Here is a 119,516-nt window from a genome sequence, read left to right on the forward strand (position 1 = left end):
CCGAGGCTCGAAGTTTAACTAGGACTTACTTTTTCTCATCTAGACCAAGACTTCCTTCTAAATTGAGCACTAAGCAAGCCAAATACTGACAGCTCAAAAATCTCTGCTCCGTATTTTATATCTTAAGTGAAACCACAATAATACAAATCTGGTATTTTCATCTGTGTAAGTTCAGCCACCTTTTGTATTACACACTGAAGTTTTACAGTAAGATATGTCTAAAACATGTACAGACAATCCCAAAGAAGTATTTTAAGCTAGTCAGCTCTTAATTGTGGTTTTCAAAGCAGCTTAAGGGATTTAGACAAAACATATTCATTTCTTATTTCCTTTTATCACCAACACAAGGCTAAACTAGGCTGTTCTGAGAATCTCAGTGAGCTGGATGCATATTCATTGGATGCAAGAGAACTGTCATTCTTGCTTTATAAAAAATAAAACTCTCAAGCTTAAGCAAAAAAATTGGCTATATTCTGCTTGTACCATCACTGACAACTTTACAAACTTGTGTTCTGCAAAACCCCATTTTTTAAATCTGAATAGAACACTTCAGAAAAGCGTATTTAGCTGAAACAAGAGCTGTGATGACACACATGCTGGTTTCAGGAATAAGAGATCTATTTTGTATTGCTCTAGTATTGGGACGTGCTTAAGGTTGGATTGTTCTGGTCAATCAAAAGCATCATAAAGCTTTCTGTAGTTTCATAGTAAGACTTGCAAGCTCAGAGCCAAAAAAATTGTACCATCTAGCAAGTTCCAGACACTGGTTGTTTTCTGTACTACTGAATATAGATAAACTAGGTGGGACAGCAATTTGCAATGAAACTGAAGCAGCTGCTGGTTTTAGCAGATGGTAAGTTTAAGGTTTCAGATGGGGAAAGGAGAAAAACTGGATCCAAGATGATGCAGGTGTTGGTTTCAGGATTTAGCCAGGCCTGCTGTGCCAGTTTACAATGTCAGAATTTTCCACATATAGGCTATTATCAGAATGGTTCCTACGTGACATCATCTTTGCTAAGCGTTGAAAAACATGATGAGGCATATTACTAAAATTCCATTTAATTATGTCTGTAACCTCAACATCCCTCCCGTTCTGCAATGCCAAACTTTTCCAGTGCTGCAGGGAGCAGCCAGCAGCCCTCTTCCAGCTGCAGCAGCGATGGGGAAGGGCTGGGAGCAGGGCGCAGCCGGCACCAGGTTTGGGCACAACCATTGCCTGGGACGCACCCGCCCCCCGACCCCTCTCTTTTCACGCGAGGAGGCAAAACTCCAGGAGGCCTCGGGTGCCCGATCCAGGTTTTGCTGTGCCCTGGCTCTGGGACACTCAGGTTTTCCTGGTCTTCTGACTGCTATTTATTTATTCATTCGTTTTAAATTGCTGCAGCGGAAGCCGCCGGCCCGTGGCGGGCTGGCTGAGCCGGGGGACCGCGGCTCCCTCGGGACCCCGGCAGGGCTCCGCCCGGTGGCCGCGGGGCTCCGCGCGTTCCCTGGATACTGCGCGCTCCCTCTGCGGAGGGAGGGAGGGAGGAAGGGAAGGAGGAGAGAAGAAAAGAGGGAGGAGAGAAAGGAGGGGGAAGGGAAGGAGGAGAGAGGAAACGGAGAGAGGGAGGGAGACTGAGGCTGTCTCCGGGAGGCGGGGGGGGAGCCGCGGGCCAGGGCCGGCAGGCCGGTCCGGCTGGCAGCGGGACAAGGTGAGGCCCGCCAGCGGGCGGCCCCGCTCCGCTCCGCCCCGCGGCGCTCCCCACCCGGCAGCCCCGCCGCCGCCGCCGCCCGGCTCCGGCCCGCCTCCCCCCAGCACCCCGCGAGGAACAGCTCCTTTGCAGTTTGCAGCACCGCATTAAACAGGGAGAGCGAGGGAGAGAGGAGGGAGGGAAGCAGCCCGCAGCGCTGGGTTACGGAAAGCGGTAAAGGCGCTTCCAGGACAAACTGAATCGTTTGCAAAAAATAGCTCCTTCAGCAGGGTTAGGCGCTTTTTTGGTTTTGTTTTTTTTTCTTTCTTTCCTTTAGTCTAGCAAACAGAAGTGCCCCTACCCCAGCGTACAGCCAACCTGTCGGCCTGAGGGGCACCTCAACCAGCCGAAGCAGAATGTACCAGGGACACATGCAGGTAAGAGGCTGCAAGAGGGTGGAGAGGTGAAGCCCGCTGAAACGCGATTCTATGAAGTTTCTGTGGGTTGAGCGGAGGGGAGATGCCACCCCGGCACTGTGCAACAAGTGAGCTGGTGCAGTACGAACATGGCACTCCAACTCAGGGCAGAAGGGAAGAGCGTGCCTAGGGCTAGCTCTGCTCAAGGGGGCGGAGGGAAAAGGGGTTCTATCAACTTTGTAACTGGTAAAGTTTTGTGTATATTTATACGTTTGTTATGCCTGCTTGTTCAAACAGATTCAAGGGAGCATTCCAGGGCAAACAGTGTTATGGCATGCTTTAAGTGACATATGTCTCCTGCCATCCTCTTGATGCATCTCTTCCTGTATGTCAAGTGAAGGGCAAACAATAAGAGATAAAACAGAGCACTTGCTTTGCAAAATCTGCAAAGATTTCATGACACACTAAAGCCATTGATTTGCACAGTGTGGCGTGTTTAAAGGTGATGGATTTCTGTTCTTCCCTCCCAACATGGGCTGAGGATCGATTTTGCTGAAACCTGGAATGACTTTGTAGAATTAATTAAAACACATTTCTGACTGAGTTCAACATTTTAGACCAAAATCTTGTCTCATTATCCTACTGATCCGTATTACTGTAACAGAAAATGCCTCTCCCCAATAAAAACATAGTAGTGGCTTGGACGTGATGACTTTAACCTTGACTCCCACTCTCCTTCACATAGCTCTTCCTTGGAAAGCCAAGTCTGTTTTGAAGGGGGAGGAAATGCCAAACTGAAATAAAGGCTTATACTAATCTCCCAAATTCATTTCTCGGCTCTCGAACCCAGTCTGGCTTTGTGTTCGTTGCCAGGAATGATCAAATGCTTTTATCACGTACAGTGGCAGCCTCACATGTAGTGTTCTTAGTACTAAGGTTGCTTACAGAGAACCTGCAGGTTTAGTAAGTGTAAGCTGACCATTGGTGTGACTCTGCCCAGTATTTCAATATCTGCTGAATGGTCATCAGGGACATTAAACTTAAGTCAATGTCAAACACAGGGTTGTGTACAATATGTGAGTTAAGTGGGGACTCTGATTCAGCACTCTGCTTTCTAGAACTGAGTGACATGAGTTACTCTTTCATGTTTGTGTTACCTGATCTCAACAATGATAAACAACATGTCATAATACTGCTTGTGGTAGGAAAGCAAACAGGTTTTAACAAGAAATGTAATCAATGGAAGGAGAATATGTATGGCTATATAGTTCTAATGATAAGGTTCAAGTATGCATTGTTTATATGGTAACAGAAACAATCCTATAACTAATGATACTGACTTGGACATTGCAAATAGGTATTTATATTTATAAGAAAACAGAAGTTCTTTGCTATGAGTTATATATTGCAAGGTTGCAACAAACACACAACACTTTTTAGAAGGAATTGTAATTTAATATTGAGCTGTTTGGCATCACCCTAAATTTTCTGAGCCATTAAAAGGTTGAAATCAAATTTGCAATAGGAAAATCAGGTCAAAACATACAAACATTTTGTGATTGATGTCCTTTAATTCTTTCAAAAAATTTTTTATTTTTCTAGCCCAAATGTCATCAAATTCTAACCAAATTCTCTTCATAAATTTGCTGAATTAAAGATGCTATACATATTGAGTTCACTTCTTAAAAAAAAAAAACAAACCCACCTGAGTTCATCAACCAAATTTTTTAATATACTTCTGTCCTAACAGGAAGCATTAATGTTCTTCAGCTAATACTTAAAAATAACTAAAGCATTAAGAAAGATTTTCATGTTTACTAGAGCCTTAACTAGAGCCTTTAAGTGAGTGGAACAAAACCAATACAGAGCTGATTTCTTTGCAGTGAAATAATCCACTGTAATGTTTACTAAATCATGTTAGAACACAAACTATTGAAGTTACCATAAAAGTACAGTATCAAACCACACACTAACAAAAATGTAGTCACATTTAAGCATTATGGGTCCTTTCTTACTATCTCCAAGAGTTCTGGTAAGACATGTATTAACTTGGGGGAAATTGTTTGCAATTAGCTGCCAATATAAAATAAGGTGAACCATAAAACCATCCAAACTTGGGTGGATTAAGTCAGGCACCTAAGTAAGTACCTGGAGTCCCAAACAAAAATAATCTTGTTTTTAAAGAAACTGAGCACTCACAGAGCTCCCACTTCCTTAAGTGAAACTAGAATGTTTAGCTGGGCCCTATCTGGCTACTTAAGCATCTACCTTCATACATTCAAATGTCAAATGATGTTCCAGTAGATAATGCCTGACCCTACACTCTTTAAAGCAAAAGCTCTGATGGTTATAGTGATCAAATGTAGAATATGATTTAGAATTCCAGCTGTCATCTCCCTTTTTCCTACTGCTTTGTTCTCAGACATAAAAGTAAAATATGCACAAATAGTTCCTTAGTCAGATTACTTTAAAAGATGTTTACAGAGCCCATGTTTTACTAAGACCCTGCTGTAACTCAGGTAATTCTTGGAAGACTTTTGTAAGGTGAGAACATTAACAACTGTAACTACATAATAAGCATAACTATAGAGACTATAGAGAATTTACCTATCTTGAATAGGCATCAAGCATTACTAGCTTCAGTGGGGAATTCCTGACTAAGCTCAATAAACTCTGCACGTGTAGATGAAATTTTGCATTTAAGCACCGCTGAAGTCCAGCACCTAAAGTACTTTACTATGTCAGGCTTTAGTACCTACATCAGTATGTGCATCTCTTCTTGATTTTTAGGTTGTAGCACAGATTAGTTTTGATTATTTTTCTTAGTCCTAGAAAATCACTTAGTTTATTCAAAAGACCTAAGTTGTGATTTCCCTCTTGCTGTTTTATAAATGAATCCTTACAACATAGAAACACTAGAGAGGTCCCTAAGCTAAAATTCCAAAGACAGTTTCAAAAAAACAAAAAAAAAAAGGAAAAAAAGAAAAGAAAGAAGTTACTGGTTCAAACCACTGTCTTACTGCCTTTACATTTCCACGCACCTTTCTACAGAGCTAGCATTTGTATTATTTATGCACAGCATGCTTTCACATAAAATACTAGGAAAAAGGTGAAGTGGCCTTCCAAAGAGCCAGGAATAGGATGCATGAAAGCACAGTGCCATAGGAGCCCTTTTAAAGCTATTTCACTATCATAATAAGCATAAGCATTTGATTTAACTGTATTTACTAACCAGGTCGGTTGACACAGTAACTGTTTAAAACGTAGCAGGGACTGGCATCGGTTTCAAGGCGCATAGCCACTTCCTGAAGCCTGTGCCTTTAAGGTGAGGCTTCTGCATGAGAAAGAACTTCAGATGAGATGTGCAGACTATTTGCCTACAAATGTACAACTTCAGTTATGTAAGAAGTCCTGTTTAATTCAGTAAACTCAGGCTACAACAGGATAAAACCTGATGGATACAGGAGCACACCCTAGGATTACCCAGATATGGCAAAAAACCTGAGCGTAAATCAGTGTAAATAGGACAGTGTGTGCAATCCAATGTGTGCTGGTTTCCATCTTCTTCAAGGGAACAGTAGCAGACCAGATGGAAGCAGAATATAAGAAGAGTTCATCCCACAGTCACTGTTCTAAAATGTCTATAATTTTAACAACCAACAATAAGATGGTTTCATTTGTTTACAGTATATTATATACCTGGTATACAATATACTTTTATGAGGGTTCTGTAAATGGATGGAAAGTAAATTAAAATCACAGAATGGGATTTTCAGCAGCATTTGGCTTACCAGGAAATTCAAAATAAATGCTTTCAAAACTGTTTGCCTTAATGCTGTATACAGTCAGTTTTCTGCAGCACCAATGCTTGAATAGAAGTGCTTCACCAAATGTTGTCATGGGATTTTACGTATGGCAGTGTTGTGTTTCAAGATGGCTTAATTTAGACAAAGCAGAAATGTTGACCACACATGGCTATCGGAGTTCCCCTGGCAGTTTCTCACAAGAACAGACTTGTTAATCATGATGTCTTGGCCAAGTTCCAGGTTGGGTAGTCTCCTAAACTTTTAATTGCATAGGCAATCAACATCATGCCCTTAATTGTTGTGCTGTGTTCTGTATTATTAAAGATAATTTAACATTCTGCTATTGGCATTTCATATTTACATGAAATGATCCATATTAATCATTCATATTTCAGTGAGATTTTGGTTAAACTCAAACCTACATGATTGTAGTGGGTCTAAAGAAAAATAACTGTACACATGAAAATTCTACAAGATGAAACCTCAAGGGCTTCACATGTTGTACTGGGCCTGAAAAGTGTTGCTAAATATTTTAGTTAGAAAAAAGCATTTTTGCATTGAATTCCCAACACTTAAAACACAGCTGACTCACTGGGAGAAGTGAAGCAAAACTGTCTCGAGATCAGCTGTAGATGCATGGCCCATCTTTGCTTATTTTATAACCTATTAAAAATACTTTAATAGTGTTGGTTACCCTGCCACCTGAAATAAACAAACCTCAAGCTATTAATCAATTATAAATAAAAAGTAATCTCTCAACTATGCATTTTGACGTGAATATGCATTATACGTGGATAAAACAGATCACAAAGAACATGAACAACAAAACTTAATTCAATGCCAAACTGAATTTTTGCTCAGCTGTTAAGATCAACATAAACCTGGTAACTTTAAGCTACAAGATTCTAAAAATCTGGGCACATAGCTGGAATTCTAACTGATCCCCAGTGGTGTCGATGAATGATAACTGCTAGCTGAAATTCCATTACCATAAACTGGTTATTTTTTGTTATTATGAGCCTTTTCCAAAACTACTCACAATATGAGGACAGTGCTTACGGTGGCATGTTTTCCATTTTGTCTTGATATTTACCAGTTATTCACTAGTATTTTTTCAAGTTCTGAACAGTAGATTATGAACTACTTATAAATGAGCTAAGCTAAAAATAATCAGCTCACTTTCATTGAGAGAAGTTCATTCAAAGAAAGTAGGTGATAAACTGCTTTTGGCTAAGACACATACTAAAACTGTACAAATTATGAGTATTTGTAGTGCTGGTATAAAGAAGCATTCCTTAAAGCTGTTAGGCAGTTTTACAAGTTTTAGCAGAAAATCTTGCAAAGGCTCAGGAACTCTTGGCACACAGTGTATTTTTGCTGGATGCAAATGAAGAGGAACTCTTACTAACTAAATAAGGATCCATCCATCTATTCTGGAATTACATTAATTCAAAACACAGAAAAACAACAATCCCTAGCATTGCCATTTATTTATATAAAAAAAAAAACAGTATATAGATTTTATAAAAGAGGCACTCTTTACTCCAGAAATTATGCTGGTTTGTTTTCTTTTTTTAATCTACTACTATTGTCATAATCTGCGACAGCATGACACAGTTGCTAGTTTTTTAAACTACACATCTAGCAACCTGGATTTTACCTCAAGCTTCATCTTATGACTTCAGCAAGCCCAGTCACCTTTCCACTCATCCATATTTCCCCACCTGCGTTGCCTAATTTGAGCACCTAGCATGTAGGCTAAGCTTGAACAGCAGTTACTTTTTTTTAAAATCATGTTTTCAAATACCCTATAATGCACCTGCACAACTACTAAAAACAAGAACTGATGATCATTAGCAAAAATATTCAGCTGCATGAAGACTTACCCAGAGAGTCTATTTTGATAACTTGGCTTATATTTATTTGAAAGTTTAGGCTTACACATGTTTGAAAACTAATTATTTTGATGGGACCCACTGCTAATATATCAGAGAGAGAAAAAGGCAGGCCAGCAGTGTCAGAATGGAAGAATGTAGAAGAAGCTGCTCTGCAAAGGAGGAGACCAAAATCCTGGAAAAAAGTCCACAAGCTAGATCAGGATGAAATTTACAAGTAGGACAAGATGCATAAAAGGAAAGATGAGATAACCACATAGAGAAGTTGAGAGTTTCCTTTAAGAAATGCAATTCCATCAACATTCATCTGTACAATTTCTAATTTATAATAATCATGTTTATAAGCAAGCTGATTCTCCAGAAACTGTTTTTATTATTAAAAAAGTGGGGGGTTGATGTGATTTAAACATCAGATCTGTTTAAAATGATCTTGTTTAACTTGCCACAATTTTTGCAATACTTAGAAACAAAAATGGTAAAAATATTAGAATAGCACTATCAAATTAATATTACCATCTTTGTTTTCTTACATACACAGCACAAGAAGTATCTACTACATCTACTATTTGTTTGTCTCCCAGTATGTAAGTTTGCACAATTTCAGAGACAGCTGATACTGCAAAACTGAGAGAAGTAGTTCTCTTCCACATCAGGTGTCATGACAGTGAAGTCAGGAAGTGACTTTCTGTAGTTATGCATTTTCATCATTGTCCAATAACATTATTAACAAAATGCCTAAAGATTGTAAAGACTGTATTCAGCAAATTTTTCTACCAGGTTACAATTATTATGAGGAGATATTTCACTGCTTCCTTCTCAAGCTTTTGAAATACTGAATCACTGGTACATGAGTTTCACTTCCAATGGTTTTATTTGCATATAAATAATTAAGTAAATTCTAAAATATCAAGTAATTGAAACTTCTTATACTGAATGAAAAAAATAAAAACCCAGACAAACCAGGTCTTCTCAGACCCCTATCCCCATGAACAGAAAACACAACCCAAAGTTTAACATTAGCCCCTGAACGTGATCTTTACAAAGTCTGCACAATTAATCACGTGTCTCAGCATTACTGCAGTTCCTCCTAAACAGTTTTTTGATTAAACTTCTGTCAGGTTGATATAATAGGTGTAAGCCCCAACTTTTCTCCCTTCACTTCTCCAAGGCCTATCAACACTTAGGTTTGCCAGTGTTTTTTCTCTGACTGTTCTATCTGTTCATTTTCTCTTCCTTATCCTGGGTCCAAGGCTTTCTTGAGATGCTTTGCCTCCTACCACATTTGCGCTGCAGTTTTATTTATGCTGCTTACAGAAAAGCAGCCATGTCATGACTGTATGCTGTGTGCAGTGGGGTCTGGGTCACCTCTCAGCAGCACTTCATCACAAGGCAAAAATATTCTACAGTGAGGTTCACTGCCACAGGTAAAAAGAAACAAGCTCTTGGCTGAGGACTTTACTGCCAGCAGAGCTCACTGCTCACAAACTAAATCTAGATAAGGAGACAACAGGGGATGACCAAGAAAAAGGGAAGTAGCTGGCTTTAAAAGAGCAACTTGACTTTTTGCCCACAGCTGCTACAAAGTTCATAGTGTACAGCCATGTACATGAACTTTCTTTCCTCACATGTTATCCCTTTTGGAAATCCCTAGGGAAAAATAACCATACTACAGTCTTTGCAAATTCCTCTGTAAAATATGGGAACACTCTACTGTCTCATGTTCATTTGTCTTTAAAGCAATCTACTATCTTCTGGTAACTCGCCACTGTTAATTTCATATCAGTTCCTTAACACACCTCTTGTCCCAGTATGGATGTTGAATATAACGCAAGTTACATACATAGTAATGTATTTGGACAACATTTTTCAATTAATTTACAAAACATCGATGCTTTTAGAATCTGTCAGTATAATAACAAAAGCATATGTGTTAAGTACTGTGCAGTGAACTCAGATGAACAATCTTTCTTGATTACATTAAGACTTTGTTTTCTGTTATGAGATGCATCAAAAATTCAAATACTCTTATCTACTGACATTTAGATATGAAAACTTCAGAATGATTTTGCCATAAATTTATTTTAGGACCAGTCAAATTTTTCTTTGTATTTTTTTCTTTAGATCAATCCTTTGGCTTTACAGACTAGTTTTCCACAGCTGAAGGAAAAAAAAAAAGAAACCTTTAAAATTTGCCTTACCAACATTACAGCCAGCTGTATCTTTAGATGAATGAATATAAGTGGAAATTATACTGATGTAAATAAGAGAATAATTGGCTTCCAGGGCTTTTCATGTTAACCCCTGTCAGCAGTTGGGTTCCAAAGTTATAGTGTAGAGAATACATCATGCCCTGAATGGGGGCAAAAAAGCTGTTACAAATTGCTTTTTTCTTATTCAGCATTTTCCAACAAGTATGCGTATCAAGAAAAAGGTTCAGGAACTCATTCTCACTGCTCTTTAAGTCAACTGAGAGATAATACTTGCCTGCTTAAGGCTACCCTGGAATATAGGGATCTATTTCTTAGTAAGTAACACTAAATATTTGAGTTTAAGTTCATAAAATTTACTAAGGTCAAGTTTTCTAATATTAATAAAGGAATAAGCAAAGGCTATAATAAATAGAAGCTCTTTAATATTTTTTGAGTACTATGTAAAACTGAGAGAAAACATCACTTTTTGATGCAACAGTAATGTTAGAGATTTTTAAAATCCAAGAGAGTATCCCCTAATAGGAAGATCTGAAAAAAATCAGTATCTGATATTTTTCACTGAAGAACAGATTGATATTATTTATGTAAAGTAGGATAGCTTTAGTATTCACAAATGCCTTGGACACTATTGTCACAGAAGTAATGACAGAAATGTCATAGAAGGGATTAATGAAATAATAACAGGTGTAGCTTGACATGTGTCTCATCAAATTGACAGGTTATTTCTGCTGTCATTCATTGAAGTTTAACAAGGAAGATAATTTTCCAGTTACAGGCTTCAGATATAGACAGATCTTTCAGCTTCTGCTATTTGTTATCTAACACTCCTTACAAGAACCAGGACAATTTTAAGGCGGCTTTGAAAAAGGAATACAAGGAAGAATGTTAGATAAAAGAGGAAAATCATGATGCACAACAGAGAAAAATAAGGCAAAATAATGGAAATTAGGAGGGAAGAAAGTGCTGTTATTGTTCTAAACAATAGATTTTCTTTCTCTATAAGAAAACACTATTAATATTACCACTGTACTTAATCCAGGTAATGTACATGATGTGTCAAGGTATACAAAACTGGAAGGGATGCACAGGCTTGCCCAAACCTGTGCAACAGAACAAAGAGAACAAAGGAATCTTAATTATTAGAAAACAGCTGGATCCTACATGGAAATAGTAAGAGAAAACATTGCTGGAGCACTCTCAAAAAATATTACATGTTGTTCAGGAAACACAGAAAACTAAAGGTGTTGGTTACATTAGGAACCTGGATACCAAGAAAGTGAGGGAAAATTTTGTAAGACACTTCAGTTCTAAACATTTCAGTTGTTAACACTAAGCCAGGAACACACAAAGAATGAAAATAAAGGCTCCTGAAAGGCAGACGGAAAAAGTAAAACTTGCCTAAAGTAAAACTTATTTAGATCTTGAAAGTATATTAAAACAACTGTTGAAAGTTTTTAGTGACATGATTAAGAAGGAGAAAAGCAAAAAAAAAAAAAAACAAAGTGGCATTCATATTATGGATAACCTAATTTATGGTGCAAAGCCCAAATGGTTATGAGGATATGAATCCTGCAATTACAAATGTGTGAAGCAAAAGCTCATGCAGAGGTGCACTCTATAATCCCTATCCCAAACTGCTGATGGGACTGGAATATGAAACTGAAGTCCTGAGAACAAATACTTAATAGTCTAGTTATGAATCTGGTCAGGTGAGAAAAATAGCGAGAAAACTAACAGCCCAGATGCCCATGTGACTATCCATAATCTGCAAGGTTTTAGGGGACAAACTTGAAGGAAAATTAAACAAATAGACAGAAAAATGGTAAAAATGCTATTTGAATTTATCAAGAGGAGATAATGTCAGGATAACTTTGCAGCATTTTCTATTGTCATCATTGGGGTTTTTAGGCAAGGGAGACTGACTTATCTGTATGATCTTTGCTAAGCATTTGTTATGGTGCCACAAAAGAAATTATTAGTGAAGCTGGATAAAGTGAGGAATACTAGAAAATCTGTAAAGAGGGCAAGAAACTCAGTCATGGGGAAATGAAAATTAGAACATTAAAGAACTGAGGATAGTTTAATAGGGAAGATCTCTCTGGATGACTGTTGGAACTGATGTCAGATGTTCTAATAAACATATTAGAAACAGGAGTATGTTGATGTGCTCAGAAATATCATCGGTATTGGGACACATCATCAGTACTGATGAATTTAAAGTTACTATACAGAGGGAACTATGCAAACTTCAATGATACAAATGCAATTAAATTTAACAGCACAATATGCTGTTGAACATCAGTAACAAAAAATGTCTACCCTAAGATGTAAACTATTGTTTAGAAATGATCAAGAAGACTTGCACATACAGATGACTATAAGCCACCAATATGATATATCCATAAAAAAAAAAGACAGATGCAGGTCTAGCTTTGGAAGAGTTTTTTCAGAATAGTCAAGAAAATATCGATGCCAGTTTATAGTGCCACTAGCAGATTTTCAATTGAGAATCTCATACAGATCTGGTCAAGAAGAGAGGCATGGAAACAGGTCCAAAGAAGGATGATCAAGGAGAATGGAAAGTCTCTTGTACAGAATATTTTGGCTTATTTTGTTGAGCAAAGTGACAGCTCAGCAGGCGCATAATCACAGCATGTAAATGCATCAGGGAGATAAACACCAGATATGGAAAAACCTAAATTAGCTAAGGACAAAACTGGCACAGGAACAAATGGATATTAACTGGCTGTGAATAAATTTAGGTTGGAAATTAGAAGAAGGTTTCTGATCATTAAAACAATCAAGATTTCCAATAGCCTTCCAACTGGAATAGTGGAGGGAAAAAACCTAATTACTTTAAAGATAAAACACAATCAATTTATGAAATACTTTCTATGACATGCTGCCTATGAGAGCAGAAGACTGAACCTTAATAACCCAGCAACCCCTCTTGTCTTCTGAAATTTATCTGACTTAGCAGAAAAAAACTGACTCTTTTTCAGTAAGACCAAAATCCTCAGCTTCAAGAAGTCAAAAATTTTCCTATTATGGCTGTGGAGGGCTTGATTGTCTTCACAGCTTCAGTAACCTCCTGCTAAGACAGCCTTACATGCAGTGGCAAAACAGTCTCACTTCTCCTCCCATTGCCTATTCCTTTTGACTACTCCTATTACTGAGCTTTACACTTAGAATACTCTGCCAGCTTCCTTATAGAGTCTCCCACTCATCTGAACGGATGGTTTTGCTACAGTCAAAACCTTAATAATCAGAGGAAATATATTTCCCCCATACAACTAAAAATGGTTCTTGCTAGATATACTGAAGCTTTTCCCCATATTGTATTCATATTCCTGCAACCAGGCACTGAGAGTTTGAAATCACCAGCTGTGTTAATATTGTGTAACAATAAGCTTAAATTCAGTTTAATAAAAGCCAAAGTGTGTGTGCATGAGGATCTAAACTAGAATGCATCAGAATCAATAGTGATATTTTCCCTGACCTCAAGCAGAGCCAGGATACAGATTTTTCCCCATATTACCACCAGCTCACTTTTCTCTCCTGAGCTCCAAAAATAAATGCAATCATCATTATTCAGATCATATGCTTTTAAATAAGAGAACTCAGTGCGCTGGTTTGCAGTCCTGAACTCAACAACTGGACTGTTGACTTAGAAGGGATCATAAAACCCTTATAGTCAGTCCCTTCTAGTAAACCCAGAAGCTTATTTCTGGGTTAATTCAGGCTTATAAAACTACTTCAGGATCTCATTGCAGGGGTTCATGTCCCATCTCTGATCATGATGGCTGTGATTTGCATCCCTTAATGTATCAGGCAGACAGATGTCCATAAACACTCCATCAAAACTTGATTACATCATTACAGCCTTGCAGCTAGCAAGTTGCTAGCAGTTGCTGCACTGCAGTTTACAGAGTATCATGCTTCATATTTCAGAATTTTAGGGGTCATACAGCAAGGAGTTTCCAAATAGGCGAGATCACTGGATAATGGCCAGTCAAAGATATGCAAAAGCATATTAATAAATTTACTGCACAAGGAAATAGCATGGTATTTTGAGGAGTTAAGTACTTTTTCCTGCCAGTACACAAAAAAGAATGCTTATTTCTAAAGGAAAAAAAAAAAAGAGTAATTTTATGTGAACTTACAAATTATAGTGTTTACTATTCCTTGCACACACACTTGACACTTGCTCAAGTTCTATCTTGTATAAGTGTCATTTACAGAATTGGGGACAAGGATTGTTATTGAAGTGGCCAACCAAACATGATAGGCACAGACTAGAAAGACTAAATCTATCAAGACAAAGTTCGTCAGGTTGCTAAAATATACATAGTGCGCCCACACCGTTGGCTGAAGAATTGCAAATGGAAACATAGGAATAGTCAGGTTTTACTGACTTTTGTAGGGTTGTAGTCACATGGAAATAGCATGTTTGGCTTAACACTAATAAACAATAAACAATTGACACTTTTCTTCAGCTATGATGAGTTGAAGGCCTGCATGGTGCTTTTGGTGTATCACTGCTGACAGGCATTCTTTGATTTCTAAACCTTCTTGCTAAATTATCAGTTCTAAAAATTTAAATCATACCTAGCATTTCAGCAAAGTGGTTGCTTCAACTGCACGATCTTTTGGACAGTGATCAGCAAGGAGTGCAAAAGAAACACATTTACACTCACACTACACTTAGCACTATTTTGTTGGAGTTCACAATGACATTTATATGGCACATTCTGTTTATGTTTTACTTTGAAATCACTGAGATGATGGCTGGACAATCATTCCTACTTCAACTAACAATTATATACATACCTCTCAAAGACCTGCTAATACTACATAGAATACTCTAAGTTAGCTAGTCAGACACAATTATGCACCTATATTTTTTTCGTGGGGTTTTTTGATTCTCTATAACTGTCACTTCTTGAGAAGCAATAGAATTACTGCTTGAGAGTTCATCAACACTTGTCATTTCTTTCTCTTCAAATAATTAATTGTTTTCATAAAGAACAAAATAAATATATTACAAACATTAAATACATTCTGCTCTAACTTATATTTAGAGGTTCTCACTAAATACAGGAGAAGCAGTTAATTAGTGTACCTGGTTACAATTTGGTTCCCTCCAGGTTTAGTTTTTTGCAGTCCATCAGAATTTGGGTTTATGGGCAGTAAAATAATTTCAGAAATTTCTGACATACGAGAAGTATAATTTCAAAACAGGAATTTCATTGCAGATTTCTATCTTATGTCACCTTCTTATTAACGCTTAGTACTGGCAAAGGACCATGACACCATGTACTCATGCACTGCAAGATTCATTTAAAAAGATACTACTCTTATGTTCAAAGAAGAATTTATTATTTTTTTTTTTTAATTTTTTATTTCATCCATTTTCCCAGCAAAGGTGAGATTCTCCCAAGTGTGCATGTGCCAGGTCTAAGTCCTTCACTGGAACTGCAGAGGAACTTATCTGCTGGTTACAAATCTCTTACACTGGACCAACCCCAAATGCATTGTATTTTCATTTAAATTGAATTTCCATAACTTTCTGGATCCGCATGCATTATGAAGTAGCCTCCAGTGGTTATGGCAGTAGTACAGAGGGATCTGCAGTTAAGTTCCTGCTTTGCTGTTGCTGTTGCCATAGATTTTCTGTATGAACTTGGACAAGGCACTTACTGTCTCTGTGACTCTGTTCTCCATCAGTAAGACAGAAATAAAAGCACTTTTATCTTCACAGGGTGTTACCCAGATGTATCAAAACCTATAGAAGCATACATTTGTGCAGTTATGGAGACCACTTCTGTGTAATTCCTAAGCAGATTTTTTATTCTTATAAAAATGAAAAGTCATCTTAGATTTGAATCCAGGCTTACATGTATTTATATTTTAATCCAAGCTTTTTGATAGATTTCACACAGAAATTATAGCATAACAACATGCTACATGATTCAGTGCCCTTCACATAACCAAATTGGTAAGGGAGTTGGAGGTACATACAGATAATGGAATCCTGAATACAAGAGGGCTTTCGTCAAAACAGGGAAACACAACCAAGTAAATTTAACTCTTCCTTCTGGATTATTGCTGATAAGTCAGGGATAGAACAATGATTTGCATAAGAGAAGCAGATAGGCACTACAATAACAAAGAACCATAAACAGATAGGAAAACCAAAAGTAACAAAGGAACTCTGAAGCACAGTCCAGTCAGGAACATCCTGCTCAATAACAGTGCACAGAACTAGGCACAAATTTCACACCATGGAAGTGGGGGCAGGACAGCACAGTCAAACCCCCAGTCACAAGGAGTGATGAGGAAGAAAGTCTCATTCTTAGCCAGGTTCAGTGTTTTAAGAGTGGAGCTGATTGAACATGTACTTTGGGAAATAGTGCAGAAACAACCTATGATTTTACCCATTGGTTCTATGAAACTAGAACGCAATTTTAGCACCACAATGTCCCAGTGTAATCCCAGCTACGTCTGGCTAATCAATTGTAATGCAATTCATTCAATGCATTATTTCATAACTGTTGTATGCTCAACATATATTAAAAAAGGTAATACAAGGAACACAGTTAAATGGAGTAACACTGTGAACCCAGTCTTAATTTCCACTGCACTTGGGCACACTAGCAAATTACACAGCCTTCAGGAACAAGCTTACAACATTGCTTACCTTGGTTAGGAAGTCTTGTTTACCTGTCACAGTGAAAAATTATATAGTTTCTCAATTTTTTACATGTAATGCAGAAAAATAACAAGTACACCTAACTCTTTTCTAAAACAAGATGATTTGGTTTTAGAGTGGCTTCTAAGGCTGGTAACACATAATATGATAATTATAAGAGGATAAGGAACAGACTGGTGTTGAGCTATGGCATGCAAAAAAAATCTAGCTACTGTACCAATAAATTTTCTAAGTGGCTTTTCAGAATAAAAAGCTGTGAAAAGGTATGAAGTAAAAGAGTTTATTCAAAACTGTAGAACCTGTTTGAATAATTCTGAGAGAAGGGCCATAGAACCGGTGTACTCTTAGAAACAACAGAGCACACCACTTGGAGCATGGGAGGGTGCCTAACACAGTAATTAGCATGCATATCAAGCTGAAATTTTGAAGAACATTGTGAGATAACATATCAAGGACTGTTTGATGCCTGAGGAAAGAGATAAAGGCCTCAGAAAGAGGCATTTTCTAGACAATTAAGATATTTTAATATCCATAACTAAATTCACATGAAACACTAGTGAACACTGGAATTAAGAGTAACACCTTTTTATTACCTGAAGCACATCCTTGGCCATGTGATTCTTAGTGTGTTACAGTGTCAAAAAGCAGCTATGAGAGCAGGCCAACCAGTTAAGATAGCTGAGACACACGGTTTCTGCCATTACAGCCCTTCTACATGAAGGAATCTACATGAAGGAATATGCCAAAAGTGTACTAAATATCACTGTGGTCACCAGCTGCTTTAACATTATGTCTCTACAGAGAGACTGCAACTTGATAACTGGCATAAATCTCAGTCTGCCCCATGGGTAGAGGAAGATACATACATTCAGTTCCACCCTCATTTCTTAAGCTATGCTAGGAAGACGGCTTCGACAAAACCTGCTGGTTAGGGCTATAGCTTTAGATTTTAGTTCTCAGTTTTGAATGCGGTTCTGTTATTAGACTACATGAGCTGTAGGCTACCGTTTGTAGAATCCCAGACCAGCTCTTCAGGGAAAATCACCAGCCTCTCGAAAAAGTTAAGGAATGATACGTAGACCTCAATTCCTTTGGGATTCTTGTTTAGGAAGGCGAGGGAGTCCTGAGTCCTATTCCTTCTCTACCCTGCACCACCTTTAGAGTTGCTGCTACTACAAATGATCACATCAAAAAAAGGATCATCTAGTTCCAACCCCCCTGCCATGGGCAGGGGCACCTCACACTAAACCATCTCACCCAAGGCTCTGTCCAGCCTGGCCTTGAACACTGCCAGGGATGGAGCATTTAACAACTTCTTTGGGCAGCCTGTTCCAGTGCCTCACCACCCTAACAGGAAAGATCTTCTTTATATCTAACCTGAACTTCCGCTGTTTAAGTTTAAACCCGTTACCCCTTGTCCTATCAGTACAGTCCCTGATGAAGAGTCCCTCCCCAGCATCCTTACAGGCCCCTTCAGATGCTGGAAGGCTGCTATGAGGTCTCCACACAGCCTTCTCTTCTCCAGGCTGAACCGCCCCAGCTTTCTCAGCCTGTCTTCATACTCCAGTCCCCTGGTCATCCTTGTGGCCCTCCTCTGGACTTGTTCCAACAGTTCCATGTCCTTTTCATGTTGAGGACACCAGAACTGCACACAATACTCCAGGTGAGGTCTCATAAGAGCAGAGCAGAGGGGCAGGATCACCTTCGACCTGCTGGTCACGCTCCTTTTGATGCAGCCCAGGATACAGTTGGCTTTCTGGGCTGTGAGCGCACACTGCCGGCTCATGTTCATTTTCTCATCGACCAACACCCCCAAGTCCTTCTCTGCAGGGCTGCTCTGAATCTCTTCTCTGCCCAACCTGTAGGTGTGCCTGGGATTGCCAGTTGCTGAGCTATACCCCCTCTGACATCTGCAAAGACATGCAGATGTAATTAGACAAGAACCCGGTGCAAGATATTAGAAATAACAGCTAAATGTAACGGATTAATATTGAAAAGCTATTTAGCAATAAAAGAAAAATTTCTTTTTCACTAAATGCTGAAATACACAACATGCTTTAAAAAAAGTCCTGAAACCATTAAACCCAATCATTAAGACAAAGCTACAGAGCAGTTTTTTTTCAGAAATAAAAAGAAAGAACAGAGGGCACTGCCGCTGGCTAGGTATTTGTTAATTTTTCATGTGAATTTATTGCATATGTGATTGAATTAGTAGCACTGACAGGAACCTATGCACAGTAAAAGCTTCCTGATACTGACACAGCACTGCTCAAGCTGTACACTCCTGACCATTAGTAATACCGCTATTGAAGCCCTGAGCCTTTCTGTCAAGCAGAGTCTGCAGAGCACACTGGAACTGGACTGAGCGAGGTGTCCATAACAAAGACTAGGATGAGACCACTCCACTTTTTTATATTAATGACCTCATTTGGACTCTGATGCCAGGCTCCAGGGAGGAAAGTCCAGTGCAAGCTAATATCATGCTACCAAAATACTGCAAGGTAAGTTTGGGGGAAAAATGTTAAGAGGATTTTGTGGTAAAGAGACTAAATGCAAAAGGGGATCAGAAATAGGTAGCTTGCAGAAGAGATGATAAGGCACAGAAATCAATGATTTCACACCTTTGAGTGGGAAAAGAGGATTGTTTTCAGACAGGCTGAGCAGTGAAATCTAGATCTTCTATCACAGAGCAATAGGTTGCTTCTTAATAGGGAAGCTTTGATAGCAAATTAGGAGAATGCAAATTGCATATCTCATAACTTAAGCATGCATGTCTATTGCCAGACATTACTATCTAAAAGGAATATAGGTATCATGGCTGCTATGAAGTCCTTAGGGAGGCTTATAACCTTTTGGGAACCCTTTCTCCCTTCTCTGCAACGTATTAACCTTTTGACCACATCAGTGCTTGGATCTGTATAAAGAAATCACGCACATTGACTGTAATAGTTGAGGAGTGGTAGAAACAAAACTGTGCAAAACAGTAAGGATTCAGGATGTTGTGTGAATTCTGTATGAAAAATCTCATATCCAAGAACAGATACAGATCTTAAAAAAAACCAAAGTATTTCAGAAGCATTATGAAAGTGCAGATGAGCAGCCACGGAGAAACATTTCATTGCTGTCTTATAAACTAAATTCATGTAGTGTCTGCTTCTGACAATTTAGAAGAACATAATATGAGATTTTGCTAAGAGTAATACTGCTGGATTTAATGGTGCTGCTCATGGAGTGAGATTTTTCTTGGAGTAAGGGTGCCATAAAGTAGCCCTCAGTCACCACTTCCTGATTACTTCCTGTGGTTTATTCTCTAGAGTAAACACATATTTCTCTCACTTGAAATTTCTCCTTATTACAAAAAAAAATCATAGCTTAATATTTTCCTTTTCACACCATTCATCCTCACAGGAGGATTCTTTTTAAGTGAAACATCTTACATGTAGAAGAGTGAAAGAATTATAGTTCTCCTATTACAAGATTGGTAAAGCTTCACTTAACGTGTTCTTTTTCAATAGGTCTAGACAGTGTCTTCTAAAATTTCATTTAGATATCATTTGTAATTCATTTGAACAATTTTAGTTGCTTAGTGAAGTTACTTCAATATTTTCCTGTTTATTGAAAGTTATTGCACTGCTGCAAGCAAGGTATTTTATTTGATGAATTTCCACATGGCTGATCCCAAAACAGAGAGCACAAAATACGAAAGAGGCCCAAATTAAATTCTAATAAAATTTAACAATGGCTGTAGGGGAAATGATGAAATATTAGTTGCTCTAGAACCTCAGTCTCATGATTACATGAAAGACGAAGAAACTATCTTACAAGAATATAAGAAAGCAGATAGTATTTTTAGAATTCTCAGGTAAGCTAAATTATAAGAAACCTTATAGGCATGGACAGCGCACCCAGCTCAGGACCTGTGTAAATAAGGATATGAAAGAATCAGTTGAAGTCTCTATCTTCTTGTTCCAAACACAGTATCTCAATTCACTTTCAGTGGACAAAAGTGGCAGTTGGAGGAGTTAGAGGAATAACCCTCAAGGCAGTGGCAGCCTCTTGCTATATATGGCACAAAATGATTTTACAGTGTAAAAATTTCTGTTGCCTTTGGAGGAACCAGGATTTTACCTTTATTCTTGTGGGAGGGACCTGTGATCACCTTTTAGAAAACAGCGGGGTCAAAAAACAGTAAAGCTGCTTTGTAGAGTGACCTTAAAATCTATTCTCGTGTTTATGTCAGGAATGTGTATTCCTGTAGATTATAGTAAACAAAATATAGTCTACCTATTCTAAGGTAGCTTAATCATACATCTGTTTTAGAATTTTCTCAGAAAGTTCCTGACAATAACAGTTTTCACAGTCCAGTTAACAGAATAGGGGTGACAGTCTCTAAGCCTGAAAACAGTGACCACTAACGGTAATCTGGACAAGGCTACAAGATAAGTAACTCTTTCTTATACATGGAAAGGTTATTTAACTAGTTGCATAAAAATGGAAGAACCATTTTTACCCACATAATGGAAACAAAAGACAAAGGAGTTTGAATTTTTCAGTAAAAGAAATAGGTTAGTATATGTCTTCATTTGAGAAGAAGAATAAGCAATATTTAAAGACACTAAACAGACTACAGCTGGAGACAATCCTCTCATCAAGAGAATGCTAGAAGCCAAGAAAAGATCAGAGGAAAGCTGAAAGAAGAAATTGCATTGTGCTGGTAAAGCAAGGTGTCAGAATAGCTCAGGTCAGAATTGCAAATGTGTTGACTCTACTACTAGCCTCTTATTTCCCTGTGCAGTGGAAAGGAAAAATACTACACGCAATACTGCCCAGCCCCAAAGCTTACCATTTATAATAACCAAACCAGTGCTACCAGCTCTTACAATACTACTATTCTATGCTTTCTATTTACATTCACTGGATTAATTTCTGTCCTATTGACTCTATGAAGACACTAATTTCATGTATTAATTCCCTTCTCCCTATCTATTAATGTAAATAGTAGTAATTTCTGTGTAACTAATACCAAAATGAAGTACACTGATTTGGAAATGTATTCTGTGTAAGCAGAAAGAAATGGAGTGACCTTGCCTGCAAAATACATTACTACACGTCTGAACATTTACCTGAACTTGTCAGTCAGGGAATATTAAATTCTCAGAAGCTTAGATATTTTGGAGAGTATGACATTTAAATTCTTTCACAAAAATTATTCAGTATCATCAATTCAAACCAAAATACTTCTACCATATATGTTTTTAATGCTGGGTTAGAATTGAAGGCATGTTTTCACTATCCCTTCATGACAATACAAAGGCAAAAAATCCCCCTAGGGATCCAGTAGTTGAATCCACTTGTTTATGAAGTAAAGCCGACTTGTTTTGTTTACAATAGTCTCAGCAGACCTCAGGTAACGTAATGATTCTCTACCTGGATGCTGTCAGCCTTACATACCAAGCTCCTTCCCTCAACTTTCTAATATTTTGACCTTTTTTTCTCCTGAGCACTTTAATTGTATTTATCCAGCAATAAAAGTTGATACTTAATAATCACTGACAAGATTATGTGCCTGTACCTTTCCCTTGCAGCTGTATTTACTCAAAACAAAGCTATTCAAATAAGCCTTAATCAAGATACATCATTCTACCACAGTGTGTGCGTGCAAATCTACTCAAATCCCTTCAGCTGGGAACACTAGCAGTTAAGCCCCAGACTAGCAGGGCAGGTGACTAGCATGGGAAACGGAATTAATTGATAGCTTCAGTGTCACATTTAGCTGATTTAAAAGTCACCTGGGCTCCTCCTAAGTACTCAGCAAAAGAGTTGTTTTGTCTGTGCCTGTCAAATCACAGTTTGGAGTCGTGTTTGGCAGTACAGCTCTTCCTAATCTAACGTTCTATTGAACAAACAGCGTAGGTTTAAGCCTTTGTCCTGCACTGTAACTGTTTGCATCTGGGGACTGTAACTGTAGGTCACAGTGAGCAGTTTCCTGACAGCAGCGGCATGTAGAGAACAGTGTCAGTTGTTATCTGGAAATCCCTGGGGAAAGACATCTTTCTTTCTTAAAGCTTACTTTATTGCAATTAGAGGTTAAATTGCAGTTGAAACTATTGGAAATCAAATTACTAAAAGTTAAAATCATGAAAAAATTTATCAATAACTACAGAGTGCTAAGAGTTTTGCTTAACTGAAACCTATCCCCTGAATACCATCCATCAGTATTATTTAAATTATATTTTGACAAGCCAAACTACGGGGCTTTGAGCAGTGGAAGGCAGCCCTGCCCAAGGCAGGGGTTGGAACTAGATGATCTTGGGTTCCTATACACCCAAACCATTCTATGACTCTGATACTGAAGAGTTGTCACAGAAACTGAATGTGATACACTAATAACACAAACACCATTTGAGGTACTTGAGATTCCCCCGTATGTCAGACTTGCGGCATTTTGCCACCCTACTCCATGTAGCTCAGTTAAAGCTAACTTTGAGTGCACACAAGCTAACACGTTGCAGTTGTACTTCTGAAAAAGATCATTTTACTGAGTAATGGTTGATACACATTCTTTTAATTACTTTTACTCCACTCTTTTAATTACTTTTACTCCTCTCTCACTCCATTATCACCCACAAAAAATAGCATTTAAAATGCTTTCTACATGAAGAGCAACTATGAGATGAAGTTAATTCAGTGTCTAAGACTTACCAATACATCAAACAGTGACAATATAGTGGAAAGAAACAACAAACTGCTCCAAGAAAATAGCGTGAATGTCCTACCATGAGACAGAATCTTTTATCCTTTGACTTTAAATTGTGGATCCTAAGCACTAAATATATATATACACAACGGACAGATGCCAAAAGTAAGACAACCATTTTTAAACCCATGTAAGCACTTAACAGTAAACTCCTTTTGCCAATACGCTGCTGTGGGCATTTTCTGGTAATCAGAATTGATCTGCATATCCGAGTCGATGACAATGAACGGACAAGTCCACAACTACTGCAGTTCACGCTACAGAGGCTGTAACATTCTATAACTTCTTAAAGTAAAGCTCTGTATTTTTTATCAGCACAGCAATCTGAAGTTCAAGCATCTTGAACCATTTCTTGCTTTATCTAAAACATGAAAGGTATTTAAAATGAAAGTTTTTCTGTAAAACTGGCATTTATGGTCCAATTACTGCAGAAGATAATGGGACTCTTGTGGGAGATAAAGATAGTTGTGTAAGACTTATGAGAGACATTTTCCGAAGAGTATACTTTTGAATATATCCAGCTCTATAGCCATATTTACTTGAAAAAGGTGATTGTAACTATGTGACTACTACTCTCAGATGGTAAATTTAAGAATGAACCACACAAATCAATCAAAATATGATTCTGCATAGGGTTTAGATCATTTGTGTATACAAGAAATAAAAGAATGGAACTTTTCTAAATGTGCAACTTGTATAACTACTACTTAAAGCAGAGAAATGCAGGATTAGACAGAATCGTTTGGAAGGTCACAGAAAGAGACTGCAAAAAAATACATTCTGACTTCCTACCAGACTTATAATGAAAAAAATATTTTGTGATATTGTGAAAATTGGTAGAATTGTGACCTTTGCATAGTAAGAGCACTCTTGTCCCAGAAACTCAATAGCTGTGTCTTCATTAAAATAAATTATAAATGTATTTTGCCAAAACAGATTTTATTTATAGGTGTTTGTATCTACATAACCAGAAAAATAAAATTAAAGGATTTATATTACATTAATGCAAAGCTGCCAGTAAACACCAGCATATAATCTCCAAAGGAATTACAAAAAGTCTTGCTCTGTGTATATATACTTTAAAATTTTCTTATTAACCCTTCTGTCTCGAATATGAACCTTAGTACCATGCTGGAAATCATCCCATACAGACCTCACAGTTAGCAAATCAACAATAAACATTTCACACCAATAGTTTTTGGTATGTTTTCAGCCCGGCACATACCAGAGATCTTTTATTAGGATTCCAAGGTATTTGAAAAGTGACAGCACTCTAGAAGATATTACTGGACACATGGTTCACTGAGCCTATAAATACAGTCCTCTATTTTCTGAGGTTCTCTGTGCCTCCTTTTCCCTCTTTATAAAAATTCTTCAAGGACCAATCTACCTTACAGAGTGGTTAAATTCACTAATGCCTATCAAATTCTAGATCCTTGGATTAAATAAAACTGAAACAGGGAAATGATACTGTAATAAGCCTTGGCAAATAAGGTGCTCTAAACTAAGGTGGAAAACACACTAGCTTCCCAAAAGGCACGCAGGGAGAAAAGGGGCTATCCTCTTCTATACAAAACACAGGTATCTTTTTTCATATATTTGTAATTAAGGTTAAAATGAGACTCCACATAGCTGCAAATTAAATTTCTATCCCCTTTTCCCATTTTCATCAGTTTTATGTCATCATTTACAGTGCATTTCTAGCCTATCATGAAGCCTTTCATCTGAGAATTAGCTTTCTCTACTCCATTCCTTGTCTTCCAATCCTACACAAAATGCAGAATTTACCTGACTAATTCACTGTCCTAACCACATCTTTTTTTTCTTAGGAGTCTTTCTATCATGCCTGACACATTTAACTGCTCCACTTAATGGATACATATGAAAATATATTCAAGACAAATCCCTAAATTACCTGTCAGTGTAAAAATCACGTGCAGAAAACCTTTCAGACCTGCCATCACACATTTGTCCATCACCGTCCCATTGTAAATATATGCTCTCTTTAGCATTGCATTGAAATACCATGGCATTTTAACGTACAGTGAAGTTTCAGACTGCTTCATACCAGGTTTTCATTTTATGTAATCTGGATCTTGAAATACCAGGAACTGTTGATTATTACAAAATAGAGAGATGTTTTTGAGGCTTAAGACAGGAAATACTGAACTGTGCGCCATTAAAAATTATTCTGTACATCCATAGCCTAAGTCCAAGAAGAACACATACACTTTCCCTAAAAGCCCCAGGGCTGTGTGAAAAAACAGCTCAACCTGTTAAGAAACAGCCCACATCAGCACTTTCTGCAGTATGACCTAGCTACTTCATCTTACTGAGCTTCAGTGTCTTTTGCTGGCTGGCAGAAGTGAGCAAAGAGGTACTGAGAGAGAAGCAAAATGAAAGTTGGGGTGAGACATTAGCTTGAGAAAGCTGCAAAGGGAATCTCTTTACCTAGCTCCCTATTTCTCCCAGATTTGCAGGCACACATCAGTGAACTGCAAAAGCTTGCTCATTTTCCTCACATATACACAAGAAAAATTAACTTGCACCTCAGTCATATGCAGGCAAAAAAGTACAACAGTGGTCAAAGAGTTCTGCCTTAAAATACTCACTGGAGTAGTGGGTGAACAGCAGAAGTGAGAGCCCAGCTCTGGTTAGAGGCTTGTATGCAATCACCCAACCAAACTGAGGTTGCAGCAGCAAGCGTAGCTACTGTCTTTCTTACATGCATGGCTTTATCAGTATAGTATCTTTAGCAATTCTGACTTATTTCTAAATGTAACTGGAAATTGGGGCAATAGTTTTATCTTCATCTTGTAAATAGTAAAATGTAAAGAAAGAAGTCACTTTTCAATTGTCTGTGGCAAACGAAGTTAAAGCAAAATTTGTATACCTAAATTTCAGTATCTAAATTAGGTCCCCATGTGCCTTTGATATCCCCAAGCTCCCTGTGAGAGCAAATGCAGGCTATAACCTTCAGTGAATTAGTTAAGACAAGAGCCTAATGCTGGTCTGTATGAACAGCCATTCACTGACTCCCACACAATCCCACTTGATAATGCCACCTTTTTACTTCTTTTTGTTCCTCCCTCTTCCAAGAGTTAGTGCCTGAAGGAAGTATGGCATTTTGCAATTCCAGTAAACCCATGACATGTCTGAGGGTGATCTACAGAAAACTCCTTCTGCAGCCCCCCAAGAAGCAACAAAAATTTGTTTGACAAAAATTCATGCTTTCAGAGCACAACTGGAATACAAACCAATTTGCAGACAGTAGTTTTAAACAAACTGAAAAGTTACATTTTCCATTGCAAATCTTAACATTGTACTAGAAATCTTAATGACAGACATTGCCTGTCTGTTTTAAAATTGGTTCACATGCACAAAAAGGAGTCATGAAGAATCATAGAATGGTTTGGGTTGGAAAGGACCTTAAGCTCATCTAGTTCCAACCCACCTGCCATGGGCAGGGACACCTCACACTAAACCATCTCACCCAAGGCTCTGTCCAGCCTTGCCTTGAACACTGCCAGGGATGGAGCATTTAACACTTCTTTGGGCAGCCTGTTCCAGTGCCTCACCACCTTCACTGTAAAGATCTTCCTTATATCTAACCTGAACTTCCACTGTTTAAGTTTAAACCCATTACCCCTTGTCCTATCACTACAGTCCCTGATGAAGAGTCCCTCCCCAGCATCCTTATAGGCCCCTTCAGATACTGGAAGGCTGCTTTGAGGTCTCCACGCAGCCTTCTCTTCTCCAGGCTGAACAGCCCCAATTTTCTTAGCCTGTCTTTGTATGGCAGGTGTAGTGTAACATACAGCTTTTCTCCACCTTTCACATCTAGGACACGGTAATATCACAGTAGCCTCAAAGAGATTTCAAATTTCATTTTTCAAAATATAGCTTCTTTTTAAAATAATCACTTATATGTTTCTAGCAGCCTACAGGCAGTTATCCTGAGAACAAATTCTGAGAAATTAAGCTAAATGCAGTTACCCTACAGGTTATGTTTATGCTAGTAAAAGGTCAGGGAAAGCTCCTGGGCATTGGACTGCAATCATCTCTACTGTTAATCTGCCACTGTGGTCCCTGACATGCTTTTGGCCCATATTAACTTGTGATTTTCCAAACAATTCCCAGGCATGATTCAGGAACTGGCAGAGGATATTAACGGCTGCCAGTGGCAGTTTGCTTGCAGACTACCTTCACAGGGGTAAGAGTTTGATAGTATGGATGTCAGTTCTCCTATGCCAGTTAAGTTTAAAAATGAGGACTGGCTTTAGATGCATTTAACTTCTTAGGACAGATGTAACCAAAGGAACTAAGGAACCCTCAATTTCTTCCACTTCAGTGTAAGTCCAAACAACACATACTCCATGAAAGGAGTCATTTTTGGCTCCAAATACTGACACCTCTCTCCTACTTCAAACATGTCTGCTCTCAGCAGAAATGCAGGCTTCCCATGCTGGTTTTGTATGGACTGATTCCAACAATATGGCACATACAGCTTTTAACCGTGAAAGAGACCACTATGATTATCTAGTCTGATTTCCGGTAATGCAGACCAAAGAGTATGACTGGTTCCTCAGCCAGGTCCAAGAGACTGTATTCAAAATACGTGTGTGAGAAAACCAAGCAATCTTGACAGAAAGAGGAGACAAAGCTACTGCATTCCTCTGTGCATTCTCACTTAAACAGTATAGAGCAGCACACTTCAGACACACACATTTGGTGAATTTTCAGCACTGTTACTTGCCTTGCCTAATCAGTTTTTCCTAATTGTATAACCCAGCACTAACTACATGGTCATAATGACTTAGGAAGAAACTTTTAATTGCCAAGAAGTAGAGAAGGTATTTTGCTTTTAAATCTCCAAATTGAAATTTCATTAGTAGAAATCACAGCATGTCCATTATGCAAAAATATGCAGAATTATCTGAAAATGAACAGTCAGGAAAGGGCAGGTAGACTGTGCTGATGTCTCCAGGTGATATGTACATTTTGCTGTCTTAGCCATTCTCAGAAGTTTCTTTTGTCAAAAAAAAATAGATTATGCTTTCTGAAAAAAAATTCACAGGCAATCTATTGCTTATTGCAGATTTGCAGCCAAGAATTTGTTAATTAACCTTTTCTTCAGACCAGGGTACAGTAAGGGTTTAATCCCTACATAATGATCATATGGAAAGCACTGATATTAAGTGAACACTGGAAATTTAAGCCAATGAAAGTTTTCAAAAACTGTATCTGTAATAGACTATGTTTATAAGGAGTGACTGTGTGTTTCCAAGTACCTGCATAAACTATACCGGTTAGCTAAAGACACTTCTTATTCTTACCAGTTTCCTTAGCTTATCCTTTCTGTGCCCAAGTCCTGTTATGGACAAATGTTTTGAGATTACTTCCTTGCAAGACTGAATCTCATTCTCAATTAATAGATAATCCTCACATCAACCCAGTCTTCTTCTAAAAACAGACAAACAACAAAACAAACAGCTGTCCAAGGGGTCCAGTCTAATTTAACATTGTAAGGAACATCACCACTCTCAAAGCTATTCCTGCCAAACCCAAACTCTCTTCCCTGCTGATGGAAGTGTTTCGGTTCTTTCAGTGCTAGCAGGATGAAATAATATAACTACTCTAGCATAGAGCATGACATCAGATCTGTCATTGCAAGCCAGAAAATCCATCACACTGAGACTCTGTTCCCTCAGTCATTTACTAGAGATCACTGAACTACTTATTTATGCAAACTCTTCTACTAGACCATGTATAAGAGACAACTTGTGCAAAGACAACTTACCTCCTAAGAGGCTAAAAAAAAAGTCCTAAATGCAAAAAGAACACTTGTACCTACCTTGGTCATAAGACCAACTTGAGAACACAGCTGCTTTTGAGAGTCTCACAAGTGATATTTTTGAAAGCCTGCAAGAATGCCAAGGGTCTGCCACCCTTATTACTGTTTCGACTGGCACATAGTGCTTCAGATCTTAGGATTCAGAATCGGTTATATGCTTGAGGTCCTGAGGAGTGAGAGTCTAACAGTAGCACACAAGCAGTTGTGTAGTCGTAGAACTAGAGCAATCTTTGTACACCAAAAAGGAACTGGTGTCGTTCATTAAGGGAGCAGTGCTGTGCAGCAATAGCATGGGCACATACAGAGTATTTGAAACGGGTGCATACTACAAGCTAAGCTCAGGATTTTCCTTTTATCAAAAGTATGTAGACCAGTTCAGATGCACTGTTCTGAAGAGAACAAGGAAAAACAAAGTCCTTTCCCTTTGTGCTCTCCCAGTTCCCTGAAGGAAGGTTGTCTAGATATATCCAAACATAATCACCTGTGGTTTCTCAATTACAATTTCCTCTTCAGCACAATTCACCAGAAGATTTCTAAATTGGAAGCCCAGTACAAACCCAGGTGCCTTCCAAATTGGTCTGCTTGGCACAGCAAATAAAAAAAATCTCAGATGCAGTGTCATTAATCAACCTACCCCTTATACAACTACTTCTCTACTGTGAGCTCCACTCATGCTGTAGGCGTGGATCACAATCTGTGTTATTTGATCATTTGTTTTTGATCAGAACTCACTTTGGAGAAAGCAAAATAGATAAAAGAAAGAAAATTCACTTTGATCAGAACTTATTTTGCATAATCATAATTACAGGACTTTACCAGTGTTTGCAGTGGTATCTGACATACCCTTTACCATCCTAAGGAACTCATTAAATAAAATAAACATAAAATTAAAATCCCTGTAATTCTTGAAATTTTAAAAGTATTTGGGATATAGGTAAAGTTTAGCTAACACTTTCTTCCATAGAGTTATTAAATTGATTTTATTATTGCTGTCATGTTCTGTCTAATTGTAATTAGACAAAATTGTAATTGTTTAATAGCAACTGCCATCATATTATTGCCTTGTAAGTATGTACAAGCACCTAACCATGTTTATACAAAGAACTCCATATGCGTTGCCAGTTAAATAGGAATATTATTTTTTGAATGTGCAGCAAAGGGTGATGACTTGCTTCATGAGTGCTAATCACAGAGGAATGAGCAGAGCAAAAGGTGACTTAATGATAACTATGGTATCTGTCCACTTCATCATTGCTGCTAATAACAAAAGTGAGGACTAATGCTTTAGTAGCACAAGGTCCTCTCCTGACTTGCTCTACAGTCACCATATATGCTCCATCTTTCTGTTTCTTTCCTTGGGCTCACTGGATTAAAATAATAGGGAACAGAGACGAATGCACTGAGTACAGCCATCAACAGATCCAGCTCTCCCCTCCACACACTGTGCCCATATGTATTGCACAACATAAGAGGTTTCCAGGTCACATGCCACGAAAGAAAAGGCAAACACAGCTTTTTGCTTCCAAATCTGGCAGAATTCACACAAAACAGAGAGGCAAAGTACACTGAACTCAGACCTCAGTCCAGGTCCTTATAGGTCATATTTAAATCTGAAATCAGTCAAAATTCTCTACAACTCCATTGATTGATGTAACTTGTTGTCAACATCAAGAATAGATTATAAACATTTCTTTATTGTCATGTCGTAGACTCTGGAGACCATGGGTGCAACCCAGGGTAGCACTTTATTTACCAATGTTTATAATGAAGATAATGAAGTTTCTCCTCCTACTGCACACCCAGGTAGATTTAAAAGAAGAAAAGGTTCAGTTGGCAGCATCTCAACTTACGTTTTCCCACAGTGACCTTATCTTACTTCACATAAGTTTGAATCCTGCAAGAGAAAACTGAGAATGTACAAGATCAGTCTTCAAGCACTAATGTAAATGATTGGTTCTGACACTAGTAAAGGCATGTTGTTTTCCCTCCAGGTTGCCTGCTTTTCACATAGGCAAGCAAGATTAGAGAGGTAAAATCGCTCTTCATGTGGGGAGGTGATAACCTGTCTTCTCAGAGTGATGTGATTATCTGAGAACACATGCAAAAAAAAAAAAAAAAAATGCACAAGAAACTTCCTGAAGCACATTGTTTTGTAAGAGGTTTTTGTCTTCTGGTTGGAATATTGTTCATGAAAAGAGTGTATCAGTATCTCTTTTAAGGATAAAAGAAGCTGTATCTTTAAGATCATACTAATCAAGGGACTTTAGTAGTCAATGCAAAATGAAAATCGGAGAAAGTTTGTGTTTGTTGATTTAAATGATGATTACCTACACAGAAGTTGTAGCTACTGTAAATCAAAGTACCAGCCAGTGAAGAAAAAGTTAGAATTTCAGAATCTGGAATACTTGGAATACTCCATGTAAGAACAGTACTCTCTCTGTCACTCACAATCAACACAAAGTCTCTGGATAACAGGACAACCAATAATATTATACTAGGGAGGTTCAAAAAATCTCCCAAAAGATATTTTGCCAAGCATCTGACAGTACATTAGATGGGCATCTCTCATTTCACAAAGGAGCGTATGACCCCAAAGAAATTTCAGGTCTCAGTTCTATGAAGTACTTCACAGTACCTGGCAATTAAGAGTATCTCCAGTACCATACTGGTCTCATGTTAATTGTGGTACCATAGAACTGCTTTGATTTCAAATAATGGAAACTGAATCAGTGGTGGGAAACAAACCATTTCAATGGCTGATATAATTTCTGACATTCCTTAGAAGATTCCACTTCAGTTAAGAAACTGTTTGGATGAAGAGCAGAGGGGAAAAGAGAACTTGAAATAAAAAAAGTGTGAACTCCTGATTTCTTTTTCATCCAAACAACTCGAATCAGCAGTACTTTGCTGCAAGGAAGTCTTGTGTTTATAAAATTATAATCAATTCTCAAATCTTCAGATGAGAAGTGAAAAGATAGATAAATGTGACTATTTTCATTATATTGTATTAACAAATTCCAAGGAATGGTGCCTTACTAATTGCAGGAATATGCTTTAATCAACACATCATTAAGATATATTTACTTTAAATCCTCCAGCATACACTAAAGAAATGTGCTTCTAATCTCTTTATCTGCTACATATTTATTTACAGCAATATCAAAGTGTCCACTTCAAATCAAGCATATAATAATGACATATCTCCACACTATCAAGTGTTTTATTAAATTCTGCCATTCTGTTTTGAAAAAAGGAATCACTGAGAAGCAAGACATTTACCACACCACTTTGCATGGCCCCAGGATTCAGTGTCTTTTATTTAAAATGAGAAATGTTACATTCCAAAAAAAAAACAAAAATCAGGTCTTCATCTCCACTTAGTTTTCTTCCTGGCAATTGTCTCCCAGGAGAAATACCACTGAGCAGCTACATAGCCAGATTCTTAAGGCATTTTGCATGGTATGTTTGGGATCCTCCTACAAAACCAGCCCAGTTTATTTTTAGATTCCCTTAAATTTATTTATTGATTTAGGAGGATATGAGGAATGGGCATAAGTGAACAGAGTTTTATAAGAATGGTAGCTTTTATTAGATTAGCTGATACAGCTTGAAAAAGCAAGCATGCTTTTGGGCACAGGTTGCTTTCTTCAGCAAAATCTAATACAAGCAATTTCAGTTTACTCATATTGTTGGCAATGCTATTATGAAATAATGGAACTAAATAATAAGAAGGGTTATGTTGAAGGTTTATTTAATTTGAAATTTCAAACTTCCACATGAAGCCAAATGAAATACTTTCATCAAGGCTATGGGGGAATAAAGCATAGGATTTCTTTTAACTTCACCTTCCTTCCCCTCCCTTCCCCTCCCATGTTCATTACTGCTCAGCAATCTGACTCTCACTGTTGCTGCTAATCTTAAATTCAAAAAACCAATAGCTACTCTAATGTTTCCATATAACAGTAAAGATACTATTGTCAGTAGATTCCAGACTTAACTAGATACATGAAAGAAATGGTGAAATATCATTGTCTTTACACAGCCTTTTTCTTCTCCCAGTTCCTGTTAGAAAAAGGCTGTTCAAGTTCTTCTTGAAGTTCTTTACAGTGAGGGTGGTGAGGCACTGGAACACATTGCCCAAAGAAGTAGCGAATGCTCCATCTCTGGCAATGTTCAAGGCCAGGTTGGACAGAGCCGTGGGTGGCATGGTCTAGTGTGAGGTGTCCCTGTCCATGTCAGGGGGGTAGAACTAGATGATCTTAAGGTCCCAAACCATTCTATGAACCTAAGACTAAGAAAACAGAACGTGTGGGAGATACCCAACAGTGTATTGCTAGTGTGGCTGCAACAGATTGAGAAACAAAGCGCAGTGAATGAAAGGCCATCATGTAGCTTCACTATTTAAAGATCTAACAATAACAGAGAACCTGCACTAAAAATGAAGAGGAGAGGGAGCTAAACAAGACTAGAGAGAAACCACTGAGACCAGTAGGGAAATGGTCAGGAGCAAAATGAAGGTAAACTGCCTGAATGCCAAAATGTGTAAGAAGGACTTATAAATTGAGGAGAATAAAGAAAATACCAGACAGCAATTTCATTAATAAGCGGAGATCAGCCTCTGTGGTGATTCCTGGCAACACAACTGTGATAGCTTACAGCTAGTTTTTTCCACAACAAAACACAACTGCACCACTAAGCAGAAGGACACCATTTTTTTATAAGCAGCAGAAAAACAAGTCAGCAGTTAGTCAAAATCATCCTAATTAATTTACATCTAATTAAATGTGAATGTCCTGAAGAACTAGGCATTTATTAGATGTACTACAGCAAAAAAATCGAGTGCAGCACTGATTATTGTACCAGTACAATGTTTTTACTCATCTGCATCAAGAACAAAATTTGGCTTTGTTTCTGTTGCTAGAAAACTTCTTACTGAGAACAGGACCATGAAAGCAGCATTTAGACAGAGAAAGGCTAGAGGCTTTGCAGCCTGTCTCAAAGTGCACAAAGCTGGAGAAAAGATAATGATGCACTTGGAACAAGAAATAGTCCAAAGAGGCATCAAAGCCAACATCCACCAGACTGCAAGGGAGGAATGTGGAGACCATCATTGTGTACAGGGGATGACACTGTTCTCTGTTTTAATTTCCATCCATGTTCATTAATAGAAAATATTTATATTCAGTATTTGTTAAGCAGAAAATGAATAGGGAGAAAAGTTCTGACTGGTATTATTACTATCTCTGGTATTAGTGAGCTGCAGAAACTCCAGGCAAGTTATTTATCACCTTGTAATGAGACACTGCGTAAAACACTGAGGGAGAAGGCAGTATATTTCAAGTCTCTAGAGGCTACCAAGGAAAAAAGAACATTACCTCTAGACTGGAATTGAGAGGTTCACCGAGTTCAGATAGATCTGTTATTATCTAGGATTATTATAAAACAGTATTGGAAATGAGTATGGCCACACTTCCCTGCTCTTCTCTGCCCTCATTGTCATACACATACTGGGATTAATGGTATGGGGATTAAAGTTTGCCTGTGAGCTAAAAGAAACAAAGGGTATTTCTATATCTCCTCAGCGTTTGTACTTCTCTTTGATTTGAATGATTCCATCTGTAGAACAGGACCAAAATAGTTCTTTACAGTTCCTGCAAGTGTTACTGTAGCTTTGCAGCTCAAGTACTGGAGAAGGTCACGTAAACTGATGCTTAACAATAAGAGAAGACAGAAGTCATAGCTCTTTATTCACTTTCATCCTATACTGTACTTTGCTAACCTAGCTGGCATGATCTTTAGGAAGCAGTTTCACTTGTGTTTTCACATATGGCTTGCAAATTGCATCATTAAAAACACAGCTTGTCTTTCCCATGTACTATTGGCAGTAATGTTTATCACTTCAGCAACCATTTTATTATTGTGAATATTCTGAAAATCTTTGTGGGGAAAAAAAAAATGCTTTAAGCTGAGAGAGATGAAAACTTGACTGAGCACTTGCCCATTAGGATTCTTACCTTCCCATTAAGCAGCGGAAGCACAGAGAAGCACACTGCTGAACAGGGCATCACCCAACTCAGAAGTCCTGCACTGACTCCTGAAATCTATAGCTCAAGCTGGGCCACAGGCACCTGGGGTGAGTGCAAGTCTGAAATTAGTAGTCACAGTCATTAGTAGCTGGAGCAAGGGCTGCTTAAGAAATCCAATGCTCATAAAAGGCTGATTTAGGTTATTTCTGGGTTTACAGAAATCACTTTATTAGACCTCTCACTGGGAATCTGATACCCAACACTTCCCTGTTAAGAAATTTAGGTGGTCTAAGTCTCCACTCCCAAAATATAGAAAAATGAGGAGCATTAGTGCCCTCTCCAGTATGCAATATTTAAGCTCCAGAAGAGAGGTATCCCATTTTAGAATATGCCTGCAGAACCCAAACCAACATCTGTCACTTTCAAGGTGTCCCCAAAACAACAGATATAGGATAATCTTCTATCTTAATGGTATTTCCAGTCCTTCCTGCTGAATTTGCTCCACTGTACATGGAATTGATTAAATATTCATAGCAACAGTCAGAAAAGGAATAAAAGCAAACTTGGATATAACCCAACAGCCAAAGTAGTTGTGCTAGAAAGAAAACACACCCAAATTTTAGGCTTTCTTTTGTTGATCAATCAAAAATAAATAATGAAATGTTCAGTAGAACAGGGGTCTGAAACTCAAGATATTCTCCCCTTAGTTTTCCCCACTACTAGGCTTTCCCTATCCGGAGATACACATGCTTTCTCCAGCCCACTGAAAATATTTATGCCACACAAATTAGAGTTGCTTCAACAAAAAAGTAGCAAGAATGGCTTCCAGCTACCACAAAGCATCCTACATTTTGGCATGTGAGTACTCTGATGGGGTGAAGAAGCTTAAATAATTTGGGGAAACAATAAAAAAGGACACAGGATTCTAGCCATGGCATTACTGGGTGAAAGAGGAGGATGCTATGGTTGTATTGACTTGAAATACTCTTAAGAGGGCCTCCCAGACTAAACTAAGACAAAATAGACATGAGAACACTTTTTTCATTAATCTTACAGCAGCAGTATGAGATAGTTCAGCACTATCAAGATGGAGATGTCCAGCAGCAAAATAGTTGAGAAACTGCAAGATAATTAATTTTAATGTTATGACCTCCTTCCCCTCCTTCTCACCTCCACCCCCAAAAAAAAAAAAAAAAAGTCTCCAAAATACACAACACACAAAGAGCTTTTACCTCATTTGAAAGCTCTTTGGGCAAGACAGCATTTGATTAGGTAAATTAAATTTAGAACGTATGCGCCTAGAGTAGATATTTTGTGTGTAAAATCTGCCTACCTAAAGGAAATCACCACTACAAGAGAAAGACAACACTTAGAAGAGGACACATATACAATATAAAACTAATGCTTAAGAAATTTGAAAAATAACCGATACATGGACTCAATTTTGGAGACTATAGAAAGCGGTAAGCAAGATGGACCATCTTGGTGCAAAAACCACAAAGAGGGAAGAAGATCTTACAAGCATTCAGGGTCCTCCTGGGCCTATTCCACACTTCTGCTGAAGCATGGGAGGCTTTTTTATCTTCAATAACAATAAAGAATGTTGGAGCTTTCTAGCAAAAACCGCATATGTCACATCACATATGACACATACAATACATATGGGCAAATTTGGAAGCAACAAAAACATGGCAACATATGTATTCTTAGAGCCTAGACTGAAATGTTAAGAGGTGGACACTAAAAGCTGGGATTAACAGTGAAATACAGCTGTATCAGGGAGAGAGAAATAACCTCCCTCAGCACTATGTGCTATACACTGTATACTGTGAACTTTAGTGCAGTATTAATTGCCCTCATTTATCAGTGTTTAACATACAAAGTGCAGAATAGAATCACTTAGGCAATTCAGTCCAAGTAATTAGCTATTTTACACCCTTTCTGTTGCAAAATAATCTGATCTCTCATTTTATGACTTGGAAAACCATTCAGTATCAATTTAGTGATACTATATTAATAATTGTGCCATGTTTCAAATAGATGATGTCATGTCCATAAAACAGCTTATTATCAAGAGGACAGATCAGAGATGCAAATCACTGAGAATTCAGTTAAAATCAAATAGAGAGATACTCTACCATTCACTGAGCTGTCTATTGACAACATTCAATAAAGCATCAATTGAATGCAAGTTGTTACATGCAACTGTCACTTCCTCAATCATATAATCTGCATAAGTTGCCCCTTTCCTGTACACATGCTCCTGGCCTAATAAACAACAAAATCACATACAATGAATTCCAGTTGACTTCAATCCAAGCAACCATGTACCACAAAAAGGAGATGTTTTCCATAAATTTCTTTTTTATTGTTATTGCATCATTTTCCATTTTCATCAATTTGCTTTTTAGTCTTATTCCATTCTTTTTGAAACAGCTACCCCCTGGAGTCACACAATCATATCTAGAGCTCTCATTTTGGAAAAATGTTTGAAGGTTTTATGGCTGTTGAGAGGAACTTTAAACAAGCCAGAAAACAAGTAAAATAATCACAAGTTTCTACTGTCTTACTATTTTTAATGGATTGTCTTGTATTTCCTGAAGGATTCAGAAATTCTGGACTTTCAGTGCCACATTAGGACAACTCTGAATTTAAACATGAAATTTTCATTTCAAAGAGCAAATTTTTGAAATGTATATATCTGAAAGTATGACAAGTTCAAGAACTAGACAGTATAAAACTCCCCAGGTTGAGAAGTTTTACTTGTTTGTGCAAAGTGAACTATACACAAAATCCTAGAATGCTGAAGTGTATATATATACATATATATATATATATAAAAGAAGAAAAGAAAAAAGATCAGTCATGTTTAAGCTGATTTGACTGTACTTTGAACTATTCATAAAACACAGTGGAAAAAAAAGTAACTTATTTTCTTTTAAAAACAAAGATACAAATATTTTTATCTCTAGTGACTTAAGAGAGAGTTGCTAAAGCAATAAGATACCCTGATGAGAATATTCGTTAAATTTGGCTGGTGCTACGTCAATATAAGTAACAGTGAGCTGAAAAAAGCTCTTCTGATCTTTTTCACTGTAAGATGGGCTTTTCCATGTCCACGTCGCACTCAGTTGAAAATTACCTCCATATAGGTGAATACAGCTGCAGGACCCTATTTCATTTTTTGCTATAACACCACAGGAAAGATTTGTGAGGTTACCTCTTCCCTTCTCGGAATTACCAGGGGTCATATTTTTTTCCTCTGATCTCTCCGAATCCCCAATTGCAACACTAAAAAGCATCTTATGATAAGCTTAACTCGGATTGTAGTCAGATGTGAATCACTACTCAAGGCTTTTCTGCACCTTCTCTCAGCTGTTCCAACAGTATTTGGCTTTGAAAGACATCTCACTATATATGAAGCTAGGGAAATGTCTAGGAATTGATTATTATTAGTGTGCTGTAAATGTTTTTTTCCTATTCATCCTGCTTAGTTTATCTTCATAACCTGAAAGACTGTGCAAAAGATTAGCTACATAAACTAATTAGCTGTTACCAAATCTGCATTCCAAAGAGGGATCTGCTGCTTACTGAAAGCTGCAAGAAGCAGGTGACTTCTGGTTTCTTTGAGCACGCTAATTTATACTGGGCTTTTATCTAGAAAATTCTTTTAAGTTCTCCCCTCTAAGTTATCATCTCTTTCTTGTGACAGGCGAGATCACAAGATTCTCCTTGTTGAAGGGGACAGTAAATGCAAATTCCCTTCCTGTGGAAAGCTGTATCAGATTTATTGTGATATAAGAAGCATGAGTATTCAGATTTGTATTTAATACGCAGAACTTTGTCTTCATAACTTTGCACACAGAGTTTCTGTTAGTACAGGCTGAGCACAGATAAGTTGGTATGGCTTTTATTTCTTTTTTAACATTTTTCAGCCTTTAGGTGTCTTTTCAGAATCACCTACTGGGTTTCAACTTTCATCTATGCTTTCCTGACTCTGCTTCTGGAACTGAGATCCAAAGCTTCCAGCCTTTACCCTACCTGAAGTCCTAACCAGCTACAAACATATATATGTGTGCAGCAGACATCTCCTTTAGGACTGCCTTTTTTGTTCTTCTGCAGTATTTTGCCAAAATCAATAGCCAGTCTTAATGTGAATGCAAAAGACAACATCTGAGTCAAGCTCTTTTACACCAATTTGAGGTCAACTGACAACTTCAATTAGGATTGGAAATATACACTTTCTCTTTTGTAGCCAAACTATTCTCTCAGTATCAATGGAATAACTCCACCAACCTGAGTCCTCATGGACAATTCTGTATGACCAAAGTTTGTACTATATGCAATAAAAGAATTCACGTAACAATCATTTAACTGAAAATTAATGTAAATTGGAAAGGTCAGTGTATTATTTGTAGAATGATAGAATAGTTGGGGTTGGAAAGGACCATATTTGTTTTAGCAGAACGGATATATTTCAGTTTGTAGACTTCAGCTGGCTTAGGATAAACTCTGCAATTGTGGAAAACATGTATTCCTGCTAAGCTTTTTCAACATAATAATGTGTAATCTCAGCAATTTCTTGTCCTTTCTGGGAATAGCTGCAAAGAATCAGTGTATTGTCTCAGACTAAGTGAATTCAGCATCTGTTTATGATATTCTCAACAGAAAAGTTGTTTCTTTTCATCATCTGCAGATGCAATTATAACATCAAGGCCTGCAAAATGTTCAGATACGAGATGTTTGAGACTAGCAAAAAAAAAACTAAAATGAGAAGTTACCTTTTTCATTTAAAAAAAAAAAAAATCCCCTGAGCTCCTCTGTTCAGAATCCTTCATCTTGAGCTTAAATATCATGTAACCACAATACTTTGCATCTTTGTTTCACCTTCCAGCTGAGCCTCTCAATTCACTTTGCAGCCAGAACTGGATTAAGCACAGGAGGCTGCTGGCCTTTGCCACATATTCAATTTGGTGTCCACCAGGAACCTCCAGGTCCTTTTCTACCAAGCTGCTTTGTAGCTGGTTGGGCCCCAGTCTATACTGGTACAGAGGGCTATTCCTTCCCAGCTGCAGGACTTTGCAGTCCCCTTTGTTGAAACACATGAAATTCATGTCAGCCATTTTCCCAGCCTCTTGATGTCCTTCTGAATGGCAGCACAACCATCTGGCGAACCAGCCACTCCTGCCAATTTTGCGTCTGCAATCTTGCTGGGCACACTGTGACCAGGAAATATATCTGTCCTCATTACAAATACAGGAAAATGTGGTTTTGGTTGAAATATGTTTGCACTTTTTCTTAGGATTCTGCCTTACTGCTAACTTTCGCTAACTCTGCCCTTCTGCCTCATGTTTCTCATACCAACATTTACATCTGGTTCACAAGTCTACTACAAGCCTGAGTAGGAGGCTGACAGAAGGAGCAGTCAGAAGGTGGGCAGCAAAACAGGAGATATTTGCTTTGTTTTTCACTTGCTTGATGCTGAGCTGATAAAGTTCCAACTAAGAAGCCCAGACCAAACAAGACATCTGAGAGAGCTCAGAAGGTAGGTAACTGAAGGACAGACTTTAAAGAAGTGAACTGGTGGAAGTTCTTGTGTGCAAGATAGGTGGATAGGTGATCTCCAGCTTATGCAATCTAAGTAGATCCTAAGATACTTTTTCTATCGCTAATTAAAACTACCCAAAAATCTGCTGTCAGTTTTCAGTGGGATGATTCTGCAAAGATGAGTAAGTGTGAAGTTACAGGAAGTGGTGTAGTTTCTGATCAGCTGGCAGTTACTCTCAGAGATAGATGATTTACAGGAGAGACCTCATCTCATTACTTACCACACAAAAGTGGTCAAGTTTAGATTAAAAACTGTATAAAAGGATTACATTTAACTGTAAAGGTACTAAAAGTTAGGGTTTAAGTAACTATTTATTGCAAAGGAATAAATTATTCAGGGACAAAATCTGATCCAGAATGTCCAAGTGACTAAAGAGCCATCCAGACATCAGAAGCAGATTACAAAACAGAGAAAAAAATACCACCATTACTTTTGTTGGCTATATATCGTTGCTTTATTCATTAATCCTTAGGCCACACTAATGGTTTTCCACCTGTGGCCCACAGAAAGGGAAAATTCACAAATAAGGAAATTTCATAGATAGTATCTAGGGAGACTGAGAGCTTCAATGTCACAGTTGTTAGGCCTGAATTCCTTCTACAAAGGTCCATAGATCCACTAGAAACATATGCAAGTCTTCAAATGAAAAAGATTCAAAAACAGTACCCCCACCTCCAACCCAGGAGAGAAAAAACAATTCATTGATCAGAAAGCAAGCTTAGGAACTGGTGAAAAATACTCAAACCTCTGCTCTGCCATGCACTTCCTTGATCCTTAGCAAATCAATCATTCTGTTCCCGAGTCTCTACCTGCAAAACAGGGCATGTGCATCCTTATCTCTTCAGATCATTGTGAGAACAGCATTAAAGATATAAACTTCAATGTACTACTGTCAATAGATGTCACTAAATGGAGGAACAGCTGCCAACTGAATTACTTCAGAAACAATCACAAAAGAAGCCTCCTGTAATTATGAGAGGGTTAACTGGCTTTAACACACTGTGGAAGAAGGAATGTTAGAAGCAGCATGCAGTCTACTGTGTAGTCATTTATGAGCCAGTTATAAATAAATGATTTTTGTGAAAAAAATATGAAAAAACAAAAACCAAAATTATCCCTCAAATGTGATATATGAGCTTAATCACAGGATAAAAATCAGTCACTCTGCATTCCACTCTTCAAACTATTCTATTAAACCAAAGAGCCTATAGGAAGCAAGAGAAAATCAGTCAACAGCTTAAAACAATTTGGGATATGCTCAGCCACAGCATAAAACAGACTTCATTTTGCACGTGGAAAGAAGTACCTATATACAGGACTTGGTTGATTCACAATTTCTAGATACTAAAAAATTACATTAAAATGCCTCCCATATATATTTGTAAGGCCAAAGACAGCCAAAGCTTACAGTATTTTAAACAGTATTCCACAGCCATTTTCTGGGATACTGCAAATTTCCTGCTCCAGCAGAAATGCAAATACACAGTGTCAAAAGATCTATCCTACTTTGTGAATTTACTTGTCAGTATGGAAATACAGGTTCAAAAAGGGTATAAATTGCAAGATGTTGCTGATGTAATTACAGCTGTTAGTAACAACCAAAGATTTTGTCCCTGATGTCCCAGTTGAAACATACAACTGCCAAGTACACAATAATATAAAATAACATTAAAAAGTAATAAATCAAGCTTGAAGAAGTAACATAAGGGACAAATGTTTTGCAATACACTACAAATAATGTTGGTATTCTGGGGGCTTTGGTCAATAGAGATGCTTCAAAAATGCAGTTAGACATTGAGTCATTCCAGTCTGCTAAAGGCTTACATATTTGTCTTAATCTATTTGTGCAAGATCTCCTGGCCTCTTTCCTATACTGTGAAGTCAGAAATTCATGTCTGAAAATGCCATTCTGGATTCCAGAGAAGGTGTTACATAGTGCACCACAGACCATGAAAAATGCAAGCTGCACAATTCACAGTATGCAGGTAGGATAACTTCCTATTCCAGCACCCATGCGCTGAAACAGGCAGGATTAATGCTGTCTTTGTCAGGGTCAACACAAATCTGCAAAGGAGGATATGCAAAGATAAGTATTTGTGAAGCACTGAGATCCTGCAGTGACAACCACAAATAGAAAGGTGATGACAAAAATAACCTTACTCCTAAAACATCTTTAGAAGCAATAAAAAAATCTCACTAGGGATGATCTTTATTTACTCAAAAATATGTAAGTGATATTACATAAAACATGCAAACACAATTAAAAACATCATTCAGATCTCATAAATAAAGTCCTGCAATGTATCATATTTAGCCAGCACCTTTTATGTAGAGCCTTCTGTAACAATCTTATTTACTCATTTGCTTGGTGGCTACATTTCTGAAGTGGAATCATAGAATGGTTTGGTTTGGAAGGGGCTTTGAAGATCATCCAGTTCCAACCCTCCTGCCACGGACAGGGGCACCTTCCACTAGAGCAGGTTGCTCAAAGACCTATCCAACCTGGTCTTGAACACTGCCAGGGACAGGACGGTCACAGCTTCTCTGGGCAACCTGTGCCAGTGCCTCACCACTCTCACAGGAAAGAATTTCTTCCTAGTATCTAATCTAAATTTAACGTCTTTCAGATTAAAGCCATTCCCCTTGTCCTGTTCCCACATTCCCTTGTAAAAAGCCCCTTTCCAGCTTTCTTTTAGGCCCCCTTTAAGTACTTCAGGAATCATGGGTCTCCTGTAGTGAAAGTTTCCTGAGGTTTATCTTTGAAAACAGTACGCCCCATCACCAATACATTTCTCAGAAAAAGGTCTCTGTATCTTGGACAACACTATTAGTTTCAAGTTCTATTTCAAATCGTGTAATTTATGCTGTCTTCAGTAAGATGACAAGTCTTGGAATAACATGATCTTCTCAGTAGAAAAACAGGAAGAATATAAAAAGTCTATAAAAGCAAAAGGTAATAAAGAACTTCAAATTAAGTATCTGCAAACTCTCAAGGCTATTATAGACATTTTTGTCATTTGAAGGGATGGTGCAATGCTTTAACATTTACGTTAGATAGCTCTCATTTTGCATGCCAAAACACGACTGCTTTTAACATTGTATACGCAAATGAAAACAGACACCTGAAGCTGCATATGTGGTCAATCAGTGCTCATATTCAAACCTGTACATTTTCTCAAAATTCTAATGCATGTGGATCTCAGAAACTTCATTGACTAAAATATTTCAAAGGAGTAAGATTGAAAACTTGCTAATAAATTGCTACAAATGACTTGAATGCTGATCTGATCAAGTTAGTAACACTTTTATTGTAATGCTATTTGTAACACAAATTGCATTTCAGTCTGCTATCTTTCAGTAATGAATATAGCAATTTCTTCACAATTGGTTTGTAAGAGTAAAGCTCAGCAACTTTGCTAGGAAAGAATATATAAAACATTCAGTTTAAACATTTATTAGTTGCTTATAAGTTTCATGTAAAGTTTCTATATCTGATTTCCAATACAAGTTTTTTTAGCAAAATTCTGCACAACCTATGGGTACAATAATAATCCAGAAAGTCTTCAAGGAGATGCCCAAAATATAAAACTCTGCCCAAATTTCAGTCTACTGCAACTTGGACACCAACAAACATTCAACAACCTTGTAAGCAGGTGAAAAAAGACCCTTAGAAATGAAAAAAGACATGGTCTTTTAACTGAAGAGTCCATGTGTTCATATGCAAACAGTTGTACCTTGTCTGGGACCTGCTTACCTTTCAAATACAGTTATCCTCAGTGTCAACTTAGTAAAGAAAAAAACTGAAAGCTCAGAAGAAATTTTCATTAAGCAAAGTAGTAAGGAAATGGCTTCAAAACGTAGATAAATTGAAGGAGAGGTTAATAGCATGCAAAACCAAGGAGAATTAATTTCTGGCAGTAAATTACAGATTTCATCAAGTGCGTGGTAGCATATCTCTTTCTCTCAGCCTTTGGCAAAATTATCAACCATATCTTATCCTATTAACTATCTTTTCCCTATTCCCTGTAGTTTGTCCCAAGACAAAATAAGGCAACTTCCATACCCAAAGTGTCTGGGAATACATAGCACCAGAACAATGCAAATATATCTGACACAATATGTTAGTTATATTCACGGAGTTAAATTTATTTACTTGGCAAACTCTTTCTTCCTCCATATATTATCACCCTTAGCTTACAAAATTTGGTGATGATTAACAGAGTGCTGCAAAGGCTAATGTGTAATAGATATAACTGGAGGGCTTGAAGAAACATCCACAATGCCTGAGGCTTAAATCCTGACACAGAAACGCATACACATACATATGCTTTAAGTTCACCACTTGAAATTTTATACAGGGTATTTGCTACTTGCAACAATGCCTATAGCAAGGTTCAGCTCAAGAAACCCAAAATAGAACACATAAAGATCCCTTACTCAGCCAGTCTTCCTCTATCAGCTTTTAAAACTGTTTTTGGCTCTGACTATATTTTTCAAGTCTTTACTAGAGCTGCGTTCTTCCAACCAAGACGCAGAGCATCAATACCCACATCCTGAAAGTAAGAAATCACACAGAAGCTGAGTACCGAAAACACATCTGTAATCCTTCAGCAGACTGAAATATATTTAAATGAGAATCCATTCAGTAATTCTGAATAAAAAGCCAACAACTGAGAATGAAGGACTGCTCACATGTGATTTTTCAACACAAGGAAAGGACTGAATACTCAACGTATCTCTAGTGTTGCTGATATAGTAGCATATGATTTATTATTTACAACAAATAGTCACTGAAGAAAAAGGTTTACACTCCATTAACCTTTTAGGCATGCTTTCTTTCTTTTGAAGATATATTTTAACTCAATGGTTATGTGGGTGACACACCAGAAAGTAAAAAGATTATCTAAAAATTGCAGCCTAATACTGAAAACTGTCTGGTTTTAGATTACACTTACCCATAGATTTCAAGGAAGCATGCAAGTAGGGGCCAGTGCCTATATCACAGTTAATATGATTGGAAAGAACATGACATTCAGAAGAGACAGAGCCCGTCTGCTTCAGATACACAGGAACTACTAGCTTCATAAAGCAGAAAGAAAATGCAGTAAGCATGGATCTATCAGAGGACTTGTGTGATGGCATACACTGAACAATGCTCACCAACACAAAGAATTTACAGTCTAAATCAACTACAACACAAGAGATGAAAATTAGAAATGGAAGCATGTGGCTGTTTTTCTTGATAGAATTTTACATGTGAAAAATCAAGGTGATGATAGTCATCGGTACTCAAAGGGCTGCTTGAAAACAGTGAGTCTGGAGACATTTTTATTCTCCTACAAGTAATAGAAATTAATTTCTTAGTTCAATAATTCCTTAAGGTACCAAGAATTTTTGAGAAGCATGAAAATTAAGATGACGGTTATCTCCTAGGAGACAATAATCTTCAGTAGGCTCATCCTCCTGAACATATTTAGCAACTTGGTAGGGTTCAGTTGTTTTATAGGAAGAATTCAGAGTTTACCTGCGCTTTGAAATGTTTCTGAAGGGTGGAGAACTGAATAACTGTTGAACACCAGTAAAGTGAAATTATACGAGAGGGACAATTTACAACTATTTCTTGTTTATAGTCTCCTGTCATAACATAGCAGCACTATGTATTTCTTCAGAAGCCTTGTTATTTCCACAGCCAGATTTCATGCTTTATCCTTTAAAGCCATACTATCAACTCCAACATTTCTCTTTTCAAAACAAAGGTACACTTTCAAAACAAAAGGTACACATTCAAAACTCCCAATGGAAATCTAAAGGTCAGCCATTTATATTTTCACCAGTTAGTAACTTTCCAGCAAAAGTCCCATGTTTCTGTTCAGTACATTCCTCACTTTTCTAACATTTTTTAGCTTTTAGAAAACAGAGGGTGATATACCATCTTCTAATGGGAATATTGGTGGAAACCAGTTATTAAACAGAGTCATTTTCTCCTAATACAGAAAAAAATATAGTTTATAATTTAAAACATTATTGCCTTGTATAACACAGAATGATCATTGCAGAGGGGTACTACGTGATCTTAAGGTCTCTTCCAACCCAAACCATTCTATGGATCCTGTAATTTAACATTTTCTTCCACTGGAAACGCCCTAATAAGTCACTGTCTCCTCTGCACAAGATGATTGCTAATATGTATCAAGCCTGAAATGTGTCAGAGATTTTTGTTTCTTTGACCCAGGCTAATCCTAGATCTTCAGCCTTGCCTTTGGAGTACATCTTACAAAGATTAGTCAAAGTGACAGACTTGGAAAGTGGAGCAGATCAAACAGCAAAGTTACCATCAGTAATTAGAGACAGCATTCTCTGAGGCTGCTGCCTGTAGCTGCAGGACCCTGGCGCTGCTCCTGACCCAAAGGCCCCTGAGCAGAGCAGGAGGGTGAGCAAAAACTGGGGCGGGCATGATAGTCTGGCAGGGCTGGCACCTCCCTGCACTAAATGGACTCTGTTTCTGCATTCCAGTTCATACTCTTCCCTTTCAGATACCTAATTACTCACTCTATCAATTTCAATGTTTTCATATTCCCATCTCATTCACATTCCTTCACACCTCATTTTCCCTGGGTCAGGAACTAGTTTGCTGCAGTTCCCATTTTAAGGATTATGACACAGTACATGCTTCCTTTAACAAATTGGAGATTAAATACTACCACCATTGGTCAGGAAGTCATTTGCCAGATGGCATCTATAAAACAAGAACCTCAGACAACTTCAGAAACTTTGTCCCTCAGTTCTTACCTAGGTACAGAATGATTCTGAGTCAGAAATACACCATGGGTGCCTCTGCACTGCCTCACCACAGGCCTGCTGTTAAAAATTTAAAACTTTTTTTCTTAAAAGGAAGTAAATATCAAACTCAGGATAATAGAATCATATAATAATTTAGTTTGGAATAGGCCTCTAGAGATCATCTGATGCAAATCCCTTTGCCCTACCAAAGTATGGCTATTTATATAATACAAAAGGAATCCATAAATCTGCAGGAGATTATCTTTCTATGCAGAGTCCCATACTACAATATCTTTCATAGGACATAGAAATTAACTGAATTTATAACGAGCACAGAATTGACAACCCTTGTTCTTTTGATACCCTGTGACTGACCTAATCATAGGTTTTAACTTGGAAATGTATGCAAGCTCCTGTGACAAGCGCTAACAGTATTTCCAAATACAAGTGATTTCCTGCCTCACACTTGGTTTAAGTCCCTTGTATCCAACAGACAGAAGGAAAGAACAGTTACAATAAAAGAACAAGTACTGTACTTTGTCTTCCTTCTTGCAAAGGGCAAAGAGGAAGCTTTGTTCAGTGACACCATAGCACAGGCAAAGTAACCAAGAAGTTGTGTGATCCCACCCTTCCACACACAGACAGCAGCAGCCAAATGCAAAAGACATTTAATTAAAACTCTCAAGTTAGTTCTTTAAGCTTGAAGTGCTTCCACTGAAATGCATTCTCTCACATAAAAGGAAAATTATAATCAGTCAGTATTGTGAGACCCACTGACAAGAGCATCAATGGGCTTTCTGATGCTGCCCGCAGATTTTATTAGTAATCTATAAAAAAAAATTATTTTAAAATTACTTTAATAACAGTGATAGAGCAAAGTCAAATACAAAGCAACAGACAAGCTACTTTTTTAAAACCCATAGCTATCATTTACAAAGATAATTTTACCCAATAAACATAATCTAAAAATCAAATGCCAGGTACAGTCCAGATCATCCATTCCTTCTAGTGTGAATAAATTAAACCAGATTCAAAACAGATTAGGGTTAAATTATAGCACTTAACTGCAAATAGCTTTGGCATTTGTGCCTAGAAACCACAGCTATTACACCATCAGCAATATTCACAAAACTGGTTATAAACACTTTCAGAAGGAACCCTGTGGAAAGCTGCACCCTCATAGAGCTGTCTGGGCCACCTCTTCAGCTGCATTTTCTGTGAGTACATGCCAAGTACAACATTTTGAAAAAGATGAAACTCTTTAGATGCATCAAGGACTCAAAGCTCTCTCTATGGCAAAGCAGATTTAATAACACCTTTGAAGACAGCTCTTGAGGAAGTTAGAGAAGCCACTAGTGTCTTATAAGTAGCACTTCCAATGACTCAGTTCCAGCACCATGCTGTGGTGCCCTCTACTTCCTCCATTTAACACAAAGCCTGAATCACAGTATTAGGAGGCAGATAATAGTTACATAAAGAGGGCTAAGATAGGAGGACAGTAAGAAGAAACAAACTGTTTGCGCTCCTCTTGCTTGTACCAGTATCTGGAGTGTTCCTAACTCAACTCCCTCAGGAAGGGTATACAGAGGTCAAGGCTGTACCCAAAATCCATACTGGGCAGACTGGTAACAGAGTGATGAGCTTGTCTGGTGACAGTGCAGAACTATCTTTCAGCATGACTTATGAACACGGGCTGCACTCAGCTAAGTGCAACTCTAAACTTTCCATCGACGATTAGGCCCTAGTCCTGCTTCTATATGAATGCAGAAGTCCACCTACATTTGTCAAAAGGATATAGGATCACACATACTTCAAACTGGTTTACAAGATACTGCAACAAAAATACAAGTAAATTTTCCTGGCAAAGATGCACTGAACACATTTGAGCTACTAGCTCAAAGAAAGGCGTATTAACAATTACTAAGACAATTAGGAGGAACGAGGTACTTGGCCTTCCAGGTGTAGCAGGTTCACAGGAGACAACCTTTCACACTTGAGTTTTATAGAATGAGCATGCTGATTTTAACACATGTGTAAGGCTGAAAAGTTACACGGTATGGTGTTAGTTTCAGAAGGTGCACAGACATAAACAGGAAGTGGGAAAAGATAAATTATTTCCATTTTAATGTTATTAGTTTTTTTCTCTGAAATTAAATTTAGACTTTGACCATAAATTGTCCTCTAGGTGAAGCGAGCGGTGAAGCGGGGGGAGTTCTTAGAGTAGGTTTTAAAACTTCAGGGTTTGGGCATTCTCCTTCAGGTTTTTTTCAGCTGCTTGGTACCACCATGAGCAGCTGCTCCCAGTCACAGTGCACTTACCACTGCCAGACTGCACACTGAGAGCTCTAAATCTACTGTGAGAGAAGGATTGTATAGGGTAAAACTTTACAGGCTACTCTGAAGTCTTATTTAGCACTCTAGAGGTTAAGAATTTAATTCCAGGTTTTACCGGAATTTTACAGGGAATTTTACTTCTATGTTGGATTATGTGATAGACTTCTAGTCTCAAAAAGAAATGTTGCATGCTCCATGCAGCTTGCCACTATTTTGTGGTATACATAAGCAATGGATAAAATAATATGTCCGCAAGGATCCTGCAAAATTTTGCAAACAATGTGACTGTTCAGTTTAAATCTTTGTACCTACTTACATCTTTGTGTACATTTAGGAAAGCATGATGGATAATGTGATTAATTGCAAATGCATGCATGTTGTTGAAATATGACCATCCAATAGTCAAAATCTTTAAAACTCCAATATTCATGGTTTTGTAGTTGCTAAATCTTCTTCCTGACTGGTCTGTTAAAAAGATTTCACTCTAGAAAAATTAAATGTCTTATTTCACTGAGTCTTTTCACTTATTTAAGCAGTAAAAGAAGTTCATTATACAAGCTAAATCATACATGTTTAAAAACTTAATTCTCTAGATTATGACCGTTAACTGTATATATATAAGTTCAGCTAATGTGCCCCTGAAGAAAAATGTTATGCCTCAGAATACAACACCTTTTGCAAGCAGCAACTGAAGACAGTATTTTCTAACCATGTGCAGTGCACAGAGATGCAGGTGCAGGTCATGTTTGTACAATATAGTTCTAGAGCTTAAGATGATCAATTTTTACTGTTTGCTACCAATTTTATCTTTATATCTCAACAGGAAGTCCAGGTTCATTTGTAGTTCAGAAAGTTCCAAAGACTGGACACAGGGTGGTTTTGAGCTTTAGTAAATCACAGCAAAGCTTCTATTGAAAATTAATTGATAGGAGAACTTAGAAAGACACTTCTAACCATTACAGTTCTTGAATGGTCATGAACAGACACTATCCTTCCTCCACCGTAAAAAGGTTTAGGGAACTTGTTCTTGATGCAGAATCACTTTGTATAGTTGCATATGTCACACATTCAAGATCTACCTCCAATCATACCAAGGAAACAGAGGCAGCGATGCCAGCTACATGCATAAGAACTCCAAAGACAGCTCAATTTCACCTTCCATCAAAATAAGTACATAGGACATGTTACAAGTGTAAGATAGTGTGCAGCATGCTGGGCTGGTATTCCAATTTCACAACTACCATGAGACTGCTTTAACTTGAGTGGAAGTCTTCTAAAATCCATGGATGTTAATCATCACCCATAGATGCTAATTATAGTGAAAGTGCACTGCCGTGAATGACTTACAATGCAGCTACAGTTCCTGAGCTTCACTTGCTGTAGTTCTTGATTGCTCCCATACATTTCAAGCTCTCTATCCTACAAGGCCTGTGGCAGACTCTTTGGAAAAACATTTTTTTTTTCCCTCTGAGCCTTTAATCACAGACATGCTTTAAAAAAAATCCAGTGCTGCAGATACATGAGGGTCTAAGTAGAGAAACTTTCAATGTCTTATATATGCTGATAGCCTCACTTCATTATGTCTAACACCTTTGCTTCTTTATAAACCCTTGGCTCAGCTCATCCTGTGGCATACTTGATGAGGGCTGATGATTTGTCATCAGCCTTTTCCTTCTCTTCTGACATTTTTCATTATCTGTGTTCTCTCTTCTGTGTGACTTCAGCACTTCACCACAACAGCTGTCTTGATTCTCCTGAAACTATTATTTCTCTTTAAGTACACTTAATCCCTGGTAGTATTTGGAACAGGGAGATGTGGTGAAACTGATAGGAGGATTGTGACTTTTGTCAACACGTTGATTTTTTTTTTTTTAATCCCTGCGAAGAACAACTGCTAAGGAGTATTTACCATGCAAGAGTTTCATGGCTTGGCTGCAGCTGTGCACACTGACTGGGGCTACATTCAGGCTCTCCCATTTCTAAATATTCAAGATGGCTCATGATCATATTTCACTATCATTCACACAATATAATTATGATCTTCATTTGCTGCTCGGAACCAAGCTTAGCCATATCTGGTTTCACATTAATAGCGAAACTAGTTTAGAAAACTAAACTATGGAAAAATATTTTTCTCTTTAAAGTGGTGAGGGACAGCTGTGCTTACAAACTACCCTTTGTGCCACATTACCTTTTTTCTTTCCATTTGTCTTTCACACTGTTACCCCTTTAGCCAGTATGCTGCTATATGGCCTCTAGGCTCGGCTCACAATTCTGAACAACCTTTAAGAAGTTAATATTCCTTTATAGAAGTGTTTCCTCACATTCACCCACCCACCAGGAAACCAGGAGAAAAGCATCAAACTCTAAGAAGTTTTTCTGTTCTACCACAGAGATGACAACTGCACTGCAAAGATTTCCTGTTGGGCACTGAGCTTCGCCATAAAATTCAGAAATTCCTTTACACCCCTCTAGTCCTGCTGGTTTTATTTCACTTGCTGCTAACATTATGTAGTTCTTATGTAATGAACAATTAAGAAAGGAGATAGGATTTTTGTATCCTTTAGAATTCATCCATAGAAATAGCATGACCAACAAAGAAAAAAAAAATATATGATGCAGCAAGCTCTGAAATATAAATAAAAGCCAAACAAAACAAAACAAACTATTGTTTGAACATATGTAAGTTGGTTTTAAGTGTCTACATTTCTTTTCACTGAGATGCCTGACCCACATGACAGAGTTGCATGCAGTTTTTATAAATATTCAATAAACATGTATTTTTCAGGGAAAAAAAAAAAAAGATTTATCACATGATTTATATGTGCCATAAAGCACACTTCCATATTATTTTTTAACATCAAAATTATGTCATGGAAGCATTTAGAAGATGAACCAGTAAGAGAATCTTTTTACACAGTCCTAAATGTAGGAAGCCTGCTGGTTTTACAACATGCAAGTATCCTGCTGAAGGAGTACAAAAAGCGCTAAAGTGGGACAGAATTTCTTAATCAATACATCATTTACTGAAAAAGAAAAAAAAATAAAAAAATGGGTCAGCATAGTATATTTACCATTTAAGTAAAAAATAAGCTTCTTGGTTTGAAGAATTTATTAAGAATTTTGGATCCTCATTTTGGAATAGAATTCTCTTTAAAGCTGACATGGGCTTATGTTAAAAATAAAACTAGAAATCCAGCAACATGGATTCATGTGAATGCGTAGTTCCTTAACATAAGGACCCATAACAGGTCACTGTCCTTTCTGTATGCAGAGATTCACCTTAAAAATAGATTTTCCCTCTTTACTTCTTTTAGACAGCTTCATAAACTTTTAATTTCCAACCTACCCACTATCCATCTTGTATCTGCTAAAAAGACTTTTTTTAATAAAATATTTCATCTCCCAGATTAATCTTTTTGTGCATTTTTTAGTTTCAATCAACCCTTCTCACAAGACTACTATGATATTTAGATGAGGACCTAAAAGAGTTTGTACAATAGAAACGTTTCCTGTCTTGAACAAAAATATATATGATCAATTCACAGTGGCACAACAGCACTGGCTTGCAGTAGTCCTGTGACTGACTCACATGTACTCCCAGATGACAGCTGAAGTTCCCTGTTATTAAGACTTTTCACCCTGGTTCTACTATTTTGATAAGCCTGTGTATTAATGATGCCTGCAAACCTTGTATCATGTTTATTAGCATCATAAGCTTTTGTTACCAGTCATCATAAGGAATATTTGGAGGTACCAGTCCCAGATGCTGAGCTACTAATTTCCTTCTGACCTGTATTTTTTTCGTCACCACAGTGACTATAAGACATGGACTTAATAAAACATCCCACTTGATCCAAAGCTAAATATTTTCATAATTTTGCATTGGACTAATAGTCACTTTAGTTGTGGGGCTGAGAACAGAATTTTTTTCATTATTTGCCAGCCAGCCAATAAACCAAAGACAACTACTCACACACCAGAAGAGGCACATGCAATCTGGATACGAACAGAACTTTTATAAGGGTATTCCCATAGCACGTAAAATGCTGCTGGTGATAACTGAGCAGAGGTCCCAGCAGTTTTCTTGCTACATGACACTGGACACTGTCTTTGAACATTGCTTTATTGTCATTGTCCACTGTCTGCTGTCACTGGACATTGCTTTATTCAGATCATCTTGTAAGGTGCTCAGTATTCCAGACCATTCACACATCTTTTTCTAAACAAAGATATGAAATTAATATATGAACAAGTTAGGAGAAATGTCAATATTGTACAATAGCTGCAGTATAATACTTGTTCCTAAGAAGCCACAGCTGTGCTTCACTGGTTCAAAGTGTAATTCTAACTTGGCTTTTTCATTAGAGAATATTTCTCATCCTGCTTTATGAATACTACCTGCTGCTTCTAGGTATGATATTCAGACTAGTGGGCAATACATATCAGGACAAACCTCTTGCTAGTCAAAAAACCAAATGGAAATATCTAAGTTTAGTTCTATAACAGAGATTCTGACTCACTGAACATATAATTCTCAGAGGATGATTTTCAATGTTGATATATCTATTGTAAAGTAAAGGCCAAAGACCAGCCTTCGTGCAATTTTATAGATTATTTCCTAGAAGGGCTTATAGAAATAGTAATTTGAAAAAGATAGCAAGTGGTTATCTGTAATTCAACAATAACACACAGCAGAACAGTGCTGTGATAGCAGGCTCTCTGCTACCTTTCGGGCTGTACTATAAAGAATAGGAAAGTAGCAGGGGAAAAAAAAAAAAAAAAAATGAAAAAGAACAGGAAGGCCAGCAGGGAATCATAAGGCTACTGAAGGGAGATGCAGAACAGAACTGAAAATTCATTAAACGCTCTTTGCACAACATCACAACTGCATGGACCCAGGAGAACAGTAGCAGCTTTCTGAAATAAAACATTCCTCTCCAGATCTACTAATGCCATCATTGCCTACAGGAATATTCTGCACTATCTACTCCACTGGAGAAGTGAAGCACAGACATGATTAAGTGAATAGCAGAATGTTTTCTGTAGATGCACCTCGTGAGGCAGGAGTAGGGAGCAAGTCAGTCTCTCAATCTAAGCCCAAGCTGAGAGGTCAGGCAGACAACAAACACGCTCCTCTCACTTAAGAGCAGCACTAGGGAGCTCCACAAGCAAAATATAAAAAATTCCACAAATTGACTTCTTGCATTACAAATACATATATTTTGGGATATTCTCTGTGAGATACAACTGATGTACAAAACAAAGAATTTCTTTAGATTGGTTATATATGAAGTGAACTAAGGTGAGCAAATGAAATATTATAACCTTAAAAGCTATAAATTGCTAAGAATTACTACATCACATGGTACCATAAAGGCCTGAAACTTAAAGCTTTCTTAATGGTACCAAAATCCCATGTTTCAAAACCTTGCAAAGAAATTCCTCCTTTTCTTAGCTCCTACAGTATTGGCAACAATTTAAAGTCATCTATAATTTGCTGATCTGGTGATATCTGTAATACTTCTCATTAAATAGCTAACTTGAAATAGTCACAAACAAGTCACTCTTGGTAACAGGAATCCTAAATTAGGCAAGTACAAGAAAAACAAAATCCTGTCGTTTGTTCTTGATCGTTCTCTTCTGCTCAGGAAGAAAATTGTGCACACAGCCTTTGATTCACAAACAAACAAGGAAATTCCAGAAATTTGAAAATGCAGTACAAAATACAAGCAGTTGTTTTGTTGGGTTCTTTTTTGCATATGTCTGATCTGCATTTATTCTCAAAAAGCTCACTTTTGCATAGAAGACAACAACTTCTCGTTTTCATTAATTCTATATCTATGTATGTACATCTATATGTATGAAAACTAACATGCATATTTTCACATTTGCAAGCAAATCTTGAAGAGATTTTCTAAAAATTCACAGCCTCTGATATCTTCAGGATATTTAGAGAGTGTAAAAAAAAAAATAAAAAGCCCGTATGCAGAAATAATACACAGTTTATAATATTGTTGAGTTTTCATTCTTGAAAAGTAAAATTTAAACTATATTGTCACAGGCAATAAAGGAATAAAAGGTCAGCCTTGACAAAAATGACAACAACAAAAAGAATTCCCAACCCTTTGGAGAAAACAGCAACAGACTCAGAAGGCATACAAGGAGTTGTTTCTCTGCTTGTGGGAGAACAGGGACATGAAAGAAATAGGGAGGTTTTTTCAACACCTTCAGGAAACACAGTAACATTTGAAAGAGATGGTCTTTGATGTACTGGGAAATAAGAACAAGTTTTCAGTCTACCTTAGCCAAAGCGTCTTGAATCATTGGCACTGTTACTGACCAAAGAAACTTATTCTATCAATAAAATGAGACAAAACATGAAAAACATCAAGTGTAGCTGATGAGAGGACAGTGCAATTCAGAAAGAAGCGTGTGAAAATAGCCCTAAGCTACCCCTTCCCACTTCACTGACCATGAATCAGCTGCTTGAATTTTTTGTTTGCTAATGACTCCATGGATGCTTCACCTCAAGGTGTGAACAGAGGGAGGAAAAGAAAATCCTGGCCATGCTGTGAGCACTCTTAGTTCAGCCTTTATAGAGCTGCCACAGCTTGGCAGGGTTTTAAACAAGGCAGCCCAGGTAACACCCTCCCTTACAGGAAAGCACTGGCATTTTCTGATTCTTTGAGGCATCTTACATAATTATAAATAATCCTTCCTCACCCTGACCATGCAGGAGCTACATCATGCCGATATCACAGGCTGCCTCCCTCCTGGAAATCCTCATTCCCTCGTCTCTGCCAGATGCTTTCTAGCACCAATGCCTTGGGACAAAGACGCATTTCTCAGTTCACTCCTCTGCTCATAAATATATATCCACATCAAGGAATGATTTGATTCACTCTCTTTACAAATATGCAATTTTGTTTAGTTAATAAGCATGTTTCTGAGAGCCTGAGCTTTTGGCAGTTTCTCTGGTACCTCAGCAACTCCCCTATAGCAAACTTTCAGTTGAAGCACGTGTCACTGGGCTTCTCACTGCTACTGCCATCTGCGACAGCTTCTTTCTTCCTCAATTATGCTTATGCTCTCTGGGCTGAATAATAATGTTGCCATCCTTGCCAGTCTAAGCATATACCTACATATTCATTCAAGTAATTTTTACCAATCTGAGTAGACAATGCCATCTTTCACATAATTTCACTGGGGTTTCATCAAGTGTCTAAAGTTCAATGGTAAAGAGTCAAGTCTGGATGAAGATTTTCTTATTTACAAGTTTTTCAGAGTGAAATGAAGCAGCAGTATGTTTCAGTGAATACAACATTTAAAGTGCTGCCTGAATAGACCAATTTCAGTCAGACCATCATCACTAGAAAAGCTATGTAAGGCCACTGTACTCTTTTCCTAAACTCATCAGGAGACAATATAGTGAATTACTGCTGGACTACACCACCATTTATCCTCTACACCCAAGGCTAACCCCTACCTCGCCCACCCTGGGGTGCCATGCTCCACTCCATGCGTTTGTCAGCTACACCCTGGTCTATTAGTACAAAGGGCAGCCACAGCAAGTTGCTGCACTACTTTCCTTCGGATACTAGCTTGCTAATTCTCTGATAATAAGTACATTTATTGAGGCTGGCTGCAAGCAATTCAGAAAGCAGTTAACTCATCCCCACTCTTCCACCTGACCAAGATTTATTTTGATGTTCAGGAACAGTCTGTGCTAAATGAATGTGCTCTCATGGAAGGGGACACAAGCAGTGTATAGTATTGGACTACAACAGTAATACAGATTCATTTTTTTATAGAACCTCTGAGGAGAAATATTTCTGACAATAGCTTAAACTCTGCAGCATTAGGTTACTATGCCCTGAACTACAGGGAAGATCTAGTTTAGCTTTAACTACATAGGACAGACTGGCATTATTTTTGACATTCCAGCTGAAGAGGCCAAGTCCCCTTAATTAGCACAACAGCACATCCAAGGATTTTCTATGAATCAGAAGCCACTTTTGAAATACAAGCAGTATCATTTACAGCCCAAGAAAGTAAGTGCTAAAGAAGCTTCACAGCAAGCATAACTGATGATTTAACACTCGTTTGCATATAAAATCTTAATTAAGATGTTTTGAGAATCAAGAACCTCTCTGTAAGAGGCATTTACAATTAACAGCTTCTTTTTGCTACTTGGTCACAGATATCATGCTGTAGGTAATCTCAGATTTTTTATAAAGCAAAATTATTACCCTACCAGCCAAACTAAGCTGGTTTAAATAGTTGTTATAGTGTGGAGTCAGCACCTTTTTAATTATACTGTGGACTTGCAGATTTCCCCAAACTGTTAGAAAACAATGGAAATCCTGTTGAATTACAGAAGGAAAAAAAAAAAGCAGCAAAAAAAAAGAAAAAAGATACCTTACTTCTCTAATGAGGAACCTGACAACATAAGCATATGTAGACTGCAAAACATAGTGTACTTTAGAAACATTACCGTGTAATTTTTAAGTATACATTTTAAAAATGTGTAAACTGAGTAAGTGCTTTTTCTTTTTTTTTGTAATAGATCCTTTAACTTAAATATAAATAAATAAGCAAGTTAAAAAAAAAAATTATGAAAACCAGTGCTTTTAATTGCATTGCAGTAACTTGATATCAGAGAGGGTGAATAACTGTTTGGACAGAACAATACAGAGCATACGTGATATCAGTGATGTGCTTGCTATTGGAAATAGAGATACTGCTTTCAGCTCCTTATAGAACAGCCAAACGCCGATTACCATCACTGATGTAAAATGAAATTAAAGCCACTGAAGCCAAGAAGAATACTGAATACTTACAAAGATATACAAGTGAGCAGATTTATATAAATGATGTTACTGTTATGCTGAAAAAATATCTTACAAAATAAAGATAGAAGAATGAGCTTTTAATTGTCCAAGACAGCTGAACTTCTGATTAGGACTAAAAGCAATTATCTGCTAGTGCACCTACACCTTTTCATTTCTGTAATTGCAACATTTTTGTGGTATTAAGAATAGAAAAGTCCATTCTCCACATTAATAGTACACATCAAAGAATTAGGAGTATCTTTTAAGAGCACACCCTTAATACCTCAATTTTAAGAACTCACTTCCTGAAGGTTTCCAAACTGTGATAAACAAGGGGCAAAATGAAGGGACAGTAGCACAATCCTCTCTAAATAAGCTTATACAATGCTGTTAATGCTGTACTTCGGTACATCGGATGAGATCACTCCAAAGCTGAAACTCTATGCAGAGTCCAACTCCAGGTCACGGACATGAAGATATTTTGCAGTCATACTGTTATTTCAGTGCCTCACCTACTACTGCTAGTGTATGATAAGTGGCAACCTGCTATTTTTAGGGAATAAAAATAAGGGGGTAAACATATTCTACTATGTGTAAGAAAAAATAGTTTTATTCTAGCATGTACACAAAGATTCAGAAATCGTTATCGAGAACACACAGCACAAGAGACACAGAATGAATTTGGGGTCAATGATACATCATAAAGCCCCATTACCAAAGCACTATAACAGTTCTACTTTTATCTCCATTCACTAGAAAGGATTCAAATCTTAAGGTTGCACCAGAAAAATAGTATTATATATTCCAGGGTATAAAATGTTTATATTATGGTGGGAATCAAATGATTGTATTAGAGAAAGGGCTAAAACTATCCTGGCAGCATTCAGAATGATGGCTGGAGACAACTCAGGTAAAGAGAATTAAGTCCTAAACTATCTTGATATGTTTTTTTCAAACCTGCCATCTAGTATGATAAGCTTTTATTACCTAATATGCACAGGTCTAATCATAGGTCTTATGAGGAAATAACAACAATCTGCTTCAAGACAATCCAGATCATAACCCTCTATCTACCCTGGTTTACTTTTTTGTTCCATTCGTTCTCTCCTCACCACCTTTATATCCCTTGACATAGTAGGATCACATATATCGTTATGTTAGGATTAAATATATTTTAACATTTTAAGAAAAAAAAATCCATTCTTTTTTGAGCATTTGAGCAACATGTTTAAGAGGCAAAAAAAAAAATCCTAAACAGATTTCAATCTTTTTCTGTAATTATTATTCACAAATTACTAAAGACTTAAATTCAAGGCACGGATTTTGATCACATAATGTTTACCCCAGATTTAAAGGACTCAACTCCTGAAATTTTCATCTTAATCTTCAATAACTGATTAATACTAGTGAGAACACATTATAAAACGTCTTCTCTGTCGAAGCTGTCTGCATTAATAAACAAAATCAGATCAAAATAACAGTCATTTTAGAGGCAATACAAGTTTGAAATGGTTCTGAAGTTAGGCATCTAGCACGAGACTTGCGCTAGCTCATTTATTTAAAAGCACATATTATTCAAAACAGTGCGCAAAATTTTATCTGCCTCTGAGGTAACAGGGCATCTGAACAGTTGCCCTTATTCAACAGAATTTCACCTTTTCTAAATAATACCACCTTCCTTAAGGGCTATTAAAACAAGAGTAAACCCATCCTTACAGCTACAATAAATAATATAGGCTCCTTAAATCTGGCAATATAAAAGCCAGAGGAAACAAGAGACAACTGCCATGTCCGTACAGTAGTTTTGATAAAAGTTTCCGTTATATTCTCTACAGGTGTGCCAGTTCTTTTCTGTGTAGAAAACCATAGTTTCAGGACTTAAATGATCTTATGACTTCCACTGAATTGCAACTATAGGATATGACTGGACTAGTATGATTGCAGAACCTTCTTTCAGCTCTGTAAGAGATTTCTTTTTCCTTTAAATTGTTTATTTCTTTGCCTTTCCAATCTAGAGGAAGGATCCACAAATAAGAATATTGGGCTAATGTGACCTAATTCCTTTTTTGGCTACACAGGCATACAACTGTGAAGTGTATGTTTTTATAATGATATCTGGAACAAGAACAACACAGTACTTAAGCTTGCAAACACCGGGGGGAAAAGATTACACATTTCTTTACGTTCCAGGCAGAGAGATCACAGATTATACCATTTTAACAACAGAACCTGCATCACCTTCTTTTTTAGAAGAACTTGCAACATATTCCAGGCGCTATTCTAGTTGTCTTTTATGCATACATAAAAGTATTGTCATACACTTTTAAAGTCTCATTGGCCCCAGATGAAGAAGTAATAAAAAAGAGAACCAACCCACAGACTGACCTCTTCCCAGAGATCATCCACTTCTTTCTCTGCAAAGGCTGGAGTCTGAGACTGAAAACAGACTGCTGTGAATGACTCAGAGGTCACCTTTTACATGAGGCCAAAATACTTCTATGTTGCCATATCTAAGGTCATTTTTTAATTGAGAAACTTCCGCAACATCAAGACACAACAGTTAATGTACAACAGGTTTTGGGAACAGCTGGATCTGTCCTTTTTTTTTTATAAATATGTAGGAATGTTTAAGCTATGCCACAACTCCACATTTTGTTCTGCTTAGCACTGCCTTTCCTATATTAGTAACAATAAAGTTTTGACTTTCAGGACCCCACACCTGAGTGAGCAGGAACCTCTTTCTAAGCAAAAGACTTAGAGGCAGAAATAATACAGAAGTAGATCCAAGCAAAACTGCCAAAAGGAAGATTCCCAAAATCTATAAACATTTGTGACAAGTGTACAAAAAGTTAAATGCTTGTCTCAAGTTCTGTAGCTTAAGCCATTGTCTGAGGTTAAATATGAACAGTTATTAATTTCACTGAGAGTTACCCCATCACTACATCTATAAAACATTTTATATGACAGCCTCAGAAACAGTTGTTTTGTAATCTTCAGTTAGCTCAGGACAACGTTCTATAGTCTGAATTTTCTACAAAGACTATTCTGTATTCCTGCTTTGATAAGCCTTGGATTTTTCCACATTAAAAAACCCACCTCTAAATTTCATTGTTCTTCCTAAACAAATCTTTTTTTAAAAAAGCACATGCTATGTGTGTATTTTTCTAACTGTCCTGTTTACTCAATTTACCATCAAATCTCCTTAGTCTAAGCTGTGTCATTACATCTTGAACAGCATTAGCACTCATAAGAGTTCTACATGTCCACAGATTACTTATAATCTATTGATATTAGATGTATTAATTTACTCAACATTCTGGATTAACATCCTCTGTGTCTGGGGCAGGGTGTGCAAATGACAGGTCAATGACAGATGCTTCATATCTACATACATCTTTGACTAATTCTTAAGGTATATTAAGAACAGCATGTGGAAGAGGGCATACTGTGTGCTGATAAGAAACCTTTTGTATTTATCATAAATTCTTCCATTTGCTATTTATGGTCCAGTGACCAACTTGTGTCAGCTGAAACATCTAGCTCATCTTGTGAGCCAGCAGAGGAATATAAGGAAAATTTGCTAAACTGTGTTCCCATCTCCCATCTGAAGATGAGCATATGGAAGATTATTGAAAATATCTCCTATCCAGTTTCTTTTTTACTGAAACACTGGTAATTATTAAATAGAATATATGTGTGCCAAATGTTTAAAGGCACAGATTTTAGTGCTTTCTCACTGATGTGAGCTCCTGACAAACTATCACAGTTCCAGGACATGCACATCACTCAAGTGGTATTACTTCTTTAGTAGGAAATGAAATTTAAATTATCATTTGAAAACAACACATAAAACATAATGCCCAACTGCTTGCACATGTGGACAAACGTCATCAGAATTACACTACCTTCACTCTTGTGCCATGGAAGTAAGCTCTACATTACACACACACACCATGGCAGATCCTGTCTGATGGACTGGTTCCAGGAGATCTCTGTGGTCCTAACTTTATCATAGAGTCTGCCACTGCTGAAGCCCTTCACTCAACATGAACTCCACCCTGGAAAACTCCACTAAAGAAAACGTGCAAAGAAGTGCACAGGGGGGTTGGAACTAGATGATCTTAAGGTCCTTTCCAACCCTAACCATTCTATGATTCTGATTCTAAAACTGTAAGTCATACCAAGAGAATTTATCAGTTTCATGTGTACAAAATTAGCATGTCAGATTTACTGTGTAGCCGTTAATCTTACAACTTCTGCCGCAGACAGTCTGAGTTCTCTAAACATTTCACGAAACAAACCCATTAAGAACTGTGTAGCAGCTTTCAAGAGGTAAAGAACCCCTACATTATGCACTGGGAGGGAGTGAACAAAACACATAGTTGACACATTATGTGCACAGTCAACTCACGTTCAAATGATGGACAGTACATTAGTCACCAGCCTATTTTGAAAATGATCTGTGCTCCTTGAATTTCACTTGAACTAGTAAGTACTACAGGAATGCCTTATTCTAATTCAGTACATGCATTTTCATAGTAATAAACTAATTCTGTTATTACCTGTACGTTATGAGTAGGGTTTATGATACTGAAGTCAACATAAAATTAACTCAAAATGAGGGAGAGACAAAATTTCAGTATTCTCTGCTGAAGACTACAGAACAAATCTGAAGTTGCCAATTGCTGAATCAAATGATTTCAATATTCCCTGACACAGACTAAGCAGAGAGAAAAATTCTACAGCTATTCCCTGAAATTGTTGAAGTCAAATACAACTGTATTTCAGAGTTGACCTATAGGCATCGAAATGAGATAGCTTCTAAAGAGAGGGCAACTGTAATCCAACAGTTACTGATGGTCAATAAACATAAAACCTAACAATGCCATTTCAGTGCAAATGCTTCTCAAACTGGAATGCAATTAAACCAGTTGTATTGACATTTATGTCCATTTAAAGGACATAAACACAAGCCAAAGAAGGTAAATGTGAATGTTTGTGCTGATTAACCTTTTATCAGCTGTTATCTTTTTCTTTGCCAATTTTCTTGTATGCAGTAAAGTCTTCCCATATTAATATTGAAATCATATACTGAATCTGTTATTCTATCAATACGCAAATGAAAAGAGAAAGACATGAAAGATGTAAAGTTTGAACTCAGTATGGATTTAGCTGCTTCACTGTAAATTACTTCTTAGCCAAGCCTTCTTATCCCTGATTCCTTCACTGCAGCCAACATATTTCATCATAATCTCATAAGAATGAGCCAATAAAGGTCATGAGTCCAGAAAGACAACAGAAAGTTTGATAAGAGGTTCTAAAGATGCACATACAATATGGAAATACTAGCTCAGGACCTGAAAACGGGTCTACCTTGACAATACTACTTCCAGTTCAGGACATATGTGTCTAAACCACAGCCAACTGAGCACTGCCTAACGGAAGTATGTTCACATTTACCTCAGCTATGAACTGTAGCAAGCTCATAATACAAACCTAACAAGAGTTTTGATGAAACAGAATTTGTTTAAATAACCATCTTGTATTGGTTCCTAACAGTACGTCACCATGTGGTTTCTCACTATATTCAATGATATATAAAATGCAAGATATACCACCACTAGAAATCAGTAGAAAAGCATAGATGATTAAAAGTCAGACACATGCAGAAAACATGAAGAGAAAAGCCTGAGAAGGAAGAAAACAAAGTAATAAACACAGATCCTATGTGAAATCAAGAGCTCACAGTCATAATCTGAACACTAGAACTCACATGGTACCACTGCATAGCAGTGTGTGCTCATTTCGAGAGGTAAAAATTTTAGCACTGCATAATTTTAAACAGTAAAGACAAATTTGTCCCTTCATTTTTATTTTTAAATTGCTCAAAACACAAAGATTTGTGGTGTATAAAGCCCATTTTGAATAGGCTGCTTAATTAGTTCTGCAAGTCTAATATATCAGCTGCCTCAGGATCTGGACAGCAGCCAAGCATCCCAAGTTCAACACATACAGTAGCTCTATCTGTTCTTTATCCTAACACAGAAGGACTAAAGCTATTACAACCTGAAGTTACCACTAATGTATCTTTCATAAAGTTTACTTTGGGCTTCTTCAGCCTGGAGAAAGAAGCCTTTGGGGAGACCTTAGGGCAGTCTTCCAGTGCCTAAAGGTGGCTGACAAGAATGCTAGAGGGGGACTTTTTACAAGGGCATGTGGGGATAGGACACAAGAGAATGGTTTTAAACTGAGGGTAGATTTAGATTAAATATTTAGAATTAGTTCCTTACTGTTAAGGTGGTGAGGCACTGGAATGGGTTGCCCAAGGAAGTGGTAAAAGGTCCATCCCTGGCAGTGTTCAGGGCCAGGTTGGACAAATCCTTGGGTGATGTGGTCTACTGAAAGGTGTCCCTGCACATGACGGGGGGGTGGAACTGGATGATCCTTAAGGCCCTTTCCAACCCAAACCATTTTATGATTCTATGACAAAAACTCTCCCCCACCTATTAAAGCTATTAAAAGAGCAGATCAGTACTTCAAGACATTCTGGACTGAGAAGTACTCAGTGGGTTTTTTTGTTCTTGTTTTGTTTTTAAACACACTTCAATAGCCTGATGTGAAAAGTTCAGGACAGCTGGTTATTTTTTTGGCAGTATATTCATAAATACAGCAAGTTATTATTCTGTTTCTCCTTAAACAGGAGAGATACCACATGAATTCAGTAATGATATCACACAGGTACTGGCACTTTATTCTATCAAATGTCTTCACAGGGGAAGCTGTGGTAAAACTTGAATTTTACAAAAGCTTAATTTTAAACATGCCCATGCTGAGATGATTCCCAATAGCTCAGTGAATAGAGAGGCATTTAGTGTCAAGTAAAGCTGGAACAGCTTGCTAGGATCTTTGGAAACTAAATAGAACAGCTCAAATTTATATAAAGGCATAATTTCTTTATGCATTCTTTAAAAAAGAAATAATCATCCAGTCACTCAATTTCTTTCTGTTCACTTTCTCACAAGAATAAGTGGTAAAAATATTCCTGAAAGGTGAATTTGGGACTCCCGTACCTTAAATACTTGTCAAAAGCAAACTTACAATTACATTATCAATTTAGATAAAATCCTTTTATACCACAGAAGATGACAAAGAATTCCTGTAATTAACCATTACAGTTTTAAATATTAATGCAAAAATGTCAAATATTCACACAGCATTGGCTGTTGGCTTTTCACAAATGAGAAAAGATTTGCAAACCACTGTAATGAAGAATTACAGATTTATATATTATTTCACCAAACAGTAATGTTTCAAGTATTAGTGTAGTGGGTTAAAACTTAAACAGGGGAGATTCAGGTTAGATGTAAGGAAAAAGTTCTTTACTGTGAGGGTGGCGAGGCACTGGAACAGGTTGCCCAAGGAAGTACTGAATGCTGCATCCCTGGCAGTGTTCAAGGCCAGGTTGGACAGAGCCTTGGGTGACATGGTTTACTGTTAGGTGTCCCTGCCCACAGCAGATGGGTTGGAACTTGATGATCTTAAGGTCCTTTCCAGCCCAAACCATTCTATGATTCTATGACCATGTATTCATTCTAACTGATCTGCCCATCATGACTTGAAGGTGATCTATTGGTCCCATATATTTAAAGAACAGCTTTACTGTACATGAACACAGTTACAAAGCTATTTGCATCACTGATTTTAAAAAAATAAATAAAAAAAAAAACAAAAAATCAAACCAAAACCAACCAAAACTGTCTGCTGCCCTAGAAATTTACATCAAGATGCTCTTACTGTACCTTAATTACATACTCACTACTAGTTGCCACCTCTAAATAGTGTGACTTGTACACTTGTACAAAATTTAATTTGTAACTATTCAGAAACACCAGATGGAGGAAAAAAAAAAAATATTGCTTCTTTACAAAATCTTGGCAAATCAGTATACTCCTTTGAAAATGTTTACTACTATCCATTACCTGATCCCAAAGGACAAACCTAGAGAAACCCTTATTAAGTTTTCAACCCTATTCTATTATAAATATTTAGCATCATGGGAATACTCAGAATTTTACTCCCTATTTTGCTCTGGAGATATCACCTAAAGGGACTGTTTCTCTTTAAGTGTATTGAATAATGAAACACTGACATGTTTTCTTAAGCAGTATGTTCCATGTAAAGAAATTATGGGTTTTTTCATCAATTCATGTTTGTCTTGATTTGTACACTGGTTGTCACGCTCTGCATAATCTGTTTCAATCTATATATTGCAGACAAATAGGGAACGATGAAATTCTAAACTGTTGTTTTCATGAGAAAATAACTTATCTTGCAATTCTGCACTATCAACAAAACATTCACTTTAAAGACCTGGCAAGTGTAAGATTAGCTGTTATAGTATTACAGGGTTTGAGCAATAAAATACTGTAACATATGGCAAGCCAAACCACTAAGAAACAACACTTAATATTGAAGGAGGCCAAGTAAACAGCATCTTTTATAAAATATTAAAAAAAAAGAAAAATTCCATCAATGGTTATTGTAATAAATGTGCTAGATATTATCATTTCAATTATCATTTCAGCTTCAGTTCACACCAGTAACAAGGTTGTTCTAGACATATAAAACCTGTTTTTATTCCTCTCCAATTCTTCTCCCTAATCACTCCATAGGCAAGGACTGAATACATAATATTCACTATGGCAAGCAGAGACCAAAATTTTCAAGCTTACATACCTCACACTGGACAACTATATCCATTGCTTGTCATCAGAATTAAGAACTGGATTGCCAATGAATTGGGCACTTGTGTTATCACTCCACCAGAATCAGAGAATTTAAGCTATTTCACTGCAGTAGCTTTCTCTTTGGTACCCAGGAAATTGCCTGGTAACTTCTACCTTCGGAACAATGTTTTTCATACCATAGACCCTGTAGCCAGAAATAAATCAACCTGACTCACATGCAGTCTTATAGGAAAGCTAAAAAAAAACTAATAAAGTTATATCAAATCACTTGCTTTGACTAGCAAATATACAAATTCTGCTCATAAAAAATAGCACAGAGGTAGTCATCAGGTTACTATTCTACATTGTACGATAGCCACTGTAAACTGGTGAGACAGATTTTATGTATGGTATCAACCACTCACTCCCAGGGTTTTGCAGTTACGTTAATGAAAGATTAACAGCAGGCACTAATACAAGTATCATGACTCTTTTCAGGCAGTAGGTGAAACCTTGAAGAAAAAGTGGCTCTGTCTTCACAAAAGTGACCTGACCTTTGCTTTGGTGGGTTTTTACTCTGCAAGAAATAAAAAGCACTGCATGCTTTCCAATGCATCCTTTCTAGTTGATAAACTATTTTGTTCTAGCACTCAGCACAAAAGGACTACATTTTCTAAAGATCAAATAGCATGTTATTAGTGCTAGCTAAGGATAGCTCCATGCGTCATACTAGAAACAAACTTCATAGACCTGGAATGTCACATAAATCATGAACAAACAAAATATGTAATTGGCCAAGAACCTTTGATATGGTTACCAATTAGAAGTAATTCCCATTGAATTAAATATACTTAATTTTACAGTGACTCTGCAGTTCTTTGGATATCAAAGGCATCACAAATCCAGCATGCTTATCTTTTATGACACTTCTGCTCTGAAAATTTCTTGCAGCATGCAAAGAACTCTGTAGGGTAACTGTGATGTGTTGCACAAGCAAGCTAACCTAAGATTAACTTGACTATTAATAAAATTCCTTCAAAACCCACAATAGTATGTAATGGTTTTACCTGCAACCGATTAAATGTTTCTGAAACAACTTGTAGTTCAGTGCAAGCAATAGGGGATACTTTCATTGGACACAGAATACCGTGATAGTGAAAGTAGTTCTAGTATATGATGTGGTAGCAAAGAACCCCTTCTGTTAATGGACTTATAAAGTATTTAAATATATTAAGTTTAGTGGAAACTGTTGCTTTTATGGAGCCAGATCCTGCAGTCTTTGCACAGCTAAAACTTCCATGGAAATTTGCACAGCTAAAACTTCCATGGAAATCAACAGGAGCTTTTATAGTATAATAGTAAGGACACGCCCAGTGTCAGTAACATAATACAGTTCTGCTGCTATGCTTTTTGTGCATGCTCAGACTATCTCCGTCACTTGCAAGAGCTCAAAATACAGAAATTTGAGTGAAATCAAGAATATAAATACCCTTTTTATATAAAAATTATAGCTTAAAAGGGAGCATGGCACAATGGTATTGCATTTTTCTTTGGCTAAAATATTAAATAATGTTGAAATATTTTGTCTTGAATATTTATAATGTATTAAGTGAATTTAAAGTGAAGTTTAAAAATAAAAAAAAAAAATCCTTATATTAAATTCAACACCATTGACCATTTTGGGGAGAACTGTGACAATGGCTATGATGGCAGAATTTGGCTCCGTATATTGTTAGCAAAAATAAACCCCAGACTGTTTATATGATGCAAATTGCTTTTTAAGATGTTACTAGAGCTATAACCACTGCAGGCCCAGGCTTATACATTCGAGGTTCATGGAGAGTTTGCCTCAGTGAACTACAAGGAACTGTGCTTTATTTGCAAATTCAGCTCAGTGATGGTTTTTACAGAAAAATAAATAGAAAACTACATAAATAACACCCAAACAAACCCAGGCATTTCAGATATAAACGCTTGGGTAACTAAAATTACCTGAGGGAACCGATCCTGATATGGATCTCATATGGAGACCATACTCTGCAGGAGGTCCAAAGCCTTGGGCTGGCGCTGGAGTATTTCCAGCAGGTCTAGCCACAGCACGGCACTGCTGTGTTCCTAGTGACTTCACTGGGGCAACTCTGACACAGCCACAAGGCCATGGCTAGGCCCCTCCCACGCTGTTAACTGCCAGGTTCGCGGATGATTTATCACTGTTACCATTTTCGAACGGTGTTTGTGTATTCTACTTTCAACCACGCTTTGGTTCCAGCCGCCAACGCCTGGTCGGTTCTGGGGTGTGTTGGGACGCGGTGGTTGCTCGGCTCGCTGCTGACTCGCGCCATTGTTGATTTCGCTGTTGTAGGGGAAAGGCGCCAGGGCGGCAGATAAGGCTGTTGCCATGGTGATGAAGGAGATTCCGAGGGAGGAGTCTGCAGAGGAAAAGCCCCTCCTTACTATGGCATCACAGGTGGGCGGAGCGCGGGGTCCGAGCAGGCCGGGGAGCGGCTGGCGGCCGGGCCCGGCGTACGGGGGAGGCCGAGCAGCTGCGGGAGACACGGCTAGGGGGAACCTCACCCGCTCCTCGGCTTCCCCGTGCCTAAGGGCAGCTGCGGCAGGCCGGGCTGAACCCCCTGCCCGAGGAGCTCGCACCAGCGGCACCAAGTTTCCTCACCAACGCGGGGGAAATAGCGTGGTGTAGACGGTGCAGTCACTTGGGGGTTAGATGTTTTGACTTGAAAATTTAAACTGAAATGCATTTTTTCCCAAAATAAAGGGGTCTGTAAAAAGTACAGTGTATGTTACTTACCAGAAAGTTGTTTGCAACCAGTTTAAGATTTCAGTTACAATTCATGCCATCGGTATTCACACCACAAATACTTGCAGTGCAAATATAGTACTCAATGCATATATAAAATAAACAACCACTTCACAATAGGTCATTTTCAGTATCTCAGGTCCCATCCCTAAGCTCTCACTGCAATTCTACTCCTGGTCCAGGTCAAATGTTAATTTTGCGCACCTCATTGCTTTCAATCCCCCAGCTCAGTTCAAAAGAAGGACGTAATGTCACAGCACCAGACCTTGCACCTGGGAGCAGCCATTGAACCTTACGTGGTTTCATTGGTTTCTTTGAAGACCGTGACTGAGCACTACCATAACACACACCACTTCCATCTTACTACAAGAATGGATTTTATTTCCTTCCATCACTCACATACATTAATTTGTTCCCCAAGCAAATGCGTTTAGTTTACCATCGATACTTAGTGCACACAAGTTGTTGTTCCTACTCATCAGGACATTTAATGGTAGTAATCTGAACACATAATTGTTTTTATGTGAGAGCCTTCAACAAAATCCACAATCCTATTTTATTCCTTTCATGTTTTAGGACTACAGCTATCATACACTTCTCTTACGGAGCATCACAGATGCCCAGCACTAATATTACACATACATATTATTTCTAATGTTACACACACACATAGAAATATCATCTACTCCTTTGGAAACCAGGTCTGGCAATCTCCTTATCAGCCCCTGTTGGAGACCATACATTGCTTGTGGTGAGCTCTAATGCCTACAAAGCAATTGCACAAAGGAAAAAGATGCTCCTTTTGAGGCATCATTTCTAATTTTCTAAGTGATTAGCAAACAATTAGAAACCAACAAAAAATGTTGCTCCTTCTACCCCACACTCCCCCTACAAAAAACTGCAAAATTTCCATTGGCTTCAACAGGGACAGGAGTTCAGCCTGGGTTCATTAAATGTTTAATGCACTATTTGTGGTCTTTGTCCGTCAGTCTACTCAGCAACAGTCTTATGATAAACTGATTAGTAAAATGCTTGTATCTGTTAGTCAGTGTAATTTCTTCCACTAAACACAAATACCTACTTCCCTGCTATGCACCAAAGGGGTGCAGAAGCCAAAAGGAAGCAGAATCAAGTGAAAAAGTGAGTATTTCCCATAGCCATCTCTGCATCATGTATGTGTGATGTGCAGTTATACTATCATATTGCATACATCATTTGTATCTTAATTGTCTGGCTGTAACGTTTTGAGATGCTGTCTCTTCAGTGTATCAGTGTAAACCTTTCTCTGAGACCATTCATTCAGAACAATGCACTGCTATCTTGTGATACACATTTAACCATTACCTAAGTGTTTGTCCCTGCTCTTTACATGATGAAACAGATGGATGTGGTTGCTGCTCACAGGGTAAAACATGCAGGCTCCAAATTGGCTGCAAAACCCCCAAGCCAGACTAAATTGGAACATGAGAGTAGGGCCCAGTCTTTCCAAAGTTACCACCAAACCATTATGGGTCTGTCTTAGGAAGTAATTGTTTATGTTCGGTATCTATGTTGCTCCATTGCTGCAGTTAGCAAGAAAACTGCAAGTAAAATGCAGGGATCGAGCCCAGATAGAGGAGCACAGGCTATTCTAAAAATAAAAATAAGTCTTAAAGAACAAAAACACTAAAAAAACTGAAATCTCTCATTTCCAAAAGCCTTGATGAATAGGTTAACCATGTCTGATCAGAAGCAGACTCCACAGGAAGCGCAAGTGTAACCTGATACACAAAAGTCCTCATTTTGAGAGTAACAGTGTACTGAGACCCCTGAGTTTGTATTTTGAGAGATGCTTCTTTGCTCTGTTCCTCTGGAAAATGTTAAAAACATATCCAACACAGAGCAAGCCAGAGAAAGATTCACATTTTATTGTTATGCTCCAAGCAAAGCCCTGCTTGTAAAATACATCACTTGTTGACATAAATACTGTGAATTAAATCCTAGTAAAGCTTCCAACTCACAGGTTATTTTATATCATCAGGTATTATTTTGTATCATCAGATCTGGAAAGAAATCTTCAAATAACATGAACCAACTATGTAATGCAGACTGCAGTGTGGCTACACCAATATGTGGCAACTGGGAATCTAGACCATCATTCCACCAGTAATGAGTATACTACAATAAGTAGAGGGGTATTCTTGGTAATTGAACAGGCTGTTCAGCATCCATTTTTGTGATTCTGTCTCAATTACATTCAATGAAAGTCACTTTATTGGTGTGAGAGAGCATTCAGTAGCTGCCAAATTTAATACTTGAGGATCCACAGAGTAAGCTTTTGGTACTAATGGGATTTTATAGAACATAACTCTGTGTCTTGTTGCTGTCTCTATCTTTCTGAAGATAATTTAGAAGAGTCTGGAACAAAGGAAAAAGGGTATTTTTTTTTGTATGAATAGAACCTAGAAAAAAGGAAAGAAAGGTTGCTAAAGGTTCAAAGATCAACTGGAAGTTCAGCAATGAACCGGTTTAAGTCTAACTGAAGCAGATAAATGAATGACAAAAACAGTGCATAAAAGTTTGTTTTAAATTCCAGAATAAAATTTTTGTTTAACCTCTTCACACATCCTTTGCATTTGTCAAGAGAAAAGAACCCCTCACTTCAGGATTACTTTCTAATGGGAAATTTAAACCTAAATATCCCCTGGAGTCAATGTTTAATTGTACAGTCAGCTATGAAATACCCAATACACTACAGGTCAGACAACCTCAAAGGTTCTGAATCAATAAAGTACTTCAATCCACATTTATACTTTGAAATATAATTAACTACTTCACTGAGCAGTAAAAATAGCACATGTTTACATGCCTTGCAGCCCGACTTTAAACAAACAAATCTCAGTTTCACAAGAGTTATTTGTCACAGATTCATCACACATAATTTAAATCATCACTGGAGTAGGTAAATTGGAAAACTAGCAATGGTAGGATCCCTATAACGATAATAGAAAGAAAGAAAGACCTGTAGGAGGTGATAAATGTCCAAGATGATCCGGTGGCAAATCCATTTCTAGTCTATATAATATCAGAGTTTAAGTCCATGAAAAAATTACCAATAGGGAAAAGAAATTCAAAGTGTATATATAGAAAGCTATCCAGACTCCTGTTTGTAACTGAAAAACTATGGAGCTGCCTACTAAGAATTTATGTGAACATTTAAATCAACTATATTTAAATCAATTACTAAATCTGATATTACTTGGAGTACAATTTTGATATTGACCACTTATATTTTAAAAAATTACAGGACATTTAGGTTCAGAATTTGAACTGGAAAGAAGACGTTTTTTTAAAAGTTGAAATTACATTTTAAGAAACTGGCTGAAATTCATCCTATCCCATGACAAATGCAGGTTATACCATATCAGCTTAAACCACATCCCAATTAACTCCACCAGATGAGTAAGGTTTTTTTTATAGTCTCTCTATAAGATTCCATTTAGTATTCAGAATAGGAACAGTTTATTTTTTTTTTAAGTGATCTTCATTTGCATGCCATTAGTTGATCCAAGCATATTTATATTTGCTCAAGGGCTTTTGAGTAAAATACTCTAGCATTTCCACTGCCTAAATTCCACTTTTTTGGTTTTCCAAGGCTTTCTCTTGTTGTTAGTTTTGGTTTTGTTGGGTTTTTTTTTGGTTGGTGGTTATGGATAGTTTCTTGGTCGGTTGTAGATTTTATTTTGTTCTGGGGTTTGGTTGGTAGCTTCTTTAAAAAAAAAAAAAAAACAAAACAAAACACAAAACTCTGATAGGAGATTTTCCAAATTCTTCCATTCAATTTTATAAAGTAAACAGAGTAAAGATAGATAATATTCATTTCCCAGTGGTGTTTGTAGATTTTCTGGTGTGTGTATCAAGGACTCACTACATGAACTTGATTATACAATCAGTCATACTGATTTTTCATATAAAAGTTAACAGTTCCGTTTGAATCTGTCATGCTCACTCTAAGCTTCCTCACATTAAGACTTGTATTGACTTACTCCATAAATGTTTACTAAACATTGTATCAGAATGGTGGAAAGTTAAAGCGAATAAAATTAGCTTCTTTTATACTAATCTAAACCAAAATTAACTCCACTTTAACTAAGAGATAAGTATTAACATAAAAAAAGGCAAAAGTTGTGTCAGTTTTAGATAGTGACAATAATTGAATTCGGACTACAGTAGATCACTGTACATTGCAGTCTGACCTCTGAGTGGCAATTTCCTTACTCATCTTAGGAGGACTAGACCTGATATCTGATACCATATTTTTATATTCTTTTTAAAGGATTCTTTTTTAAAGGATTCATGATAAATTCATTAGTATTTTCCATGCATCTCAAATCCATTTCATTTATTATAAAAGTTTTAAATAGTTTAGCAGAGGACGCTTCTTAAGTCCTTCTAACTGTTTTTCATCTGTTATTAAAACATGATAAATTCAAGAAGAGTAAAAAAAAAAATACAAAATGCATAAATGCATGCTTAGCAGTACAACTAATTAGTTCCTTACCTCCAAGTTAAGTTTTGCTCAACACCATTATTGCTTGTAGGGCGGCAGTATGCATAGTTTCAGCAGAAATAGCCTCATGAGTACAATAAAGTTGCCTTGACGATATGCTCAATAGTTACAAATTGGCTTGCCTAAAGTTACACAGAATTCTGCAGCATAAATACATTTTTCCATGAAATAGCAGATTCAATTTGAAATTACTGTGGGAATTGATGGTGTAATTTTTTCATAAAATAAAAAAATGTTTCACATATTCTAAAGTAATTTACCATTCTGTAAAGACAAAGATTTGGACAAACATTTTTTGTAAATAATATACCAGTTTAACCCCAGTTTTAGTTTATTAGTAGGAAGCAATTTTCAGAAGTCTGTTGGTTCCTCATTCACAAATACTCCAAATAAAAATATACTATCCCGTTAAAGAGCTGCAAGCCTATACTACAGTTGGTTTATATTCAATGAACTCATTGCTTGTACCCTGAAACAGTTCTACTGAATTGCAAGTCCAAAAAAATTCACAAGCAGCTTTTGAGTATCAAGCTCTTCAATCTGCAGAAAATATTTCAAAGCACCCACACATACCATGACAGGCTCCAACAGAAAGACTGTATAACCTACAAGAAATTATGACTTGGTTCCTATGACTGCCCACAGCAACACATCCAAAACCAGAGCCTTATTCTAGCTGTGCTACAGAACTTCGTTTTAAAAGAAAATTCCACAGAAAGCACAAGAAAAATTCATGCTATTTCAAAAGAATTGCAGCCTATATACAAAGACACAGCAAGGGTGCAGGAAGGACAGATTGCATGGAAAATGTACAAAGGGTATTTTTAACACAGCTAAATATTGGTGGTAGTGGCATAAGCTTTACAAAATATTAAATGTTGTGAGAAGCCATGTTATTTTTGACATGGTTATTTCCCTCATCTTCATAATCTTTATGCTGCAAATATGAGGGTCTGGCCTTAAGAAAAGCAGCAGTTGTGCATATTTCATTTGATTATGTACCCAACTCTGAATAGTGCATAAGGCTGCACACAATCCATTCCCGCTGAAACTCTTGAACTTATCTATGGATCACTGGTGGTTCAAAAAGAAATTGCACCTGCAGCTCAGTTCTGTATGCTGTCAGTCTACTTTCAGCTAATGAACATTAAGTAATTCTCCAGTATTTTGTAAGCAATTATCATAGTTGCCCCCAGAGATGCTGCAAGACAACAAATGCAATACCTGCATTGTGAGTGAAACAGCACCCTTCTAGTTTCTGTCCTCTGCACCTTCTCTGAAATCATTTGAGAACCGTGGTTCTCAGACTTCCTCTTCATCTGGAGTTGCCACTCAAAGTAATTTCAGTGAATGATACAGAAACCAGAATCTAGCATCACAAGTTATCATTTGTTTCCTGTAGATACTATCATGATACTTGTGCCTCCTTCCACAGTACAGGTTTCTTCAGGGCTTTCTCAACAGATAACTTCTGATTCTGTAGCCTTCCTGTTCCACTATTCCAACCTGCATTTATTTAGCTTACATGTTAAATCTGTTAATCCCTCAGTTTAATTAGCATTTTAGGAGTACAGACTAGGTACTTCCATAAACTAACATTAGAGAAATAATTTTTAAAGAAACACTATAACTTCTTGGTGACTGTGTTCAAGGATTTCTAAGCATTTGTGATTAATTAATTCTTAATTTTGTATTTTATCACCATTCTAGAATAGTTCTTCAGTTCAGATAGTGATACAAGGAAGGAGAGAGGCTAAACCACAAATCACAAGTTAGCACCGCAAAGACAATTCGTAGCCAAGTGAGGGAAAAAGAATAAAATCATCTAACACCCAGGAAAGTGAAGGCACTCCATTTTAATAAACAGCTTCCTTTACTTTAAAAGTGCATAGAGCATGCAGATATTAATGCAAAAGACTTAACCACATTTTTATGAGCATAGCAAAGACCAGATTATCAATGATAGTTGAAATATGACAGGAGTAGCTGTCCTCCCCTTCCCCCATGGCTCTGAGCCAGCAAAACAGTTAGGCTCATGCTTAACCTTGAGTTTTGCAGAACACTCTTAAGTGATTTGCTGGAGCAAGGCCAAAATGCAAGAGCCATGTACAACTCCCATGTTTACTTTCCTTTAGCCAGGCCAAGGGGAACAGAGGGAAAGAAATGGTGAACTGCAAGATATTTCATTTTACATTGCAACAATACAACATAACTCACATAGATCAACACTTATAAACACAGATAGAATGCTACTGTGACTGCAATCACAGTAAAAATTTTCACCAAGCAATGCAACTGCTATTTATGAAGGTGCAACACAAGCATGTTATCAATTATCAATTCAGACATCAAGCACAGGTTTTAAACAACACAGCTAGCACATCAGTTTAAATATCCAATACTATATGTATAGTAATCTTCCTACAGCTTCTCCGACTTTCACGCAAGCCCTCTGTCACTTGTTTGCATTAAGCCCTACGGAGGTCACTTGGCTTGTGTGATTTCAGGTAAGATACTGTCACTTCTGATTCACAGGCCACTCCACACACTTCCTACTACATAGCAACAGGGTGCCAGTTACTGCCTGCTGCGTGACACTAATCTTCAGAGAGGCAGCAACACCAAAGCGCTCTTTGCAGGAGGGTGAAATGAGTTTGCCTCAGCCTTAGAGCTTCCTGCAATTCACATTAGGTGGAAGTTAGTTATTCTGTGTGCCATGTGAATTGATTCTCTGTTCTTGTAAACCAAATATTTTGCTGGCATATCAGTTTTGCTGGGACATAAATTCACACTAGAGTGACAGAGAAAAAGTTACTGTCACCCTGCCACAAGCATGATAGAAAAAGTCAAGTAGTGATCGCGCTTACTATACAATGGTAAATAAAGTGCAAGAGGTTGTAATTTTGATTCTAAAATGTTTATAAACGTGCTAGAAAAGTGGGTGACTCACGCAATTTGGACTTTTAGCATGAGACAGTGATTCTGTCAGGAGTTTCCTTTCCAAACATTCCTCAGTGAGCAAAAAAGGTCTTGCGGTTCTTACCCTGCCACAATAATGATGTGCAAACATAACTGTCAGGGCAGTACTTCCAGTTAAGCTCTAAAGAACAATAACCTCAATTTCTAGTTGTGGTTCACGTTTATCAGTTTTTCAAAATAGCCAGTTAGTGGAAATTAATTCACTTGTTTTCTCTTATTGTAGTGAGTGCCACCAAAGATCGCCATGTACCAGATGCGTGCAGAGATCCCATCTATCAAAAAAACACTGATATTTATTAGACAGATAGTTAGTGACTGAAGTTAGTTGATGCCTTAGTAGATGCCTCTGGTTAAGTTAAAAGAGCAGCGTAACACTTACAAGCTACTCAATCTAACTCATTCCCGTATTTATCCAGTCTCACCCAAACAGCAGACAAGTTTTCCAGAGTAAGGTTCAAAAATAAAATTTCCCCAATGGAAAATTCCAGTTAAAAAGTTCCTGCTCTCTCACCTGTTCGTTACCACATGCTGAGCTTTCTAGGTCAGATCATTTCAGTCAGCAGCCCAACCGCACTCTCACCAGTGCACTGAGCGGGCAGTACTTCAAAAGGTGCCTTGAATAGTTCAGTCAGCCTCAGGTGACAAAATGGTTAGACTCCAATCCAACCAACTTGGGTAACTAATCACATTGACATTTTAGAAGCCTCTTGAACCAGTCCTTCTAAAATAAATTCCATTTATTTTTGGGAAAGCTAGGTGCCTTTGAGATCCTCCTGAGGGACAGCCTAAATTAGGCAGGATCTCCCTCTGGACTTGCTTTTCTAGGCAGTTTTCCTATTGAACATGGAGGGAATTTAGGCACTTAAGAGAACTAGTTCACTGTGTGCTCAAAACAGGTGCTAATTAGCTGCCTGTGCCTGACTGGAACCCTCCAGTTTAGATACCAAAAAAATTATCTTAAAGGCTAGCATTATGTTATGCCTCACTGATATAAAGGAAAAAAAAACAAACCACAAACAGCATGTATTATACACTACAAACAGATCAAGACCAGGAATGCAGTAAGAACATATAAAATAGGGTGTCAGGACCATACCTTTACCAACAGCCTCAGTGCAATCCAGCACCCCAGGAAGAGAAAGCAGAGGAGGCACTTGTAGCCACGAGCAAGGCAGGCTGCACAGATGAATGTTATCAACTGCAGGTGTGACATGAGGTAAGAAGCTGGTCCCCTCAGCGGCTCCCCTAAGCGCCAGCTGTGCCCCAGCTCCCTCTGCCTTAAGGCCAAACTAAGGTGCTTTGTGGGAACTTTTCGCAACAGAGCCCTGTCAACTGCCCACCCACCCCTTTTTTCTTTTAATTTATTTTAAATCAGGCTACTCCTGAGGTATTTCATAGCTCTCTTACTACAACACAAAGAATAGACTAAGAGCAAAGCAAAACCAAAGCCACAATACTTGCTGTATACATGCATAGCCTCACACTGTCTCTAGCATAGAAAAACAGGCCAGCACTGCCATCTGCACTGCAAGAAGCACCTGTATTAAAACCATAAGCAAAAGACCCTGAAAATGAGCAGGAAACAAGTTCTTACAGGAGAGCAGAGCTGTCACCATAGCAGTAGCTGGGTGCCCACTGTGTCCCATGTGAACTCCCTAGGGAGGTGCTAGGCCTGAGCAGAGGCAGGAGGACAAGGAAGAGAAAATAAGACCTGGGAGGCTTTATGGGTGACTGCAGGATAGAGGAAGAGGCCCTGAGTGGGTGATAAGAAAGTCTAAGACCAGGCTAGATGTTGCCTAGAAAGAAGAAATCCCTCTGGTTCCTCTCAGGGACCCAGCACTGCATGTCTTCCACAGCAATACTTCCCCCCTGCCCCAGCACACCCATGTCTAAGCCCACCTAGGGCTTAAACATGGTTTGACCCCAAACCAGCACCATTCATTGGGCTTCCACCTACCCTTCAAGCCTGAGGATCACCCATAGAAAAATTGCCATGAGCTGCTGCTTTCTCCTCATCTCACAGCAGCTCTGGGGGCAGCATGGAGACGACTAGGCAAACCAGAGCACTAAGGAAAGGAGAACTCCACAACAAAGGCAGTTGCAGGCAATAAACTATATCAGCTGAATAAATGCAGACAGCTGGGGATGCAGCACATGACAGGGCACAGAAAATAAAGAGCAGATGATTCCTAGGACTGCCCAGGCTGTGCTGAGGGATATTTGGCAGACACGTCTCCAGCGTGGCAGCCCACCACTGCGTGACCTAGCCTCTGTGCCTTGTCTCAGATCTCTGCTAAGTAATTCCTGCTTTGCGTGTATTAAAGATGTGTGGCAGATAACAGCCACCAGATGACACTTCTGATTCTCCCAAAGCACCAAAACCACCCCATGCTTTTCAGAACAGAAAGTTCCAGTACCAGTACTGGGGTGAGAAAAAGTACCTTTTCCTGTCCTGCTGCTGTCCAACAGCAGGAGTCAGTCACAAAAAATTTGTTTGAATGAGTGTTTTATACAGTTGAGTCTATTCAGATGTATTAGTAGTAGGGAACGTCGCTATAGAGTGTGGGGGCTTTTTCTTTAACTAAAATGAATTTTGTAATGAAAAATTAAGTTCTTAGAGGCATTATGAGAGTTTATGGCACTCACTGGCTAAATTAGTACTCAGAAATCAAGTTTCACAGGCGGAGCCTATACCATTTGGCATGTGTACAAATATTGCACACATAAATACTGGCTCCTGCTGCTTCCTCCACTGCTGGTCGGTGTTAGGTGGCTTTCTTAATTTCACTTTGCTTTTCTTGTCTGCAGTATAAAGATAATACTTCTCAGCTCTGCAGTGGTGCCAGGCTTGATTCATGAATGTTTTAAAGCATTCTGTGATTTTCACCCTGAAAGGTGCTTGAGAACCATAAATTATTACTTTAATATAGATAATAGTTTTCATCTCATGAATGTTTTATAGTACTACTCCAAATTCATGCCTGATGTAACTCTAATAACTTGAGCAGAGTTAAACTAGGGATAAATTTGGTACAATATATGAGGCAGCAAAATGAAATTCCAAGTGTGAGGCAGAGGGCTTACCAAGTAGTACTTCATACACAGTAATGTCAGAAACTCTCCCCACTGCCCGCTTACCTACAGGAAAATTATCAGCTCATGGCATTCTTTAACCTGCTAAGGTTTGATTCATCATTAAATGCATGCTTCAGGCCAAAATCATATTTTTTCTAATACATTCTATTGCTATATATATGTAGTTTTTATTTACTGAGCATTAGTAGACTTGATCATGTATTTGAAAGCAGATTATTTTTTCCCTTGCCACTCCTGCAGCTTCCGGTCCTTAGTTGTAGGAGCATAGGACACAGGACTAGCAGGGATCCAGTGGGCCATAGTCCACTTCTGAAGCAACCACATGGCCAGTTTAGATCTCTGGTTTTGTGCCAACCTTTGCCTATAGGTGAAACAACTTTCCTCCTCCAATGTCATCTAACTACTCTGCCGTTATAGACACATGAAGAGTAAAATGTAAAATGTGTTATTTCTCTGGTCATGTGAGTGGCCCATGTCTGATGGATTTGGTGTAAATGTTCACAAAGCAAATGCAGCAGAAAGAATACACCATTAAGTAAAAATAATTTATTGGTGTTTTCTGGTAAAATGGTTGAAATGTGTATTACCACCAATCTTCTTTCTGTTTGCTGATAGAATTTTGTCAAGGGACTTTAAAGAATACACTGCAGGTATCAAACTAATGAAGGCCTTTTACTGAGCACTTTTTCTATCTATAAACAACGTAATAAAGAAATTTCTAGGGATATGATAACCAGCTTTGAAAAGAAAAAATATTTGCTTGACATCTGCTACTCCATTTTTCAGCTGAACCCTGGAGAAATTCAGATCTTTATTGATTGTAGTCTCCTCTGCAACTCTGATTCTTAGCATTACCTCCTTTCCAGTTGGTCTTCAGATTTTCCATTCTTCACTGTCTCCAGTGAATGATCTTGGCTGTCATGGTTATTATAATACTTTTCTATTCCCTCCTTTCCCAATTCTTTCCTATTAAGGAAAATTTCTACAGAGAGTAATGGGAAACTTGATAAGCTTTCAAATCTTATGTGACAATGTAACCTACTCTATTTAGAGTTTCTTACAGAAACAGAGTATTTCCTATGAAGTTTTTACATTTAGAATGATTGCTATAGAACCTCTTCTTTCTTCTCTCATGTCCCTCTGTCCCCCTTCTAAACAGGACTTTACACTGTATTGTATCACAGAATAGATTGTTGAAGATCCAGCTGATCCAGAGGCTTTGACAATCTTTCTACTGGATGCTATGTTCACCTGAACATGCAACTAGTTGTGAAAGCACCACTTTTAGCTATTATTAATGCTAGCTCCTAGAATGGGATGAGTAAATGCAAAACAAAAAATTGTATTCAAATACTTTTGTGCTGATAGCTGCATTTGATTGTAAAGAAACTTTTGAAACATTAAAATTAACTTGGATAAGAATTAACTAGGCATCCACCTTCATTTTTTCACCACTAGAAATGAGAAAGGACTGTCACCAAATCATAAAGAGAAAATAAGGTCCTCTTAAGTATTAGGTAAAGCTCAGACCTGGAGGTAATGTGGGTACTGTAGAGCCACTTTTAATGGAAATCATAAGTTGTGCAGCTGGCATAAATGCAACTTCCATCAAGTATTGAGATTTACTCAATTAAGCAAGTAACTTCTGAGTGTTGAATGAGCAACCTGGACAATCAGTTCAGAGAGTTGAAAAACCACATCATTAAGTCACCTGTAAGATGCACCTGAAGTCTGAGTTTAGCATAGGAAGAATTAGAATTCAGGACAGTATCATTGCTAGATTTCTAAATTAAGTGCCCACATTTGCATGTTCTGCTACACACAGTTGGGCAGGCAATCACGCATTTGTCTTCATGCTATTCATGTAAATTTGTATGTCAGTGCAAAAATGTAAGGTCCTGGGCAAATTAGTTAGTGCACATATTATACAATCAGTCAGCACTAGGTACCAGGCTAAACATTTGATCCATCAAAATAATGGACTTTTTATTTCAATAGCTCTAAGTGTCTAAACTGTTTGGCTGTAGTAACTTTAGAGGCAATTCTACTACTGGAGTAGCTAAGTGCCAGTAATTAACATATATAAAATGAGGATAAATAAGTACCTTTTTTTTAAGTTTTACTCTGTCTCAGCATCCTAAATTTAAAAGGTCAAATACATCTGAGAGAACATTTTGAAAATTCAGCAGTGGGAAAAGAATAAGAACAGAATGAAGAGAAGTAGAGCAGGGAGGATAAAACTAAAGCTGACACAGCTCCAGATGAAAGCAACAGACAGAAGGAAAATATGACTTCACATTATTAAAGGCAAACACAGGCCACACCATCAGAAACGCACACAGCTTAGCTTAGGTCTTGATCCTCCAATCAGAGCTAGATTGCAGACAAGAGACTTCTATATCTGAGACTGCTTTTCTGGTTTGTCTTTTTAATCCCCAATACATGAAATAGCCTGTAATAGAGAGATTTCTTTTAGGTACCAGAAAACTAATGCAATTGCACAAATAAAAACTGTATTATGAGTCTTCATCTAACCAACCATTCTGGTTAGAGTTTATTTCCCAGATTTTGATGACATTCATACAGTCAAACCTCATGAAGGAAGTTCATACATTCACCAAGCTCTGTCCACAGTCATTCATATGTCTTTGTATTGCAGAGAAGTGTTTTGTGTCTCAGCAGGTTATTGTTTAATGGGCTAATGCATATTTTTTCATGAAATGGTATTATGTTACCTGTAAAAAAAAAAAACAAACAAAACCACTTCCAAATACTAAAAAAGCGCTGCTTAGTCTCGTGGTGGAGGAGGCTAATTTCACCTATTGATCTGAAGGGTGTTACGCCAGGCCTTGTATAATTTAGCCCTATAAGCAATAGTATGCAATAATTACTATGGGAAAATCACCTTGCTGCTTTATTTTTGTGCAATTTGGAAAACTGGAACATAATTTTCCCCCAAAAGAGTGACTGCAGTTTGTTATTTTAAGCCCAGGGCTATATGTATACCTTCTAATTGCAGTATCTTACCCTCTCACAATCAAAAATAAAGCACATGGTATTGTGAGAATATGTTCTATTTCTTTAAATTCTGCATGCCAACACCACACTGTTACCCTGGGATTTTTTGTTGGTAGCTGGTGAATGAGCAACAAGAAAGCAGACCACTTCTGAGCCCCTCCATTGATGACTTTCTCTGTGAAACTAAACCAGAAGCTGTTGCAAGACCTGTAACATCAAATACTGCAGGTAATCAAAATTCTTTACTATCACTCACTGGAGAGAAATAATTTTAAATTTATCTTAATTATGGTACATTTTTGTCAAGAGATTTCTTGATTTGTTATTATTTGCACAAAATTACAAGCTGGTATTAAATTATAATTGCTTCATCTATTAGTAGAAAAAGCTTTGTTCATGCCATTTGAGGGCAAATCTGATGTGATCCAAATCACATATGTTCTAGCAGATCTCTGGTGTTGAAGTAAAGCGAACTTGTTTAAGTTCAAGAGGAAGTACATACCAGTTTGAGCAATTCTCAATCTGGTTTTGCAAAATTTTAACCTACAGGAAGCCACATTTATCTGGCTTTATCCAAACTCATTACTTCTTCTAGAAAGACCTTCTGTAATAAAAACTTGGATGGGATGTCAGAGAGAAGGGAAGAGATACCAAAACAGTTTATCCAGGCTGAGTTTGGTCACTTTATTAATGAAAGGATCTAAGACATTTCTTATCTCCCTTGTGTTGCAATGAGATAAGAAGATAGTGAGATATAGCGATAATAAGATGTGAGCACATAATAAAAAGTAATAGTGATTTCTGAAAGCTTTTTGAATTATACTGAATTATATTTGAAATATATTGTCCTTTGGAATTGGCCTCGTCCTATTCAGTATAGGACTTTCCTTTGTGCAAAGGAAATCAAAGTGGTTGAGCGGATCAACTAAGTTACAATAAAATCAGCACAGCACTACTATGTTCTATTGCTGTCTCATTAAGTGACTTGGCTGGTTAGAAGCCATTTAATTAAAATCTATATACATGCAAATTATTAAATGAGTAACTGACAGCTGAGTGATTATCTTCACATTTAATTAATAAATGTCTAAAGCAATATGCAAGTCCTAGTAGCAAAATCCAGAACACTGAATTAAATAACAATAGTAAGTAATATCTTTTCCTTTTATATATAGCTAAAGATATTACAAGGATCAATAAAAATATTTCAGGTTGTTTAAGAGTGGTGCTTGTAAAAACTATCTATAGATACTATATCTGCCTTGAATAGATATCAGACTGGGGAGGGAATAATTGCAATTATTTAATAGCAAAATAAAAATGTCTATGAAGATTGATGAAATTCACTGGTTTTCCAAGAACACAGATAAAGCACAGCAAGAGATAATCCAAACTGATCTGTCAAAGACACCTGCCCTATAAAAGAAAGATAAAGAGGGAGGATTTTTATCTTTTATGTGCAAAATAATTTTAAATGTTACTCCTTAAGCAACTTTAAATGAAGAACTGAGACTGAACATGCCTTTCATGCGATACAGTGCTTAATAGAAATAGCAGTAGAATTTATAACTATATTCTGTATTTATTCCTCAAAAGACAAAGAGCAACAACAGTAGAAACCACTACTAAAAGTACCATTACTCCTTTAGGACCCAAGAAATCCACCCTAGAAACTGTCTACTCTTCAGGTTTTCCCATAATGGTATGTAGCACAACAGTAGTGCCTTATGCAGCTACTTGATAAATCACAGGATTAAACCAAATCTTATCTAAAAGCTCAGTTGTAAGGGGAACTCTCACAATATCAGATCTAAGAGTTCTTTAAGGTTTTCAGAGGAAAAGCCTTTTATGCAAATTAAGCTTTTTTAAACTGCATCCTGTTAAGCACCTGAAATCCCTAATAATCAATTTGAATATACTGGTCATCATCCAGGAAACATCATCAGCCAGGAAATACACATTTGCTGTAGTCAAGTGCAAACACATTCATATATTTTTCCAATTAAACCAAGTTTTTTGAGTGAGCTGTTCTAATTAAAACAACATTGAATTCTAACATTTTGTCTCCAAGTATTATCAGCAGGTCTGGATCTCTTGGATCTTAGTGAACCTGTCTTACAAAGCCAAAACAAAGCAAAGAAATCAGAGAATCCATCAAGAAGTGAAGGCTTAAAAGCTTCAATCCACAGAAAGAAGACAGACAATTCTGACCTTATAAGCGTGGATATTGAGCAGAAAGCCCAGACTGTCAGAGTTTCAGACAAGTCTTCACTAGATTTAGGTAAGAGTGTAGCTCTTTTATCAGTGCTAGATAGCCTTGCTTAGCACAAATTTTTCCTCTTGCTTAGCACGAATTTTTCCTTGCTACTGTCACAGGATAATGAGCAGGACCAGAATTTTTGTTACACCAGAGAGGGTAGCCTTTGTTCCACATTATAAACTACTTGAAACACCTTAAACTTGAAACCTGTTTTGCCTTTGCCATTTTAACCTATGAAGTTACTAAATGTGCAAATTTCTTACAAAAAATAATTTAGTCAGGGTAAAATGGAAGAAAAATCTATAGGGGATTGATAAGAAATAGGTAAAGGACACAAATCATCCAGCCCATGAATGTCCTTTTCAGAACCGCAGATGTCAGAAATACACATTAGATTTGTAAATACTACTTTATCTATGCATACAAGATTAAAAAAAAATCCCTTCTTGATAGAGAGCTATGTTTATACAGGCTAAAAAAAAATTATAATAATCCCAAACACAACTTAATATCCTGTCAAGCATGATCTATAGATAAGATTTGGAAAAGATGAATTTAATTTAGTTCCATCCAAACAAAATTACTTGCACCACAGCTGAGAAATTTGCAAGGTAAATGTAATTTATACCAAGGTAGCGGATTTCCATTCATCAGCACAGAAATTCTTTTTGAGAACTTTATCCTCAAACAGGAGGTGAACATCTGATTTTTGCAAAGCAAGTCCGACATATGACTGAATAATATCAGTTGCCTACAAAGTCGTTTTTAAATGGTAGTCACTAAAATGTTTTATTTTCACAATTTGACTATAACTAGGAAATTAAAAATATCCAAAACTATCAAATCATATAATTTTATCAACAGATCTAAATTACTTACAAATTACTGATTTTAAATGAAAGACTCTCACTGACATCCTGACCATGAATACTAACAGAAAAAATGCTGTCAATTCCAAAATATTTTCATAGAGTATCAGCTAAAAAGTTGCACAACTTTTCTGTTTATTGGGCCTTAACTAAAGTACAATTGGTGGCACCAATTTCTCCGTAACCTCTTAACAGAAGAGATAAAATTTTCTGCAGTAGTTTCTTTAAAATATATATATGTTTTATTTTCTTATTTTTCAGTTGATATTCAGACACAGCTAGAGAAATGGGATGATGTCAGTTTTCCTGGAGACAGGAGTAGCAAAGCCCACCCTTCTGCAGAGCGAACATCATCATCATCTAGAGCTCCATCAAAAGAGCTTTTATGGTACAAATTTTTGCTTTCCTTACAAAAAAATAGTTCCAGCTTTCTTAATTCACAGAAATGCTCGCTTCATGACAAGTCATTAAGTCTGTTATGACTACGTTAAACGTGTTCAAGAAGATATTTTGGGCAATGTATCATAAGCAAGTACACTATATAATTACATTTTGCCAGTAATTTTCAGTGTTGTGAAAAGCAGCAGGTGCAATTAGTAAATAAATGGTGGTGAGAATTCTACAGAGGCATGCAGTGATTTAAAACCACCTACAAACATGAGTAAAATAAGTAAAAAAGGATGCTTGGCAGTGATATGACAGTCACTGGATATCCATTGTATTTTGGTTTTGCTACCAAGAGGGCAGAATTTCTGTGTACAAATGGAAGAAGCAACATAAAATATCCAAGACAAGTACTACCTCTTCCATGCAGTTCAACTAAAACCGCAGGGGATGTAAACGAGGGAAGAATTGGACTTTGCCTTTGAGAACAGTTCATGTAGATTAGTTCTGCTGCCTTCCTGATATGTAAGCAACATTCATTCACTACATTATGCATCATCATAATTAGCATTTTCATACACTAGAAGCAGTTTTCTGAACAAATGATGCTTATCCTGTATCTTAACCTACGCTTTATCAGGGTGTTTCATTAACTTAAAACATTACACGTTTTGCTCAATGAACTCAATTTTGGTAAGCAGGGTTTCATTTTCTAGGAAGAAAGACTATTAGGATATTGTGGCACAAAAATGCACGTATGACAAGGTGAAGTTTTGTAATGTGGTGGTTGATTCTTAGATACTGACTGCAGATACAGTCTTGTGTCATTGCCTAACCGCATTCTGTCTGGCTATAGAATAGAAGCATAGCATTAGAGACAAAGTCTTCATCCCATCATACTAATTTCATGCCAATACATACCATGGACTCTACTGGTGAATCAGGCCTGACTGTTCTGTTGTATTAACTACTGTCTGCATATGACTGAAAAGTCTAAGAGTGGGAACACTGACAAGGGTCCAGGCACTTCTGATAACTGCAGATAAAACAATTCAGTTAAAAGAAATAACCTAATCAGTATGTGCTTATGAACCTGAAAGACATAAGGAAGCATGCTGTAGTATGCAGTGGTAAGTATGTAAATGCATTGTTTCCAGGTCCACAGAAAACAGATCACAGTCTGAGCTGACTAATGTCAAGAGTGCCTTGGAATCCGATTCAACATCAGAATTAGAACTTGCATCTGCAACACAGGTAAGAGGATATGGTAGATTTATTAACAATAAAAAGACAAGTAGGAATTGCACCAGTGGTTATCTGTTTACTTTCTGGAAGGAATATCTAAGAGATATTTTCAGGATCATCAGTTAAAAAAAATTATACAACCAAATCTTCACAGAGCTTCCAAATTAATGTTATGAAAATAAACCTGCCAGTATTAAACTGGCAGCTGAACTGTGACCCTCCTGTACAGAAAGAGTTCAAACTACAATTTACAGCATCATCTTTTCTCCATTTCTCTAGTTCTCAAATTCAGACTTCTAGTGGCTCCCTCTCCTTGTCATATGTCTATTCTCAAGGTCTTTTGGTAAACCAGGAGTCTCCAGAACTGGAAAATGGCTAAGGAATACAGGAAAGAATCATTAGACCAACTTTCATTACCAATTTATCTCCACAGGAGGGAGAGCAGAGTGGGCCAAGGACATTTTCCTGCTGGAATGGGAACAATAATGAAGAAGGCTCTGGGTTGAAAGTTTCTAGATTTGCCTAATTGCACTGTCATATTGTATTTTAGACAGGACTTTGTGGAAGTTATTACTGAGTTGTATGGGTTTTACATATGGATGTATGCATATATATGTTCAAACATACATTATATGTGCAGGTATGCATATGTATGTACAAACATGCATTATATATTGCATAGATCAGGTCACTATACAATCCTTCTTGCCTGCTTCTTATTTTTTTAACCAAAAGTTTTCAAGTTCAGCCAGTGCCACTAGTAGGGGGAAGAGAGAGATATTTGGTGGATTAACTTTTAGTTGAAAATACTTTTCTCCTCTTCCACAGCTATTTTTAGTCCTGGACTTCAAAACATTGCTATCAGATGGAAAATCTGGAAATTAATGGAAAATAAAAGCCTCACTTGAAATCAGAAAAATGAGACACCAAAGTTCCAAATGTCTTTCCTGAAATTATGCATGGAAGGTTTTTTTTGGAGAAAATATAAATACAACCCAGTTATTAGGATCCATTCCTGTGTTTTGATTAGGAAAAAAGTCTCCTTTACTTCCCTGCCATCTTTACATTATAAACAAGTTTTTCCCCTTTGGAAAGCCTAACACTAGTTGTAATGCATAATATTTTTCCTGTGTGTGCAATAGATTTATACATTTTAGTAATGGAAAAGGTCTATTGCATAATATCATCCACTTGAGACAGACAGTGTGTTTTCACATGCTTTTGATCATCGTATCTTTAAGTACCTCTAACCCCTTTTTAGGAGGCTGTTCCTCAGCCTAATAGATCTAAATGCCAGGAAGTTTGTGCTTAATCAAGGTGCGTGTAAATCAACTAGACAGTCACAGAATTTAAGTGCTGTGTCTTTCTGTAAAAGCAGTTACAAATTTAGTATTTAACATAGCTACTTTATATGGTCTATTTCCTGTTTATCTTCCACTAGAATGACTGCAGAGGCAAAAATCCACATTTTTAATTCAGTGTAAGTTGAGTCAGCTGAGCTTCCGTACTATTTTCCAAAATAACTAGTATTTCAAAATAAAAATATGTGAAGGTGAATCAGCCAACTCGAAAAAGAAGCAGAGTATAAAATTATTATCTGTTGTCCTGGTATATTTCATGGTTTGTTTACTTTTATTGTAAACTGATTTTTTCCCAAACTTGTGATCCATTCAAGTCATGAAATGTTGTTAAACTGGTAATCAGTAGTGCAGAGAAGTGACCTGAAGTGAGATTGTTTTCTTGTTCCAAGTAGTTTACTTACAAATTTAGTATTATAATTCACTGCCTGCTTCATCCTGCTTATACCTGGACTGTCAAAAGTTGTCATTTCCCAGCAGACATGCTCATCTGTCTTGACTGCATTCTTAATCTGCTTGTAAAAGAAATCACGTTAGAGCTTTTATCAAAGCATATGTTTTCCATAGTTTGTCCTCTATAGATCTTGTCTCACTCATTTATGGGTAACTTTTGCATATGCAACAGATTCTGCCATACCCTAAAGATTTCAGCTTGTCAAACTTGCTGCAGTTTTCCATCAGCAGTTTCTCAGACAATCACCTTCATCATTCATCTCTGACATGTTAGATTTAGTTCCTCAGAGTGAAATACTAAGTAACTAGATCATATTTTCATTAAAATTATGCAATCTTCTTAACAAAATCCTGTGTTTACCAGCATTTATGCCAACACCAAATCACAAATGTAAGCTTTGAATTAATAAGGAAGAAATGTGTTTGAAGGCTGGAACGGGCAGTGGCATGGTAGCTGTCCCTGAGTACGGTCCTCTTCTCAGCATTCTACTTGCATCATATGTTACCTATTATTAACTCATAGACTGCATTGGTCCAAAGTATCTTCGTTCTTTATTTTATCTGCCATTCTGGAAAGTTCCTTGCTGTGCTTTTATTAGTACTGAGATACCTACAGTGTTTGGGTGTTTTTGATGGCTTATTTTTTCTCTTATAATTACAAACTGCAGAGGGAGATAATGTTCAATTGTATATTGCATGAAGTCTGCTCATATTTAAACTTTCTAAATACCTCCTTGGCATTTTAGATATTTTATTGCTCACACAGAATGCATACACAAAACCCCTGACATGCTAAACAACCATACCTAATTCCAGTATGTCAGCACTCTCAGACAAAGTAATACACAAAGCTCATAAATTTTAGAAACCTGTAGTTTGGGGCAACAATATTTAGAATGAAGAATTTATTCCCCACTTCTCCCAGATAAGACTGATGGCCCCAGTTCTCTATGAATGTGCCAGTTAATTTAATGAAATTAAGAGCTACAAGGGACAGATTTAGCTCATTATTTGAAGACTTGCTCAAAAGTTAAGACTATAATTTAAGCCTTTCACCAACAGTTAAGGTCCAACAGCACATAAGCAGACAACAAGTGCAGGAAAGTGTGTGCAAATGCATTGGAATGGAAGATTTTGTCCCTGAAGACAGCAGCCAGTGATCAGCTACAGCACCTCCATGGTAGAGTGGTGAGCATATCAAACCAGTCTATGCAGAGTGTCCATGCCTCAGACATACCCATTCCACCCTGACCCCTACCTGCCTTGGGCTCCCCTTGAGGGAGGGAGGTGCAGAGTCCCACTCCATCACCAGCTGGAGATGTGAAGTTCTCCAGTGCCAGCACTCCATTCCCATCCCCTCTATCCTGCACTAGCAAAAGGCAGCATGTTTGTTTTAAGTGGGGTCTTTCACTTTTGCGTATCACCACTCAGAATATGACTGCGTTGTCTACATCCAAATGCAGCTTATATGGGTCTTATTAACTACTTCTTTCTTTCCCCTCTGGCTGTGCATCTAACGGAGGAAAAAGCATATTTCTGAGGGGAATATGTGGGGACAGTGTGTATACTCTGACAAGCGGCAGACGTGCCATGCCCTACATGGCACGGATGTAGGAGACATCGGCTTTTTTTGTTCTTTTCCCCTTCACCTCTCTACTGCCCCAACAAGCACACTCTCCCCTTCTGCAGCACTGCTCAGTCTGAGTGTCATGATTTACAGTACTGTACGTGACCTAAGGAAACTGCAGTCACTGGAAACAAAAGATTAAGAAGTGGAAGTAATCAAAGTTTGCAAGAGCCACCTTATAAATAATGAAAAGCCTAGGAACATAACTAATGTCTTGCAACAGAGTTTTGTGTCAAGAAACCAAATATAATTCTTTGATCAGATTACAGGTCAGGTTGATAAATGTTGCTGTGTGATATTCTGAAAGATGTTTGAATTAACTTACCATATTCTGCTTTTAAAATTGGCACCATACCGTATGAATAAAGCAGCTGTTAAACAGATAAAAAACTGGCTAACCTAAGATCTCAAGAACAGTAGTTATTTACTATGAATTGTAATCACATAGGGGCTCTTCTGCAATTCCAAAGAGAAGCCACGGTCTTTGGTTTTACTGATCTGAAAATAAAGATGCAAACCATTCCTGATAAAACTGGCATATGATGCAAAAAATGTAATGAAAAATATGTAAATAAGGGAATCATTACCAGCCAGTCTTGAGCTGATGACCAATACATCTGTACAAAGACATATTCCAATACAGTCACAAAATAATACATTTCAGAACTAGAACACAGGCTCTACTTACAACATTATGCTGGAAGGCAATTTGAAAAGAATCTATAGTTCAGAGTGTACAAGGATGTCAACGTGACAACGTGTACGGTACTGTAGCAAGATGAGCGTGCAGAAGCAGGCATAATTAGTGGGACACTGGCAATCACCCCAATTCTGTATAGAGAAACAGCAAGACAGATAACTGGAATATAGTGTTTTCTTTGGTTTTCTGTATGGCTATTAAAAAAATAGAGCTATAAAAAATAAAGAGGGAGAATAAAAGAGACACAAAAAAAAGCTGAAATCAGAAGAAAATGCCTCATAATGAGGTAATTTAGAATCTCAACCTCTTTATATAATTTAAAATACAGTTAAAACCTGATTCAAGACATCAGTATCTTTCCAGAGAGAAAATACTGGGTACTAAAAAGATCTTTAAACTACTGGAAAAAGAGTAAAAAGTGATAGTTGGAAACTGAAAGGAAAACTAATAAGAAAAACAAGGACAGCAATTAAATTAATTTGCAAATAAAGTGATAAGATTAAGGTCTCTTGATAACTTTAAATTAAAACCACACACCCTCCTCAAAGACACATATTCCAGACAACCTCAGTTTATTCTCTGTGGAACATCAGTTTCAGCTTGCAGATGTTGAGTGACAAGTACTGTTGTATGATATATAAATAAATAGATGACTTAAATCTGTTGTCTCTTCTGCCCTAAACTCTATTATTCACTAAAATAACTGGTTTGTGTATAGGATTGGGTTTTGGCATGTTTTTAATGACAACCTGGTATCTCTTCCTGGCCTCACCAAATAATAAAAGTACTTTTCCAACAACACAGACCAGAGACAGTCAGTGTGAAAGCAGAAACAACAGATCCTCAGTGCAGATCTTCTCTCATGCTCTGTGCTTCCATCACTTGCAGCAAAGCCCAGAAACCAACATAGAAGAATGCATGCAGTGCCCCCCACCACCTGGTCTCATAGAAATTGTGCAGGGTCATTCTCTTCTAACCTCATGTGTATCATCAACCCAGTATATATTTCACTCATCAATCTATCAGAGAGACCAAAGACTCAGGAACAAATAGAAACTTTAGAGCTAGATTGACAAACGAATGTCATCTTTCCTAGGTAAAAATCCACACAGACATACCTATTTGACCATGCATTGCACATGACTTATATGTCTGGGGTGTTTCACCCCAACAGTGCACATTCCACTTGCAGTTCCAGCCCAATATGCGTGAAATGAGCAGAATTAGTGGTTTAGCAATATGGCTCAATGAATATTACAAGTACAGTCATCAGAAATATAATATAAATTAATACATTAGGGACCATGGTCAGGCAAATGGCTAATGAGTTTAACCTCTAACAAACATGAGGAAAGGGATTAGCAGTCAGAGCTCTGCTTAGAAAAAAAACACTCTGTGTTTTCCTATGCCCTCACTGAATACTGTTTGGTTTTGTACTGGGCCTTTTGTGCAAAAAAATAACTAAAATGTTTTTAATAAAAGAACGGGGAGAAACTTGTCATGTTCTTCCAATGGGATCGACTGATAGTAAGGCGCAGAAAAGAGAGCTGCTGACTGTAAAAAGCATCTGTGCTTCCAGTGAAATCTGTAGCAAATGTGGCTCTCTAGTGTGGTATCAAAGCAGAATCTGAAAGAACACCACAAAATATACAGGGAAAATCAGATGTCTTCTTCCTGGAGCATAAAGAGTGGAATGCATTGCCACAGTCATAATACTGGAGAAGGAACAATTAAGGTAAAAGTCTTACACAAAATAGTCAGCTCTTCTCTTTGTAGCCCAACTCTCGCATTGTCTTTTCCTGGAGGTCTCTATGTCTTTCACACATCTTGAGTAAAAATAAAGTCTGGAAAAGATCAATTACTCTGCTTCCCATGAGGAATGATCTCTGCTACAGTGTAAGAGAATTCAGAGGAGTTCATGCAGGGATGCAACTAGTTTTGCCCAAGCAAAAGGCCATTTCAGGCTGTAGGCAATTTTAGGAAATAACTCAGAAATGTGGCAGAGAGGATGTCATCCCTTTCTGATTTATTCTTTTCTCTTTTAGGCACGATCAACTAAGGAGCAGCGCTGGGGCGGGCCTTTACTCTCCAGAAATCACTCTTTGGAGGAGGAATTTGAAAGAGCAAAGGCGGCTGTTGAGGTATTGCTCCATTTACTCTTTTCATTTGCAGCTAATGTTCTATGGATTTCTTATCGTACAGCACAGGTATAGGAGAAAGTCGGAACTGGATTGTTTAAAGCAGAGACTAGATACATTGCCTGGAGTTACTCATTTGAAATAGCAGTTTCTATCTTAAAAAGGAAATAAATGAATAACTTAGCTATAAATGAAGATTAGACAGAACCAACTTCTCAAGCTCGACTTTTATTGCTATAGCAAGTAGGTCAAGAAAAAATCCCCATAAATGTAAGTACTTCCAAACTTAAAGTATAAGAGTGAAACATATTTTTTCCCCAGGAACTGAATATGTGCATTCAGTTATTTAAGCTCAGGCACAGACCAGTTCTCCACAGTGAAAATGGAATTCAGAATCATTGATAAGCAGGATGATTACTTGCTGTCATGGATAGCTGCATGCATAGCAGTAATCATGCATCAATTTTTATAATTAGTGGCAGAATGTTAAATACAGGAGCACTCGTTTCCTAACAAATCAATTTAGTTTGAAAGGTGCAGGTATTTGGATAGGTCTCCTATTGCACTTCTGTTTTTTTTCCACTACTTTTCCAACATGAAAAATGCCTCTTGAGTGTTGCCCTATATCACTAGTCCCAGCTGAGATCCCAGTTCTCTCTAGAGACAAGATGGCATATATAGTTTTTTAACAGAAACAAAGAAAAATCAAATATAACTATTGACCTTGAGCATCAAATCTTCTTAGGGGTCCAGTCGGTAACCTTTCAACATCCCATCACCACAAAGAGCAAAGGCAGCTGCATCCAACAAAGGACAAAAGTTCAGTCTGCCTTATGTAACAGCTACTGAAATGAGTTTTTGGGGTGGAAAGATAAGGCTGTGAAACTGGTTCCTCAAAACTGATTATTTTTGACATTAACTGCAGTCCCATTAGTCTCAAAACATCTAGAACACTTCAGAGATATTTGGATTTAGGTTTAAAGTTTAGTGCCTGTATTTTAATACTCCTCTAACTCAAGTTTTATACCACTGTAATTGCAGTGTTGGCAGTTGACCTATTCTAGATTAATATTGGTTAATTACAAAGAAAACAAGGCCAAAATCATATGGTGGCTTCTAGCTGGAATCAGGATTTCTCATTTAAAAAGTTAATTTGATTTTCATGATATGCTAAGGTAAGACTGTATGGTTTCTACCATGTTTTCTTAGTATTTTACTGGACACAGAAAAATGTCTTAGTGTACAAGGCTAAAATGAACACAATGCGTAAGCTAGCTGTTTTATGAACTATAAACTGAAGGCATTTTTCTTGTATTTTCTGAATGCACTGTTTTTTTTCCGATCAAATAGATTCTTTATAAAAATCTGCTAGTGACACTGATGTCACGTATCATACACATTTGCTCCTGGTAGGAAAGGAGAGATTTGCTTTCAGATTGACACTCCTTAAAATGCTCTAGATGTTACTAATTGACTAATTGCATCGCAGACTGATCCTTAAAATGGGACAGGTTGTGCTGTAATCTGTGATTGTGACACGGGAATCTGATGATGGATATCTTTGTGTTACAGTTAGTGGTTAAGCAAATGATATCAGTACTCCTGCAATTGCCAGAAACTATGTGTGATGGGGAGTTCTCAGGCATTCAACAGAAATAAAAATTATCTGAGGCCAACAACAGACTAGAAGATATTACTGAATTAGTTTACAGAGTAAAGTATGAAGGAGAATATATAGTAAAAAATACACCTGCGCATTAAAAGGTCATTCTGAGGCAACAGATTGTTAAATGCTTTAATATAGCCTCACAAACAGCTATTAAAAAGAATCTAATTAAATGCTTCCCTAGCTGTTCAGCTGGCAGTCTTAAATTTTTTTTTTTGCTTAAAACAGAAATTTGGCCCAGGTCGTTAAAATGTAAAGGAAAGGATTCTTCAGGATCTTATACAGCAGCTATTTTCATTTGCATATGAAAAGAGTTGAAGTTTCATCATAGCTAAAATGAAGTGCTAAGAAAGCCAGAGTGATTGAAAAAAATTGCAGCCCATCTCAGAAAGATTAGTACTTTCTTAAGCGGAGAATAGATGCAGTTCTCAAATTTATTCTTTCGGCTTTGGATATTCCTGTAATATTCTTCAACTGGGAAATCTCCAAGTGGCAAGATTAGCCAGAAAACTGATGAAGAAAAGGAAGCAAATCTCAGGGTCTTTGTAGCCTAGTTTGAAAAGAATTAATTAACAATTCAGTAAATGAAGACACCAAACTTTATCTTCCACCCAATATTCACTTAAGAGCTTTGGGAATGGTTTTAACATGTCAAACTTTGAGATTAATGTAGATCTGCGAGGTAATTCTTTCATAAGAAGGTTTAAAGATGTCTATGCTATTGGGGAATCTTTTAAGAATAAAGAGGTAAGTAAATCAGCTTTTTACATGAGAGGGTGAAGATTCCCTTGCAACAATTTGCACTTTGCTAAATTCCCTGTCATTCTGGAAACTGGATATTTGATTTTTGCATCATCCCTTTGCTATACACGAGGGAAGCACAGATAGCCTAAAGTCTTCGTGATTTCCAAGTGCCAGTGCCATACCAATTATGTTTTAATGTAATCTTTCTAATAATGAACTGTTTTACCAAACATTAGTACTTCAATTCTGGATTCAGGTCCATCCTGTACCTAAATTCTGTTAAAATGATATTTATCATCCACCGTCCTGTTGGTAACGAGTTAAATAAACAAACAAGAAAGTGCAAAAAACTTCCAACTGAGAAATGTTTCAGATGGAAAAGAAAAAAAGCAATTTTGATATTTTCTTACTCCACAGTTCCTTGATGTAGAGATGAAATTGAAGATGCAACAGTCTTGTGAGCTTACGCAAAAGAAATTTTGAGCTGTCCTTCTCAGCATCATTTTATTTACACCACCATGCCACAAGAGCCATCTGCTGTATAACTATACTGTTAGAAGCATCAGACATACTACAGCTAAATTATGAGACCATAGTAGGAAGAAGATGGGATTAGTTTATTCTAGACTAGGAAAACATAGTCCAGAATCATCAGCTTTGTGGTTCCCATGAATACCAATTAGAATACTTTCTGTGTCTATGGTATTCCTGTGTCACTATTTCAACATGGATGTGCCTAAGATTGCCTAAAGCACATTTTAAACTGGGACATAGGAGCTTAAGCATTCAGATGTATTTACTTGGTAGTCTCAAATCACAATGGAAACCTTTGCCTTGATATACATTCTATCTCTAAACCTTACTAAAAAGGCATATTTAAAATTTTGTTTTGAGAAGATATCAGCTAAGGAAATCTTATGTTAGCACATAAATTTAACTTACTATGTCTTTCACATTGAAGTGTATGTTGATGAAGTAATTCAAAGAAAGAACAATCACAGAACCTTCCTTTCTTCTGCATTCATCAGGAAGGAACACTGCAAATTAATTTTTGGCAGTACAGGACAGGCAAAATTCTACTGTAAATGTTATAAAAATAGGTAAATTTAGAAATCAGCCAGCAATATTCAGAAAGTACACCACCCCACACCACCACCTCTCTTTGTATCATAGGAAGCAAAAAGCCTGGAAATATTTTGCTTCACATTGTTTAACTGCTTCAGCATGTTCTTAAATACTAACAATAAAAACAGCATCTTTGACAAAATGCAGAATTTTCTGCTTGGAAGCAGTGAGATGATATGAACATTTTTCCTGGCTGTCATTCCACTTTGCTGCAGATGACCTGAGAACGTGTTAAATGTGTTCAACTGGTCTGAAAACTTTCAGTATGTCCAAAGTAATTTGCCAGCATTAAGGCAGCAGAAACATTGAAATGAGGTAACTGGCACCAGCCACATAGCAAATAGAATTAAAATTAGATCTAGGAGCCAGATTTTCTGAAACACTCGTTCATTTAACCCTCCTGCCACTGAAGTCATTGAAAAAATTGCTACTAAGGACAGCTGAAACAGACATAGCCCTTTAAGCAAAGTCTGTGTAATATTTACAGTCCTCTTCCTCAAGGACCTTAAACAGCTCTGCTATTGACACTACTATTTGTCACAGTAATATTATAGCATTTTACCAGGTGCCATAATTGGACATGATCCAGTTGCTCAGTGCAGCTTTGCCATACCAGTTTTGGAAACCCCACATTCTTGGTGTACTTAGAAAACTGTAGCTGGGACATAAGCCCATTTGGCCCAAACAAGCAAATCTTTGCTTATATTTGCAAATTAGCAGCTGGGTCCTGGTCTGTGTCCAAGTGGCATGTGATGCACTGAGACACATTCTAGCAAATCATGTCTTCTCCCCATTATATTTTCTCTCCACCTTTTGCTCACTATAGATAGACATTAAGCATGGCTACTTGAATGCATAGTAATTCATTAGCTTTTTAAGTGGAGTATGCACATAGTGAACTTCTCTGTGAATTATAAAAGTGTAATTAAGCAGCTAAATTTGAATTTAAGACTTGAAACCACTTACATGCTTGCTTACAATATGCAGAAATGTGTTTTCCAAATGCCGGTGCTGTATCAGATATGTTTTAATCTAATCTTGCTAATAATTAGCTGTGTTTTACCCAAAACTGGTACTTTTGAATTTCTTAAAAATGCAAGCAGGGGGATTTAGGTCCATCCTGTACCTATGTGAAACAAACCACTGATTCATAAGGGATTATTGTGGGGAAAAACACAAGCAAAAAGTCTAATATAAACATTATATATACTCATATAAATATCACTACTCCTGTAAGACTAAGAAGGCATTACTAATTATTTTTCAATATTAATACTAATAAATTCAATACTAATATTAATCTGTAGGAAAGGGAAATTTCCAGTCCTTTACCTCCTCCTGAATCTCAAAATTACTGCCAGCAAAACCATGGTCAAGTAATTTTTTATTCAGGGCAGTACAGATTTGCACTGAATGCAAAATAGTTGATAGAGACATCTGTTGAACAAGGTAGTTTAATGGATTCAAGTGCTTCTGGTCATGGCTGATATGAGTAAAAGAAGGAGTGATCTGATTCATTATCCTGTCCTTTTCAAATCCTAAATGGACATTTCCTCACAATTTCTCAACTATTTATAAGACACTATTTCCTTCAAATTTGGAATAAAAGCAAATTTTGAAACCTTGGAAATTGTCATTTAACAGATTTGTCAAGTTCTGTTCACTCCAGTGACAAAGAGTGAAATCTCCTCTGCAGGAGTGAATGATTCACATTTGTTTCCTAATCCACAGAAGAACATAGCAGGTACCTTCACAGATCCAGTAATTGCCTAACTCAGACATTTCTAAGTCTCCTGGAGCAAAGTGCTGGACATCAGGAGGCACATGATGACATTTTGGCAGGAAGAGTGTGTACTTTCCTTTTCCCAAGTACCTAAGGAGAGTTGTAACAAGCAATGCAATCACAGACTAAGCTTTGGTTTTTGCGAATCTTGACTGGCTATGGAGCAGTAGCAAAGTGGTCAGTTTTGTAATGAAGATGCAGACAAAATTATCTGAACCAATTTATACTACCTTCAGTTCATTTTGATTAGCAGCTCACTCTCAAATAGTTCTGTCTGAACCTCAATATAATTATTTGTACTGTTGTCTCTGGCATAAATAAGTTGAGAAACTGTGCCCTGCATAGTGTCAGTTCACTGAAGTTCTGGCCATGACCTTCTAGGAACTGGAGAACATTGCAAAGGTTCATAGTGCTGAACATACATTCTGCTATGGAACTGCTTTTCAGGGATTCTGACTGATGTGTGGAGGCTAAAAAGACAGCACCTTAACTTGGATTCTCCCCATTTTTTTTTTTTAATCCTAGTTCTGTTTCTTGGCATCATTTTCTAGGAGCCGTTGTAGTTCCCTCATTCCTAAATTTCATTCGATCATTTCTGTTTCTCTTGTATATGCATTTTCCCTCATCTTTGAGGGGAATGTTAATTTTACTGTAAACTTCAGGTCGTCTTATAGACTCCTCTCACCAGCACAGTGTCTGAGGTAGTATTAAGATTTCTCCATGTCAGAAAGTCCTATTTGCATTAATTCTTTTGTGCAAACACCCTCTGTCTCAGCTTTAATATTGCCCTTTTACATAATTGAAAATGATGCTTAATGTACCAAAATGGGATGCTTGTTCTCTTTTAAATGGTTTTATCTATTATTATTCTTTAACATAAATAAATAATTAGTTTTTTGTTGGGTTTTTTTTTGGCCAGGGACAAGTAGCATTCGTTTCCTTTACATTTTATGTAATAACTTGCTGTTAGCATCAGTAAGGTGCAGTGTAAGCTGCTGCAAATCCTGCTTCAAACAGCGCATACACTGTCTCTGAAATAAAGAGTTTCTCTTGATGAAATGCATTCCAATGCAAAAGAGGAAAATTAATTATGGAATTCCAAATATGAGCTTCAGTCAGTATGATTAGTAATGGAATTAATATTGCTCAGCAGAATTGCCAGACTCTGACCACTGGTAGAAAGATATTGAAAGCTTACCATTTCATTTTAAAGTTTTGTTGTTCATTTCTTCCCTCTTTTTCTTCTAGTCAGACACAGAGTTTTGGGATAAAATGCAAGCAGAATGGGAAGAAATGGCTCGCAGAAACTGGATTTCAGAGAACCAGGAAGCACCAGGACAAGTCACCATCTCAACCATTGAGAAGGTAACACAAAGGTTTTTAATATCCTTCCTGTGAAACTTTGAGATGAGTCTCAGCTATTCAAGGCAACCCAAGAAAACTCTTTGGACACAGAAGCTAATTTTGCCCAGAAGAGATCATTCTCCTTGACTGTCTGGGAGTGGGGTAGATTAAAAAACCTTATCATAGTGAGAACACATTTAGACTTGCACGCTGCCAGAATTCAGCTAGAAGGTTCACAAAGCAAACTGCTAGATTATGGGCACTTTTGAAGATGGGCACTTTAGGAAAAGCACCAAATAAAAAAATCTCAGTTGGCACATTCAAACACTGTTGAGAATAGAAATGATGAAATTCTGTCTCTCCATTCCCTCCATCATATGTTTTAATTTAGAATCATAGAATGGTTTGGGTTGGAAAGGACCTTAAGATCATCTAGTTCCAGCCCTCCCACCATGAACAGGGACACTTCACACTAAACCATGCCACTCAAGGCTCTGTCCAACCTGGCCTTGAACACCACCAGGGATGGAGCATTCACGACTTCTCTGGGGAACTTATTCCAGTGCCTCACCACCCTTATAGTAAAGAACTTCCTCCTTATATCCAATCTAAACTTCCCCTGTTTAAGTTTTAACCCGTTACCCCTTGTCCTATCACTACAGTCCCTAATGAAGAGTTCATCCCCAACATCCCTATAGGCCCCCTTCAGATACTGGAAGGCTGCTATGAGGTCTCCATGCAGCCTTCTCTTCTCCAGGCTGAACAGCCCCAACTTCCTCAGCCTATCTTCATATAGGAGGTCCTCCTTGATCATCCTCATGGCCCTTCTCTGGACTTGTTCCAACAGTTCCATGTCCTTTTTATGTTGAGGACACCAGAACTGCACACAATACTCCAGGTGAGGTCTCACAAGAGCAGAGCAGAGGGGCAGGATCACCTCCTTTGACCTGCTGATCACGCTCCTTTTGATGCAGCCCAGAATACGGTTGGCTTTCTGGGCTGCAAGCGCACACTGTCTGCTCATGTTCATTTTCTCATCAACCAACACCCCCAAGTCTGTCTCCGCAGGGCTGCTCTGCATCTCTTCTCCACCCAACCTGTAGCTGTGCCTGGGATTGCTCTGACCCAGGTGTAGGACCTTACACTTGGCTTGGTTGAACTTTATGAGGTTGGCACTGACGCACCTCTCAAGAATGTCCAGGTCCCTCTGGATCACATCCCTTCCCTCCAGCGTATCAACCAAGCCATACAGCTTGGTGTCGTTGGCTAACTTGCTGAGGGCACACTCAATCCCACTGTCCATGTCAGTGACAAAGATATTGAACAGGGTGGGTAACTTGATCAGTAATTTGATTTTTACTGTGTAGCTGATATTAGCATACACCACTTACACTGCAGCAGCAAGGCAAAATTTAAAATACTAAAATAAACTCAGGTATTTGCAACACTCTTCTGTACCTTGAAGGTTAATTGAAGCTTTCAGACTATTAACTGAACAGAATCAGGTTACAAGCACTGCAGGGAGTCCACTGCTTGGTTCGTGCTTTTCACCACCAAACTGGATCAGGCTCATGCTAGGTTCAGTTCTGCTGTTATTGCAGACAGTGTGAGTTGTTGCCATTATATTTGATGGCGCAGGAGAGCCCAACATGAGTACCAGTAAGTGTTACTACAGAGCTAAAGTAAAAATAAAGAGAGCAGAAACATAAATGTCCAGTGATGCTAGGCTTTTACAGGTTTTTTCAGTGACATTTCAGGGAGGGGGAGTCGTACTATTTTCATAGAACAAAGCATATTTACATTCAGTTGGGAAATCGTGAGTCATTTAATTTTACAGAGATGCCATTCCTTGCTACTGTGCTTCATCATGGGTCCATTATCTCTCTTCTCCAGGGTTATTTTTTCCATACTGAGAATCCCTTTAAAGACTGGCCTGGTGCTTTTGAGGAAGGACTGAAAAAAATGAAAGAAGGTGACCTGCCAGTTACAATCTTATACCTGGAAGCTGCTATTCTACAAGAACCCAATGATGCAGAGGTATTCACCCATGTGCCTTTCATTGATAAAGGAAAAGGGGACTCCCTTTAGCGTGCAATGTTGGAGAGATTTCAGGGCCCAAACCTTTGCGGGTCATGACTGACTGAAACAGGCTGAATGCTAACAGTGGTTTTGAAATAGTATATGCCTTGAAAGGTGAGCTCTTCAAAAGATGAGAATCTATTTTTGAAATGATATCATTTCCAAGTTGTCATTTAAAAGCATTCAAAAGATACAATATTTCAAACCTTTCCTTCTTTCCCTGATGTTTTCAAACTATCTCTTAAACACTGCTATTGAAAGATGAACATTTTTGATTTAACAAGAATGTTGAAAAATCTTTAAAAGTTATATTAATTTCTGAAATATTGATGTTTTCAAAAAATATATATGTAAAGTCTGTTTTCTGTGAAACATGAAAAATATTTACAGTGTATCTAGGTCTCGTTGAATCTATTACCTCATTAAATTAACCAGCAGTATTTTGAAAAGCAGAGAGAATCCCCAGACATTCTTGAATCCCTTAAATGTATACAACTTCATAATTGTTCTTCCTCGTTTCCCATAAAATTCTAGCAATATGTAAAAAGTACAGCAATTCAAATTTAAGAAATCATCATGTGATCACTGACAGAATACCTTTGCACTCATTCATTACAAATATTATCAGTCCCAAAGATATTCAAAACTGCACTGATTTATGATGTTGGTATGCACACTGTGGAAACATCTGTAGCTAGTGCTGGACAGATCTGCTATTTTTATTCACCCTGCTGCTTAACAATGATATTAGTTGTAACTCTGCTTGCAGTTGGGTATATATAACAAAATATCACTATGATGATTATTTTTGCAGGCGTGGCAGTTCCTGGGTATAACACAAGCAGAGAATGAAAATGAGCCGGCAGCCATTGTCGCCCTCCAAAGGTAAATGAAGATAATTGCTAAATAAGGGGTCTGATGAGTATTAGGTAACACAGACCTACGTATATTTAACATGATACCTATCTTGTAATATGAAGTATTTATTTAACCAAGTAAAGCACTGACATAGATATACAAATATTCCCAGTGACTTCAGATGGATGACTAGTGATTAATATTGCTTGTTTATTAAATAAGTGCAATATTAAATTTAGTAATTTAAGTAGTTGCACAAAAAGAAAAGTTACATGACATGATAAACATGAATTAGGCCTAATGCAAATGAAGTACCCTTTTTATATTCTAGCCACTTGGAATGTTTTGTGTAGTCTGTCCTTTAATGAAGAAGGCTTTTTAATTGGAACGAGCTCACTTCAGCTGCTGAATACTAAACCGACAACATTCTTAGGCTGATAGAGATGCAAAGATCACCGTATGCTTGTATGTAAAATGTCATTTCCAAAATATCAGCATTATTATTGTCCTTCCATAGTGGGTTCCCTCTGCATATTCAATTGCATTAGCAACGCTAACCATCTAGCCATTTCACCTAAGGATACTCTAACTTATTAATATGTAACTTATTAGCTTGCCTGGGTAAAAATCCAAGGGGTTGCCTGATTTCAGGCTTGCTCATCCCCACCATTCTGAAAGAAGCAAGAGCGGTGTTCACAAAATAGATGAGATTCTGTTTTCGGTTAATGATATATAACCATAGAAAGACCAGAAAAACTGGGAATTCAGCACGACTGAAAAGATTCACACGGATGGAGGAAATTTCGTCTTCAAAACACTTTTTTTATATAGCTGCAAACTATTTTAATCCACTCGCTTGAATTTACATAAAGCTTCTCTATTTACTAGACAGGTATTATAAAAATGAATCTACCTACATTTACTCATAACCAGAAGGATGGAAACAAAACTTGTATGCATACGTTGATACACTTAAGTGTATACGCACAGCAATGTGCATGCATACATGTGTGTATATACCTACACATAATGCACTTACCACAGAAAAATAAGACAAAGTCCATTCTTTAAATATATTACTGGGTAGATCTTACTTGTCTGATTTTTTTTCTTTTTTTTTTTTTTGACACAGATTATTTTGAAAGAAATCAAGAATTGTGTTTGGCTAAAAGAAATACCTCAATGTATTTTTATTTTCTGCCTTTTAGGTGCTTGGAACTACAGCCGAACAACCTAAAAGCTCTGATGGCCCTGGCTGTAAGTTATACTAACACTGGCCATCAACAAGAAGCCTATCAAGCTCTAAGAAACTGGATAAAGCAAAATCCAAAATACAAGCATATAGCTAAAAGCAAAAAAGGGTCCCCAGCACTTACCAGGAGAATGTCTAAGGCATCAGACGAAAGGTAAACGCAGTGTAAATCTCAGTGGTGGAAATTTTAACATTACTAGAAATGATGGTGGATGCTGTTTCCCCTTACTCTGCAGACATTCAGCCTGTTCCCTATGATGGAAGACTCAGTATCTCTACTGGCAGAAGTAGGGAACCAAGATAAGACAATCGGTTTAGCAACTGAAGGATGTATCTTACACCATTGGTGGAAGTTAAACAAACAAACAAACAAACAAACAACAAAAACAACCACCAAAACATTAATAAAGAAGCTAAAAACTCAGTTCACATCACTTTCTCCTGACCTTGTCTGCTACCTCTGTATTCCCAAATCCTGCATCTTCATTCTTCAGCTGTTTCCAAATCCATACCAGGCCTGTAACCTGCTCTACATGTGTATGTTCTCCCTACTGTTAAACATATTTCCTATACCCCTATCATGCCACTAGAATCCAGGAATGACAGCCATTTTTCAGTGGGATGTGACTTCATTTCACTGAAAACACTGAGAGGTAGCATCTGCCTGTTTAAAAGCTATTCTGGATCTAAGCAAAGAGATAGTGTAGTCGTTTTATTTGACTTCAGCCTAGCACACTGTAAAGGGAGCTGGCAGCCATTTTAAATAACAAACAAAATCATGAGTTGGCAGCCCTTCATCGTGATTTCATGAGACTGATAAATAAGTACTGCTGCATTGCGAGATGCATGATACAGTCATTACAGGCATAAACATAATTTATAGAACTAAATCACCAGGGCTATCTCACTGCTTGTCATTTTGAAGACAGGCCCTTATCCTAACAAGCCCTGGGCTGACAAGATAATTTAGTATAAGCAAAAATAAAACAAAGTTCTGCTTAATTGATGTGTGCTATTCTACTTTGGCTTAATCCCACTGACATCTGGTGGTGTCAATGCAAAGGTTTTGTGAATCCCACAGTGGGTACAGAGGACTTACTTAAATTTTGGCATCTTTCTTCTGGGTCTTGTCTGGTCACTTGATCTATTCCTCTTTATAATGACTACTATTAATGACTACTATTTTTGCCAGTAAAGAACTCTATTACATCTGAGAAACTCATCTAATTTTAACACTTTAATAAGCCTTCATGTTATCTCACTTGGGTTCACAGCTGCACTACGACTTCATTATATAGGTGAACTTTTTTATTCCTGCACCTGGAAGTTAATCTGTGCTGTGCTGAAGCTTATTTTCAAGTTATATCTCTTCTGATAAATCCCACTATAAGGATTTATAAATTTATTTATAAATTTATTTGGCTATGCAATCAACACTGCAATATTTGTAAAGAATTGCAAAATTGAATACTGTTATTTTTCACCCTTATCTAGCTCATTACTTGAAGAAGTAAAGGATTTGTATCTGGAGGCTGCTCACCAGAATGGCGATATGATAGACCCTGACTTGCAGACAGGACTTGGAGTTCTTTTCCACCTGAATGGAGAATTTAACAGAGCAATAGATGCATTTAGTGCTGCTTTAACTGTTCGACCAGAGGTACATTTTATGCTTTTACATTTGTAAGAATTCAGCTTTTACAGGCCATTTTCTTTCTCCACTCTTGATCCAGGTAATATTAATGAGATATCACTTCAGCCATTAAAATTTTAATATCTGAAATAGAAATGTTAATTACAAGATAGTCCCATTTAGAAGCAGATTTATATATGTCCAATTTCTAGCTGTGTTCTGATTGATTGTACTAGTTATATAAAGTTGCCTATAATGAGGAGTCAGAACCTCACATTCTGTGTCAATTACGAGGAAACACGATACTGTTATTTTCTGCAGTCCTCCTCACCTTAGAAGCAAAAAAGAGCTATTATGTGCCTTTTTGACACCTACAATAGAAAACTCATTTTCTCATCAGGACTATACATTATGGAACCGTCTTGGAGCAACCTTGGCAAATGGGGATCGAAGTGAAGAAGCTGTCGAAGCCTACACACGTGCTTTAGAAATTCAACCTGGCTTCATTAGGTCCAGATACAATTTAGGGATAAGCTGCATCAACCTAGGGGCATACAGGTAAGTTACAAAAACGTGCAAACAGAAAAGTGAGGCATCTTAACTACAATGTGAAAATTCATTTTCTAGCTGGAGCTATCTAATTAAAAAAGAAATATCAGATTATAGCTCTGTAATCTCAGCTGTTGCAAAAATTAGTAATTATTTTTTAAAAAGTACTAACAAATCAATAATACTTTTCTTATAGCCACAAACTCTACGTAACAGAACTACTAGATTCTATTAAAAGAAAATAAATCCCTTATTCAGCAAGCTGCTTAAATATTTTGTTTAGCTCTAAGTCCAAGTACTCCTTTTATAAACAATGGGATTGTTCCCACACTTAAATGTAGTCCTGTGCTTAAGAGCTTTTCTAAAAGAAAATGTAAGAGCCTGTCCAAAGAAAATTTCAGTTAAACTGCTTCAGGTAGTTAATCCCCTCAAAAACACTTTCAGTACAGTCTTCAGGAATCAAGCATGATTCCAGGGTGCTTAATCCAACTGTCAGCGTAAACTGGATGACATGATGAAGGGGAGCTACACAGCAGTGAAGACAATATCCCTAGATGTATGAATAGAGTGGGCTCTGTATTACTAGCCACCACATCCATTTGTTTAAAGAAACTCTAAGAAAGAGTAACACAAAGAGACTGATGAACTACATTGTAAAATAATGTACTTGAAGTCCAGCGTAGAACTTTCTAAGGTTTTACTCTAGCTATTAAACAAATTACATTGCTTCTTTCTTTTGTCTTCTTCCCTACAGAGAGGCTGTCAGCAATTTTCTCACTGCTCTCTGTTTACAAAGAAAGAGCAGAAATCAACAACAGGTTCCCCATCCTGCTCTATCAGGCAATATTTGGGCAGCACTTCGAATTGCTCTATCTATGATGGACCAACCAGAACTATTTCAAGCTGCCAATGTGGGTGATCTAGATATTCTGTTAAGAGCTTTTAATCTAGAGCCGTAATAAAAGGTATCCACAAATCAATTATATTGTATTAGGAAACAGAGAACTCTTTTATATCTCATCTCAACAAGACCACATTTTTCAAAAAATCATGGCTGTGGATCAGTAAGGAACTTCCCTTGGACATTACTTAAAAAGGAAAAGTTCAAAAGCACAAAATATTGTACATAAATTCAAACTCAAAGGATTGAAATGAGCTGTGGCTAATCTGACAGAGCCCTGAATTACATGAAGTAGCCATTTCTAAAGGAACTTCATCCCATGCAAGATCTCTCTCTCAATATATACACAGCTATACAAAGAAAAATATATTAAAAACAAAGCTAGATAATCATTATTGCACAGCAGAATGGAAGCAATGCATCCAAGGAACCTGCTTACTAGCTCATCGCACTATGCTGACATCACTTTGCCCTACAACGTGGATTCCCTATCCTTTGGCTTCTTTGTTGAAAAGTCCTCTCAAGGTCCATTTTTAACATAGCTCTGAGAACAGATGCATGTAAAATTGATGTATTTTGGTTGAATATATTTATTAGCTGGCAATCAAGAAAATTTTTGCTTCCAAATGTAACTTCGATTAATTTGGGCCCAATCCTGCAGGCTCATTGAGTTGCAAACCATGTGCAACATTAAGAGAAACATCATACATGGAAGTCTATGGGATTAGGCCATGTACATATGGGAAGGCCAAGTGCTGCCAGCAGAAGCAGTAATTTGCACTAGAATTGTTGCTGTTCAAACCAGCTATCCCTGATCTTGCACAGAGCACGTCTGCTTCAAAGGGGTTCATAGCAGGATCTGCAACTATGTACTTATGCACTTTAATTTTTCTTTTTGTAAGATAGCGCTACACTTTTAGTTACTAACAACAGAATGTACAGGATAGCCTTGTTGGCATAGAGGACCAAATATAATTTCCTGAAATGTGATGAGAAGGTTTTCAATATTCTTCCGTTTAAAAAATGCAAATACAGTATAAACTGCAATATCCATTAGAAAGATCATTCTATTATCATCAGGTACTGCACACATACATGCATGTGCATGCACATACATGTTGTAGGTGAACGATGACATTTCAGAACATATTAAGCCACAGATCTTTATTGCAAATAAAGAAGAATCTTCATAGGACTGCAGACCATGCTCAAGGGAAAATTTTCCCTGAAAAAGTTGGTCTGTATGCTTGTAGGACTGAGACTAAGGTTTGATCCTGCTATTATAGCAAGTAGTAGCAAAGGACTCAGTGGTCTCCATGATAGCAGACTAAATCCTTCGATAACATCAGTATTCGTAGCTGCCTAAAAATGTGTGTGTGTACATATATATATACACATATATATATATACACATCATCTATAATTTTCCCTGACTGGATGAATGGGGAACAGTATTGGGGCATTACATGATGAAGGGATTAATTCAGCTACAATCAAACACATTTAGCTCAAGGTGAATGTGTCAATCAAAGACAGAAATAGAAATTTTTAAGGTAATAATTTTCAGGTTTTTTCCTATACAGTGAAAGATAAAAAGCCGAATCAAATGGCTACTATGTTGCTCTGTGGTCAGAAATTCAATGTGCAAAGTAGGTACTGAAATGTGTTAAAGTGGGACAAATAGCACATTTCCTACAAACAACGTTAGAAGAAAAATCCAGCTCAAAGATCACAGAGAAAGAAGCTCTGTGGGAATCAGGACAGTTTCAACAGTACAAACCTAATGTTTCTTGCAGCTGTCTGTTATTTTGAGCAACCACTTAAAGGAAAATTCCAGGTAAGACAGTGTAATCACTGCATCTAATCACCAACTATAGCTTGTTAAATAAAAATAATCAATTTTCATTAAAAAATAAAAGGCTTACCTCACACTCTCTCCCACAGAATACAGATGCTGAAACTGCTACTGGAATTTTTTAGTAGTGCTTTATTAATTCGCTCCTTACACATGTATTCCTATTTAGCTATCAAGCGTTTCATAACTCATTCCTGCAACTTTCTCTACGGATTTGTTATCAAGGACTGACTGGGGGTGTTGTTTTAGCTAAATGGGCTGCTGTATGCATATCTTCTGATAAGAGTTTGCGCCTTTGCTTTGATAGTGATGTGTGATAAGGCAGAGCAGAAGGTGTAATGCAACTGAATCTGGAAAGTGGTAAGAAAGAAGGGAGGCATCTTTGGGAAGAGGCAGTAAGGCAAAAGCAATATGCTTACATTTTGCTTGATGCCCTGCCATCACACAAATTCTTCCAGAACATCCTTTGTGCTGTGGTGTAGGATAATCAGTACTTATCCAAAGGAACTGGCTGCTCAAGAGCTTTATTTTTATACCTTTCAAATAAAACAAAACTTAACTGCTTGACTTCTCAGTCAGAATGACAAAGGGCATTTGATACTGATTATCAGTTCACTAAACGTCTTCTCTATGATGTACGTGAGTAACACAGCAATTCTGTTAAGAAAACCTAATGCAAATCCTAATGTCCCCAGAAAGGAACAGACCAAGTAGGCAATTTTTGATATATCCTGAAATGCACTGCTCAAAACTGTATCCATCTGCTGATACATGTCCACACCCACGTGACTGGTGTGAGAAAAGTTGTCTGTGTAAACCTAGAGACAAATCAAAGGGCTGAACTCTGCCTCCCATGGGGATACTCAGGCCCCCAGTTCATCACAAGCACTGCAATCCTGCTATACTGGACACAGGCTACAAAGCCTATCCAAAGAGATTGTGCACGCTCTTGGAGGTTAGCATATTTGCTCCAATTAACCCTGTACCACTGACCGAGACACTGCATGAGGGAAAGACTAAAGCAGATAGAGGACAGTGGCACACCCCCTTACACTAGACACCAGTTCTGGCCTGGTCTGTGTTGGCGAGTGGCCAGTGACCGAGCTCACCTCACCCTAACAGCTCAGGCTCAGCAGCTCTTGGTACTTCTGGAGACTTCTTCAATACCCTGAGCTTTATTGTCCTCCTTTAGCCTCCACTGCCAAGCACAGTCAGTGCAGAAGACATGATTAGATGCAGCTTTGATCTGACTTCCTCACAGGGTTTCTCAAATATTCAGCAGCAAGCATGTATATTTGGCTGAAACAACAAGAGAAATCATGTGAGGAGGCTGCAGCATTTTAACCTGAAGAGAAAATTCATCTACTCAAACTTCTAATCAAGCATGAGACAGGATAAACAAGGCAGCTGCTGAATAGTAGCAGATTGAACCTGAGAGTGACATGGTAAATCTAGGCCTTGTTCTCAGTCCTGCCTGTGAGCTAAACCAAGTCAAAACCTCCTGCCATCTCTGACTTGCTCAGGTGTGCAAGGAAGGAAGACAGGCAATTAACAGCCACTGCCTGTGATGGCACTACCAAAGAGCAGTGGAGTGCCGCTGTCCCACAGACCACATGGGTCAGGTCACCACTCAAGTAAATTGAGAGGCAGCATATGAACACAACGTTGCTCAGATCTACATAAGAAAACAAACTAAGTTTACACAAGAGACTAGCAATTTGAGCAAAGAAGAGACTCGGAGACATTTCAAGATAACTGCACAGCATCTATACGATGATGACAAATTAACGTTACAATGGTTTATCATCATCTCTCACCCCTGTTTCCCTTTCCTGTTACTCCCCTCTTTCTCTAGAGGTGATTTATCACTGCCAGGTAATTGATTACAAGTGTTTTTGAGTCTTCTATTTTATATTTCACACATATTGTTTTCCCAACCCCAGCTTGTGAATGGCCCTCTCCTCTGCAAAGCTTTAAGAGTATTTATGACCTGTAAGTCTGATCCATCAAGCTGCTGAACAGTGAGTCTGTAGTCTTCACAGGAGTCCTTCACACTTGGCATGATCAGTTCATGTGCCCATATTCAGTGACCGGACAAGGGCTGGCCTCTGATACCACTGCACATGCTAAACAGGTACTGAAATCAAAGAGATTATTTAGGAATGCGCCTTTCCAATTAAAGTAATAGGCTCATTTCTTGCCTGTCTTCTAAACTACAATGTCTATTGCTGCAATATAGTGGTTTATGTCAGTTTCAAGAATTGATCTGATCTTCAGGTAAACACATACACATATCTGTATCAAATAGTATTTTCTTGTGATGAAACACAGCACTTGTAAAAATAGAGGGGGAGGTTCCAATGACAAAACCTCATATGAGAATATTGCATGCAATTACATAATAACCACACTGAAATATTAACATGAAGCATGCAATAATAATACTTGAATACATGTTTACAGAATGCATGCAGAAGGCCAACTCATAGGATATTTTAAACTATTGATTGGTATCTTCTATGGGATATTTTAAAAGTACTTTGCATCTGCCATACTCAAAACTGAGTTGTTCATGTTACTTGGAACAGATTAGACCAAATGCAGAGCCCTTTTTAAATCCCATCCTTAGAAATCACTTTGTGTTGTGCATTTCATGTTTGCTTCAAGTGTTTATTTAATAACAGACACGTAGTAATAGCTTTGGCAGACACGTTTTAGTATCCTCTTAAGGATTAAAAAGCTAAATGTGTGCAGCTTTCCCTGTGAAGCATGTGTTTAGACTTTCACATTTTCTTCTCCAAACAACAGAAAAAGATTCCCAGAATCAGTGAAACAACTATTGTCTCAGTCCACACTTACTTACCATGGCCAGGCTTGTCAAAGTTGCCCACTAGCTCTGAAAGCAGCTCAGTGTCCAACTGTTCTCTTTGAAGTATATACGCATAAAATTTCAGAGGATCTGAGTATCTGCTGCAGCCACTGAATTCAGCTGAAAGCTCAGGACATGAAGTTACACATGAAGAGCTAATGAGCCGATTTAGAGAACTTGGACCTGTCTGTCAGGTGAAAAGGAGGACCCTTACAACACCAGCAGATCAGCCAGGTGATTCTAGGAACATCCATAGAGCACAGGCCTCCATAACACAAAAGCCACCACAACAGAAATAATAACCAATGAAATGACTGGTGGCCACAGAGGCAAAGCCTGAAGCCTACATCACTGCCTGCTGGAGCCAGTGAGAACTGAAGTGAAACATAAATTGGTTTTACATCTCCTTTGCCCAAATTGCATCTGCAAAATGAGATGTGTTAGTTACTTCTCATGAATAACCTGCGCAGTTGAAAAATGCATTTCTGGTCACCAGTGTTGTCATCCTAGCAGTCTGTACAGTGCATTTATGTAATAAATGCTTATAAAATACCGAGTATTCACAGATAAGTGATAGACAAAATGCACTGCATGTTGTGAAAAATAAAAAAGTGGTATGCAATACAGTACTACCTACTAGTCAAACCTTATGTAGGCTAGAAAACAGATTCCTTCATTATAGTTCTACTGGTTTTGGACTGGTGAAATAAATGAGAGAAAACAAATGCCATGCATGAAGAGACCACTGACACTTTGAACAAAGCTAGGCAAAATGAAAACAAGCATGTCGCAGAATCCACAGAAAGGTTCAGAGCCTCAGCCTACAAAATAAAAGGTACTAGACATGTGAGAGAGACTGAAGGAATCTAGTTTTCCTAAAATAAACCTTAACTTTATGAATGCTTGCACAAGTGACAGCCCATTGAGCAAGCTTGCATGGTCAAGACTTAATGTGCTTTGATCTTTATTCCCCTTCCACATTTACAGAATGTCATCGACATTGATAAGACTTTAATTTAAATAGCTTTTTTAAAATCAGTAATCTACTGTAAACTCAGAAAAATCAAAAGCATTTGTAAGTATATTTTATATATCTGGATATAATGTATCTAGAGCAGAAGAAAACTAGTTTTGAGAGGCATTCTGTGCAGCTTCTTCTTTATGCTGTAAACTGTTCGAAAATCTTGGCGATCTTGCATCAGTTTTTTGGCTTTATTTTTAAGCCAACATACAGGAAAGAAGAGATTATAGGGTTGGCAGATACTTTCACCTGGGCCATCTGAGAGCCCTGCTGCTGCAAAGACTTACATTGCTCACTTAACTTTTTGTGTGGATGGTTAAGTGTACGGCTTAGCAATGAAGTGGGCAGTGGATGCAGAGGTGGGAGTTCAGCCCTACCCCTGAATGTTTACATTCTGTTACCAAGGTTCATATTGACCCAGACTGAGAATCTGAGTGTAAGCACATATGGAGTAAAAGATTAGTTTCTTACTACAGGTAACTTTGCCTCTATATACTTAGTGCATTATCAGGTGTGCATAATATTAAACACAGACCTGTAGTTTACTGATGCTTTAATTTGACATTTTCTTGCACTGCTGTTTAAAATAAGATTATTTCCTCAAAAAGGAACGATGCGCATATTGGATGTGTTACATTTATTAAGGTCATAGATGACTATTTGCAGAGCGCCACGTTTAATGTAGTATTTTTGTACTATAATGGAGGCATGCCTTCCTTGGGTTCTTTTCCACATATTAAATTGTATTTATTTACCTGTATTTATAACTGTGCAATTTTTAAATATGGTTTAATAATAAACTTTGTCTGTGGCTTCAAATATTTCAAAATATCTTTTCAATTTGAAAACAGTCTTGACTATAAATACTTGAACTGAAAGGAGGGATCTACTTCTCCAATTGGAATAAAGAGTTATTTGTAATGAGGTGTTCTATCCCATTGTTTACGACATGAGCATGCTTCTCTGCTTAAAAATTAAGGGTCCAGAGGATGCTTTTATTTATCACCATTTTTCAAAAATTCATCATTACTCTGAGGTAGAGTTGTTTTTCTAATTTATTTTTATTGCCACATGTTGATAATTATACTTACAATTGGGATTTATACCAGTTGAGGTCTGGCCCAAAGGATTTTGCACATACACTTCATATGAAACAAAACAGAAAAAAGTACAAAACCCCACAAACTTTCAATGATTGAAATTATTACTCAAGCAACTTCCCATAGATCACAGCAGGAGTTGGCTGTTTTTCAGTTTTGGCTTTCATGTGATGAAACTGACAGAGTAGAAATTACATCATCTTTATATTTTTGCTATGGGATACTAACATGAGCACAAACATGAGAAGGACATAAAACTCCTGTACACCACTGTGGACAGAAAAGATGACAACCAGAAAGGGGGCTGTGACAGTTACAGCAGGGGGCTGTTGGCAAATCAGGACAACACTGGCATGGATCTGAAGGCTGACTCCCTCAAGGGACCTGTGTGATGCTCCAGAAAAACAAACCAACCACAAGCAAACAGACAATAACAAAAACTCCATGAAAGCCAGCCAGGATTAGCCTGTAGAAATAAAGTTCTGTCAGGAAAGTTAAAGTTAATGGCTTTAAGCAGAACCTTCCAGAAAAATAAAAAAGGGAACCAACACTAAAACCACACTGGCCCTCACGATGCAAGTACAGGTGCTCTTGACACTCATGTTTTGCCAGAGATTTTGTTGGTTTAGTTTTTGCTGCTTGCATGTGCTAACAAGTAGCAGTAATGCCCATTAAGTTACATGTTCTGTAGCAAACACAGAGCAGGAAGGAAGCCAAAGACAGCGGCTGGGAGAAAAGCATTAGTACTAAATCCTACATACAAAACTGCTCAAAAAAATCACTGGGAAAGTTTCTGGTGAAGAAGTCTGAAAATAGAATCACCTGCCCCACACCAGTCATGCACTGTCTTCAATATTTTTATAGCATTCATCTTTCATGACAGTTTTCAGTGCCTCTCATTCTTTTTAGGCTTGTAGCACACCTGCAGGACAGAGAGGTGTTACTTCCCACTTTAGTGAGGGGGAGCAGAAACCAGGGGTGGTGTTAAACTTGCCGGTTATCTAATACTTCTTTCCACAAGCAGTCTGCAAAAGTTAACAGGTACAAATCCTGTGCAGGAAATTCTTGCACAAAGTCTGAGCAGAGACCGTTAGCTTGCACAAGGAGACACATTTTTACACATCTTCCAGTTGCTACTAGTGGTGTGAACACAGCACAGCGTGACTTGACATGGTCACAAAGGTCACCTGTGATAGAAGAGAAACCAAAACAGGTCATTAAATTTGGCCTTCAGGAGCTCAACCATCTTTACCCTTCTCATCATTCAATATTTCACATGTCCTCTATGTCACCTGTATTCCAATAGGTTTACCTCTCACCTCTCCTCCAGTTCCTGGTCCCATGATCCTATAAAAAGATGAAAGGGTTGCCATCTCGCAGTCTTCCTTCTTGGCCAATTCTTGCATCTACCAAAGAATCTCAATGGTCACACTGCTATGTAAAGCCCTTAAACATCAGGAAAAAAAGGCTTCTCCTTTACTGAGCAGCAGGTGAAATTTCTAAATGAGTATCAGGAATCACAGACCAAGATAAAGCAGGAATTTTGGAGTGAAATAACAACAGTCTTCCACATCTTGCCAACTCTTGTGTTCAAAGAATATCAGCCGGCTTAAAAGTTAAAAGCAAAAAACTCCAGATCTTACCTTAAATGCTTGTTTCTATCTTTGCCAAGTTTTATAGCCACTCAGGGCTTGGGTTTTTTTTTTCGTGGGATTTCCCCCTACCCCCTCCAATCCACACAAGTGCCATGAGTCACAAGAAATCAAGACTGTTACAAACCTCTTTGTTCCCTATACAGTTTTTTTTAAATAAAACACCAAACATGAGCACAAAGAGTAAAAAAAGAGGCAACATTAAAACATATTCAATGTATTCCTCTTCAGACAGGAAAGACAGAAGCAAGAATCCACACAGACACAAGATGCAAGAATATTTTTTAATTTAAAACATTAGCAACAATGTCATTCACAACCTTTCTCATCACAGACAAATACTCTCCAAAATGTTAACAGTGCTTCAAGCAAACAACTCTGAATGGTGCAAAGTAAACCGGTACAGACACTTCCAGGATACAACAGTAAAACCACCAAAATGAACAGAAATCAGAAACTGACCTCAGCCATTAAGGTAGGAAGGGTGATGGGAAAAAGAATAAAAAGTTATGTCCAGTTACACATTTTGCATAGTCATTCAATGCATGAAAATGAAGAAGATAAAAATGGCTGCTGCCAGGATGGAGAACAAAAGGAATGAATTGGAGATGCTTCTAAAACAATCTAACAAGCTCTGGTTGCATCTGCATTCAGAATGTGTGCTATGACCCAGGGGAGGCTGCCCGAATGAAATAAATAAATAAATAAATGGACGGTTGCTGGTTTCTGTTAAACCAGAGTCAGAAGTAATGCCACTGAACCCACAACAATTACAAGTGACAGCAGTCAAGAAACACCTAGACTTGTTTTTAAACTACAGCTTTGAATATTTTTTTATCTTAATTACAATTTAGCTAGGCAGATTAAATAGGACTTATAGTCTACACATGTTTTGGAGACTGAAGATTGAGACTCAGAATGAGAGGTCTACTGGATCCAGCACACTGCTAGGAATAAGAAGAGAAAAGGAAAACAAGGAAAAGTTGTTGAATTCTTCCTCCTTCCACCCTAATCTAAATGTATCATGTGAAAAAGTAAAAATCAGTCTGAAAAAGAAAAACATTACTATTTGCTGTGAAGTCCTGGCTTGCCATAATTCTCATGTTAGATTGTCTCAAACAGCTCACAGTGATTTTTCTTCCTCCACCCTTTTTGTCAAGGAGCTCTCAGCACACCTAACCCCTATTTTAGTACCTAGACACACAGTTTCCCCACCAGCCACTGCCCAGGTTGTGCATCAAGGCCTGGCCCAACACCATTGAGTGCATACAAATTTTAGCAGGCAAAGCCAGATAAATCAGTCAACTATTCAGTACAGTCTGAGTGCAGCTTCTGCATGCTGAAGTTTAAAACAAAAGAAAACTCCTCTCCCCACATTAGTCTAAAAAGTCAGGAGTTCATACCCTGCTCCTCCAGATTCATGATGTTCACACACAGCCCATTACAAAATGGCATGTTCTTAACTGGCCATTTGAAAAAGGAGGGAAGCCACCCTGGGAGATAATAAAATAATTCCTTAAATAGCTGAAGAAGTTTTAACGTATTTTTCAAGTGCTGTATTTTAGACAACCCATAAGCCTCTCCTCTAAGCTGCTCCCTGCATTTCTGACCCACTGGTAGGCAGGCAGTATGCAAGAGTGATGAACTGCAAGGAATTTCAGAAGCTTAGCTGCTACGGTTCACCTATCACAACCAGTGAACAGCTCTCCCCTTTTTCATGTGCCAGCTTCCTAAGTGTGCCTCCCATTAACCACAGCACCCCAGTTTCAGGACGTACCAGACAAATGGTTTGCAAGCGTCCAAACTCCATCCTTAACCCCACGAGACCAGCCATGTTTCCAGTTTAGTAACAAACATAGGAACTACTCTGTTGACCTTCATTTACCCAATGCTTCTAACTAAAAATGTAGTGGCCACCAGATCTGTTTAGTTTATAAAACAGCCCTTTAAGTTCATGAGGTGAGAG

At 37.6% G+C, this 119,516-nt stretch overlaps 1 protein-coding gene across 8 annotated transcripts; it reads left to right on the forward strand.

The window, feature by feature from the left end:
- The first annotated feature begins 1,618 nt into the window (after positions 1–1,618).
- PEX5L (peroxisomal biogenesis factor 5 like) lies at positions 1,619–110,410 on the forward strand. Of its 8 annotated transcripts, XM_057400462.1 has the most exons (17): positions 1,619–1,904; positions 2,008–2,107; positions 68,127–68,192; positions 69,991–70,095; positions 71,545–71,583; positions 84,202–84,313; positions 86,157–86,366; positions 87,476–87,602; positions 88,756–88,852; positions 95,027–95,122; positions 101,686–101,802; positions 103,675–103,818; positions 104,675–104,745; positions 105,927–106,124; positions 107,465–107,630; positions 108,004–108,161; positions 108,907–110,410. In XM_057400462.1, exons 2-17 carry the CDS (start codon positions 2,087–2,089, stop codon positions 109,109–109,111), a joined length of 1,932 nt encoding a protein of 643 aa, XP_057256445.1. In that variant the 5' UTR covers positions 1,619–1,904; positions 2,008–2,086; the 3' UTR covers positions 109,112–110,410. The 8 variants fall into 8 exon arrangements, with proteins under 8 accessions (XP_057256445.1, XP_057256449.1, XP_057256447.1 ...); XM_057400464.1 differs by lacking the exon at positions 68,127–68,192 and having other exon boundaries at positions 1,620–1,904; XM_057400466.1 differs by lacking the exon at positions 86,157–86,366 and having other exon boundaries at positions 1,619–2,107.
- The last annotated feature ends 9,106 nt before the right edge of the window (positions 110,411–119,516 follow it).

This window comes from Pezoporus wallicus, unplaced genomic scaffold (assembly GCF_028554395.1).
Source record: "Pezoporus wallicus isolate ANWC-B61680 ecotype Strahan unplaced genomic scaffold, APGP_CSIRO_Pwel_v1 contig_6897, whole genome shotgun sequence".
NCBI classification, from domain to species: Eukaryota; Metazoa; Chordata; class Aves; order Psittaciformes; family Psittacidae; genus Pezoporus; species Pezoporus wallicus.

Bases quoted from the DNA above. Each gene is read 5' to 3' on its own strand.
- PEX5L (XM_057400462.1), top strand. From the start codon at position 2,087: ATGTACCAGGGACACATGCAG. The intron at 71,584-84,201 runs GTGAGTATTTCC...TTTTGTTGGTAG, and splicing joins AAGCAGAATCAAGTGAAAAA to CTGGTGAATGAGCAACAAGA. The intron at 84,314-86,156 runs GTAATCAAAATT...TTTGTCTCCAAG, and splicing joins TGTAACATCAAATACTGCAG to TATTATCAGCAGGTCTGGAT.